This window comes from Grampus griseus, assembly GCF_964374135.1.
Source record: "Grampus griseus genome assembly, chromosome: 16".
Classification (NCBI taxonomy): Eukaryota; Metazoa; Chordata; class Mammalia; order Artiodactyla; family Delphinidae; genus Grampus; species Grampus griseus.
Window position 1 is genome coordinate 33,268,086 of NC_139010.1, and position 144,179 is coordinate 33,412,264.

General features: G+C 46.3%; 1 protein-coding gene across 3 annotated transcripts; it reads left to right on the forward strand.

The window, feature by feature from the left end:
• Positions 1-7,132: 7,132 nt before the first annotated feature.
• SH2D4B (SH2 domain containing 4B) lies at positions 7,133-87,482 on the forward strand (the record flags this gene model as incomplete). Of its 3 annotated transcripts, none has more annotated exons than XM_082673886.1 (8): positions 7,133-7,331; positions 33,052-33,211; positions 34,298-34,445; positions 47,607-47,754; positions 61,082-61,298; positions 65,288-65,412; positions 82,757-82,977; positions 86,577-87,482. In XM_082673886.1, 8 exons carry the CDS (start codon positions 7,148-7,150, stop codon positions 86,667-86,669), a joined length of 1,296 nt encoding a protein of 431 aa, XP_082530012.1. In that variant the 3' UTR covers positions 86,670-87,482. The 3 variants fall into 3 exon arrangements, with proteins under 3 accessions (XP_082530012.1, XP_082530010.1, XP_082530011.1); XM_082673884.1 differs by having other exon boundaries at positions 7,148-7,331; positions 65,285-65,412; XM_082673885.1 differs by lacking the exon at positions 82,757-82,977 and having other exon boundaries at positions 7,148-7,331.
• Positions 87,483-144,179: the final 56,697 nt, after the last annotated feature.

Here is a 144,179-nt window from a genome sequence, read left to right on the forward strand (position 1 = left end):
AGAGTGCCGGCTGATGGAGAGGGGGGCGGCTGGCTCAATACTCCCTCCACCTGAGGACCCGGAGCTGCCTACTGCACCAGCTGTGTGCAGGCCAAAGGACTCAGCATCCTGTGAGCAGAGGACTGGCCTTCTCTGGAAACCTCCTTTTCTTTGCTGTGTCACTGGCTTCCCAGGGGAGGCGATGGAAGGGGTTCTGGGCAGCAAGGAGATGGGGTGGCTGCAATCAGAGAGAGGTCGGGGCCCAGGAGGACCTCCTGTGGGAAATGGGCCAGCAGGAGGGGCCCTGAGAGAGGGTCTGGCCCAGGTCCTTAGTGTCACGTCCTGTCCACTTCCGCAGCATCCTTGGCAAGACAATTGGAGGGCGAGCCAAGCCACTGCGGTGGTCAGGACACACCGGTTGCAATGACCTTAACTCAGACAAGGTTAAGCAGAAGGGGACTCCTATGACAGGGAGGGAGGGTGGGACAGTCACAGAGAGGAGCGGGGCATTGGAGGCTGGAACAGACTTCACACTGCCCAGTGTTTTCTTCTCTCCATCAGTGTCTCCGCCTCTCTTCAGCTTGGCCCATCTCCCCTACTACACACAGACCCTCACCCCTGTGGGGAGACGCAAGAGCCAGCAGCCCCAAGTTAGAACCGTAGCAGAAAATCAGCCGATTTCTGCCAGTGTTTGTGTATCAATCCCTGGCCCAGGGATTGTGCGGGACTCAGGACTTTTTCCTTTAAACCAGAAGGAGTCTGGGGACACAGAATTAGTTACCGGCACCCACAACCCCTGCCTAATATATTGACTCACCAAGTTAGTGAGGAACCAGGTCCCATATGAAGGAGCAGGAAACAACTCCCACTGTTACCTACCGTGAGCCTGGCCAGATGATTCTGACAAAAGCCCTGTGCAGCACCCTGATTACTTGAGAAGCTCTGCCCAGGCGGTCAGACCTGGCTGGCTGCAACCCTGGGCTCTGAAGCTGAGCTCATAAACTCGTGTGTTCGTGCTCTTGTCTTTTTGTTTACAAATGTCAGCATTGGTGTCCTCACCCTGCACAGGTACTCCGATCCCAGCAATTCCATGGTGGGGAAAGCCCCAAGCCCTCTCCCATGAACTCTGCTAATTCCTGGAACTCGTGCCCCTGTGCCTCCCACTCCTATGTCCCTTAATGGTCCCCTTCATGTCCCTCATCTGTCCTGGCAGAATTGAATAAAGTTCACTTTTTTTCTTTTCTAAATAAGAAACCTCACAGCAAGCGTTTTGTGAGTTAAATCGTTTTGATAAAGACCTGGGGCAGGGTGGTCCACAGTCTCGGGTGTGTGGCTGTGCCCCTCGCTTCTTCCACTGCCATCTCTGGGCTCAGGAACCCTGATTTTCAGTCCTGTGTTACATGGAGTAACGCAGTTCACCTCAGCTTGGCCTCCCAAATATGCATACCCAAACCTAGCATGGTTTGCAGAAGTTCACAGGCCTTTTCTTTTAACAGGACCTGCTTACTCTCCTCAGAAGGCAGTGAGGGTTAAAATACTCTTTTTCCTGATACGTAAAACTGGGACTATCCTACACACGCTTTCCCCCAAGTAATACATCATGAGTACACTTTCATGCCAACGGATATTCTCAACATTAATTCCAATGGCTGTATAGTAGAATCACAAGTGATAGGCAAGGATCTATTAACCCAACTCTGTTTATTGAACAAATATCCATTCTCCCCCACCCCATTATTATTATTATGATTATTTTTGCGGTACGTGGGCCTCTCACTGTCGTGGCCTCTCCCGCTGTGGAGCACAGGCTCCGGACGCGCAGGGCCCAGCAGCCACGGCTCACGGACCCAGCCGCTCCATGGCATGTGGGATCTTCCCGGACCGGGGCACGAACCTGCGTCCCCTGCATCGGCAGGCGGACTCTCAACCACTGCGCCACCAGGGAAGCCCCCACCCCATTATTAACTTTCTTTTGATCACATACGAAATAATTACATATGTATTTGGATCACTGTCTGGACTTTCTCACTTCAATCTACCTGTTTTTGTCAGAACCGAAATGTTTGTTTTAGAAGTCTGAATACTGGCAGTATGGAGTTCAATATTTCACAATATTTTCTAGGCTGTTCTAGTTCGTTCATTCTTTCAGTTAACTTGTGGATCATTTTATTAAGTCTCTCCTCCACGTCCCAATTAAATTTCAGGTTTGGCTCGAAATTGTATTAAACGGATGACTTCTTTGAGGTTGTATTAGTTATGCATTGCTGCATGACAGCACATATACATCGCACACTCTTTCTGAGGGTCAAGAATCTAGGAACAGCTTGGCTGGGGGATTCTGGCTCAGGGTCTCTCATGAGGTTGCACTGAAACTGCCGGCTGGGGCCGCAGTCTCCCCTGACCAGGTCCTGTGCCAACCACACTCACGTAACTGTTGGCAGGAGGCTTCAGTTCCTTGACATAGGGGTCTCATGACATGGTCTCCCCAGAGTGAATGACGAGAGAAAGAGAGAGAGAGGGGGGAAGAGAGAGAGGGAGAGAGAGAAACCGAGAGGGAAGCAGAAAAGTCTTTGATAACCTAATCTCAGAAGTGACAGATCATCACTTCTGGCGTATCTTATTGATCACACAGACCAACCCGGATATGCGTGAGAGGGGCCACGCCAGGTCACAGCTGCCAGGTGGCGAGGATCATCGGGAACCATCTTGGAGGCTAAGTAACACAGAGGCGAATTGAACATGTTATGGTAATAGGCCTTCCTGACTGTGAATGTGGTGTGTCTCTATATCAACTTAAATTTTAGGTATGCTCTCAATGAGGATTTTTACTTTTCTTCATATAGGTCCCCCACAATATTTATCAAATTTATTCCCAGAGTTTTATATCTGGTTCCTATTGTGAACGGGATCTCTTTCACATCGTATTTTCTAAGTAGTTGTTGCACTCATACAGGGACACTATTGCTTTTTATGGCCATGATTCTTCCGTGGAGCTTAACGGGTGACAAAGCAGAAATTCCTCTAGACTTTCACTGAGCCCTTGGATCGCAAAACTGAGACCAGGTAAGATCCTAAATGTGCTCTTGGGACCAGCTTCCTCAAGTGACTGTGTGCCAGGGAGGCGGGGGGAACGTAAGGACGGCCTTCCTGCAGCCTATCTTTTCGCGGTGCCTGTGCTCTGGGCTGCCTGAGGCCGAGGTGACAGGGTCCTCTGGCCAACACGTGACCCTAACTTCGAGGGAGCCCTGTGGTCAGGGCATGGGGGGACAGCCAGGGGAGGCGGCCTGTGGCAGGGCCAGTCCACCTAATGCTCCACAGACTTAGCCCATATGCCCACGACTTCCAGGTACGAGTCTCCAGCAACCTCTCTCCAGAGCCCTATTCCGGATGCCTCCCCAGCATTTGCACAGGCTCTGGTCAACTCCGGTATGAACGTTCCTTCATCTGTTCTTGTTTCCAGTAGCTACAGTATTTATCCAGCACCTGCTGCACGCCAGACAGTGCTCTTGAGGACATCAGCAAAGCACCTGCCCTTGTGGTGCTTGTTACAAGTTGGGAGAGAGAGACAAAACCAAACAAACTGTAAAATGGTATTTTACAAAGTGAGTGATACGGGAAGAAATAGAGCCGAATAATGGGGGATCAGGACTACGGAGGAGTTAAAAGTTTGAGCAAAGACTTGAAGAGGGTGAATGAGCTAGCCGGGTTCTGGGCAGACGGACAGCCAGCACAAGGAAGCGGGAGTGGTGGCGCCAGGGGCTATCTGAGGGGGTGGAAGGCAGATCCTGTGAGCCTTGGGCTTCTCTGAGTAAAATGGGAGCCACTGTAGGGTTTTGAGCAGAGGAGTAACATGATCTAAGTTTTAAAATGATTTTTGATGGAAGCAGAGACACCTGATAGGAGGCTCTGGGAGGAGGAAATGTCCCCCAATTCTGCCCTCTTGGTACCCACTGGCAATGCCACTACAGTCCTCATCACCTCCCTCCTAGACTCTGGCCAGACTCTGCTGACTCTTCTCCCCGCCTCCTGCTCCCCTGTCTCAGAGAAATGTCTCCGAGTCCTTCTCCAGTTTAGGAACTCTGGCAACATGAACGGTTTATCCCTGCCAACGCTGTAGCCTCCCAGGCTACGGAGGTCTGGCTTTGTCTGCATGTCCCTCTCTGGGGGTGGGTGCCAGTGTGGACGAGGCTGTGCACATCCTGCCCCACGAGTACTGAACTCCAGAGGCCAATTTTCTTGGGTCACGTTTTAGAACTTCTGAAATACATTTATTTCAGCCACGTGAATTATGTATCTTAGTCACTGCATACAGCAATACAGAATTGTCTAAAGTGGGCTTCCTCCCCCTTCCAAGAAGAAAGAAACCATATGTGTGTTCTTCCATATTTTTTCCTTTGCCCATACAAAAATAATCAAATATAGAATTTAAAAAATGGATTACACCGTGCACAATATTCTGCGTGTCGCCTTTTCATTTTCCTGCCCTGGACATTTTCCCCGGCCGAAGCAGACAGATGGACTTCATTCTCTGTGACAAATGTTTGTGTTCCTCCCCAGGGGCCCTCCCCGCCCCACCCCACTGAGGGACATTCAGGTGGTTTCCAGTCACTTTCATAACAACATTGCGTGCGTGTACCCCGCCCCCAGAGGGAACTGCTTTAGCATACAAAGTTAAACACATCACATCGGCCAATAAAAAATGAAAACAAAATAAAACCAGTTGGAAGGCGGCAGAAAAGCGTGTGTGAATACCCCGGGGCCCCTCATCTCGTTCGTTTGCAGTCGCCGGAAGCTGCCTGGGCAGGAACCGCCGCGGGCTCCTTTGGTCTGCGCGCCTCCCGGGCCGGGGTCCGGGCCCTGGACGGCCATCGTGTACCCGCCGCACCGCCGGTCCTCCCGCACCCAGATCCCGGCGCATCCCGGCGGGCGTAGCCGACCTTGTGCTGCTCCCGGCGCCCGGCTCTCCCACGTGCTGCCGCTCCCGCTCGGATCGGCCGCCAGGGGGTGCCACAGGCCGGGCTGAGCGGCCTTCTCCGCCGGGGGAGGGCGACGGGCGGGAGGACGCCAGCCCAGAGGTGGCGCCGATCAGGGCCAGGCAGCTCCCACCGGCGCCAGCCCTAGAGCGTCTTTCCGGAAACCGGATCCAGCCCGCGCCCCGGCTGCGCTGCGCACTCGGGCTCCTGCCCCACTGACCTGGGATTACCAGGGAGCGCTCCGCCGGCTGCGGCACAAAACGGGCAGCTAGCGGGGCCCTTCCCAGCCGGCCGCCACCCACCCTCTCTCAACGGTGTCACCACCGCAAGGATGACACCTTCACCGCTCAGCCAGAGGACTGGACCTCACACCCACAGCAGTCGTCCCATCCCTACGGCCCCGTACTGTGCTGTCTCTCCCCTCTTCTTGTAGGCATCTGGTGGACCCAGAAAGTAAGAAGCTGCCCGCGGGAAGCTAGACTCCCTTCGTGCCGTTCGTGCCCTTCCTCCCCTTGTTTCCTCTCTGGACGCCGGGCTCCCACCCAGCCACAGTTAGGACAAGGGAGATTAGAGCTGTGCCGGAGGCTCGGATGGCCTCAGTCTAAGAAACTGAGCGAGCCGGGACGCCGAGCCCTGAAAGGTCTTCGGTGGGGAGGAGAGAGAAGAGGGCGGGTGGGGTCCAGGGCCACAGCGCTGCATGGCAAGAGCCTCTGTGTGGAGTCTCCAAGGTCTGGGTCACCCGGGGACAAGCCAGCCAGACCTGGGGGGGGGGCAGCCTGGCCCTCCGCACTTTTTGTGACCCCGTGGGATTAAAGCTCATCTGAACCCGCTTAATCCTTACTGTTGTGGGTCTACCTTGCAGGAGAAGACCGCCCACTCACACCCGGGTTCCATCAGTTTTGGGTGCCTGATCCACCTTTAGTCCTCATGGGGAGGGAAGGGGACATGAAGGTCACCAGCCCAACTAGGCCACAATGCTACAAACCATCAAAAGATTCACAGTACCCAGTGGTTGTCATATTTGAAAGTTGGATGGAGTCCCAGGGTGGGTAGCCATAGGCAAGTTGCTTACCTTCTCTGAACCCCAGTTTGAATACAGGGTCAGCTGGGAGTAGCTCTGAGCAGCTGGTAGGGTGAACTTTGGGTCTCAGCACGAGCAGTGCCTGCCCATCCTCACGGCCAAAGGCAGGTGGGCTCCCTCCAAGCAGAAAGCAACATCCTGCTCTGTCCAGGGTGCTTCGCATTCAGGGCATGGAGACGACAGAGAAGACACACTTGCGTTCTTTGTTTGTGATCATCTCCAGGTACTTGCAAACAACAAAAAGATAAGCAACAACGAAAACTGACCCCAAATTGAGGGTTAATCTGTCAGCACACGCATAGCCTTAGAACCTCATTATAGGGAGAAGGCAGAGGATGTGTGCCTCCTTCATGTCCTTGAATTCCATGATCAAGCCCCTCGGGTGGCCCTACTGGTTCTATTTTGCTTTCTTCCTTGGCTGCAACGCAGAAAGAAGGAAAGCTCTTTTCTCCTCCAAGGCCGAGTGTTAGAAGGATTACCTCAGTAGCCCAACGTCCTGGAAAAGAGGAAGCTTGGCAATGATGGAGCAGGTAGAGCGAGAGGCCGGGCAGCCTAGAAGCTCCTGGCTGGCTCCTCTGGCCTGTTTGACGTTGGCTCAAAAGACATGGAATTAATAGGCAAAGCTGCCTCCTCCTCCTCCTCTTACCTGTGGAGGAGAGATCGGTTCCCGGTTGGCTGGGGCAGTGTCATTGATATAGCTGGTGTCATCGTTACCTTCCATGAACAGATCACTCGACACCTGCCAGGGCCAGGAAGGGCCGGGCCTGGGTTTTGCCCGCAGAGCTGGAGGCTTTCACTCTCCCATTGTCCCAGAGCCCAGGGGAGGTCAAGACACAGGCTCTGCTGGGATGTGGCTCTTGGTGACCCAGTAGAAGGACTGGACAGCTCCTGGTGCTGGATCCCCCTTGCAGGTCCTGGCTGCCTCTTGGCTTCCTGCTGCCTGATCCCTGTGGCTGTCCTGGGCAGAGGAGATGAATTCGTGGCTGGCCGGGAGCTGAGGCCGAGCGATGGTGCTGCACACAGAAGAGGCTCTGGGAGTGACCCTGGCGTGAGGAGCCAGGGGCGAGGAGCGGCCTGGGGTGTCCCTCCTGGCGTGTGCATCCCAGGTGGCACCATGCTGCAGCAGATCCTGCACGACATGTACATCGACCCCGAGCTCCTGGCCGAGCTCAGTGATGTGCAGAAGCACATCCTCTTCTACAAGATGCGAGAGGAGCAGCTGAGACGCTGGAGGGAGCGTGAGGCTTGGGAGGCCCTGGCCCAGTTCGAGGGACTCAGGCCCCCCAAGGTCAAGCGAGGTATGTGGGTGGGAGTCACCAAGGGGCTGACCCCTGGCCTCCCGGGAGGTAGAAGAGTTATCGATGTCAGGCTACGTTCTTCTTCAAAATGGGCACTGGTGTGATGAGGGCTGGGGGCTTGAAACCCTTGTTCTATGAGCATCCCTTCCCATTAGCCTGGGCGTCTATCTTTTGACTAGGTCTGTAGGGCTCCAAGGCCGCACAGGGAACGGCCTGGGGACCCTGATGGCATTGGGGCACGGGGACTTGCTTTGTCTTGTTGTGGAGGGCCCAGGTTCTGGGAAGACACCACTGGGATCTCAGACTGTGCTCAGACCCTGTTGGTGACTGCCTGGTGGGTAGAAGCCATGTTCTTTTTTTTTTTTTTTTTTTTTTGCGGTACGCGGGCCTCTCACTGTTGTGGCCTCTCCCATTGCGGAGCACAGGCTCCGGACGCGCAGGCTCAGCGGCCATGACTCACGGGCCCAGCCGCTCCCGTGTCCCCTGCATCGGCAGGCGGACTCTCAACCACTGTGCCACCAGGGAAGCCCGAGGCCATGTTCTTGAACTTCACCGGTGGTTCCGGACAGAGGGCCAGGGTGCAGCAAAGACACATCGCCCGTCCCTCACGTGCGTGTGCGGCATAGTGGTTCCAGCACAGTGCCCGTGCCCCTCCTCCCTGTCCTTGTGTGCGAGGATGCTTTGGGTTGTGCTGGAGCCCCAGCGGGCCTCTGGAGAGAGGGTGTCAGGGAATGTCCCGCGCTAAGAGTGACCAACCCCAATGGCGATAGCAACTGCAGACAAGAAGCAAGGGTTCAACCCACGTTTCCGGTGGTTATTCTGCAGTGACGTGCCAGTCAAGGCCGTCGCCGGGGCGCCTGTGAGTGACGGCGCACCTGACGCAGGCAGGCTGCTGAGTTGCTGCGGGACTCAAGGTCCTGCCGGGAAGGGCACTTTACGTGGATGCTGCACTTCACAGTTTGCAAAGCCCATTCATCTCTCTCGTTCACTCCCCACAGCAACCCTCCTCTTGGTCTCCATACTGTTGACCAGAGTGAAGTGCAGACTTGATCTGTTTGTAAGTTTTCAGTCCAGGAAAAAGTCCTGTTTCTGGACTGGACATACAGGCCCCTTGGTGACCTGGCTCCCTCTCTCTACTCCAGGCTCACTGCTAGACAGCGCCTGCCATGTGCCGTAGGCCACTCTGGCACCCATCTGGACACCTTGCTCTAGCCTCTGTCTTTACACATGTGAGTCTTCCCATTGGGAATGTTCTCCCGCCTTCGTCCTCCTGACAAACTCCTTCAGTTCTAGCCCCTGCCTCCTGGAGTCTCTTGGGGATGCTCCTGGCATAGGGAAGTACTTGCTCCTCGGCACATAGGACCCGTCTTTGCCCTAGCACTTGCCACACTGTCAGTGTCATGCATCGTCTGCTCACCTGGCTCTCCCAGGGGACGCAAAGCCACAGGAGTGAGCACATTCTCCATTCTGTCTTCCATCCTTGGGTCCAGCACAGAGCTGGCACAGAGCGCGGAATCCCCTTTTGAACAGGACACAGTAGGACCCCAAGGAGGGAGAGCTCTGACGTGACTGCGTGTGGCTGGTGCCAAGGGTGGGGCTGCACTGGCAGCTGCATCACTGAAAATGACAGGCTGCCTTTCCTGCCCCACCCGGCCTGAGCCCTGGGGCCTCATGCTGTCTGTCAGGTGGCTTTTCTGCGAGGAGGACAGACGCCTAAAGCTTTAACTGCAAAAATGTTTTTACAGCGATTTGTCACACGTTGACATCTACATTTTCGTGTATAAATTATACATTAAACTCATTCGGGTTTCTGGTGCAGAAGACTCTTTTCCAGATAATTAATTTTCTGATTTATAAAGCATGGATAAGAGGAGGAGTGTGTGTATTCCAGATCAGGATCCCGCTCAGATCTCAGCTCTTTGCTTCCGTCCTGGTGTGGAGCTGGGCAGATGGGGAAGCCCTGAGGGGCAGGCGCGGCCCCAGAGGCTGAAGAGCTTCTTACTGTGGGCCTGGGGTGCACAGTGCCTGCTTCCTGTCCTAGGATCACAATGAAGGGTTGCAACAACCCTCCACCTGGTCTGTGACCTTTAATATTTACCCTGTGCCTGTCCTCACTGAATGCCCCCATAGCCCTGTGACCCCATCTCAGATGAGGAAGCCACTGCTCACAGAGGTGACACACTCCATCCAAAGTCACCTAGCTGCTAAGAATGGAGACGGGATGTCCCCCCGTGACTTTGACCTTGGTCCAGTGGCTGATGTTTTTCTACTCATTCACTCCTGAACTTGGGACTTCCATTCGATGGACGATCTGTTCATGTGTTCATTTGTTCATTCATTCATTTATTCATTCAGTCCCTTAGCCAACATTACTAAGCGCTGACCTTGGTGAACTGGACAGAGCTTTGGCCCTTGAGTCCGTGGGTAGACAGATCAGATCCCAGAGAACATGCCAACGGGAGTGACAGGAGGGTGGCCTGGGGCAATGCAGCCGCACAGCAGCTCAGGACAGGGTGTGTGGGGACAGACTCCATGGGCTGGATCTTTTCTCTTCCTTCCTTTCACAGGCACTTCCTCCCCAGCTTTTGCCTCCCTCCCTCCAGTCTGTCCTGAAGGAAGCATCTGCTGTGTCCTGATGTGTGTGCCAGCCCCTTGGGATCCCTGAGCACAGCTTACTCGGTTCCGGTCAGACTGGAATGACCTTGCACCTCCTCCTGTCCATCCATCTCCCCAGTCCTGCTTGTCCCCTGAGACCTCTCTGCCACCCTCTCTCTTCTGAGGACACTTCCCAGCTCCTAGCGGGCCTGACCTGAGGGCTTAGCAGGGCAAGGTGCACCCTGTCCCTGAAAACTTCTCTGCTTCTCCTGCAGAGGGTAGGTGTAAACACTGGTGATAGGGCTTATTCCACTTTACAGAACTTCAGGGGTTGTATTGGTCCTGAGACACACATTTGGGGTCCACAGAAGTAAGCTGGGGTGAAAGATGACGGTCGTGGCTGGGCACACGTCACTCCCCTGACCATGCAGGTGTGTCTTTTTGTTTTCACCTTATATTTTGCTGAGAAGCTTCTGGTCTTTGGCCGCATCATGGAAGATACAGACCCTCAGCTTACATTGTTTTCCCATCTGCCGTCATGGTTGCTGTTTGTCACATTTCTGACAACACTTGAGGTCCAGTGGGAATTTGTGTTGTTTGTTGAGACTCTGGGAAGGCGGTTATCACATTACATTCTCGCTAGATTTAAGCCACGCCCATCCAGCATTACCATGACCTTCAACATTGTTTCCCCTTTTCGTGCCCTTTTGCCACCGCAGGAACCCACACCCTGTGTGAGGAGCTGCAGCCTTTACAACCCTTGGCCCCTTCTGGGCTGGCCCAGTTATCCCAGCTTTTTGGGGCTGGAGCTGGGTGTTGCCTGGGACACAGGACTCAGGACACATGTGTTCCTACTGCTGTTGTGACCCAGGAAGCTTCCCTGCCTGGTCTTGCTGGCTCTGCTGTGATTGGCAGTCTCTGTCAGTGTTAAATTGGTTCCTCGGTGACCATCTTCTTATCCATCTGGACGTCATCTGCCTGGGAACAAGACCTCTTTCCCCACCCTCCTTCCTGCTTTCTTCTCTAACGTGGCTGACACTGGCCACGCCACAAACCAAACCTGCAGCCTCATGGAGGTGCCTTATTCTCACCCTCACAGCCAGCCCCGTGCCTGCCCCAGTCCAGCCAGTGGAGGGCTCTAAGTCCAGCTGTCCAGCCCTCACTGCTTCCATTCCCCACAGCTGGGGTCAAGAGGCACCTCCCACCTGCTAGGCCCGCCTCTCTCTGCCCGCCCAGCCTGTGGCGCTCCAAGCAGCCCTGACCTGGGGCGGGAGGGAGACACCCGATCCAGCATCCTGTCTCGGCTCTCAGCCACTCCCGCTGGGCGTCTGCCCTGGACTGGGTGCCCAGGTGGGGCTGGTCCATGCTCTAATGAAAGCTGTGTGACACAGTCCTTCTCACTGGGCATCTGCCTTCTCTCTGTTTCCTGGGAACCATCCAGTAACCACGGCAACCTTGCCCGCTGGGCCCAGGCCCTCCTAGCCTCGGTGTGTTTCCTTTCCGGGCGTGGGAAGCAGTACTTGCCTGCAGACATTCCCGGTGCACCCATGTTCTCAGTGGTCCCCTGCCTCAGGCTCACGTCCTATGATTTTTCTCCCCAGAGCAGCCAAAGTGTCCTTTTAACACACTGATTAGCTCAGGCATCTCCCTGCCTCCGTGGCGTCCACTGCACTCAAAGAAACACGAATGCTTTTCGGGTGCCTCTGCCTACTTTCCAACCCGATTTCCACCCTTTTGGGTCCCTCTGTGTGGAATGCTCTTTTCCCAAATCCTCATGAGGCTGGGTCCTCCCCCTCATTCGTTTCTCAGTTAAATGTTGAGCTCTTCACTAACTACCTGCTCTCAAGGACCCCACCCCAGTCTCTCTCTCTTACAACATCTGGCCTGATTCCCTTCAAAGCACTTACCACATCTGAAAGTATCGTGTTTTTTGTCGTTGTTTGTTTGCGGTAAGAAAACACAACATAAAATTTACCATTTGAACCATTTTAAAGCGTGCGATCCAGTGACATTTAGTACATTCAAAATGTTGTGCAACCACCACCTCTATCATTTCCATCACCCCAGAAGGAAAGCCCGTATCCTTTCAACGGTCCCTCTGCATCCTCTCCTCCCCCAGCGCCTGGCAACCACTGATGTGTTTTCTGTCTCTGTGAATTTGCCTTTGTGGTCGTCATCTTCCTCTTTTTTCATGTATCTGTTTGCCTGTTTATGGTCTGTCTCCTCCGTTAGTCTGCACGTGCCGTGACACCATGGCTGCGGCTGCTTTGCCTCCATCCCAGCGTCTGGAACAAGGCTGAGGGATATGGTTGGGGGGCAGTTGTGGGCAGGGAGCTGCTAAGACCGTTGCATGCGTGGTGTGTCAGTGGGGCTTGATAGAAGAGACGGGTATCAAAGGATTTCCCTTTTGAGTAGAAGACTGTGAGCTGCGCAGTGTGACCCCTTCCCTAGACCTTGAAAATCTTCAGTAAAAGTCTAAAAATCCCAGTATACTTGTGTTTTGGGATATATTGTAGAAGCTGAACTACAATCTATCATATGTGAGTAATGGCAATTCTGTCACCTTGTCATTCGTACTTACAACTCATTTCTTTTTCATTTCTTGTTTTAGGATTTTGACTTAGATTTTAGTTTGACCAATGCTACTTTTTTCCTTTGCATCCACTTAGTGTACATTTCCCTGTATCTTTTCTTCCCCCTCACTCCGCCTTTTGATACCATTTTGTTTTAAGGGAGTCTATTGAAACATGTATATTGAATAGCATATGTTAGTTTAGAACTTATTTTAAAGATAGAGTTGAACCCATTTTCTTTACCTTTATCAGGAATGAAACATTATCTACTGAAGATGAGAAACTTAAGGATATTTTAATATCCGTCTCCATGATTTTGTTAGCATAATCAAGAATTTTAGATTTTTTTGTTTACTTATCTTTCAAGACTTTTTTTATGCCAATGGTGGTTTCATAATCAAATCATAATAACAGTAATTACTTGGACACTAACTCCACTTTGTATTACTCGTACCCCACGTTTTTCCCTCCGAGGGGAAAGTGAGAAACATTTCATTCCCCCTTTGCCCCCTTGTACGAATGCTTTGGCCAACCCAGCAGCACACCCCTTGCTGTTCGGATTCTCAGCACGTCACACAGAAGTTATTAAACATCAAGGGAAATCCACATTTGAAGCCGTGTCCTGCACCGTCCCTGTTCTTGCTGTCATATGGTGGTAGGCATGCTGATTTTCTTCAACTCCCTTTGTGAATTTTTCTGTTAGTTCCAACTGTTTTCCAGTAGATCCACTTAGAGGGTGGTGACTGTGTAGGAACATTGGGGAATCGGGGCATGGATGCCCTGGATTTCTGGACTGTAGCTCTTTGGAGCTGTTGCTCATGGCCCCTTTCCTGGGCACAGTGGAACAGTGCTTCTAGGACAGTGCCATGGGGGGAGGGGGCCGGGGAATCTAGGCCCCCTGTTTTCTTACGGTTCCGGATTATCCACCAGTAGTGTCCCATCCCTTCTGTCAAGAAGATGTTTCCTGTCCATATGCAAATATTCAAAGAACAATTCTTTGGGGAGGGAGAATGATCTTTTTCACAGAGTATATGTGATGGGGAGAGAAAAAGAGGTGTCTGGCGGTGCAGGAGGGTGTCCAGAGTCCTGTGCAAGGTAGACAAGAGGTAAAAAGTCCCCTGTGGCATGATAGTTGGTAAATTGGGGCTGAGTGTGTGTCCGAGGGACCAGTGAAGGCAACAGATAAGCAATGGGGGTGCTGCCAGCTTCCCGGCGAGAGCCCTGGAGTCAGGCAAGAGGAACGTCATGAGAAGTGTATCTGTGGTGACACCAGGCCATCCAGCTGACCCCAGAGAGGTGTCCTAGTGTCCGTCACCTGTAGATAGGCACTGCAGCTCTCAGGGTGTTTGTGGTGGGCAGGCAGATCCTGCTTGCTCTTCCAGACTTCCACACCCGAAGGGATGCTCCATTAGCTCATTTCCTGAGGGGCTCAAGGGTGGGAAATGACAGTGTCACAGATCACTTCTCCACCTTTTGGTTGGGTTGATGCTATTTTCAACATGTCTCTAGCTTGGTGGAATAGAAGCAAGTCCCCTGGATTGTCATGTTTGGTCTACTGAGTTGACCTTGGAACATCACCTGTGCAATGGGAATAATAACCCTTCCCCAGCAGTTGTTGGCAGGGTTCAACAAGCTTCTTCAACAAGTGGGAAAGCTCCTGCCACCATGGGGGGCACATAAGAGCCAAGCCACGTCCACCTCCTTCCTTTCCTCACTGCCTCCGTCTGCCTCTGGCGGCAGATGCCCTTGGAATCTGTGCAGCCTCTTCCTGAATGTTCCCATGGGACCCAGACTATGGGCCCAGCTCCACCACTGCTTGGCCAACCTCAGTTTTTCTGGAGTCTCAGGGATGAGGGTGGGGATGGGACTTTTCCCGTGTCTGTCAAATCATTCCTCCTTGTGTGGTTACTTCTTAGGGTAAATTGCAAGAAATTCAGTTATTCCAGTGAAAGGAGACTCTTGGTTCTTGGGTGCTGATAACCTTTCCTACAGGTGAAGTAAAGATGTGGCATTATGGTGGGTGGGAGGACTAGTCCGTGGGGAATTGCACAGTGTATGGCCTGGGACCACCCTGGTTGTGACTGTGCAGCTGGGTGTGGGACCCCTTAGGGCGTGGAGAGAGGGGCTAGGGACCAGACCACTACCCCCACCTGGACTCTGAGACCCAGTGTGGGCCTTGCACGCAGTTGGTGCTCTGCCCAGGTGTGTGGAATTGACCTTGAGGGGGAGAGCCCACTTTCTGTCTCCTCAGCCCTGCTTGGCCTCCATATGGTGGACAGAAGGGTGGGGCGGCAGTGCTGGTGAGTGAGGTCCTCCGTGTTACAGTCTCAGCATCGCTGAGGGGCGTCACTCTGCTCCCCTGCAGCTCAGTTCCTTCTTCCGTGAAGAGGGAAGGGCTTTCTGGGTGGCTGTAAGACTGAAGGAGCCACTGTGCAAAATTCCCACGCTGGCCCTGGCTGGGGGCCTCTGCAGCCCACCAGCTCACTTCCTTTCCTCCCTGCCTTCCCCCGGCCGGCGCTGTGGTTCTGGCCGAGGCAGCTCTGCCAGCATCCACGGCTCCCCATCTCCAGTGCCGGCATTTGCAGAAGCTGTAAAGCCCCAGACTCACCAGGCAGGCAGTGGGAGGAGCCAGGCAGAAGCTGCCATGAGAGCATGTGGGGCTCTTGGTGCCCAGCAGGTGTGGGTGTCCCCAGGGGTGAGAGTGCAGTTTTCTTGGCTCTGGAGGGAGATCAGCCTTATGTGGAGCCCTTAACTGTCAGCTCTGAGCATCCTGTATCTAGAAGGAGAGAACTGAAGGTGTGGCCTTGTCCAGCTGAAGGCCTTTGGTAGGGGAGCCTGGAGAGGTTCCCAGAGAGAAGGCTCAGGTTCTGGAAGCTAAGGGGGAAGGGCCAGGGCTGCAGGAAGAATGAAGCCTCAGAGCAGCTGCATTCTTTGGAATGAAGGAGAACTCACCCAGATGGAACGCCTTGCCTCCTGTGTGTCTGACCTGTCCTGGGCCCTTTAAGTGCCTGTTTATCCCACCCCCTTAGGGACCTGAGGTTGGGTCCTTTGTATTTCATGAAATCTAAGATGCCATAGCTTGAAAGACACACTATTTTTATATATTACTAAGAAAGCTGTAAATTAAACCATGATACACCATTGTTTGTAAGATACATCCTGGTTTCAGAAATGTTAAGGTGTGTGTCTTCAAATTAATGAAATATGTTATTATCTCCGTTTGAGTCGAGGTGGAGTTAGAATCGGGTCCAGGCCTGCTGGGGCTCCAGTTCCCCCCACTGCAGTGCACACATCTTCCTCCTCCTCACAGCTGCTCCCATGGTGAAATGACATATTCCAGGTGATTAAAGACCAGTGCAGAAAAAGCAAAAACAAAATCATAGAAGTAATCAAAGAAAATATGAGAGAATAGTGGGGAGAGCGAAGGTGTTCTTAAAATAAGATACAGCAATAAAAATAGAAGGAAAAATAAAGATAAATATGACTAGATTTTAAAAATCTTCTTGATAAAAGACACCGAACGGAGTTTAAAAAGAGAACAAAGCAGGAGGTAAATGAGAGAAAAATATCTGCAACATTTATAACAGGCAAAGGACTTGTATCCAGAGAATAAAGAAACTTCCTAAGTCAGTTAGCAGAAGACAAACAGTAGAAAAGTGGGGAATAGACATGAACAAGCCATTCACAGGAGTGCAACTTCGAGTCACAATGACCATGTGGAAAGGTGTTCATCCTCACTAGCGAACTATCAGTACGTCACTGCAAATTAAAACAATAATACTAGCAAAAGTTAAAGAAGTTTGCTAGCAGTAATGTTGATGGGGATCCAGAGAAAGAGATACTCTCTCTCCTGCATGGCTGTGGAGGGACAGATTTTCTGCAGGTTCCCGAGGAGCTTGGGCCCACAGGGATGGGGTTCTCCTGTCCCTGCAACTTTCTCCTGGCTGCTGCCAAAAGCCCATGGGCTGTGTATTATTATTATTTTTTAAATTTTTATTGGAGTATGGATGGTTTACAATGTTGTGTTAGTTTCAGGTGTGCAGCAAAGTGAATCAGTTATACTTATATCCACTCCTTTTTAGATTCTTTTCCCATATAGGCCATTACAGAGTATTGAGTAGAGTTCCCTGTGCTATACAGTAGGTCCTTATTAGTTACCTATTTTATATATAGTAGTGTGTATATGTCAATCCCAATCTCCCAATTTATTCCTCTCCCCCTTTCCCCCCTGGTAACCATGTTTGTTTTCTACAGCCCATGGGCTCTTTAAACAGATGGAGTTTTGCTCAGCTCTGGCTGGAGGGAAGCCCTTCTCCTGCCTGTTGCAAGGCCCCAGCTGGGGATGCTGGGCTGAGCTGCCCAGGTGTAATTTCCTCCCCTTGCTTCAGGGGTGATCATGCCTGCCACCTCCCTCCTTCCCTAACTGTCCACCTCACTGCTTCCCTTTGCACCTGGAGGTCAGCAGGGGCAGTTTCTGAGAAAGGCCACCAGCTGGTTATCTCCTGACTCCCTGTAACCTGACGCCAGGTCTCAGCCCCACTAAGGGGAGCTGGGCTGAAGCAGCAGGTTGCAGGCGGCTGCCTGCCCCTCTGTTATCTCTCCCAGTGGCTAGTAGCATCGCTGCTTTCAAGGTTTTTCTCACGTAAAAACTAGCAAAGCTTCCTAGGATTCTTGCATTTGGAACCAGATTTTGCATTCAACTTTGGGGTTTAAATTCTTTGGGTACATTTCCACACCTGTTTCCCTCATGTCCTTTCAAAATGACAGGACCTCAGGGAGCATTTATTTTTATCCTATCATCTCACAGATGTGTTTATTGTCTGGCCACCACGGTCGGGTTCTCAATACATACCATAACTGATTTCAAACATTTGAAATTGAATGGCTGAGAATGTAGTCAACCTTGTTTCTGTGTGCACTTGATAAAGAAAGTATTCTGCTGTAGTGTGAAGTGTTCTATAGACGTCAGTTAGGTTAAGTTGGTCAATGTGTTATTTAGACCCCTATACCCTAACTGATTTTTTTCCCTATAAATTACCTTATCATATAAATTACCAGGAGAGTTTTTGTTGTCACAAACAGCTTTATTGAGATATAATTCATATACCATACAAGTCACCCATTTAAAGTGTACACAAGTCACCCATTTAATGTGTGCAACTAAATGGTTTTTAATATATTCACAGAGATGTGCAGCCATCACCGCAGTCAATTTTGGAATATTTTCATCACCTCAAGAAAACCCATACACCTTGACTAGTACTTGCCAGACCCCTTTCTCCCTGCTCCAGCCCTTAGCGACCACTAATCTACTTTTTTTTTTTTTTCCCTGCACTGGGTCTTCATTGCTTCGAGTGGGCTTTCTCTAGTTGCGTCAAGCGAGGGCTACTCTTTGTTGCGATGCGCGAGCTTCTCATTATGGTGGCTTCTCGTTGCGGAGCACGGGCTGTAGGCGTGCGGGCTTCAGTAGTTGTGGCACGCGGGCTTCAGTAGCTGTGGCACGCAGGCTTAGTTGCTCCGTGGCATATGGGATCTTCCTGGACCAGGGATCGAACCCGTGTCCCCTGCATTGGCAGATGGATTCTTAACCACTGCGCCACCAGGGAAGTCCACTGCTAATCTACTTTATGTCTCTATGGATTTCCCTATTCTGGACTTTCATATGAGTGGAATAATAAAGTATTGGACTTTTGTGGCTGGCTTCTTACACTTAGCATAATGTTTTCAAGGTCCATCCACAATGTAGCCTGTATCAGTATCATTCTTTTTTTATGGCCAAATAATATTCCATTATATGGATGTACCACATTTTGTTTGTCCATTTATCTCTTAATGGACATTTGGGTTGTTTTCACTTTTGGCTATTATGAATAATGCTTCTATAAACATTCACGTACAAGTTTTTGTGTGGATGTATGTTTTCATTTCTATTGGGTGTGTACCTACGAGTGGCATTGCTGGATCATTTGATAACTTTATGTTTAATAACTTGAAGAATTGGCAGATTGTTTTCCAAAGCAGTCGCACCATTTTACCTTCCCACCAGCAGCGTATGAGAGGTTCAATTTCTCCACATTCTCACCAGTACTTGTTATTATCTATGTTTTTGGTTAAATCCATCCTGGGAGATGTGAAGTGTTATGTCATTGTGGTTTTGATTTGCATTTCGCCGATGAGTAAAGATTTTGAGCATCTTTTCTTGTGCTTATTGGACATCTATATATCTTCTTTGGAGAAATGTATATATAGATCCTTTGCCCATTTTTAGACCGAGTTGTCTTTTTATTATTGAGCTGTAAGAATTTTTATACACTCCGGGCACAAGTTCCTTATCAGATATATGATCTGTAAATATTTACTCCCACTCTTTGGATTGCCCTTTTACTTTCTTGATGGCATCCTTTGAAACACAAAAATTTTAAATTTCAAATTTTGATGAAGTCCAAATTGTATTGATATATATTTTCTTTGTTGTTTGTGCTTTTGGTATCATATCTAAGAAACCATTGTCTAATTTAAGGTCATGAAGATTTATACCTATATCTATATTTTCAAATTTGTTAACACAGAATAGCACATGATATTCTCTTTTAATCAGTTCTTGTTTTACATTGTCTTCTTATTCCTAATGCCATATATATTATATATACTGTATACACATTCCATATATATATATAAACATATATATGGCATATATATGACATATAACATATATATATGTTTTAACTTAATTTAAGCATGCTAGGTGGTTTCTTTATTACATTTTTCAAAGAACAAATGTTTGGTTGTATTTATAATGTATATGCTTTGCATTCACTAATATTAGTTTTTTCATTAATTATTTTCTCCTGCTTTTATTTTATTGTTCTTCTTTTTATGTCTTACATTGAGAACTTAGTTTATTCATGTTACATCTTTTTAAAAAATTTTATTTCATATTTTAAAAAATAGTTATTTATTTTATTTGGCTGTGCCGGGTCTTAGTCACAGCATGCATGCAGGATCTAGTTCCCTGACCAGGGATCGAACCCGGGCCCCCTGCATTGGGAGTGCGGAGTCTTAACCACTGGACTACCAGGGAAGTCCCACATCTTTTTTTAAAAATAAAGCTTATAAAATATCTCATTATAAAATATGTAAACATATAGGTAAAATGGAAAATAATATAATAAGTACTTATGGACCCATAATGTCTTTATTAAGTGTTAACTTAGTGCCTTCTTTGTTTTTATTTAAGTACGTCATATACAGTTGAGACCCATTTTAATGCCTTTCTAAAATTTCACTCCCCATCTCCTTCCCCATAAGCAAGCCTATTATAAATTCAACATGTATCATCCTTATATCTTTTCCATACTTTAATATATATTTTGTAAGCAATAGGTTGCTTAATCATTATATGAATGACATTATACTGTATGCAATCTGAATTTAACTTAATTTATTGGTTCTGCATTTTTTAAGGAGATATGTTTGTGTTGTTCAAACCTATTTATTTTTCTTGCTATAGAGTACTGCATTATAAGAACATACGATAATTTATTTATCTGTTTTCCTTGATTAGTCATTTATGTTGTTCCTGATTTTTAATATTTTGGACAATGTTTCCATGAACCTTCTTGTTCAGGTTTCTCTGGGCAACGTGTGTACTTGGAAGTGCTATTCCTTGGTAATAATGAGTAGCATGTTCAACTTTACTAAATATTTGCCAAATATCTTCAAAGTGGTTGTATCAGTGCCTTCAGCCATCAACAATTTATAAGAATTATCATTGCTCCATATCCTTTTCAACAATCAGAATTTGTCATCACACTTTTTTATTCTTTCCAGTCTTGTAGGAGTGAAATGACTGTATTTTTTCATCATCATACACTCACAGTAAAATTAATGATGGTTTCACTGCTTGATGAAACAGTAAACCTTATTCATTTTATTGTATGACAAAATGGAAGGATGCATAAAGCATTTCTGAAGTATGATGGGTGTCTTGAGGAAAGGCACTGTGTGATTTTTTGAGTTATGTGCTGAACTAGCCTCTCTACTCATGGAATGCCATTTTTACTTGAAAGAAGACTGACAAACTATGTCTTTTTTCAGACTTGGGTATTTGCAGATGAATAAAGTGAATCTGTCACTTCAAGGAAAACAATGGATAAAATTTATTCCAGTGATAAAATTCCAGGTTTCAAGCAAAAATTAGAATTTTTGGAAAACTTGTATCAGCTACAATGAACTTATTAGATTCCCAATACATAAAGGCTTTTCTCTGAGGTTCATAGTAATATTAACAAATAGTTTTATGATATTATAAAATAAAATAGGTATTTTATTTTATAATATCATAAATTTGGAAGATCTGCTTGATTCAGTGAACCAATATTTTCCAAGGACCAATGAGGAATGTTGCAAAACCACACATGAGTAAAAGATCCATTCAAAGTGCAAAATAAACCAATGGGTTTTATTTTTTTTATTTTATTTTTTTTTTGTGGTACGCGGGCCTCTCACTGTTGTGGCCTCTCCCGTTGCGGAGCACAGGCTCCGGACGCGCAGGCTCAGCGGCCATGGCTCACAGGCCTAGCCGCTCTGCGGCATGTGGGATCTTCCCGGACCCGGGCACGAACCTGTGTCCCCTGCATCAGCAGGCGGACTCTCAACCACTGCGCCACCAGGGAAGCCCCTGGGTTTTAATTTTATTTTGCTTAAAAATCTTTAAACTTTTTATTTTGAAGTAACTTTTTTTTTAGGCCACGCCCTGTGGCATGTGAGATCTTAGTTCCTCGACCAGGGTTTGAACCCACGTTTCCTTCAGTGGAAATACGGAGTCGTAACCATTGGACCGCCAGGGAAGTCCCAAGTTGCTATTATTTTAAGTAAATATATATTAAAAATTTTCTCAGTTTTAATTTTGAATATGCTAAATATTGATAGATATAACCCACATAAACAAAAATTCTTTGAGATACTCAATATTTTTAAAGAATATAAAGGGGTCTTGAGAGCAAATTATTTGATAACAGATGCTTTAAAGGATACACTGTATGCAATGAGTTAGCTTTTCTACAATGCATCTAGACTAGTACTATCTATATTCCATTCTTGGGAGAACTGAGAAAAAAAAAATGACCATTCAAATTATGTTTTATAGGGCTTATTTCTCTCACAGGACCCTAGTAGAGAAAGATTGTTCTAGACATTAATAAGTTAATACATGTAAAATATGTTGAACCATGATTAGCAGATAAGCCTTCTGTACATGTTAGCTGTTACTATTGCTTTTATTAATTGGTGCAATCGTTTGACAGTTATGTGTATTCAAGTATCTTCTCTCAGTTGGTGACTTGATTTTTAATTGTCTTTATGGCATTTTTTGTGTGTAGAAATTTTAAGCTTTAATCTGTATTCAAATATATCAACATTGTCTCTCATAGTTTATTTTTTTATGTCTCATAGAAGAAATTCTTCCCTTCCCCAAAGTAATAATGATATGCATTTATATTTTCCTCTAAGAGTTTCCAAGCGTCCAAATGTTCCTTTTCACAGACTCATAAAACCACCTTTGTCAAGGTCATTGGTGACTTCCATGTTGTTGAATCCAATGGTCAATTCTCAAGTCTTCATCCCAATGACCCATCACTAGCCTTTGACACAGCTGACCTCCCTTTAATTCCTGAAATTCTTTCTCCACTTGGCTTCTGGGATACTGCTGTCTTTCGGTTGTTCTCCTGCCTCGCAGGCTTCTTTGTCCTCATCTCCTTGGGGGTCCTCCTCCTATCTAGGTGTTGGAGTGTGCTGGGCTTCAGTCCTTCGACCTCTCCTGTTGTCTGTCTACACTCACTCTCTACCTGCTCTCGTCCAGTTTTGTGGCTTTAAATATCTATACACTGATGCCTTCAAAAAATTATATTTTAGTTCCAGCCTCTCCTCTGAAGTCTGTTTTATTCAACTGCCTATTGGATGTCTAATAGACGTCTCAAACTTAATTTAGCCCAAACAGAAATGTTGATTTATCCAAGCAGTTTCTTTCATGTTACTCTTTTCAGTAATATGACCATCCATTCCATTGCTTAAGCTGAAAAGTTAGAGTTTTCTTGCTCTTTTTCTTTCAGAACTCATATCCAAAATTTAAGCAAATATTGCTTTTTCCTTCAAAACTATGTTGAGTAAGAGTGGTGAGAGTGGGCAACCTTGTCTTGTTCCTGATCTTAGTGGAAATGCTTTCAGTTTTTCACCATTGAGGATGATGTTGGCCGTGGGTTTGTCATATATGGCCTTTATTATGTTGAGGAAAGTTCCCTCTGTGCCTACTTTCTGCAGGGTTTTTATCATAAATGGGTGTTGAATTTTGTCGAAAGCTTTCTCTGCATCTATTGAGATGATCATATGGTTTTTCTCCTTCAATTTATTAATATGGTTTATCACATTGATTGTTTTGCGTATATTGAAGAATCTTTGCATTCCTGGAATAAACCCCACTTGATCATGGGGTATGATCCTTTTAATGTGCTGTTGGATTCTGTTTGCTAGTATTTTGTTGAGGATTTTTGCATCTATGTTCATCAGTGATATTGGCCTGGAGTTTTTTTCTTTGCAACATCCTTGTCTGGTTTTGGTATCAAGGTGATGGTGGCCTCGTAGAATGTGTTTGGGAGTGTTCCTCCCTCTGCTATATTTTGGAAGAGTTTGAGAAGGATAGGTGTTAGCTCTTCTCTAAATGTTTGATAGAATTCACCTGTGAAGCCATCTGGTCCTGGGCTTTTGTTTGTTGGAAGATTTTTAATCACAGTTTCAATTTCAGTGCTTGTGATTGGTCTGTTCATATTTTCTATTTCTTCCTGATTCAGTCTTGGCATGTTGTGCATTTCTAAGAATTTGTCCATTTCTTCCAGGTTGTCCATTTTATTGTCATAGAGTTGCTTGTAGTAATCTCTGATGATCTTTTGTATTTCTGCAGTGTCAGTTGTTACTTCTCCTTTTTCCTTTCTAATTCTATTGATTTGAGTCTTGTCCCTTTTTTTCTTGATGAGTCTGGCTAATGGTTTATCAATTTTGTTTATCTTCTCAAAGAACCAGCTTTTAGTTTTATTGATCTTTGCTATCATTTCCTTCATTTCTTTTTCATTTATTTCTGATCGGATTTTTATGATTTCTTTCCTTCTGCTAACTTTGGGGTTTTTTTGTTCTTCTTTCTCTAATTGCTTTAGGTGCAAGGTTAGGTTGTTTATTCGAGAGGTTTCCTGTTTCTTAAGGTAGGACTGTATTGCTATAAACTTCCCTCTTAGAACTGCTTTTGCTGCCTCCCATAGATTTTGGGTCGTTGTGGCTCCATTGTCATTTGTTTCTAGGTATTTTTTTGATTTCCTCTTTGATTTCTTCAGTGATCACTTCGTTATTAAGTAGTGTATTGTTTAGCCTCCATGTGTTTGTATTTTTTACAGATCTTTTCCTGTAATTGATATCTAGTCTCATAGCGTTGTGGTCGGAAAAGATATTTGAAACAATTTCAATTTTCTTAAATTTACCAAGGCTTGACTTGTGACCCAAGATATGATCTATCCTGGAGAATGTTCCATGAGCACTTGAGAAAAATGTGTATTCTGTTGTTTTTGGATGGAATGTCCTATAAATATCAATTAAGTCCACCTTGTTTAATGTATCATTTCAAGCTTGTGTTTCCTTATTTACTTTCATTTTGGATGATCTGTCCATTGGTGAAAGTGGGGTGTTAAAGTCCCCTACTATGAATGTATTACTCTCAATTTCCCCTTTTATGGCTATTAGTATTTGCCTTATGTATTGAGGTGCTCCTATGTTGGGTGCATAAATATTTACAATTGTTATATCTTCCTCTTGGATCGATACCTTGATCATTATGTAGTGTACTTCTCTGTCTCTTCTAATAGTCTTTATTTTAAAGTCTATTTTGTCTGATATGAGAATTGCTACTCCAGCTTTCTTTTGGTTTCCATTTGCATGAAATATCTCTTTCCATCCCCTTACTTTCAGTCTGTATGTGTCTCTAGGTCTGAAGTGGGTCTCTTGTAGACAGCAAATATATGGGTCTTCTTTTTGTATCCATTCAGCCAATCTGTGTCTTTTAGTGGGAGCATTTAGTCCATTTACATTTAAGGTAATTATCGATATGTATGTTCCTATTACCATTTTCTTAATTGTTTTGGGTTCGTTATTGTAGGTCTTTTCCTTCTCTTGTGTTTCTTGCCTAGAGAAGTTCCTTTAGCAGTTGTTGTAGAGCTGGTTTGGTGGTGCTGAACTCTCTCAGCTTTTGCTTGTCTGTAAAGGTTTTAATTTCTCCATCAAATCTGAATGAGATCCTTGCTGGGTAGAGTAATCTTGGTTGCAGGTTTTTCTCCTTCATTTAAATATGTCCTGCCACTCCCTTCTGGCTTGCAGAGTTTCTGCTGAAAGATCAGCTGTTAACCTTATGGGGATTCCCTTGTATGTTATTTGTTGTTTTTCCCTTGCTGCTTTTAATATGTTTTCTTTGTATTTAATTTTTGACAGTTTGATTAATATGTGTCTTGGTGTATTTCTCCTTGGATTTATACTGTGTGGGACTCTCTGTGCTTCCTGGACTTGATTAAGTATTTCCTTTCCCATATTAGGGAAGTTTTCAACTATAATCTCTTCAAATATTTTCTCAGTCCCTTTCTTTTTCTCTTCTTCTTCTGGAACCCCTATAATTCGAATGTTGGTGCGTTTAATGTTATCCCAGAGGTCTCTGAGACTGTCCTCAGTTCTTTTCATTCTTTTTTCTTTATTTTGCTCTGCAGTAGTTATTTCCACTATTTTATCTTCCAGGTCACTTATCCGTTCTTCTGCCTCAGTTATTCTGCTATTGATCCCTTCTAGAGTATTTTTAATCTCATTTATTGTGTTGTTCATCGTTGCTTGTTTCATCTTTAGTTCTTCTAGGTCCTTGTTAAATGTTTCTTGCATTTTGTCCATTCTATTTCCAAGATTTTGGATCATTTTTACTATCATTATTCTGAATTCTTTTTCAGATGACTGCCTATTTCCTCTTCATTTGTTAGGTCTGGTGGGTTTTTATCTTGCTCCTTCATCTGCTGTGTGTTTTTCTGTTTTCTCATTTTGCTTATCTTACTGTGTTTGGAGTCTCCTTTTTGCAGGCTGCAGGTTTGTAGTTCCCATTGTTTTTGGTGTCTGTTCCCAGTGGTTAATGTTGGTTCAGTGGGTTGTGTAGGCTTCCTGGTGGAGAGGACTAGTGCCTGTGTTGTGGTGGATGAGGCTGGATCTTGTCTTTCTGGTGGGCAGGTCCACATCTGGTGGTGTGTTTTGGGGTGTCTGTGGACTTATGATTTTAGGCAGCCTCTCTGCTAATGGGTGGTGTTGTGTTCCTGTCTTGCTAGTTGCTTGGCATAGGATGTCCAGTACTGTAGCTTTCTGGTCGTTGCGTGAAGCTGGCTGCTGGTGTTGAGATGGAGATCTCTGGGAGATTTTCACCATTTGATATTATGTGGAGCTGGGAGGTCTCTTGTGGACCAGTGTCCTGAAGTTGGCTCTCCTACCTCAGAGACACAGCACTGACTCCTGGCTACAGCACCAAGAGCCTTTCATCCACACGGCTGAGAATAAAAGGGAGAAAAAGTAGAAAGAAAGAATGAGTAGAAGTAGAAAGAAAGAAAGAAGGGAGGGAGGGAGGGAAGGAGGGAGGGAGGGAGGGAGGAAGGAAGGAAGGAAGGAGGGAAGGAAGGAAAAAAAGAAAGAAAGAAGATAAAGTAAAATAAAGTAAGATAAAATATAATAAAGTTATTAAAATAAAAAAATAATTATTAAGGAAAAGAAAAACGGACGGATAGAACCCTAGGACAAATGGTGGAAGCAAAGCTATACAGACAAAATCTCACACAGAAGCATACACATACACACTCACAAAAAGAGGAAAAGGGGAAAAAATCATAAATCTTGCTCTCAAAGTCCACCTCCTCAATTTGGGATGATTCGTTGTCTATTCATGTATTCCACAGATGCAGGTACATCAGGTTGATTGTGGAGCTTTAATCCGCTGCTCCTGAGGCAGCTGGGAGAGATTTCCCTTTCTCTTCTTTGTTCTCACAGCTCCCGGGGCTCAGCTTTGGATTTGGCCCCGCCTCTGCGTGTAGGTCGCCGGAGGGCCTCTGTTCTTCGCTCAGACAGGACGGGGTTAAAGGAGCCGCTGATTCAGGGGCTCTGGCTCACTCAGGCCGGGGGGGAGGGAGGGGCACGGAGGGCGGGGAAAGCCTGCGGCAGCAGAGGCCGTCGTGACGTCCAGCCTGAGGCGCGCCGTGCGTTCTCCCATTCTCCCAAGTTGTCCCTGGATCCCGGGACCCTGGCAGTGGCGGGCTGCACAGGCTCCCTGGAAAGGGGGTGTTGATAGTGACCTGTGCTCACACTCAGGCTTCTTGGTGGCGGCAGCAGCAGCCTTAGCGTCTCATGCCCGTCTCTGGGGTCCGCGCTTTTAGCCGCGGCTCGCGCCCGTCTCTGGAGCTCCGTGAAGCAGCGCTCTTAATCCCCTCTCCTCGCGCACCAGGAAACAAAGAGGGAAGAAAAAGCCTCTTGCCTCTTCGGCAGGTCCAGACTTTTCCCCGGACTCCCTCCCGGCTAGCCGTGGTGCACTAACCCCCTGCAGGCTGTGTTCACGCCGCCAACCCCAGTCCTCTCCCGGCGCTCCGACCGAAGCCCGAGCCTCAGCTCCCAGCCCCGCCCGCCCCGGCGGGGGAGCAGACAAGCCTCTCGGGCTGGTGAGTGCCGGTCGGCCCTGATCCTCTGTGCGGGAATCTCTCCGCTTTGCCCTCCGCACCCGTTGCTGTGCTCTCCTCCGCGGCTTCGAAGCTCCCCCCTCCGCCTCCCGCAGTCTCCGCCCGCGAAGGGGCTTCCTAGTGTGTGGACACTTTTCCTCCTTCACAGCTCCCTCCCGCTGGTGCAGGACCCGTCCCTATCCTTTTGTCTCTGTTTATTCTTTTTTCTTTTGCTCTACCCAGGTACGTGGGGAGTGTCTTGCCTTTTGGGAGGTCTGAGGTCTTCTGCCAGCCTTCAGTAGGTGTTCTGTAGGTGTTGTTCCACGTGTAGATGTATTTCTGGTGTATCTGTGGGGAGGAAGGTGATCTCCGCGTCTTACTCTTCCGCCATCTTCCCGGAAGCCCTCTAGGAGATATTTTCTTGATGGCTATTTTACTCCATTGATTTCTAAGTTTTGTATTATTATTTGAGGATGCGGTCTATAAAATTTTCTCATAATTGCAAGATCAGAAGAAGAAAAGTATATTGTCAATGTTTAAGGAGTAAAGTTCTGTAGTTCTTAAGTAAAATTTGTTGACTATATTATTCAAATCCTCTATATTATTAATTTTAAAAATCTATTTGGTCTGCCAGCCTCGTAAATAAATATAGCGAAACTCTCCACCATGAGTATATATACATTTTGAAATTCTCATTGTGTTGTTAGGAGTTTTTGTTTTATGCAGTTGTCTGCTATGTTGTTTGTTGTATAAAGTTTTATAACTGTTATGTCTTCTTTGTGGGTTGCCTCTTTTATAATTACGTAATATACTTTTTTGTCTTGTCTAACACATTTGTCCTTGAATTTACTTTGTCTGACATTGCCACTTCTGCTTTCTTTTTGCTTGCCTTTGTATGGTCTCTTGTTAACTAGATCTTTATTTTTAAACTTTTTCTTTTTTACATGTGTGTTTTATTTAAATAGTACAGAATTGGATTTTACTTTTTTTTCTCCATCAAGAGAAGGAAGGATTTATTATTATTATTATTGTTTTTCCATGATGGAGAAAACTTGGGAATACTTTATCTAACCTAAATTCAAAAATATAACTGGCGGGGCTTCCCTGGTGGCGCAGTGGTTGAGAGTCCGCCTGCCGATGCAGGGGACACGGGTTCGTGCCCCAGTCCGGGAAGATCAGAGCGGCTAGGCCCATGAGCCATGGCCGCTGAGCCTGCGTGTCCGGAGCCTGTGCTCCGCAACGGGAGAGGCCACAACAGTGAGAGGCCCGCGTACAGCAAAAAAAAAAAAAAAAAAAAAAAAAAAAATATATATATATATATATATATATATATATATATATATATATATATATATATAACTGGCAGCATTTTCTACGGACAGCTCTCATGTGAAACATCCTTATGCCCAGAATTACAGGGTTAGAATGTTCACCAGTAGAGATTTAATTTAGTGACCATTCTAGTGGAATTTTAATTTAGTAAAAGAAGAGAAAATTGACACTGAAGCTATAATGAAATATGCCTTGTTAGAAGTAGGGTCAAAAAGTGATGACTTAATTAATGACATTAAATAGTGTGTTTTTACTTTTTTCCTTTCTTTTTTTTTTTTGAATTTTATTTTTTTTATACAGCAGGTTCTTATCAGTTATTTATTTTTTACTTATTAGTGTATATATGTCAATCCCAATCTCCCAATTCATCCCACTACCCCCAAGGAAGGATTTATTATTATTTGCAGCCAGTAAGGAGAACATCTAGGGTTTTCCCAAAGCAGTGTTTGTCTTTTACTTTTTATTTACATCTGACAGTCTCAGATCTTTAATAGGGAAATTAATTCTCTTCCCATTTTTGTGTTAATTAATATACTTAGGGTTTAGGGATTCTGTGTTATTTTTCATTTGTTATCTGTATCAGTTAGGGATGTGCTTGGCCATAAGTAACAGAATGCACGATTAATAGTTGCCTAATTAAATAAATCTTTCATATTTATTTATATTACCACATTTCATTGAATAACTACAGAACTTTATTCCTTGGAGTTCCTTATTTTTCTCAAATGATAAGAATTCTGGAGGTGTATTGCAATGGATAGATTAGTTTAGCTGCTCAGCAAGATCATCGAGGCCCCGTCTCCTTCAGTCCTTCTGCTTACTCATCCTTAGTATGTGGCTTTTCTCCTTATGGCTGCAAAAGTCCTCCAGCAGCTCCTGGCATCACTTCTTCATTCCACGCAGGAAGAAGGAGGTGAGGTAGAGTAAAGAGTGAAGGGGCTTCTCCTAAGAAGTGTTCACCTTTTTTTTTTTTTTAATGTTTTTTTTTTATTGTGGTAAAAGTCACATAATATAAAACATACTATTTTAACCATATTTAACTGTACAGTTCGGTGGCACTAAGTACATTCACATTGTTATGCAACTCTCACCATCATCCCTCTCCTGAATTTTTCACCTTCCTAAACTGAAACTCTGTCCCCTTTAAACACTAACTCCCCACTCCTCCTACCTCCCCTCCCCCGGCCCCTGGCATCTACCAATGTACCTTCTGACTCTACGAATTTGACTATTCTAGGTCCCTTGTATGAGTGGAATCAAACAGTATTTGTCAGCAACCTTAAGAATTCTTCACCTTTTGTTTCGAGAATGAGTCCCCGTCATTGGGACTTCTGCCTGCATCTCCTTTGTCAAGAACGGGGATGTCTGGTCACTCCTAGATCGATTACTTGCCAAGGAGAATAAATTTACATGATGGGTTTAGACTAATTTTATTTGTCCTTGGAGGCTGGGGTAGACACCTGCCTCTCCTGAAACCAAGGGATCTCTGTTACTCCCCAAAACAAACTGGGGTTTTTAGTAAGGCAGGAAGGTGGCTGGAGTGGGTGATGAGGAAGTAACTGCCGGTGCCTGCTACAATAACTACACATTTTCTGTTGTTTTCTCTTTTCCCTTTAAGTATTTCTGCAGGATTGGTAAGCCTCTTATTTACTTTTGCCCACTATTAATTTGGAAGTTCTACAATTCTAGTAGTGGTTGCTTCCCTGGTTCTATCAGTCATAATTAAACTTATATTCCTCTATTACTATATTGCTTTAACATACTAAAAATATACCAATGCCGGGGGAATTAATGCTGCCTTCTGCAATAGGTAAACGCTGGAATTCCAGTGGGTTAACGTAATGAAGGTTTATTTCTGATTAGGTCACAGTTTGATGTGGATTAGGTAGCAGCAGTCTGCCTGGCTTGCTTTCAAACACTGACTCATGGATCAGGCTGTTTTTTGCTCCACCATCTTGGAGTCGTTTATTTCCCACTGAAGGGATGGGAGAGAGAATGTGGAAAAGGCACTCAGATTGCAACCAGCCTCAGCCTGAAAGTGGCACAAATCACTTCCCCTGACGCTCCACAGACTAGAATTCAGTCACGTGGCCCCATGGAATTGAAGGGAACCTGAGAAAAGTGGTCATCTGGTGGGCTCAGGGAGTGGAGCTGGGGTGCTGGACATAGCGTGGTCACTGTCACAAACTGTCATTCTGGTTACTCACTTGTTTTGTTCTTCTCTGCATAAATACACTCACCACCTCCTTAAGGGGATGCCCGCAAGTCTCACCCGGTCACTGCATCAACCCGAAGTTCACAGTCTACACGTGTTCTGCGTTAGGCACTCTAAGGTCCTGATATGGCTAAAAAGACATGTCATCCTAACACGGCCCACCTTTAAGACACGATGTACAGTGGGGGAGCAGGGTTAGAATATCCGCTATGGAAAAGCGGGGAGTGTGAGCCCCACTCAGTCACTAGTCTATAGCATCCTGAAATCCTCCAGGTCAGGCTCTGCGAGGTCCCCCTGCCCTGGCAGTGAAGGGATGGCCTTGAATGGATGCTGTCTGTGCCCTGGAGGCTCCTCTTGTTCATTATTCCCCTTGGCCACATCCAGAGTGAGTGTTGAGGGTCGCATCCTCCTTGGACCAGTATAGCCTTTGAGACCTGCCCCCTGGTCATCGAGGCTAGGTGCCCAATGGTTGTTTAAGTCTTGAACAATCAGAGGCTTTTTTAGTCCAGACTCAGAGACTTGGGAAGCTTCTGATCTGTTTGCTTCCATGTGCCGGGAGCAACATCGAAGATTCTTCTCTAGACGTATTTCGCAAATTGCCTGTTTTTCTTTGCCTCTTCACCCTGATGCCTCTACCTTTCGACTGAAGGTCATCTACGTTAGGCTCTTTGAAAAATAAGTGTGAGAGATTGCAGTCTGAGTGTGCTTGTGAGGGGCAGAGACAGGGTTGGGAGAAAATCACACAAGGCTGTTGTTCAGGAAATGCCTGTGAGAGAAAAAGGAGCAGGCTGGGAGAGCCGTGGCATGGCAGTGCAGGCGTGACCTTGAGTGAAGGAGAGGGGGACGGCAGGTTGGCTGGAGGTGTTCCAGGCAGCCACGCAGTCCAGGGAAGGTTTGTCAAGGCCTCCGGGGAGTTGCCCGTCAGTGGAGTCCCATGTCTCCCAGGAACCAGCCTGCCATGCTCAGTCAAAGGCTGGGAGCCTCCTCTGGAAGCATGGCCTCGGGCAAACATAAGGGCATGGGAGCTGGAGTTCACAGTCACTTATGCTCCCTGTTGTGGCATGTCCATGGAGCACATTCTCATGACCATCACAGAGATCTGTGTCCTAGGGCCCTTTATTCACCTTAAAAGTTTTACTGGGCCACTCATGCAAAACCTTTAAAAATCCCATCTCTTGCAGTTTGGGCCCTAGAAAGAGATGGCTTTTCCAAACCTACAAAGTCCCGGATTTCTATATTCTCTTTATTCCCTTTCATTTCTACTTGCAAAATGCTCAATTCTTCCTTGAACTTAACATCTTGCCAAACACAGCTCCTGGCAACCAACCCACTACCAAAGTTCTATTTTCCAGTATCTTCCCTTAGGGGGGACAGGTTCAGAAGGCAGGAGGGTCTGCCTTTTAAGTGATAGTGTCTGATAACTTTACCAGGTGCTTTGCTCCTGCATCACGTGGATCTCCAGCCATTCAGCCTCTAAACGTCACTGGTAAGGCAGTGACACTTAGTTGATATTCCTGATTCAGCCAGTACCCCACTTTAGATTGCCATTTTAGTCGTGGTTATCAATGGAATCTGCTAGAACAGGCAAACTGAAAAATCTCAGTGACTTAATCCAACACAGGTTTATTTCTTGCTCAGGTTACAGGCTGATGTGGGTCAGGGAGACTCAGGGGCCAGCTGCTTCATCTTGCAATGACACCATCTCCAATTCCTTATTTCCAGCCAATGGACAGGAGAGATAGAGATAGAGATAGAGATAGAGACAGAGATAGAGATAGAGATAGAGATAGATAGATAGAGAGATAGAGGGAGGGAGGGAGGGAGGGAGAGAGAAAGAGAGAGAGAGAGAGAGAGCGAGAGAGAGAGAGAGAGAGAGAGAGAAGACTCCCGGGCTCCTAACTGCCTTGGCTTGGGAGTGACACAAGTCTTCCTTCAGCGAGTGCTGTCACCTGATGTCTTCTGTGCTGAAGATTTCAGGGTCTCTGGGCTTCGGACACCAGTTCCAGCTTTGAACACCTGCTCCAGCAGACTGACTTGGCTGACATATTGCTCCCTAGAGAGTGGGAGAGGGAGATGGCTGTGGACCTGCACTCAGGTCAATGTCTCTCTGGCATCCTCTTTGCAGATGACCACGTTTTGTAGGGTGGCGTGGTGGTTGTGCACCCCTGGCCAGCCCAGGTCATTCCTGACTCAGTACAACTCAGACCTGTTTCTCCTTCCTTCCTTGTTCTTCCTGTGTTGTGAGGCAGCGAGTGACAAGCACATCCAGTGGCTCCTGGGGGCAGATGGCGAAGTCTGGGTCTGGGTCATGGGAGAAGGCCCTGGAGACAAGCCCTACGAAGAGATCTCTGAGGAGCTGATTGCAGAGAGGGCGCGGCTGCAGGCACAGAGGGAGGCGGAGGAGCTCTGGTGAGAGGTGCCAATGGGTACTGGGGCGGGTCCTGAACACGGAGGCTTGGGGTGGGTTCACATTAAGGACAATAGGTTACGGGTGGGAGGGAGGGGGCGCCAGGCAGCTGGCTGGCTGTTTGGAGCTCTGCTAAGATTAGGGGACCCAAGCACTAGTCTTACATCAGGTAGACCTTTTGGGTTCAAATCCTGGCTCCACTAATTCGTGGTGAGCTGATCCAGGGCCTCAGTTTTCACATCTGTGGTTTGGGCATCACAACACCTTTTCTATATGGATGTAGTTGGATTTACTGAGATAATGCGTATGATATCCTTTTGCTTCTTTCCTCACTGAGTTGTCCCAAGGACAGCAGAGCAATTTGAATTCACTTTTAAAATCTGCTTGTTCCTCGTCATGTTACCTCCATTTCTCACACAAGATGGACAGTTGAGCCCCTACTGATACTGGGGGGTCAGACTTCTTTCATAAACCACATTTGACATATTTTTTGCCAGACTTGGAAATTTGTATGAAGTTGACTCCAACATTTTTCCCCCAGTTTTTAATGACAGTGTTTTAATCATAAAATTGTAACGTGTAAACAACATTGAAAACTGTAAAGAATCAATTAAATAACAACTCAGTACCCACCACCTAAGATAACCATGGTGAGCATTTGGGCAATCCATGCTTTGTAAGCTGCTTTATTCACACCTTCATAAATTGATTAACATAGATCCACAGTGTTATTTAAGATTACTGTATAGTATCCCATTACGTGAGAAACCCAATTTATTGGTCTTGTTGAGGGACATTTGGGTTGTTTGCCACTTTTTATGTTATAAAAACCCTCTGATGAGCTTTTCCCTACACCTTTGTAAACTTGAGTGAGAAATGGGGTTTCTGAGGTTTTATCTTCTGGCTTCCAGAGCAATTCTGGTGATTTATACTCCCCACCTTTGCTAACACTGAGTTTTGTGAACCTCAGATATTTGCCGTTCTGATAGACCAAGAATGATTGCGCATGGTTTTTATTTGAAGCTCTGTTGGCATGTGGTCCTTCAGTTTCCCATACCTCCTGATACCTGCTGGTGTTCTCTTGGAAGGAGACAGAAGGAGGCAGAGATCACCAAGAAGTTCCGGGATGCTCTGGCCAATGAGAAAGCCCGGATCCTGGTGGAGAAGTGGAAAGTGGAGACGGAGGACCGCAAGGCTGCCAAAATCCTGGAGGAGCGCATCCATGAGGAATTCAAGGTGGGCCAGTGCCTGGGCATCTGTGTGAGGCCACCTGTTCTAGCCCCCAGGCCCCTGGGGTTGATCTCTGGTTTCGAACGGTCCTTGGCTAATGAGTGCTTTATGAGAACAAAAATCTGGCATGTCTGAGCAGGAAGGAACTTGACACACCATTTGGGCCAATCCACTTCCCCTTGAACAGATGAGGAAATCAGGGTCAGACGGGGAAGAGACTTGCGAAGGCTGTGTGTACTGGTGGTTGGGGACAGAGCCAGGATCAGAACTCATCCCTCTGCATCCCAACCCAAGGGTCCTGAAACAAGGCCTGAAAAGAGCTGAGTTTGTGGTCAGACCAGCCTGGGATCCAGTTCCAACTCTATTGCTTACTGCTGTGTGACCTTAGGAAGCTTAGGAAGCTTAGGAAGCAAAAGGGTGTGGCTGCTGAACTTCTCTGAGTCTTCACTTTCTTGTCTGTAATATTAGGGTAGTAACAACACCCTACCTGAGGTTTTTGGAGGATTCGAGGAGATGAAAAATGTATATTTTTTGCCCACGATAGGAGGTTGTTTGTAACCTTGCATATCTACTCATTCTGAGAGAGTTTGGAGCTGTTAAAAGAGCTTTACTGTCCTCTGGCAAGAAGCTTAGGTTTCCCGAAAAAGAAAAAAATTTTTTCCTGGTTCCTATTTTGAGATTTTTTTTTTTTCTACAGGAATAATGCATTTTGGGGGGATAGAAAGCTCAGAAAATACTATAAACAAAAAGAAAAAAATGATAATCATGCTGAATCTCAACAATTGTATTATTTTGTGAATTGTATGTTAATGGCATTTGCTCATTTTTGAATTTTTAAAAACTTTTCCCCCCATAATGATTAGATAATGGGGACATTGACCCCTTAATGTCATTTCTATTGCAAATATTTTTTCTCAGTGTTGTTGTTGCTATTTTCTTAATTTTGGTTATAGTGGTTTGGGATGTACAGAAAGTTAAAATTTTTCTTAGCCAACTATATCGATCATTTTCTTTATTATTTGTTTTATGCATAGAAAGATCTGTGCCATCACAAGCTTATAAAAATACTAATCTACATTGTTTAATATATCTTTCCTTATTTCATTTCTTTGCACTTAATTTTTCTTCACTCTGGAGTGTGGTATGATGTATGGCTCTCACTTTATTTTCTTCCAAATGGCTAGCCCGTTATCCTAACATCATTTACTGTGTAAACCATCCTCTCTCCTCTCACTGGATTTGCTGCCTCGATTCTTACTTACTTTGGGATCTTTTCGTGGATTTTTCTTCCTTGACTGATTATTCCTGAGCCAGATTTAATTGTTTAATTATATGCAGCTTTAACATAAATTTTACCATCTATTAAAGTCAGAGTCTATCATTACTCTTCATTTCTAAAATGTCCTTGGCTAATCTCATCCATTTTTTCCTGTTAGAGATACTTTTGAAATATTTTCTCACTATCCCCCTCCCCTCAACATCAAAAAAGCAACGTGGTGGTTTTTATTGGAATTGCATCAATGCTATTGCTGTATTTGTGGAGGATGAACATTTTTATAATATGAACAAGTAAATCTTCTTGTTCAGGAATGTGGTATGTTCTTCCTTTTATTCAAAGCTTCTTTTTTGTCTTTGATATAGGTTTTTTTTTAAACACCTGTTAATGCACTGGCCACCAATCCCAAACATTCTCAATGACATACGTACCTGTGGGCTTCTAATTTTTGGACTTTGGTAAAATTTATTGTTTTATTTAGGTGCCCTACATTTCTTTCCTAATTAAACTTTAGGCTTAATATTTTTTATTGCTATTGTGCTCATTATTTTTAAACTTATTGCAATTGCTATTATATATTTATATATTGTTACTGGTCTCCTTAGTTAACTTTCCTATGAGTTGCATTTTTTTCTAGGAGATTCTTTTGAGTGTTTGTTTTTTTTTGGCTGCACCATATGGCTTGTGGGATTTTAGTTCCCCGACCAGGGATTGAACCCGGGCCCTCAGCAGTGAGAGCACGGAGTCCTAACCACTGGACCATCAGGGAATTCCCATCTTTTGAGTTTTTAAGTGAAGCAATATTTACTCTAAAACACTTTATTTAAAAAAAAAATTCAAACTTGAAGAAAAGTGGAAAGAAAAATAAAATGAATACTCATATATTATCCACTTAAATTTACCAATTATTAATATTTTGCCACATTTTCACTCTCTTTCCTTCTCTCTCCATGCATGCAGGCACACACACACACATACAGATACATGTATGCACTTTTTGGTTGCTGTCATTTTGCTGAACAATTTGAGAGAAAGTGGCAGACATAGTAACTCTAACCCAACGGTTAGCAAACTATTTTCTGTAAAGGACCAGATAATCAATATTTTGGGCTTTTTGGGTCTGCCTCTGTCACAAGTACTCCCCCAGACCATCGTAGCACAAAAGCAGCCACAGACAATATGTAAACAAAAGGGTGTGGCTGTGGTCCAGTGAGACTTTCAATAATGCATGTCAGCCAGGTTTGGCCTGGGAGCCTCAGTTTGCTGCCTCCTGATCAAACCCTTCAGCAAGGATCTTCCATGAAAAAGGACATGTCCTGTCATAGCCACAATAATCATTATCACACTGATTGAAATTAACAATATGATTCCATAATAGTAACTCAGATCTAAGCCACAGTGGAGAGGTATTTAGGTTGTATTGTTGGATTTTGCATATGATTATTTAAATCTGCTGGGGAAGAAAAACAATACTTTTTATATGTCTCCAACAGCGAAAGTCACCTGTTCCAATCTCTGGACTCCCTCCTCCCTAGAGGTGAGCTGAGTCCCAGATGCTGGGAGGGTAGCTCAGTGGAGCTGGGGTCTTGGGGCTCAGTTCCCAGCAGAGATTTTCTGGTTGATGTTCTTCTTGAGGACCTCAGTGATCGACGGATATAAATTGTGGGCTGGCTGTGTGTCGGGGTTCATGGAAGGATCATAAAGCTCTGTGGCCAGGCATCAGGTTCACTGAGGGACCCAAATGCAGGCTTTGGTGTTATTTCCAAAGAAGGTTGTTGTTATTATGTGTTTGTTTGGGTTTTAAAAATTAATTTTCTAAGTGTGGATGTGTTTAATATACATAATAACCCTGACGGATATGTCTGCATTTTGAGGAGCCTCAGAAGTGCAGGTAGCATCTCTGAGGCCCTGGAGGGGCTCATTAAGGAACATCAGATCAGACTCTGGCATTGGACAGTCCATGTTTATGAGCTGGGATATTTTCTGTCAGAGCTGTCTGTAAATGAACTACCCGTGTATTGTGACAAGCTCTTCATCACAGGAAATGGTTACGTGTAGGCTGAAAGTATCTGAAAAGGTTTCTGTGGTGGATTAAATATGCCTCTCGGTAAGTTTTTGGCCTCACCTCCCTTTGAGAAGTGGGGTCTGCTTCCCATGCTCTGAGTCTCCGCCGGCCTTGTGGCGAGCTTTGGTCTGTAGGATGCAGTGGAAGTGACTCTGGGTAACTTCTGAGGACGGGCTGTAAGAGATTTGTAGCTTCTACCTTTGCCCCTCTGGCAATGCTCACTTTTGGAAGCTGCCTCGTGAGAAGCCCTCCTTGCCCTAGACTGCCAAGTTGCAAGGACACCCAGGCTAGAGCCAAACAGAGGCTACGTGGAGGAACACCGAGGCACCAGGCACGTGAGTGAAGCCTTCATGGTTGTTCCAGTCAATGACCTCAACCAAGTGATTGACCTTGGCTGACACAATGTAGGGCTGAAGGGCCACCCAGCCAAGCCCCACCCGAATTAATAGTCCACAGAATCACAAGCACATATAACGGTTGTGTTTTAAGCCACTGAATTTGCTGATAGCTTGTTGTTACTTAGCAATAGATAACTGCAACAGCTTTGCCAAAGGGATTTATGCATTGGGCTAGAAATTGGTTTAGATAGTTTTTATGTGTCTTTCAACACCAAGATTCTAACATAATGTGAGTCTTGCATGCAGCAATGCAGCGATAACATTCATCTAATTTAATACTTTTTTCCCCCCTGAGAACCTAAGTGCAGGTTGTTTGGGGGAAGGTGGTGGTGGTAGTAATAAACTCCCTGCTCTCAAAAAGCTTACAGGGCGCCAGGGGAGAGGCAACTCTATGAGCAGCCCTCAGCCCTAACCACGCCCAGGGGACCATAGAGGGCAAAGGTCTCTCCAGGAGTCTTGCACGAGCAAAGACGGGAAATGGAAAGGAGATCTGTGGAACGATGAATGGTCCGCTGGGGGCAGAGAAAAAAGCACACAATGGGTGGAGCCAGATGTAAACGTGGAAAGGGAGGCTGTGGAGTCCTTGGATGCTACGCTAAGGAGGTGGACTGTTTTCTGTGGGCAAAGCAGACCTGCGAGGATACAGAGGGCCATGGTTGGGTCAAGTTTTATGAGGATAACTGGTGGGGATGGTGTGATTCAAGTGATGAAAGTTTGCAGGGAGAGAGAGGCCAATTAGGAGATCTTTGCAGTGGTCAAAGTGGGAAATAAGGGTCTGGACAGAGTCTGTGACTATGGAGAGATAGAAGGGGATGGGCAGAGAGAAACGGAGGTCGTGAAATCAACAAGGCTTGGCATCAATTAGATGTCGGGATGAGGGAAAGCAGAGAGCAAAGTGTCTGAGCCCCAGGCTGAGGGATGGGTACAGGGCACCACCCTCTAACCGTGGGGACCTGGGAAGGAGGTGCAGACTTGGAGGAGAGAGAATGTGCTTGGAATGGCTGTGCTGAGGGGGTTTTTTGTTGTTGTTTGTTTGTTTTATTTTATTTTTTTACCACCCAGAAGGGGGAGAGGGGTGGGGGCTAGAGGAGAGGAGAGAACCTGGATGAGAAGCCTGGTGGTGGAGGGAGGTTGGCTGGGCTCACTTTGGGCAGCCTGTGCTGAGGATGTAGACGTGTTCTGCGAATTCTCCTGGTCATAGGAAATTCCTTTTAGAAAATGGGGGGAAAACAATCTCAGAACCTTGTGTAGGGTTAAAGAGGGAACTTCAAGATAGCAGATACAGACAGCTAAAAACATGTTTAAAAACCATTCTGTTGTGGCTGGTACCATTTGAATGAGATTTACATAGAAGTTTTTTTTTTTTAGAAAAAAGGAGATCATGAGGCCAGATAAAATTTGCATTTTTTCCCCTGCTTTCTTAACCCATAAGACTGATTTTGAATGCTTCTCCCTCTGCTTCCGACCACAGAACATGGGTTAAGGATCCCGCTCTCTCCCTGTCCCTCAGGGCCTGTGACCTCCTTTCTCCACCTCCAAGTCTCCTGCCCCCTCCCGCCTCCTCCCAGTTTCCCTGATGAGGAAGACAGCATACAGCTAAGTTGTCCTTTCATTTTTCTCTGTTTTCTATTCAAGGCCACTCTCTTTTTGTTTTTTCTCCTTTAAGGCTGGAGTTCATTTTGGCCACCTCGTGACATCCTCCACAACTAGAGAAACTATCGCTGCCTTATTCCCAATCAGGTTATAACCGGTGGGAAAACCTTCCAATTTGCATTTTCTCTCGAAAATTGTAGGCTTTATCTGAGTTTCTCTTGGACAAGGCTGGCATCAACCAGACAGCGTGGTGTGGTTTACCCTTTCCCCATCACGGATCGTCACAAACCCTCTCTTCATCAATTCGTTAATTCACTCACTCTTTCGGTCAGTGTTGTGGAGCACCCAGTATCTGCTAGGCCCTGTGCTGGGAACTGGCGATGGAGGAGTAAACGACACAGGCCTGGCCCTGTCCTTTGGGAGTACATCATCCCACAAGGCACAATGGTATCATTGGGGCCAGGCTAAAAACGAAAACGACTCTACCTTCCAGAAAAAGCATCTGTCTCCGTGACATTTTCCATTGGGGTGAGACGGGCCAGGCCTCTGTGGGCTCCTGCGGTGTGCTGTTACTGATGGGTTATCAGGAGAAGGGGGATTGAATAAGCTGGACAGCTCAGAGGGCTTTGGGCTTGCCAGAAAAAAGTAATCGACTCCTAAGGTGGAAGGCGGGTGTTTTTGCCTATCTGCCTTTTGGCTGCATTGGCCTTTGGCTGCCAAGCCTAAGAAAGATGGCCTTTTCTTCAGTCATCACAGGTGCGCCAAATGACTCTGAAAGCAGCAACAGTGAAAGTTTTCAGGCAGTTTTAGCTGTGAAGGTTGAGCATTTTAGCAAAACCAGGGCGAGAATATGTAGGACTCTTTATTTGTAATTGAAAGCGTTTGCTTTTGTCGACGCATCTCTGTGAAGAGCTTGCCTTTGTCACGGTAACTTACCAGCTGCTTTCCTTTGAGATGGAGGTTGGTGCAGGTTTCTGGCTCTTAGGTGTTGTCTCAATCTCAGGAGGAAAGGATTGAGTGAACAGTGGCACTGCCATCCGTCTATCTATCTGTCTATTTATTTATTTATTGGGAGTAATTTTTTCCCATCTTTATTGAGGTGTAATTGACAAATCAAAATCGTATGTGTTTAAAGTGTACAATGTGATGTTTTGATATACAGGTACCTTGTGAAATGATTACCCAATCAAGCTAATTAACATATCCATCACTTCACCTAGTTACTTTTTGTGTGTGTGATGAGAACACTTAAGATTTACCCTGAGACAATTTCAAATATACAATACAGTGTTAATTTATAGTCCTCGTGCTGTACATTAGATGTCCAGAATTTATTCATGCTGCATAACTGAAACTTTGTGCCTTTTCATCAAACACAGCTTAAGTATCTATAGACAGAAGAATAGATAAAAGAAGTAGTATATGTGTATATACGGTGGAATATTATTCAGTCTTAAAAGAGAAGGAAATCCTGCCAGTTGTGACAACACGGATGAACTTGGAGAACATCATGCTAAGTGAAGTAAGCTAGACACAGAAAGCCAGATGTTGCATGAGCTCGCTTAAATGTGGAGTCTAACAAAGTCGAACTCGTAGAAGCAGAGAGTAGAATGGAGGTGGCCGGGTTGGGGTCGGGGGAGTGGGCACTGCCATTGACCTTGCTGCTTCATGTCACCACAGCTGGTTGGAGTAGGAACACTGCATTTAATTTGAGGTAGTTGGTCAAATGCTATTTATCTACGGTACGCCAGTCATGACCCTTCAGTGTCCTAAATTGTGTCCGCTTAAATACATATGTTGAAGTCCCAACCTCCAGTATTTTAGAATGTAACTGTATTTGGAGCTAAGGTCTTTAAAGAGGAAATTAAGTTCAAATGAGGTCTTTAGGGTGGGCCCTAATTCCCTATGATTGGTATCCTTAAAAGAAGAGGAAATTTGGACACAGACATGTATGAACACAGAGGAAAGACCATGTGAAGACACAGGGAGGAGATGGCCATCTATAAGTACTTTGTTATACACCCCTTATCCTTACAAGGGAGTAGGACTAGGGGGTTGAAGCCCCTCTGGCTCTGACGTACCTTGACTGCCTGGATTTTCCCTGAAATCCACGCCTGTCTGGAAGACTCCTGGGGGCAGATGATGGATCTATAGTCCCCGGGGTGGAAGCTGTCTTGGTTGGTGCCCTGTGTATTGCGTGATGTGGTGACCACAGTCAGGTTGGGGATTCCCGGGGGAGGAATAGAAACCTACTGTATAAACTGTGAAGTGCCGTGCCAGTGTGGTGCTTCACTTTTGTGCTTCGGAGATGCTAGTGACTGATGAAGGTGAAATACAGCTTTGGGATAAGATTCAACTTCTGCTTTGGAGTCAGACAGACCTTGGTTCCACTTTTGCATCAGTCATTGACTCTCTGTTCTAGTATTTCCCATCTTAAAACCAGCCAACCAACACACCGTCCCTCCCCATTTCTATCTTAACCCCACGTTCCCCTCCGGCTGCCACTTCCTGTCTCTGCTCCTTTTTTACAGGAAATGTCTTGAAAGGGTTGTCTGCGGTCACTCCCCTGCCTCCGGCACGCTGCCTGGATGGCTGCCCATCGCACCACTAGGGCTGCTGTTGACAAGATCTCCCATCACGTCCTGAGACCACGTCCTGCTGTCCCTTGTTGCTTCTCTATCCTTATCTTTTGTGATGTCTCAGCAGCCTGAGCTCAGCTTACAACTCCCTTTTTACTTGAAATGCTTTCCTCTCTTGGCTTCCCCCACGGACGTCGCCCCTCCTGGGTTTTTATCTTACCCCTTGGTCTGCCTTCTCAGTCTCCTTTTCTGGCTCCAGCTCTTTCTCCCAACTTTAAAATGGCTCAGCGCCCCAAGACACCCTGGCTTTTTTCTCTTGATCTGCCTTCTTTCTCGCATTGATAACATCAAGTCCATGGCTGAGAAACATCACCCCCGAGCAGAGGACCTCTCAGTCAACATCTGCAGCCTGCGCTCACCCTCAAGTCCTGGGATCACGCGTCCCACTGCCCACGGCAGGCCTCTTGGATGTCAGATGGCGTCTCAAACTCATTAAAGATAGAATTTTGTTTGGTTTCCTTCCAGCCACAGTGGATAATTCTCTACTCAAACATGCCAAACCTGTTTCCAGTGCTGGGGCCACTGCACCTGTGGTTCCCTTGCTCTGGAAATTTCTTCTCCCTGAGACTCACTCATCAGCCTTCTTATTATTTAGGTCTCAGATCAGTCCCTTTTGAGAGGACTTCTGGTCACGCAGCCTACAGTAGCCTCCCAGACTCTATCACTTACCCTGTTTTAATTCTCTGCACGCTTTATTATTTCTGATATATTTTTTATTTTACTTGATGAGTGTTTTTCTGTCATTGGAAGGCAAGCTCCGAGAGAGTGGTGCTGTGTCTGCCTTGTTCATGGCTACACCCCCAGTGCCTGGAGCAGGCCGAGCCTCCTGGGTGCTCAGTAAGGATTTGGTGAATGACTGGATGAAGCCGCTCAACTTCTTTAGCCCTTAATTCCTGACTCCTAGAGAGTGGGTCAATAGGAAGTTGGAATTTTGTCTATGTTTTAGAATTTAAAAAAATCATTGAATTGGAGAAAAGTCCTCAATCTGTGCCATTTCAGAAGCAACAAAATCCTTGCCTTTTTTTTTTAAATGAGGGACTCAAAACTCACAGTTACTGTCTTCTTTGTTTTTTGATCCATTAAAATATCAGTGGACTGAAAAAGTTATGAGCCACAAAAACAGAGAAAATGAGAGAAGGGAAGAACAGATGAGAAAATGTCCACAGAAGTTTGGTTTCTGGAAGACAGAGGGAAAGCGGTGCGGGGGTCAGCGGGGCTCCTGCAGGAAGAGGGCTGGTGGCACTGAACTGACTCAGTCCAGAGTCCCCACAGGCTCGGGACTTGGGGGCAGCAGATACATGAAGGATGGCGCTGAGAATGTGGGATTGGTGGCAAGTTTCTATGTGGAGTGGCTGGACCCTCAGTTCCCTGCTTTCACCTGTTTCTTCCAGGCTGAAGTTACTTCATCCCTTTCTCTAACCAGGAGGAGATGGGGAGTTGCAAGGGCAAGGTTGGGGCTCAGCATATCAGGCTGAGTGGAGAGAGCAGATGGGGGCCAAGTGGGAAACAGGGGGAGCAAGCAAAGGTCTGAACTCTGAACAGTGGGACCTGCAGCCAGGGTTGCCTATAGGGTGTACAGGGCTGGCAACTTTTTTTTTTTTTTGGTGGTGGTTTTGTCTATAGCAAATTAAGAACTTGAACTACATAAAATCAGCCTATTAGCTCTATTCTGGTGGCCCAATCTCATGTGATCCTATGATAAAAATATTGTGTTGGCCAATAGGATTCATCTGCTTGCTGGGCCACCCTTCTGGAACCAGGGCCTGGCCACTGGCCCCCAGGATGACTCCATATATATGAATCCTGGAGCTCCTTGGGGCACTTGGTTAACCCCTTGCATGGAGGAGAGGGTCAGAGAGCACCTTGAAGGGGAGAAGCAGGCACTAGGACTCATGTGGGACCTGGTCTTGGCTTGGGGCATCTTACCTGGACCACACTGCTGCCCCTGCCAGTCCTGGGGGTACTATCTCTGGCCAGTCTTGGGGGAACTTGCAAGGGAAATTTGCAAAAAGACACCTCAAAGCATCGGTTTCCCATGAAGTGTGGGGCTTAGGTTAGGGGTCCTGCTTGCTTGAGTCTAAGGGCTGTTCTACCTGCAGCTTGCATCCCACCACAGACTCCTGGGATGCTGGTGGTCTCATACCACCCGGGTAGGACAGAGAAGACAATGAATAGTCTCAGAGGAAGGACCTCCAGATACTTACATTTGAGGGTCCTCAATGAAATGGCTGATCCTTCATCCAGTCTTCCTAGAGTTAAGCCCATCTCTCAAGGAAACCCTGACTACACACTCTGAGTCTCTGTTTCAGATACATACTTACTTTTTCTCTTTAATGTGAGCAGTCAGGGAACATCAGACATCAGAGGAAAGCCTCCAACACGAATGACAGGCGCCAAATAAAACAAACTCAAAAGAAAACAAAAAAGCAAAGAAGAGAGGAAACAGATCTAAATCAGAATATGGGGGAGAAAAATCTCTAAAATCCTCAGAGACGAGCTATTGCATTCATGACACAATTTCAGCGTGCAACGAAGCAAAAAGAAACAACCAAAGAATAAGAAAGAGGGCTTGGGAATTACAAATGTGCTAGCTGAAATAAAAAATTCAGTGGAAGGTTTGGGGGATAAAGTCAGTGAAATCAGCCAGGAAGTAGAACAAAAAGACAAGAGACGGAAAATAAAAGAGAAATGATAAGGCACTTATAGGGTCAAATCAGGCAGTCCAGCAGTTGACACATAGGGGTTCTAAAAAGAAAAATGCAAAATGAGAGGAGAAGAAATTATCACAAAAATTCTAGGCAGCGATGTATTAGACTAGAAGAACCTGACACTCCAATCAAAAGCATCCTGATTGCCTAACACAATCAATGAAAGAAAATCCACATCAAGGCACATCTATTAAAAAGGTTCAGGGACTTCCCTGGTGGTGCAGTTGTTAAGAATCCGCCTGCCAATGCAGGGCACATGGGTTCGATCCCTGGTCCAGGAAGATCCCACATGCTGCGGAGCAACTAGGCCCATGCACCACAACTACTGAGCCTGCGCTCTAGAGCCCATGAGCCACAACTACTGAAGCCTGCATGCCCTAGAGCCCGTGCGCCAAAACTACTGAGCCCACGCGCTGCAACTACTGAAGCCGCACGCCTAGACCCTGTGCTCTGCCACAAGAGAAGCCACTGTAACGAGAAGCCCGCACACCGCAATGAAGAGTAGCCCTCACTTGCCACAACTAGAGAAAGCCCATGCGCAGCAACGAAGACCCAACGCAGCCAAAAAAAAAAAAAGGTTCAGAATTCAGTGATAAAGAGAAAAATTAGTGCCTTATGCAGAAGAATGAGACTCCGAGTGCAGTACTGGATGCTGGAAGACAAGATAGTAAAGCCTTGCAACTTCTGCAGGAAAAATTTTTTTTTTTTTTGGCCTTACGCGGGCCTCTCACTGTTGTGGCCTCTCCCGTTGTGGAGCACAGGCTCCAGACGCGCAGGCTCAGCGGCCATGGCTCACGGGCCTAGCCGCTCTGCGGCATGTGGGATCTTCCCGGACCGGGGCACGAACCCGCGTCCCCTGCATTGGCAGGCGGACTCTCAACCACTGCGCCACCAGGGAAGCCCAGGAAAATTATTTTTAATCAGATTCTATGCTTAGCTAGAAGTTACATGTGAAGGTAGCATATAGATATTTTCAGACAAGACTCTATATAGATGTATAGATTATATATAGATCTATCTATAGATATATATAGATAAATACATACATATATATATATAAATATATTTTCAGACAAGTGTCTCTCTGTGCATCCTTTTCTGAGAGGTATTGTGAGCTATGTTGCTGCAAAATGAGGACGTGGACAAGAAAGAAAACATGGAACAAAGAAACAGGGGCTTCAACTCACGGGAGGCTGAGAGGCGAGTCCTGAGAGGACAGACGGACAGGAGACCTAGATGGCAGCCAGCTGAGATGGGGAGGGAGAGGTGCATCTGGGGGGCGGGCGTCCCTTGGAAAAGATCACTGCTGTATTGCCTGTTATAAAAAAAGCACTTGGTTAAACACAGAGAAAGATTTACTGCAGATCTTAGAGAAGTTTGGCAAAAATTCAACACTCTGCTTCAAGATAAAGCAACTAGTAACTCAGGAAAGAAAATTATTCGAAAGAAAAAATCATCACACTGCCATGTTTTACTGAATTTCACATGCCATTAATTGTAAAATCTATGATTATTTTAAGAAGAAAGAAAAAAACTGTTGGCTATGAAAAAGGCAAGTAGTAAGTTGTAAGACTTACATATTTTAGAGATATTAGAAAGTTAAAAAATGTAATTCTTAGAATTGGTGGAAATAGCACCCTATTTGGCGTTACAGTGAACTATATTTAGTTCTGCACCCATCTTTGATTTAACCACAAATTGTGATGTAAATCTATTGTGAGGGTAAAGGAGAGGAAAAGTATGGGTATGAACCTGTGTGGGAAATATAAGTGCTAAATACTCATGTACCAAAAAAAAAAGGTAGTAGTTAATGTCTAGAATTGATAAATCAAGAATTAGCAGCATTATTCAGACACGGATGTAACCACACGAAGGAAAGCTAAAATAATCAAGGATGGTGACCTCTGGGCAGTAGATGAGGGCGGGGTAGGTTGGGGTGAAGTGGATTGGAGAATTGATGTTTTTTTTACAACACGCCTTTTGGCATATAATGCATGATTGACATGTGTGTGCATGTTGCTTTGATTAAACAAAGGTAGAGGAAAATACACACACGGCCTTTTTGGAGCTTGAAAGCAGGACAATAATTGGAGATTTGGGGCCCCCAAACCTGCTCTCTCTCTGAAATATCTTCGCTGAAAATAAGGTTAAGATATAATCATATCCTGCTTAACTGGCCTCCAGGAAGACCAGGGGCCCCTCCCCATGCCTCCCCTCCCCTCTTCCCCCAGAATGGAAGTGTGACCAAGGGTGGCCCAAAGTCCTCTTACTATTGCAGAAAGCTTTAGAGTCTACAAATCGTTCACATATTTCAGGCCACTTGATCCTTACCGTGGCCTGATTGGGTGTAAGTATCACCGTTTCATGTGCGTAGAGACAGAGCCTGGAGGGGCACCACTGGCCCACCTCTTCCCGTGACAGCTCAGCCCTTCCCTGCCCGTGCCCTGTCACCGTCACCTAACGTCATCCTGTCCCCGTGGTATCTTAGAGGAAAGAGGAAGAGGAGAGAAAGCGAGGAGAAGAGCAGATTCGCCTCCAGGAAGAGCAGAGGGCGAAGGAACTCTACTGGACCCTGAAGCAGGCCCAGCTGCAGAGCCACCCCAGTGAGAAAGAGGAACGCGAGTGGGAAGAACAGCGTGAGTAGAGCTTGTCTCTTGGGGTCTGGGGGGCCGGCCTGCCTTCTTCACCCACTCTCCTCCCACCTGTCTATTTGCTCAGTCATCATTCCAGTTCACTCAATCAGCCCAGAAGCCTTTGCCTGGGGTCAACCATGTGTGTGGTCCTGCTAAGGACCCAGGGGGTAAGGGCTCCATCCTCAAGGAACTTACTTGCCTGTTGGGGAGGTTTCTTATACTAAAGAATAAAGCCCTACATTTACTGAGTTACCAATATTTTTCTGACTCTGTGCTAAGCCCTGGGGATCCAGAGATGAGGGATCACGGTCCTTATCTTGGGGGAACTCACTGGCCAGACAGGAGATAGACGCACAGGCGAAGGGCTTTGAGGGAAAATGCACACGTTCTGTTGGAGCACATGGTGGCTATCCTGGTGCTGTTCCAGTCGAGTTATGAAGTGAGGCTTGATGGCGGTGTAGGGGTAACAGACAAAGAAGCTGGAGAGGGCCCTTGGGAAGGAGTACCCAGAATGTGACAAAGAAATGTGGTGTGCTTAGGAATTTAGAGGTGTATGGGGTGACTCTTAAACTTGGAGAGTGTCAGGGGTGGTAAGAAGTTAGGTGGGAAAGAGAGGGTGGCGCCAGGTTTGAAGGGTGGTGTTTTAATATGTTCTTGAGATTCGCTTTAATCAGGTATGGTTAGACATTCAGACATGGAAATAACTGTCTTGCAGGAAGAAGTTTTTCCTCACAGATTCCTAGACATGGAGAGCGTGGCATGCCGGGCAGGGCCACATGGGGAAGCACGAGGGTGAGTCAGGAGACAGAGGGAGCAAGGGGAAAAAGTGGGCAAGAGCCTTCACTGTGGTTTCTTTGGAAAAGGTAAGGTAGGGCAGGGTAAACAGGCTTAGGATTGGCTAGTATGAATAATTTCAGCAGGCTCTGGGGTCCAGGGGCTGCCTCTAGTTCTCTGATACCTGGCCCTGGGGTGATTACGGCAGATGGATAGATTGTGGAGTGTAAGAACTAGATAAAAGAGATGGTTGGAAGGTGGGCTTTGCATTGGTTAGTTTGCATTTGAAAGGCACACTTGCCGGTGAGTCCTTTACTAGAATTGGCTAGCTCTTGGAGGGGCAGTCTCTGAAGGATCGGCAAGGCCCCAGATGTCAAAACTTCGAAAAATACAGAAAATAAAAAGGCATGATTAATATGGGTGGACACTGGAAGCTTCTAAAGGTGAGTGACATGCTTCAGGCTGGGTTTGGGAGTGAGAGGAACTCGGGCCACAGCAGGGAGAGCAGAGATGTGAGGTGCCTTCTGCTGGCCAGCATTCTGGTCCTCAGCACTTCTTAGTCATCTGCCAGATTCATTAAACAGACTTAAAAAAATTGAGATGTAATTCACGTACCATAAAATACATCCTTTAAAAGTGCTCAATCCAGTGGTTTCTAGTAGACTCACAAAGTTGTGCAACCATCACCACTATCTAATTCTAGAATATTTTCATCACCAGAGAAGGAAACTCTGCGCACTGGCTGTTACTTCCCCCCGCCCCACACCCCTGGAAACCATTAATCTAATTTCTGTCCCTATGGACTTGCCCGTGATGGACGTTTCATATAAATAGAATCATACATTATGTGACCTTTTGTGTCTGACTTCTTTCATTTAGCACGTTTTCAAGGTCCATCCACATTGTAGCATGGATCAGTCATTCATTCTTTTTTATGACTGAATAAAATTCTCATGTGTGCATACACCACATCTCTGTTTAGCCATTTATCAGTTGGTGGACATTTGGGTTGTTTCCACTCTTTGGCTATTATAGGTGATGTTGCTCTGAGTATTTGTGTATGTTTTTGTGTGAACATATATTTTCATTTCTCTTGGATATATATCCAGGAGTGGAATTTCTGGGTCATAGGATAACTCTCTGTTTAACATTTTGAGAAACTGTCATACTGTTTTCCAAAGTGACTGTACCATTTTACATTTCTGCAAGCAATGTGTGAGTGTTCCAAGTTCTTCATATCCTTGTCAGCACTTGTTTTTCGTGGTGTTTTGCTTTATAGCCATCCTAATGGGTAGGAAGTGCTACCTCATCGTGATTTTGATTTGCAGCTACCTAACGACTGCCACAAAAATACTGAGGATCATAAGAAACTGTTATGAACAATTATATTCCAACAAATTAGATAACCTAGAAGAAATGAATAACTTTCTAGAAACATACAACCTACCAAGACCGAATCATGAAGAAATAGAAAATCTGAACCGTCCAGTTACTAATAAGAATATTGAATCATAAAGTTATATACGGATATTCAGCCTCACAGGGGTCGGTGCCACTGACCCCGCATTATTCATGGGTCAACTGTATTTCTTTTGACATTATAGAGGTAAGCTTTTTTTGTAAAGTCTCTTTGCTTCTACTGAGAGTTTTGAGGAAAACTGGAAGGAAAAATTAATATCAGTCCCCAAATAGAAGATACCATGCCTGTTCAAAAGCAGGTTTTTCTATACAGCAGGAACCAGGAGATAACTGTGGGTGGCAGCCTTGGTGTAGAGGTGTCCTGTCTTCATGAATGAAATTACTTGCCAGGTTTAGGTGCTGCAAGGCATCGATTGGCTCCCTGTTTTGGTATGAACTCATGGCAAACTGTAGCGTTTGGGAGTTCAGGGGCCTGCCGATCTCTCAAAGGATGACCGTGACGTCTACTATTGGAAAGGTCAAGCAACATTTTGATTTTGATCTTGAATGTCCAGTCTCATGGGTTGGAATTTGGCCGATTGGAATTAGGCATATACGGTCTTGGTTTTTGCATGGGAATTCTTGTAATGCTTATAAATGAAAATGAAATCATTCAACCATCTTAAGTCAAACAAAAATAATAATAATAAAACAAACATACTGGCCTTGGAAAAAAACAAAAAAAGAATGTTGAATCAGTCATAAAAAATCTGCCAACAGAGAAAAGTCCAGGAGCAGATGGCTTCAGTGATGAATTCTACTGAACATTTAAAAAAGAATTAATACAAGTCTTTCTCAAAATATTCCAAAAAATTGAAGAGGAGGGAACACTTCCAAACTTATTTTAGGAGGCCAGCATCATCTCATACCAAAGCCAGATAGAGACAATACAAGCAAAGAAAATTACAAGCCAGTACCCTTGATAAACATAGATGCAAGAATCCTGTAATATTTTGCTACAGAATATTTGTACATTTGGAAAGGCCTCCTGGAGGAAATGGCATTTGGTTTGGGAAATGTGGGGAGGTAAATAAGGCGGGCAAGGGCATCGCAGCCGAGGGAACAGTTCTGAGCAAAAGCAAGGTCATAACGTGCATAGAACACGACACATGCTTTGATGTGGTTGCAGCCTGGGGTTCATGGTGGGTAATGATGGAAATGAGGCCAGAAAGATAAGATGGGCAAGAGCGAACGAAGAATTCATTTGTTTAAATTTGGAATGGATGAAGAGATGGGTGAAAAAAGAAGGCAGGACAAAATTTATACTGAAAAAAATAGTGAACGATCACAGAGTGAAGTCACACGAGGCTACTGTGGTCTGGGGAAGGAGCAATGGGCTGGGAGCCCGGTCCTAGCTCTGCCACTTCCTGGTGTGTGACCTCGAGCAAGTTCTCGCTCTGCTCCATTTCTCAGTTTCTTCATTTGTGAGCTGAGGGTAATCACGGAGAGCTGAGGGTGAAATGAGCGGGAGGAAGCACAGGTGCTCTCTAAGTTGTGAAGGGCTGTCACTCACGAAGTGTCCCTCTTTTTTGTAGCTACACAATGAGATGGAAAGTTATGGGCTGGGCTGGTGTTTCATTGGTGACGGAGGATGGAAATCATTTGGCCCCAGTGCTGCCTGATTGCTAATTAATGTACTGTGTGGCAACCGAAAATGGAAAAACCTACCCTGAACAGAGAAAAGATGTGATCATTCAGGCCCATGATTTTGGTTCCTCATTTTATGCTTTCTTAAAGAATGACGAGCTAAACCCTGGAGGCTGTCATTCAAATCCAGCAAAGCCATTCTGCACTCAATTAACTTAATATGAAAGATATAGTGGGCCATTAATCTACTGGGAGCAGCAGTTTTCGATAAAACACCTAAATTAAATTCTCCAAGTTAGAAAAAAAGGGAATTGTTCCCTCTAATATCACTTGAATACAGAGTTAGTTATTCAGTTCAAACAGCGGAGCAGGCTCTGGCTTCTGAGAAGCTCTGAATATATCAGGCAGAAATTCACTTAATAATTTCTCAACTGTGAATTTGGAAGAGTGCGAGTTAGATAACCTTTAGTCATCCAGAGATTTAGAGATGAGCCGGCCTGACTTGGTTAACGGTATCATTTACAAAAATTGGAGCTGTGTGACTGTTCACTCCTCCCCTCCCTCTTTGAGCTGTGTGATCCCGGTTGTGGGCCCCCCCTACCCATAACTAGCACTCTAGTGTCGCACGCCTTGTGGGGTTTCGGTCAGAGCTGAGAAAATATGTGCTCGGGCCCAGTAGGGAGTCCAGTTATGCTGGTTCTGTTCTCTTCGCTCATAAAAGGGCATGTGCTCTGGAGTCTGGGTTTAAAGTCAGTGATTCTAAAATGCTGTGCGCTTGACACAGGCAGAGCTTGAAGGGGCCTGTGGAGATGGGGTATGGGTCTGCCGACGGGGTGGGCAGAGAAGAGTTTTGGGCTTGAAGGAAAGCTGAAGGATAGCACGGAAGGATTTTTTTTCTCTCTGCTGACGGGATGGGAAATTGTGTAGTTGCTCCTTGGACGTAAGTTTGAACTGATCCCCAAACTCCAGGTGCCATATATTTTTGGCTTTACAGCTCAGAATGATGCCAGCGTGAGTCCCCACATGCCTGATTCATGTCCTGCTCTCCTCTTGAATTACTCAGGAATCCCTGGGCGCTTTATATTGTCCCCAAAGTGAAGTCTTTCGGAGCGTCACGCTGGCATGGGGAGCGCTCTGGTCTTAAGGCACCCCTGAAGTTCCTCCTGGTGGCCACAGGGGGTCACTGTTGGCAGCAATCAGGATTGCAAGCAGAACAAGGATGGTTGACAGGTGATCTCAGAAGCCTCGGGGTGCAGGTAGAGACAGCCCCTTCCTTTGGCCTTGTTTAGCTGTTGGTGAGCCTCACGGGGTTTCCCCGAGGCTCATCAGAGCTCACTGTCTTGGCACCAAACACGTCCTCTCCCCAGGTGACGGTGCTCCAGCAGGTTGAGTCACCAGAGGCCTGTATGTATATCCTTCAGCATCCGGACCACCCGTTTCCCTTCTCCCAGGGGTCAGGAAACGTACCCTTCTCACGAACTTTCATTTTTCCCATTTCCCTGACAAGAGCTCCTGACTCTACCCAGCCCCCATTCTTACACCACTTCCCCACCTTTTGTGCCTTAATGGGGCTGGACCCATCCTAAAGGTGGTATTCCAGTCCCCTTATCTCACAGTCAACATGATCATAACAACAACAATAGATAATATTTAATGAACCTCCTCCATGTGCCCGAAACTGTCCAAGCCCCATCTATGTACAATCTCATTGATGTCTCAAAGTAACCCTACGAGGCCCTCATTTTACAGATGAGGAAATAAAGTGTAGGTATAGTAATTCAAGTTGTCCAAGGTTCCCATGAAGCAGAAAATGGAGCAGAATTTAAACACATCTACACACATACACAATTTAAATCTTTATTGGTGCCTTTTCCTGTATATAGGATTATTCGCTAATTTTCAGAGACATTGTGCTATTCACCCAAGGGGTTACTGCAAATTGATGTTGCTTTGAAGCGTTTGGTTTCTCGGCAGGCTGTAACTGGCTCATCTGAATTCTATTCAGCACTGAGTCTTTTCGATCTGGGCAGAGGTAGGGAGAACCATGGGCAAGTGCTCTAGAGACGGGTCTCATGAAGAGCAACAGTTAATGATCTTCCAGAACCTTGTGGCCCCTGGACCTTCCCCCCTGAATCCCATAGGCACCTCTCACTCCACACATCCAAAACTCCATCCTCCTCTTCCCCCACCTGCCTCATCACCTGACTGTCAGAGGCAGAAACTTGGCTGTCATTCTGGTCTCTCTTTTTTGGCTCACTACCAATCCCCAAACCACCAAGTTGTAAAGATTTGACCTCCTCAATATGCTCTGAATTTACTCCCCTCCTTCCCATTGTCCTGACATTAACCCCATTGCTCTTTGCCTAGGTTTCTTGTTTCCAAGCGTCTATTCTTGTTCCTGTCAGATTCATTTCCAACACCATAGCCAAGTCAGTCTTTGAAAAGTGCAAACGGGCATCCTGCTCTCCTGCTTAAAGCCTTTCAGTGGCGTCCATCACCCTTTGGTAAAGCACTAAAATTAATTAGCCGGTATTTATTGGTCTCCTAAATGGCCTTTTCTGTTTCTGCATCTTCACCTCTTGTCCCCTCCCCACAGGAGCTCCCCCCAGCCATTCTAAGAGGGATGCTCCAACTCCCTCTTGCCTCTGGGCCTCTGCCCCTGAGCTTCCTCTGCCTAGGATAGCCTCTCCTTGGCGTCTCTTTGCTGAATCCTGTGTGTCCACCAGGCATCAGCTTAGATGTCCTTCTCCAGAGGATTTCTCTGCCTGGATGAGGTGCCCCCTCTCCGGGGCCCCGCGGCACGCTGTGCACACCCCACACAGCTCCATTCATCATTTGCTGGCATGTTTCCTCTCCCAGGCAGTAAGCTCTCCAAGGGCGTGGACTGTGTCTTGCTGGTTGCTCTATCCACATCCCCTAGCCAGGCAGCCAGCTGATATGGTGACCTTGTGAAAATTAGAAAAAGGCACTGATTCTGTAAGACGCTACACTGCCATCTACCAGGAAATTGTCACATCTGTACATATCAATGATGGTCGTGGGCGACAGCGCCCCCTGGAGCTGTGCAATGCACAGGTCGGGCCTGCACGGCATGGAGCTGGCACAGGGAGGCACTATACACACGTGCTGAATAAGTGTGTTTTTAGTGCCCGAATGTGTTATTTAAAGTGTTAAAAACCCTGCCTCTTGCAATGACTAGCCTGGCCATATCTCTGGAGCTATGCAACTGCTCCCAGAGATGCTGCCAAGAGGAAACCCAACTCCTGCGGTTTCTCTTCAGCATTGGAGAACTGAGCAGGAGCCTGGGGCACAGGCAAGGACGTGATTCCAGAGCAGCCTGGCCGTTCTGGCAGCCCTTGGACGAAGCGGGGGGTGGTCTCTATTTTCCATGGAGGGAAAACTAAGACCCAGAGAGATGAAAACTTGTCCTGGGCTAGATAGAGAGTTAGGAGCAAAGTCAAGCAGAATGCTCAGCTGTCTCCCCACCCCCGAGCCTGGGACAGCTGAAACTCCCAGCTCTGGCATGGGTGTGGCTGGACTCCGCAGACTGTGGGACTTGGTTTCTTTTGCGCAGCAGGGCTGCAGGCCAGGCAGTCCTGGAGGGTGGTGTCTTAGCTCTGGGAGGTGGTCCCACGCTGGGCAGATGTGGGTGCATCCTCATGCTAGGAGAGCAGAGATGGAAGGGATCTTTCCCCCTGATCTGCAGGTGAGAGAACGGAAAGATGGCAGCAGGGACACAGCTGGGGACATTTCTAGCTAATGGTGACACCCTGCTGTGCTCTGGCCTCTTCATTCTCAGCCTGGTGCTCCCCAAGCCAGAAGGTCCTTTTGTTTTTTTCATTTTAATTGTGGTAGGGGACTTCCCTGGTGGTCCAGTGGTTAAGATTCCGTGCTCCCAATGCAGGGGTGCAGGTTTGATCCCTGGTCAGGGAACTAAGATCCCGCATCCTGTACGGCACGGCCCTCCCCCCACCCCAAAAAGGTAAAAAAAACCAAATAAATTGTGGTAAAATATACAACTTAAAATTACCCATTTTTAGGTGTGTAGTTCAGTGGCATTCATAGTGTTGTGCTACCATGACCACCACCCACCTCCAACGTCGGTTATCTTCCCACACTGAAACTCTGTCCCCATTAAACTAAAACTCATTTCACCCTTCCTGTAGCCCCTGGCAGCCGCCACTTTCTACTCTGTGAATTTAACTACTCTAAGTGCAATAAGTGGAGTGTAAGTGAAATCGTACAACGTTTGTCCTTTTGTGGCTGGCTTATTCACTTAGCATAATGTCTTTAAGATTCATCCATGTTGTAGCCTGTGTCAGAATTTCCTCCCTTTTTGAAGGCTGGATACTGTTACTTGTATGTGTATCCTATATTTTCTTTATTTATCCATCGATGGACATTTGGGTTATTTCCACCTTTTGGCTATTGTTAATCATGCTGTTATGAACATGGCTGTACAAATATTTGTTTGAATTCCTGCTCTCAATTCTTTTGGGTACATATCCAGAACTGGCATTGCTGGATCATATGGTAATTGTATGTTTAATCTTTTATGGAATTGCTGTACTACTTTCCGCAGCAGCTGCACCATTTCACATTCCCACCAACAATGCATAAGGGCTCCAATTTCTCCATGTCCTTGCCAATACTTGCTATTTTCATCTTTTTTTTTATATTTAAAAATTTAAAAAATAATAGCTATCCAAATAGGTGTGAAGAGGAATCTTATTGTGGTTGGTCCATTTTTTCAGTCTCTAAATTCAGCTTTTCTTCTGGTCCTCAGTGTTTTCATGCTGCTCAGCTGTCTTTATGTATTTCTGAGAGATGAGATGGAGAAAGGAGACCCTGGAACCTACCTTAGAAGTGGAGATGGCCATGGCCCCCCTTTGTTCTGCATGCAGTGCAGGCCCTGGGAACATGGGCCGTGGGAGGAAGCCGGTGACTCGGTTGGGGCCCTCGTCTCTGCAGTGCGTCCTCCGGGGACAAGGACTGTCCGATACTTGCTGCTTCAGGGCACAGATGCTTATGGTTGTTTTCAATGGGATAGAAGAAAAAACTTCAGATTCTGGCTGAGGGTTTCCATGGCAGTCATATGATACAGTTCGAATCTATCCCGGATTCAGAGAAGGAACAGAAGCAACCTTTTAAGATTTCAAAGCTTAATTTAGGGTAAGCTGGGAGTACCTGGCAGTCCAGTGGTTAGGACTCGGCACTTTCACTGCTGTGGCCCCGGGTTCAATCCCTGGTCGGGGAACTAAGATCTCGCACTGCTTGTAAACAGACCCAGATTTCATGTGACCGAGCATCAAGGGTGCCCCCTCCTGGACTGGCCAAGAATTGTTTATGGCTACATTTTGAACATGGCAATGCCAGGGCTAATGAAAATAAAAGTTTTAGCTAACGCTTATCATGGTGCTTAAAATGTACCTGACACAGGTCTAAGTGGTTTATATTATTAGCTCTCTTAACAACTCATAACAACTTTATGAGGTAGGGACTCTTATTATGTCCATTTTACTTTTGAGGAAACGGAGGCCCAGGGTGATTAAGTAACTTGTCCAGTGTCACACAGATGGTAAATGAAGTTGAGATCTGAACCCAGGCAGCTAGGTTCCAGAATCAGGCTTTGGGAAATTTGAAGAAAGGATCAAGTTCAGAGGCCTGATTTAGTAAGACATTGCTTTAAAAAAAAGTACTTCATAGCTTATAGAATTTTATGTTTCATTGAATCTTCGTAGTAACTCAGTGTGGCTGTCATTCTCATTTTGCCAGAGGTGTAAAGTGAGGCCTAGAGGCACAGAGCTTTCTTAAGAAAGCTGGCATGGGGTGTTGGTGAGGATGGGAGAAGAGGGAACCCTGTGCACTGTTGGTGGGAATATCAAATGGTGCAGCCGCTATGGCGAACAGTATGGAGGTTCCTCAAAAAATTAAAAATAAAGCTACCATATGACCCAGCAATCCCCCTTCTGGGTATATTTCCAAAGGAAATGAAATCAGGCTATTAAAGAGATATCTGTACTCCCCTGTTTATTGCAACATTATTCACAATAGCCAAGCTATAGAAACAACATGAACATCTGTCAACGGATGATTGGATAAAGACCACGGGAATGAAGGATATCCTGCCGTTTGCAACAACAGACATGGACCTTCAGGGCATTATGCTAACTGAAAAAAGTCAGACAGAGAAAAATACTACACGATATCACCTATATGTGAAATCTAAACAAGCCGAACTTGTAGAAACAAAGAGTAGAATGGTGGTTACCAGGGGCCGTGGGTGGGGGGGTATGAAGGGGGAGGTGGGGGGGAGTTAGGGAGATGTTGGTCAAAGGGTACAAACTTGCAGTTAGAAGATGAATAAATTCTGGGGATCTAATGCACAGCCTAGGGATTACAGTCAACAATATGTTATATGCTTCAAAGTTGCCGAGACTAGATCTTTTTTTTTTTTTGCGATACGCGGGCCTCTCACTGTTGTGGCCTCTCCCGTTGCGGAGCACAGGCTCCGGATGCACAGGCTCAGTGGCCATGGCTCACGGGCCCAGCCGCTCTGCGGCATGTGGGATCTTCCCGGACCGGGGCACGAACCCGTGTCCCCTGCATCGGCAGGCGGACTCTCAACCACTGCGCCACCAGAGAAGCCCCGAGACTAGATCTTAAATGTTCTCACCACACAAAATTAACTACGGAACCTGACGGAGGTGTTAGCTAATGCTATGGTGGTAATCATTTTGTAATATTTTAACTGTATCACATCAGCACATAGTACACCTTAAGCTTACATATGTCAATTATGTCTCAAAAAAAGAACACGAGAAAAGAAAAGGACCCAAGAGAGCCCTCTCGGAGCGGCCGTTAACCTGTCTGACTCCACATCGGCCCCTGGGCGGCAGGGCTGGCTTCCTGTTGCAGCCTCAGCTGCATCCTCACCTCCAAGTGCCCTCCACGCCTCTGCCTGGGCATCACGGTTGGTCTGAGTCGGTGGACACAGCTGCACAGGGGAGAGTTCGCAGAATGGTGGGGAGCTTGGTGGCGCCTGAACACAGAGTGTGGGCAGGAGCTCAGAGGCCCACTGGGCTGGGAAAGAAAGTGGGGCGGGCAGGATGCTCCCTAGGGGCCAAGGGGTTTGCCCTTTGTCCTGTGTGCGTTGGGAGCCACTGAAGGCTTCTGAGGCAGACAGTGGCAAAACTAGAGCTGGCTTTTAGGAGGCTGGGTTTAGTCCCTCTGTGACCCACAGCTTGTGCACTCTCCTAGCCAAGTTCCAAAAATCTGTCTTCGTAGTTTGCATGTGACTTCCTTCTGTCACTGAGTGTGACTGTCTCTCAGGGGCTGTCAACACTCAAAGGTCACTGGCCCTTAGAGGGCACAAGCTTCTATGTTTAGTTTGTAGTCTCGTGACCGCAAAGCCTGTGCTGGGAAACCTGGCCTTGTTTGAGCCTGTGGTAGCAGGCACTATGGTGTTCTTAGTACCTGGAGTGGAAATACAGGGCTTTTTCCCCCCTGGGATGGATTCCTCCTTCTTTTTCTGGAAGAACTCCTATTGACCTTTCCAGACCCAGTGGAATGCTCCATCTCCTTTGGTGGCTCCTGGCTTCCTCATAGAATGTGAGTGCTACCGCCCCTAAACTCTGACAGTACTTGATCAGTCCCTGTTCTCCTTGTGCTAGAGATATTTATTTGTCTGATTTTCCCAGCTAGGCTCTGAGTGCCTTGAGGGAAGCGTCTGGTCTTTGCTGTCTCTATATCCAGTTCAGGGCCTGGCAGAGTTAAGTACTTAATTGGGCACAGTCATCCAAGCATATTATCACCTGCTGACTGATACATATGTATTCTAGGCACTAGAATGCATCAGTGAATAGACCAAAGAAAATTTCCCTCCTGCCCTGGAGCTCTCAGCTTATTAGCTCCTCTGCATGTGACTTCCACATCCATAAATACCTTCTGAGGGACAGACTTCCTGCTGCCTTCCTCAGATCTGGGGGATGTTATGTTTCGAGGGTGGACTTTGACAACCTGAGAAGGAGAAGCGCTTTCTTTCAGCATGAGGGCCATGTGCCTTGTATCCTCCAAATGCTAACAGAACACAGTTCTCTGACTGGTAGGTTGTAGGTGCTCGCTGCACAGGTATTGGATGGAGATTGGAGTAGAATTAGACTGTGGGTAAGATTTTACTCCCGGGGGGAGGGGGACCTGCTTGGGCCAGGGCAATCCCAGGTCTTGCACAACGAGAAGGACACGGCCAGCTCCACGAGTTCTCTACAAAAGGATTGGATTTTAGAGGCAGACAGGGGCCTGACACGATGCAATCAGACTACAAAATAATTGGTTTTAATTCTAGACCGTACCTGCAGCAGGTTTTGTCCCCTCTCTCGGCACTTTCCCAGCCCCAGGGCTCCCTTTTGAGTTTTAGAAACAGCAACTTGCAGATGTCCACCCTGCCTTGAGGAACATGAAAAGACAGAGGCCAGAGAGGGGCCTTGTGGCATTCTGGAACCTGTGACGTGACACAGCTGTCAAAGGATCCCCTCCCTTCCCTCCAACACACTCACCCACCAGCTGTCAAGGCCACAGGAAACCAAAGAGAAAGGGCACCGTAACTGGGACTCCAGAGTTTCCAACAACTCATCCTGTGGTAGCAGCCAGGGTGGTTCCCGGCCAGGCTTGGCCACTGACCCAGCTGGGCAAGTCAGCGTCCTTCCTTGGAAAGCAGTTTCCACGTGAATAACATGAGGAGGTTGGATGGGATGGTCTTAAATGCTCTTGTGGCTTTTTGTAGGAAAGAGCAGGGGCTCTGGTGTCAGATACACCTGATTTTAAAATGAAAGGAAGCTTGAGAGGTGGGATAGAGTGGCGTAGAGAGCTGCATGGGTTTCAGAGCCAGACACACCTGGGTTCCGACCCTGGCTCTGCCCCTTATTAGCTATTTAACTTCGGATAAGTTGCTTAACCTCCCGGAGGCTGGGTTTCTGTGCAAACATAGTGATGTGCCTTCCTCCCTTGGTGGCTGGAGGAAGCGTCTATAATGCGATATTGCAGGGAGGGCCCGGAGCTCAGGGCTTGGCACAGAGAAAGCTGTAATCAGCATGGGTGGTGGCAGTGGTATTTGAGATGCTAACCACTTCAAGGTGGACAGGTGTCCTTGAGGCAGGGCACAGGGTTTGAGAAGCTGCTCTGAGCAGGGCACTCCAGGAAGAACTACACATGGAGGTGTAAATTTCCATCCAAAAGTTGCTTGCTCATTCTGGAACAGGGCCACAGGAACAGCTGGACCACCCCAAACTGTCATGAGTGTCTTTATCCCCACAGGGACAGGCTAACCCAGGGCTGCTGGCTCAGGTTGGGCCTGCCATTGCCGGGTGCCAAGCCTCCACGCAGCACACGTGGGTGCATCCGGATGAATCCTGGGATTCTGGGTGAGTCCCAGGGCTCCTGGCCATGTACTGGCTTGCTCAGTGCGTGGCCTGGGCTGCAGGTCTGGGTGAACACGCTCTCTATTCCTTTCCAGTGCGTCGGTCCAAGGCGGCTGATGAGGAGAGAAGGCGCCGAGCCCAGCGCGCCCGGGACGAGTACCGGCGCCACTCCCTCCGCGCCATCCAGAAGGGCACGGTCGCTGGCCTCAGCTCCAGGTTCCGAGAGCTCGGCCAGAGCCACGAGCAGGAGGCGAGACTCTACCACCACCTCCTGGGCCCGGGGCCGCCTTCACCCCTGGCCGTGCCTGGCAGGTGAGTCGCGGACCTCGCATCCCGCATCCGCATGCGCGGTGTGTCTTGGGGAGGGCCTCCGGCTGGGGCGTAGGGCACCAGAGATCCGGTCCGGCTCTGCCTCCGACTTGCTGTTTAATTTGGGGCTAGTCATCTCCCCTCTGTTGGCCTCAGTGCCCTAGTCTGTGTAATGGGGCAGGAGTTGGGGAGAGGAGTCAAGGTTGGAGATTTCTACCAACTCTGGAGTTCTGGGAGGCTTCACCTCTTTGGGGTCTAGGATTCCTTTGAGAATCTAAAGCAAGCTGTGTACCCTCTTCTCTGCGAAATGCACATATGTAAATACCCCAAAACGTTTGCATATAATTTCAAGCTCTAAAAGATCCGTAGACCCCAGGTTAAGAACTTGTAATGTAAGACCTCAAATGGGTTAAATGTGGCCCAGCAGCCTGGAACCAGAACTCGCTGCTGCTTTTTGTAACCACAGGTGATGCTGGTGCATCCCGGGTTCTGATAGCCGGTTGCAGATGAATGCAGTTGAGTGCAGGAGGGTCCTTACACGCTGGGCTGATGAGTGGTTTGGCAAGGGCGCTCAGGTGACTGACTGCCCATGATCGCTGGGACGGAGGATCAAGAGGTTGCCTGGAGCCTCTCGACCTGCCGCCTGTGCCCACCTCAGGCCAGCCCTAAGGTTGGTTCCCCTCCTCATTATTGCTGATTGTCTGCTGCCCGAGGGAGGGCTCAGAGGCTGGATGGTGAGTGCCTGCTGCTCCCTGAACCACAATAAACCTGCAGAAGAGTCCATTCAGCCCCAGATGACAGAGGGTTGTCTGGGTTTTGCTTTGATTGGGATTTAGGATTATTCATAAAACCCCCTCCCTCTCCCTGCAGCCTAGGGAGAGCTGACATCTGCATTCCTTCCTTCCTTCCCTCCCTTCCTTTCCTCCTTCCTTGTCATTTATATGATTCACAAACCAGAAAGTTTAAAAAGATACATGGAGGAAAGGCTGACTCCCATCCTTGCCGTCCATCTACTCAGTTCCCTCTTCCCCGCACAGGGAACCACTGTTCTTAGTTTATGTGTCCTCCCAGTTCCTTTTTGCAACTGCCAAGGTGAAAAGTTGTATCTCCTCCTTTTTTTTTTTTTTGCATAAAAGTTTGCCTATCATACACATGGTTCTGCATCTTGATTTTTTTTCCATTTAACTATAATTTTTGGAGGTCTTTACATATCGATTCTTACCTGATTATTTTTATTTAGTTTTCTTTTTACAGCTGCATAGTATTCCACTGCCTGGCTGTGCTCTAATTTATTTTTCAAAACCTCTATTAATGGGCATTGGTGTTGTTTGAAATCTTTGGTTATTACCAACAGTACCCTTAATGAGTAACCTTGTAGACACGCAACTATTATCTACAAGAGAGATTCCCAAAAGTGGGACCACTGGGTTAGGGGCTACATGCACTTATAGTATTGATAGTTCTCATCAACTTGCCCTCCACAGGGGTGGTACCAATGAACACTCTCATCCTTTAGCCTTGCCAACAGTGCGTTGTCAGACTTTTGTTTTGTGTGAGACATAATATCTCAGTGAAAATTTAAATTTGCATTTCTGTTTATGTGTGAGATGAAGTATTTTGTATATGTTTAAGGGCCTTTGGTATTTCTCTATCTGTCTGTTCATTTCCCTTCCTGCCTCTTCATTGTGTTATTGGTCTTTTCGCCATCTGTTTCTAGGAACTCCTTAAATATTAGGGAAAATATTAGGGATGCTTTTCTTTGTGATAAACATTTTTTCCCCTCAATTTGTCATTTGTCTGTTATGATGATGTTTTCTGTCATGTGGGAGTTCTTTATTTTTATGAGGTCAGATTTTCTTTTATGTTTCCTGGATTTGGAGACATAGTTAGAAAAGCCTTCTTCCTCTTGTGCTTTTTTTTTTAAAGGAGACGTATAATTTGTCCTTCAGGCCCAGAAGACAGAGCTGCATGAACTGTGTTGCAGTCTGGCTCCAGGCTCACTGTGTGTGGCTGTCAGTAGAGAAGAAGAAGTGACAGCCACAGTGTGCCGCCTTGGGTGGAGCAGGGGGACCAGGGACCATGCAGATGGAGCGGCAGACCCAGGCACCAGAAGCCATGCCTCAGCCTCCTTCCTGTGGCTGCCCCATGGAACAGGTCCCCGTGGCCTCACTGCCCTCAGCACTGTGGTGCTGGCACCGGCGGCCAGCCCACGCTTGCCCGGTTATGCTGGGGGCAGACACGTTGTTGATGGGAGAGAGTTCCAGGTGCAGAAGTGAGGCTTCTGGCCAGGTGGCCTCTTGGAGCACTTGGTCCTAGCATTTATATTCTGGGGAATCAGATTCTCTGCTTAGAAACAGAGGGACAAGAGTGAACGAATTTTCCTTGCTGTTATTTATAACCTCCTCTTGCCTTCTAAGGAGAATGAGTCCTAGAAACCAGAGGATATTTCTTCCCCCTGAGCACAGTTATTTATTGGGGAATGCAAGTGTGAAGGAAGAGGCTGGGGCAGGGCTGCAGTGTGCCGCTTCATAAAGAGGAAGAGCACCTGAGGTTCCTGAGAAGAGGGAAATCCTCAAGGGCGGATACAGAGGAGCAAAGCTGGTTGGAGGGGGTGTTAATAAAAAGCCTGCAGAGGTGGCAGCGGGAAGCAAGGGGTTTGGAGAACAGACTCCACTGATGATGGCTTCAGGCTGTTCAATGGAACCTCACCCCCTGTCTTATTGCATCTTTTCTAAAATCTACAGTGTTCACTACTGTGTGTGTGTGTGTGGATTCATCTTAGGGCAGGTAAAAATAGGGGCTCCTTCTGGGGTTTGCCAGGAAGTGCTGGGCTCAGCATCGAAGTGTTGGTTGGTGCAGGGGAAATGCAAAGACTTGGGGACATCGTGCTGGTTTATTTCATAAGAGACGACGACAGCGGTGGTGAATTCTAAATGCCAGTGCTGTGAGGTGGACAGACAGCAGTGACAGTGTGAGCCTGTGCCAGGTTGCTGTCACTCGGGGGAAGGTGAGAAAGCTGTGGTTGTTCATGCTGGGCCCAAAGTCTGCTGAAGCTCTGTTTTCATCCCACACAGCAGTGCAGTGTGATCTTGCTGCATATCACCTCAGCACACAGGGGTGTGTGTTGTTACGGGGAATGTGCTGTCAAACCCTTACTGGGCTTCATGTCAGTGGGTCTCACGTGGCCCCGTCTCTGTATACGTTCAGGAGCCACAGTATAACAAGTAAAATCTGGGCTTACTTATGAGAAAATATCAAAAAGAATCTGATTTATTACTCAGACCTTCTTCAGGTGCCCCTCTTCATCTCCCTCCCAGGATCTTCAATTCCACACCTGCTTCTCCATCAAAAGTCAGCCCGTGCAGCGACTCTTTCCTCCCCTCTCCCTTTCCTCTGTCCTTTTCCCTCTTACTTCTTGGGGGTGAAGCTCAGCCGTTTCCAGAGCAGATTGAGGCTGTTCACTGTCCTGGTTCTGCCTCATAAAACATGGAAGGCTAGCTGGCCAAGCCAGGTGTCCCCTTAGACGGCAGCGGTGGGTGAGACGGGGAGGGGCAAAACGAGAGTTCTCTTCAGTGCGGGTTTGGGGAGGGCGGAGGACACGCACGTGTGAATAATTTTGCTCCTATTACATTACGATCCTTCTTCATAGACGCTGCTGTTTACGCCCTGGCCATTCTAGAGGGCAAATATGCCTTTTCTCTCCCTCTGACATCCCCTCCTATCCTACTTTGCACTCGCACTTGCGTGGCTTTTTTTCAAACTAAGTGACAACAGTTTTCTTTTGGGGAAAACAGTAACAGCTGGTACATTATGACCTGCAAAGCACCTTCAAGTACCTGGACTCATTTAATCCTGTCCACAGGCGTGAGTGTGGGCGTCGGGACTGTTCAGTCTCACAGTGGTCTCCCCCACTCCCTCCCCCTCCTTCCTTCCCCTCTCGCCGCCCCCTGCTCTCTCCCTGACTCTGCCGCACTCGGTCTCTGTCTCAGCAGGACTTGGGAGCGGCCCCTGTGTCCCGTCTCCAGAGAAGTCATAGTGCGCTGGTTTAAGGAGGAGCAGCTGCCTCGCCGCGCGGGCTTTGAGAGGAGCACCAAAGCCATCGCCCCCTGGTTCCACGGTAGGGTGGCTTTCCGGATCCCTGGGGCAGGGGCAGATCACTTCCACATCTCAGCCTCCCTCTGGGGTTGGTGCGGGGTCCTGCAGGGCCACCACAATCAGAGGAGTCGAGGACTTTAGACTCCGCTAATTCCGCTCCGGCCCCACGAACACTGGCCGGTCTCCCAGGGCTATGGCTCCTGGCTCACCTGCCTGGGGTGGAGTAGAGAGAGGGCCCATGTCTGTCCTTTCTTTGCTCACTGAGTGTGTTGAGCTCAAGGCACAAGCTTTGATCTCCCCAGGGCGTGCGCTGAAACACTGAGTGACCTTGATGGAGATGGTCAGAGACCAAGCACAACATCTGTGAGCGCGAGTCCAGGGGACTGCGGGCCCCAGGGCTCTGGACGTGCACTGCCCTCTCTGCTGGGAAGGGATGAACGTGGCTCTTGCCTACTGCCCTCACCTCACAGCCTCCTTGGCCGTCCAGGGCTCCTCAGAGGCATCTTCTGTCTCTGCATTGGGCCTGGTAGGTGTGTGAGTCCCCTCAGGGCCTGATGAGTGAGGTTCATCTGGGAGCAATGAGAAAACCCAGCCACACGAGAGGTGAGGCTAGCCTTTCTGGTTAGCCATGGGCTCCAAGGGGCCGGGGCCCTGTGTCTTAGGCATCTCTGTACTCAGCCCTCACCTCTGCTTCTTACCTGCTCAGGGATCAGGTAGAGAAACGCATCCAAGACAAATGAACCCTCTTTCTCTGTTGCCACTGATGTTGAGTTCTTCACCTCAGTAGCATCCCCATCGTGTCAGTCAGATTATGCTTAGTGATGCTACAGTGAGAAATGATCCCAAAGTCTCAGTGGCGTCTGCCAGCCAAGACTCATTTCTTACCCATGTGACACGCCCAGTGGGAGTTGGTCGTGAACTTTAATCTGGGCCTCAGACAGAAGGAGTTGCCTCTACTGGAAACGCCAGTGATCTCATGACAGAGGGAAAAAGAGGGGCATGGCCAGCGACACACTGGCTCCCGGAGCTTCTGGCCGGAACTGACGTGTGCCATGGTTGCTCACATTCCTCTGGCCAGAGCCAGCCTGGCATCTGTGGTACGGATAGTTTGGAATGGTAATAGAATCTGTTGGGACCACCATCCACTTTCAGACCCCTTCCTTCTCCTGGGCCTCCACAAATCTAACAGAAGGATGGGGTAGCTCTTTATGGCTCAGAAAGTCGACGTTCACGTGTGGCCTAGCTCTGTGTCCCGGGAGCTGGTCCCGGGGATTCCCTGCCTCTAACTTCTGTTCCTGTTATGTGTCCCTGTAGCCTCTGTGAGAGGTTCCATTTGCATCACTGCTTTCCTGTTCATTTGTATATTATCATAATCATGGAAACACAAAACTAGCATCTTGGGCACCTGCGTAGTGCAACTTAAAAGTTCTGTCGCGGTTGGGCTTTGTCAGAACCACTGGCTGCTCTGCTGCACTTGTGGCAGCCAACGGAGAAGGCACGGCAGAGGTGCTTACATTTATCTTTAGCTTTATTTTCTATCCTGATGAAAAAGACATGTACTTTTTATATTGTCACAGAAGAAACAGAACCATGATTTTTATTTATTTTTGCAGTACGCAGGCCTCTCACTGTTGTGGCCTCTCCCGCTGCGGAGCACAGGCTCCGGACGTGCAGGCTCAGCGGCCATGGCTCACGGGCCCAGCTGCTCCGTGGCATGTGGGATCCTCCCGGACTGGGGCACGAACCCGTGTCCCCTGCATCGGCAGGCGGACTCTCAACCACTGCACCACCAGGGAAGCCCCAGAACCATGATTTAAGTCTCGAAATTTACGTAACTGATTTCGTGTTCTTCTCACAGTTCCACCATAAAGCGTGCAGGAACGTTGCTAGTCCATGGACGAGAGCTATGTGTCGAAGTTTTCGTTGATCTGTGACAAGATGAAAGGAAAAGGCTCACATATGGAGGGTGGCCAACTATCTTTGCTTGAAAAGGACTGTGTTGTACTCGAAGATGATATCCTCTCCTCAGTTTTAGTGTTAAAATGTCCTATGTCTTATGAATTGATGGTGATAGTAAGCAGTATTTTTTTTTTATATATTGCCTTTGCTCAGAAGAGCAAAAAGGGAGCAGCCCCATGTTGGTTTCCACCCTTTTTACTTATACCTAAAACCCCAAAGTCTGGAACTTCTGGTATGGTCCAACTTCTCTTCCAACGTAGCAATTCCCTACAGCATCCTTGGTGGGACTCCCCCATGTTAATCTGTCCAGGAGAGGAAACCTTCTGCCCCACAGTCTAACTGGTAGGGAGTCCGCTGCCAGTTGGCTGGGGCTCTGCTCTCAGCTGGTCTAGGCTGGGCGTCTTCGCTGGGGCGGCTCTGCCCCGTGTAGCTCTCAGGCTCCTCCTGGGACTGGCAGGCTAGCCCAGGCATGCTCTTCTCAGGAACCAGAGAGCACGTGGCAGCATGCTAGGCTCCAGAAGTCTAGCCTCCAAACCAGCACCCTGTCACTTTCACCTCGTGCCATTGGCCACAATACGTCACAGAGTTGAGGCGCTGGGAAAAATCTTCTGCTCCTTTCGTGTGAGGAACTGCAAAGCCATGCGTCAAAGGGTATGGAGACAGGGAGGGGAGGAGAATTTGAGCCGATAATGCCATTGATCGCAATCCCAATATAAATCTTTTCTTTCCTGGGGAAAGCTTTCCTAGTTAATTTAGATGGATTTTAGATGCACGTTAAAAAGGACTGCTGTGACTTCTATTTTCTTCCCTTCTATCAAACGTTATTTGGATGTGTCGAGGTGTAATCCAAAGCGCGATGTGGGCAAGGAGTCTGAAGATCTGGGGCCCCTCTAGAACCTCGCAGCTCTGTGGCCTGGGGTATGTCCTTTAAATTCCCCATCTGTGATGATAACATTGACTCCACAGGATACGTATGAAGATCAAGCCAACAATGCGCTCTGTCCGCCATAACGAGCCGTTGGCGTGAGTGCTGACGCGCTGAGGTGGGCCACTAGAGACTCCACCTCCCCGGGGAAACAGTTTGGGGACGTGGGCTCAGAGCACAGAGCGGGAGGGAAGGAGGAACTGGCTCCCCGCTGGGACCACAGGGTTCTTGATAAAGTCCCCTCTGTTAAAGAGAGAGAGAAAATGTTAAAGTCCTTCCTCGTTTCTCCTCGGTTCATTGTTATGTTCCAGTGGTTCTAAGAGAGACTTCTGGTATACAAAAATACTCCTGGGAAAAGCTAGTGCATATAAGCTTGACGTTGGGGGAAAAAAGTATCTATTTTTGGACTTCACCATGTATCTAAAACTATTAAGAATATCCTCTGTCTGAACACTGGCTCAGTCAGAACCCATTTCTTTTCCTGAGAAAAGAAAACAGTCTAGAAAACAGTCACACTTGGTCCGTGGTTCATTGTCCTGGCAGCAACCCACTGGCTGTCTGAGACTGGCCCTTAGTTAGGGCTTGGCGGGGAGTGGATGGGGCAGATTCCCGGCTGCGCAGTGGGTGGTGGAGCTGGGGCTCCGGAGTGGATCTCCTGATGGCCTGTCCTGCATTCGGGTGGGGTGTTCCCATCACGCCTTTTCTGACAAGCACCATGTGGATGGTGCAGCCTGCGGGGGTCCAGCAGCCGGGGGTGGCTTTCCGTGCAAAGCAGAGCTCCTAAGTGGAATGGGCACTGCTTCCTACCTGCCCATGCTGCGACTTCAGGGCACACGTGGAGGAGAGGAGTGTTGAAGGTCCCAGGGCTGCAGGGTTCTAGGCTGGGTCCCTCCCTTCAGGTTCCTTGTCCACCTTGCTCTTGACCACAGCGCATCCGAATGTCTTTGAAGGGGGGAGGGGGGAGAACGTAGAAGTCATAGCATTGTTAGTGATTATTTGGGGAAATGTTTGTGTTGCAGAAGGGGGGAACAGAGCCACTACTCCCCAATCTCTGGAGTCCTGTGTGGAGAAAGGGAGATTATTAAAGGGGCTCGGGGGCTGGGGGTTCTAAAGAGACACATTTCACTTCAATAGAAGAAAGGTGGTTGCAGCTACTATTGGGCAGCAGGATGGCTACTGGACTCCTCAGATGGGTGGCCCGAGGGCCCTTGAGAGCTTTCTCTCCTTAGCATCTGGGATGCAGTGTGATTCTGCTGGCATTGCCCCAGGACCTCCAAAGTTTTCTCAGGCGGTCAGGAGAATGGGGAAGGCTGGCCAGGGAGTGAGGCTGGCCGCAGAGCAGGCGCCCGGGCGGGAGTCTGCGGGCTGTGGAGCGAGGTGTTCTTCTCCCAGCGACTGTTGTGCTTCTTCTCCTTATTTGTGTCCCTATTACTGATGTTGTTTGCGGTCCAGGAACTGAGGCACAGCAGTGGGCACCCCGTCTGGATGACCCTTCCAGGAGTCCTGCAGGGCGGCAGCCCCTAGGAGGCGGGAAGGATTGTGCCTGGGGAGGCCGGGGCTGAGTGGGAATGGGGTCTCGCTCGCTGCCCCCGGCCGCGGTCCCCCACAACTGCATGCACCGGGACAGCACATCCTCTCTGAGCTGCACAGAGCAGGAAAGGCTTGAACTGGCTGATCAGTGTTCATCACTGGCTGCTGCCGTGAAGTCGTGTGTGTTTGCCTGGCTGTGTAGACGTGCAGAGTGGTTTGACGTGCACCATCTCACAGGTGCTCTCAACTCCTCCTCGAGCTGGTCATGGTTAGCCCTTTACAGATGAAGACGCTGATGACCAGAGAGCTTGAGAAGTCACCCTTATTCACCCAGCAGTAAGCATGGGAGCTGGGACAAGATGTAGGGCCTCTGGACCCCAGGTTTTCTTCCTCCACTCTGGTGGCCCCTTGAATATGCTGCTAGCCAGGCAGGGAGCTTGGGGCGAAAAAGCGCCTCCTCTGGATCCACAATCCCTTACTGTATATTCACTTGAACTTCTGTTACGCACGGCCCGAGTTCTTTCTCTTAAATCTCACCCCTCCTCAATCCGTGGGCCTTCCAGAGCAGAGCTGCCACTGGTCTCCTGGCCCAGCTTGAGGGGAAATCTGGGAGCGCCCTGTTTGGTCTTTGGGGTCATTCTCAGGGGCTAGCGTGTCTGGGGCTGAGATGGAGAGAGTGAGCCAGCTAGGCTCTTGTCCTCGGCTTTCAAGATCAGTGGAAGGATAGGAAACTATGTGAGGCTTTGGAACCTGTTGAGAGGTGGCAGCCAGAATGGGGGACCCGGGTGGTGTGGACCCGGGCACCACATCCATGTGAAGCAAGGACTAGCTGAAGAAACCAGGGGTAGAGAAAGCAGTGGTGGTGTTATAAGGATTACATGTATGGTATTTATAAAGTGTTCAGAACTTGCACTAAATGCTTCCACTTGTTACATGGAATAAATCAACACGGTAGCCTTTGGAGACGCATATCGGGGTTTGAAGCATGTAAATGTGGCTGCATGCCCTGAGAGTATGCCGCTGCTCTCACTTGGAAGTGAAGAGAGTGATGACATCAAACGACTGTGCACAAAAGGAAGATGGTACATATTTAGCCTTCCCCACAAAAAGTAAAAGTCTGAATTTTTTTTCATTCTAAATATGATACCCATCTTGAAATTTTTTTAAAAGCTGTGAGGGGTAACACGTGGGTCATTTGGAAGGATGACTAGCATGTCATGATCCATCTCGTCAAGTCAGATTGCTCATTTGCCTTTCCTGAGCAGAATCTGGAATGGAAACTTTCCACCAACTCTGATCCCAAATGCACGCATTTCTAAAGAAGAAAGGAAGCAGCCAGTCGACCTACTTTTCTCTTAAGTTCTTGCTTAAGAAATAAAGGAATCTTTTTCCTTCTTTTTAAAAGAATTGTGCACTGGCTATAGGGTATCAAAAAAAGATTACAAAGAGAGCGAAATTATTTTTCGCTTTAGGAAAGCATCGACTGTAATGGTGTTCCCAAGATTGTAACTCTTTCCTTTCTGCTCTCTATAATTCCGTGTTTCTGATTTCAGACCCTTGGTGTCTTGTCTACCTAACGCTTTTAGTCTGGATGTTTTGCTGAGATTGTTCTCTGATGCACAGCTGTGGTAACTAAAATGTGTGGGAAGGGACAGGGGTTGGGGGACCTAGATGGCTTGGATTTGATAGAAGTGATTTTTTATTTTCTATCGGGATTAAATAGAAGCACAGAGTGACAATAAACTTGATTTCTGTTGATGGAATTGATTTAATATACTTCTGACAGTCTCATCGTATTTCTGGTGGTTACAAGAGATTCCTCCTACCTTGCTAACTCCGGGAAGTTTCTATCATAGGTTAGACCCAGGAAACTGCCGTTAGGTTTTTTTGGCTCTGGGACCTGTAGTCTAGTTTCCCACCAGTCCCCAGCCCCAAGCTCATCCCAGCCCTGGCACCCAGGGCTCCAGCTCATGCCAGAGCCCTTGGCCTCACATTTCTGTGACAACAGGCATGGGGTTGAGGTGGAAGACTTGGGGTGGGTGGCACAGCTGCTGTGTCTTCAAACCACTAATGTCCTCAAGGTCAGCGGCCTCAAGCAATGGAACACTGGGTGAAAATCACAAGGTGCTGGCTTTGGTTCGGTCTGATCATCTTTTTAGCAGTTAGCTGTCCTGAGATGGGATAAACTACCTCCAGGAGCTGGGAGCACCCACTGCTGGGATGTGTAAACAGAGGCCAGATGGCTCTTCAGTCAAGACAGTGAAAGCGTGCGTTGTCCAGTATGATGGGGATTAGATCAGATGACACGACTTTTCTCTCCCACCCCTTCCTACTGTGAGCTCTGCTTTCTCTGTTTATCTGAGAAACAAATATGGCGGCTTTGACACTTGCTAGAGAGTAAAGTATGGTCACTACAGTAGTTGAGAAGCTTTCTGGAAATGACTTATGTAACACTTATGCTTAATTATTAAAAGTTTATTAGACCCGGGGCTTCCCTGGTGGCGCAGTGGTTGAGAGTCCGCCTGCCGATGCAGCGGACACGGGTTCGTGCCCCAGTCCGGGAAGATCCCACATGCCGCGGAGCGGCTGGGCCCGTGAGCCATGGCTGCTGAGCCTGCGCGTCCGGAGCCTGTGCTCCGCAACGGGAGAGGCCACAACAGTGAGAGGCCCGCGTACCGTAAAAAAAAAAAAAAAAAAAAAAGTTTATTAGACCCAAATTACCTTCTGTTTAGTACTTAAGTTCTTTATACATTCACGTGTCAGCGTCATTTGCTTACAGCTTTCGTTTAAAATAGTGATGCTGCTTTTGGGTGTTGTGATTCACACTCCCCCTCATCAGCCCCCCGGGAGTGCACGGGGCAGGAGGGTGTCCCCTGCTTTAGGATTCAACCTCCTGGAAACACTTCCTGCAGGGGATCAACATGGCTTGCAATTAACGTGTGTTTTCTCCTGTAATCGTCACAAATATGCTGTCCGCCCCCTGCAGACAGTAAGGCATTACCAACATTTGTGTAGCCACATTTCAAGTTTAGTTAAGTGCACAAAGAAAATGCACTTTTACTTTTCTATAATTTCTCTGATCTCATGAAGTTATCATCAACTCCTTCTTCCCTGCTTCCAGGCCCTGTCCCCTGCATGGGGCTGTGGAGGTGCCCAGAGGCACCACTTGGACTGGTGGCATCCCTGGGCAGGGGGTACCTGACCTGGTACCACTCCTCCGTCAGGTGTGCACTGGTCTATATCCACAAAGTGTGGTTGGTTGGCCTCGTGTGGGCTCACACTGGCTTTTATGTTTTACCTGGTAATTCAGTGACCATTTCCTTTGTGCTAGCTTTGTGTCCAGTAAATATCGAACATCCAGTATGTCATTTACCCTTTGCACAACTTTCTGGAAGAGGTAATAATACTAGCAGTTAGGTCCATGGTGCTTACAGTATGTGGGGCCCTCTTCTAAGCACATCACATACTTTAACTTCTTTGATGCTCATACTAACACTGTGTGCTTGCTACTAGCATTAGCCCCGTTTCACAGATGAGGAAACTGAGGCATAGAGAAGTGATGCCACTTGCCTGCGGTTCACTGTTAGTAAGTGGGGGTGGTGGGATTCAAACCCTGGTGGTCTGGCTCCACAGTCCATGCTCCTATCTGTGACGCACTGTGGCATTGCTGCCATCTCAAGGTAAGGAACTAGAGGCTCCAAAGGTTAAGAAACTGCCCTGGGGCACGCAGTGCCCAGGAGAGTCAGTTCCTTTCCAGTCCAGGATGTCTCCTTGAGGATGAAGAGATGGCTGTTCCTTTAGGAGACATCCAGCCATCTCTGGGCCGTAGGGACAGCTGTTTCAGCTGCCATGCCTTATTCTTGGCTGGGGCAAGTGTCTGCTCCTCGTGCAGCTGGGGCCGCCTCCCATAGACTTCCTGAGGGATGCTATCCCAGTCTCCACAATAAATGCAATAAATGGAGTCCTCATGGAGTAAATGCAGTAAAACAGGGAGTTGTCAGAGTTTGGGGTTGTTGAATTCCCTGGGCAGGGGCACCAGGGAGCAGGCTCCCTGTGTAAGGCAGTTAAATCATTTGTTGATTATTAATATTAAGCTTCTGTTGTCTGTGAGACACTGTACTAAGTACAGGGCATGTGGTGGTGAACAAAACTGACAACTTCCCTCCCCGAATGGCTTACATTCACTTGCAATTAACAGAAAAATAATCGTACTGGTATCCTCAAAAGAGAATTTATTGGCTTATGTGACTGGAAAAACCCAAACATCAGGCCAGCTTCAGGCTTTGCTTGATCCAGGGAGCTTAAGTTTTTAGCAACTGGCCTCTCTCCATCGCTCAGCTCTGTTGCTCTCCATGTTGTTTTTATTCTCAAGCAATGCATCAGCCTGTGGTTGCATGTGTGCGTTCATTCTCCTAGGTTCGAATCCAACAGAAGATAGGGCATACTTTTCTCTCAAATAATTTCTGGTATTAGTCCCATTATTCTGCCTTGTTGGCTCTGGTTTGGTCACATGCCCACTCCTGAACCAATCACCATGGCCAGAGGGATGAGCTCTCTGATTGGCTAGGCTTGAGTCACATGACCATCCCCAGAGCAGGGAAGAGTCTATCCCGTTGCAACTGTATAGACCGAGTGGGATGGTGTGGCCTCACAAAGGAAGCTCACCATTCCCTTGCCAGAAGAAGGGCAAATGGTCCTGAGTGGGCAAGACCAATTATGTCCACCATATTGAGGAAAATAACTGGCCTAGTGGAACTCACAGTAAGTGAGACTGGCGTGAATCAAATAATGAATTTATGCTTCCAGTTGAGGTTAGTGCTACACAGGATCCTTGTGTAGCCAGTTTCACAAGTCGTTTTGCTGGGTGGTTGCAACAATGTCATGAACAGCGGCATCAGTGATTTGAACCTGGCATGTCAGCTTGGAGCAGGCAGTCATGGGCGTGGGATGGTGCCTCTTGTGCATAATATATCTGGAACCAAGATGCTTGTCCAGAGAAACACTCGTCTCAGCAGTTAACTGTGGCTAAATTTCATTTGGAGTTATAAAAAATGAAGGCATTTGAACTCATTCATCACAATCTGTGTGGCTTTAGGATGCTCTGAGAAACTGTTGAGAATGAAGCGATTAATAATTCCAGCTCCCTTAATGATACCATCTGGAAAGTACGGCAATAAGAAAGGGGAAGGAAAGTCACAGAAATGAATGAGAAAGGTAATGGAGGAGTTGTTGGCCGGTGAGGTGTAGCTTTGGTGAAAGCTTTAAGAAATACGCATGTCAGATAAATTGAGACCATAAAAAGTAAAACGTCCTGTCTGGCCTGCCTGCCTTTCTTTTCAGGGAGAAGCTCTAACAGAAATAAAAGGAGCTCATTTGGTTACTGAGGTTCAATTCCAAGCTAACGATTTCAGGGACGGAGGTACGGAGGTGGCAGAGGGGTTGGGAACTGAATCCCGGGTCTGCTTTAGGATTTGCTAACATGTGGATTTATGGGTCCATTAGAGCAGAGGGTCTTTTGCAAGTATGCTTAAAGTGCCTTTCCTTTCCTGGGGCTGCCACCGGTTAGCACTGATGGAGCAAATATTGAGTATTTTGATAGTGAACGTGGAGTAGTTGGTGTTTGAGAGCATGTGTGTGGAATCCAGGGAGATGATTAGGCGAGGTGGCAGGAAGAATGCTCGGGAATTGTGCTCGAGGTGCAGTAACAGACAGAAGTCAGGAGCACTGGCTCCACTTCACAGGTGTGCTGGCTGCAAACTCCTGCCTGTGATGTTAATGTGGGGGTGATGGGAGCCTGGGCTGCTTTGCTGTGCCAGCGTACATGCTGCCATCTGCCTGCCCCACCTTTTCACCCTCGCCTGATGCAATCGTGGGGAAGGGGGCTGCTGCCCTGAAGGGCCTCTGTCCCCTGACCTTGGCCCTGTCTTTTTGGGCAGTGTCCCCATAGAGGGCGCTGCAGTTAGTCGGATTGCCTCTGACCTCCCGAGAAGCCTTGGACACATCAGGGACCTGTGGGCCCGCTCAGGTCCAGTGCCCTGTTCCCCTTAGTCCCCATCAAGGGCCTCCATCTGTATGCTGGGATTCTGCCTCAGTTTCCAGGTTACACCTCTGTTTGCTTCTGCCGCTGACCCTGGTGAAAAGCAGGGCAGAATGAAAACTTAAGGAGTGGAAACATCACCAATCCTTGGAAGCCCGTGTGCTTCTCACCAGGCAGCCCTCTTCCTTCCACCAGATACGATCCCTGTCCTCAGTATTTTGTCCATCATTTCTTTGCTTCATGTATTGTTTATATATTGATCTCCAAACACTAGACTGTTTAGCTTTGTGAGTTTTTCAATTTAATATAAACGGAACTATAGTGTATTTATTTTTCAGTTATTGGCTCGTTTCACACTTCATTGAAAAAAAAATTTTTTTTCTCATTGCATTTTCCCACTTCTGTTGTTGGAGAACAACAGAACAACAATGCCTATCTTTTAGTGGTTAATTCAGGTGATTTAACATGCATACTTAATATATTATAAAGTTAATATATATCTTTACCCTCTTCCTAAACAAACAGATTTTTTAAACTCCAAGCACCCTTCTCTCAACTGATAAGATGTTGTCCAGTATTATAGTTCTATCTTATTCAAACCCTCAAATTACCCATTATTATTATTATTTTGTAAGTCAATATATATTTTTATTTATTTTTTCACAAGGACACGATTTTAATAGTTACTTATATTAAGATGCAATGTCTGCTAAATTATAAAAATTGCTTTAAAAATATATTGACTTAATTGCACTCATTTCCTTTTCTTTATGTATTGACATTTTTCAAATACTGCATATTGAAATCAATTCAAAACATGATCATTACAACATGTGGTAAATAACTTCATATCTACCTAACATTGTTCTCATTCAAATTTTAAACTAATGCTTAGCGTATTAAACTTTATTGATGAAAATACTACATTCACATATTTCATAAAACCAGAGCTAGAAGGGCCTTAGAAAATAATCACACTTGCATGAAATGCTGACAAATAATTTACATATAGTTTCTATACAGTATTCTGTTCACACCATGTATAATCTTGACTTTACCAATTATAATTATAGATACACTAATGTTGAACTTACAATTTTAATGTAAGTCAATATATATTTTTAAATTGACCTACAGTAGCCATGCTCATCATTCCTTCTAGCATCTCAGATTCTCTGTGTAGGATTATATTTCTTCTAATTGAAGTATATCCTCTAGAATTTTCTTAGTAGTCAAATCTCAAAATTTTTTTTTCTGAAGGCGTCTTTATTTTCCCCTTCACCTTGAAAGAGTTTCATTAAACACCATTATTTTTTTCTCTGCACTCTGAAAATATTATCTCATTGTCCTCTGGCTTCTATTGTTGCAGTGGAGAAGTCAACCATCAGTTTAATTTTTTATTCTTTGCAGGTAATCTGCCTTTTCTCTCCGGTTGACAAAATGAGACATTGAGTAGCTTTGTGCCATTTCACTGTTATGTGTCTTTGACTAATATTCCCTCCTCTTCATTCTCCTCTCTCTTTTTTGGGATTCAGCTTATACATGTGTTAGACCTTTCATTCCATTCTCCATGTCTCTTAAGCTCCTGAGATGTAGATTAAACTTATGTCACATTTATATAAATATCCCATGGTTGTGTCATTCTTGGTCTTCACTGTGACGCTTCACTCACTTACCCCTTCTTCTCTCCTCTCACCTCATCGTCACTCCTTTCTGCTCACCTAGCATCTACCCAGCCTTCAAGGTGCACTTCCCATCCCCCTTCATTGCCTCTATAAATCCTGCCCTGACTTCTACAGGCCTCATTAATTTCCTCCTTCTTGTGTCTTTCACAGCACTTGCTGTCCTCTGCATGAGATAACTTGGTGTAGAGCAAAGAGCACTGGACTTGGAGTCCGAGGACTTGAGTTCAAATTCTGGCTCCACCACTTAATAGCTCTGTGACCTTGGGTAAGTCACTTCTCTTGCTGACCTTCAGTGTCCTCAGTTATGAACTGATGATGGTAGGGTTGTTAGGAAGGCTAAATGAGATGAGGGCCACTGAGTCCCCAGATACTGCCCAGTGCTGGCTTTGATAGAAGGCCTCTCATGTGACCCTTGGTGTATCCTTTTGCCTTTCTGCTTCAAAACAGAAACCGTTTCTGGTAGCCTAGTGGCTTGGGAGCTGGATACCAATGTCACAACTGTGGAAATGGAGCTGTGAAGCAACACTTAGGTGAAAAAGCCCTCAGTGAGTTGAAATCCCTGGCTTGTATGACTCCAATCCATACCTTTCAATCCATTTTCCACCCTTGAACATTCTCACATTCTTCTGTTTAGGGAAGATCAGTAGCTCCCCGTTGCCCTCAGAATTAAGTCCATAATCCTTTTTAATGGTATGGAGAGCACTTTGGGGCCTGACCCTTGCCAGCCTCTACACATCTTGCCACTGCCCAGCTCCTACTTTTTAAAACAGTTCATTAATTTTTGGCTGCGCTGCGCAGCTTGCGGGATCTTAGTTCCCCAACCAGGGATTGAACCGGAGCCCTCAGCAGTGAAAGTGCAGAGACCTGACCACTGGACCGCCAGGGAATTCCCCCCAGCTCCTACTTCAGCCTTCCCTCCAGCCACGAAGAATCGCCTGCTCGTTCCTTTTGCAAACTGCCCTCCTTTCCTTGCCTCTCTGTTTTAACCTTTTTGTTTTCAGTCTAACTGGAGCTTCCATCCCTGGGCTCCAGGGCTGGGTGGGTCGCCTCCCTGAGCCCACGCCCTATAGCCTTTATCGCCACTAGTTACAGCGAGCACCACCCCTCCCCCGCCCGCTCTTAAAAAAAATTTGCTAATCTTGATTTCAGTCCAGAGTCAGAGATTCTGGAAGGCAGGAATTGTTTCTCATTTAATACTGACTCCCAGGTGCCCAGCATGGGACCTGGTTCCTAGAGAGTTCTTGATGAATGTTTACTGAAGGGAGGAAGGAAAAAGGAAAAAAGGAAGGAAGGAAGGAAGGAAGGATGGAGAGAAAGTGTTTCTGGAAAAACTACATTTCCTATTGTCTGGGGGTGAGAATTGGCTCAGAAAGAACGTGTAGCTGCATACTCCAATAATCATTCCAGAGCAACTTACCCTGGAACATCGTCTGGTAAGGCCATCCCCCTCAGCAGAAGATCCTAGTCATTAGCAGAGTTAGAAAGCTTCCATGATCCCAACGGTAAGCTCACTCCCCAGCCAGAAGTGGTGGGGTGAGGCCCTCCCCTCTTTCCCTGGCCAGGAGGTTGTAGAGTATTTCAGAGAGGAGGTGGGATGGGATGGGATATGATTAATGCGAATTCCTAGTACACTTGGCTTCGAGGTGATCCAGAAGAGAGAGAGCGATGGAGAGCAGAGTGAACGGGGCAGGAAAACCTAACAGCCTCTCCTCACCATCATCCTACACGGCCCTCAGCCACCAATTAACTCTCTTAGGAGTCAGGTTTTCTGTGAAATTCTTTGCCATCCTGAACTATGAGGCTGTATCACCTTTGGTCTTGGGCCAAATTACAATTCTGATCCCCAGGTAGGTATCAAAGAGGGGGCAGAGTTCACAGATGCTTACTATTTGAGATACCTGGAGAGTCTCCCAGGAATATCCCAGGCTGGGGCCCAGGGACCCAAGTGGTCCCCTTCAGAGGAAGTCACCTTCAGCAGCCTCTGTTTGAGAGGACTGTGCGTGCGGGTAGTGAGCAGCACAGCTTGGCAGTACTATGACCATCGCTGCTACCAGCTCAAGGTAACATCCAACACTAGCATGTGTGTAGTGTACTCAGTGTATCCAGTGCAAATGAGTTACATTGTATCGGGTAGTCATTATGTTCTCAGGCACATTCACATGTGTGATAAGCACATTTATGCCTTAACGTAATGAATTCTCAAACAACCGTATGATGTAGGTGTTATAATCAGTACCACTTAATAGATGAGGTCACTGAACTGGGTTTCAGAGGGGCTTAAGTGACCTCCCCAAAGCCACCTATTGATCAAGTCCTTGAGCTGTGATTTTAGTCCATGTGCACGATCACTGCTCCAAACAAGCCCCCAACATTCCAGGCACTTGGAATACAAAGATAAGATTTCTGTGTCTGTTCGGGTCTTCCAGAAGCAGAAGTCCAAGAGCTTTATTGGAGAAAATGTCTGTGAAGGATAAAGGGGAGACAGAGCAGGACAGATGGGGAGAGTCTTCTGAATATGGTACAGGTCTGACACCTGTGAAGGAGCAGAGGGAAGGAAGGACAGATTATTGGGAGGAAGAACCTGATATGGGAGTGCAGCTCAGAGAACATCTTGGTCAGGTTGATGGGAAGCTCTTGAGGAAAGACTGCTTGCTAGAGGAGTCCCACATTGGGTAGGCATGGCAGCTCTGGTACCCCTTGGGCTCCGTCATAGTACCCCTTGTCCGAGTCAGGCACATAGTACCCCCTGTGCACAGTGGATCCTGAAGGACTAGCAGCTGGAGGCTGTCAGCTCACCAGCATTGCTGCTCCTTGAAGCAGGGTCTCTCTGTAAGGGAGGCTGAACAGAACACTCCCACGGCCATCACAGGCTCTGTCCTTGAGCTATTCCCAGCCACTTTACTAATATACCGTAGAGTTTGGACAGAAGGTTATAAAAGTCCAGAGGTGGGACGTTCTAGGAGCCTCCTGGGATAAAAATGATTTCCTGACGGGGTTAAGCAAGTTGTACACTGAATAAAGGGAAGCCAAGGGGGCTAGTTTGGGGGAGAATGGATTGAAATACAGAAAAGTGAGCTTAGCCATTTTGGCCCAGGGAGGCACCTTTTTCTAGTTCAATCACCCAGAGGGACATCTTTTTCTAACCCACACAAAGGTAGAGTGTAGGTGACCAGCAGCCTGTGATTCCTGGGAGAAAAGAGGAATCCTTCAATGAGGATTCAGGGTCAGCTGGGACAAATCGGGCATTCAGAGCCTGGTGTCCGTTGTTCCTGAGCCAGCCTCTGCCAGACGGAGGTCAGTGGGAAGCCCTTCAAGGGTTTTAGATGGCAGAGATGCATGGCATTGTCATTTTGGGGTTACTGGTCACTTTTGCGTATTAAAAAGTCAGGTCATATTTAAGTTTGTTCAGTCCTCCGCCCATTGTAACACTCCCCTCCTCTCCAACTCCCAAGTCTAGGCTGGGCTTCAGCTTGAGGTACTTGGAGTTGGGACAGAGGTGACATCTTCTGGTCCTTCTTCCTCACAGCCCTTGGCTCCATCTCTGTTTCCCCTTACTTACCTCCTTGCCCTAGACACCTTTAGGGTCTAGGTCCTCTGGTATTGGGCCAGGGAGGAGGGTGGGGGACAGTGCTGAGTCTTCTGACAAACCCTGGGCGTGCCCTTTTGGCTGGTCCTCTTTTGGCTGTCCCTGCCTCTCTGGCTGAAACCACCGAGGCCATCCAAGGAGCATCCTCCCTCCTGCATGGCACGTAATGTGTGATTCTTCGGGCACCCCGCGGTGGGAGTGCTTCCCACCCTCTTCTCTCCTTCTCTCTCCCTGGTTTTCTGCTTATACAGCCTGGTTGGGGAGCGGGTGGCTGGCTTGATTGCCTCTTGGTAAGTCCTGGGCAAGGAGGAAAGAGGTGGCCCCCATTTGTGTTGGCTGTCTTAAAAGGGGGACATGTGACAGTGTGGTTGCTTCTGTGTCCTCTGCTTTGGGCACAAGGAAGTCCTGCCACACCTCCTGTTAAGTAGGAAGGATATGGGAAGGGAGTGTCCCTACAGTGAAGCATGGCAATGGCACCAGGGGTGCAGTGCGGGGGAGTCACAGCGTGCAGTGCCTTCAGGGTCATGATGATGAGCAGCCCATCTACCTTCTACCCTCTGCTATGTGACTGGCAATAAATAATCCCGCTGAATGAATGCAGATGGCAAACAAGTAGGTGTGTAAGAGGACATTGTGTTGCAATTTACCTTTCCCCCAAATAACAGCTGAGAGCAGGAGCCCACATTTCTATAGCTCTTCTGTTTATGAAATTAGTTTCAATTCTTGGTCTCACTTGAAAGTCGTGATGCGCCCTTGAAGTAGGTAGATTAAGATTGCCACGTAAACGTCAAAGAACACTGGGGAAGTTGAGGGCTTGGCTGAAGGTCCCATGCGCAGGTGAGGGCAGAGGTGGGCAGGTCATCTAGGTCTCCTGACACCCCTCCTCTTCCCACCGCCGCCCCCTCTAGAGCCTGACCTACCAGACACATGGCCTCTCGTTCACTCCCTAGAGGAGAGCAGCTCCTGAAGAGCCTTTTGGGGGATTGACCCTGATGTACAAACACCTCCAAGGTCAGACCTGACTCTCCTAACTGTGGTGAAATCACATTGTGTAGGACTGCAGAACCTGAGGACGTTTTGTTCTTTGAGCCGAAGTGGAGCTTAATTATGTGCCCCTATTAAGAAACTGTTTGCCTGGTGTCCACAGGTAGACAGAGGAAGTCTTTTTACTTCTTAAGAGGAAATACTGTTTTCAGGTGCTCACTCATGGGTACCAGAGAGATAACCGAGGCAGTAATCGTAAGTCATTCCGGTCTGGTCATTAAAGCAGTACTCTTAAGACTCTCCACAGGGCAATTCTTGTTGACTTGTATTTGTAATCGATAGGTGCTATAATTCCAGCTCATTACTAATTCTTTGCTTACCCAGTTTTACCCAATTAATCCAAATTAGTGTGGCTTAATTTGGGGGAAAGCTTGCTAGATTGGGGTCCGAGTAGCAACTCTGTCCCCAGGCTCACTGCTAGTTGCTCCGGGCCAAGGTGTCTCCTCAGTAGAATAAGTGAAGTGCTGGACAGCTCCTGAGGCCCCTCCCTTCTCTAGACCTTTGACCAAGGCTGAGGGGCAGGAATGATCTGGGGAGGGTAGCTGGCTGGGGAAGGGGTTGCAGAATCTGCTGACTTGTTTCTTTTTTTAAAAAAACCAGGAATTATCAGCCGAGAAGATGCTGAAGATCTCCTTGAGAACATGACTGAGGGCGCATTTCTGGTCCGGGTCAGTGAGAAAATCTGGGGTTACACCCTCTCCTACCGCCTGCAGAAAGGGTTCAAGCATTTTCTCGTGGATGCCTCTGGGGATTTTTACAGCTTCTTGGGAGTGGACCCCAATCGCCATGCAACGCTCACGGATCTCATTGATTTCCACAAGGTATCTCTCTTAGGGGTGCTGATGGGGGTGGGCAGGGAGAGGCAGGCTGTGGGCATTCTAAGAGATGGGGATGGAGAGTGAGCAAGCAGCCCCAGAAGGTCCTTAGGGTCACAGGGATCTAGACCATGCTGGTAGAAGAGACAAGAGGTGGTCTAGACCAGGCTCTGGGGCCACTGCTCTTCTCTGGCTGACCCTCTACTCATGCGGGCACCTCAAACGCCCGTCTCCAAGCCGCTTCTCACCTTGAGTACCTGAGTGCTGCCTGCTGTCAACACTTAGGGGCTGGTTGACCTGCCTTCTGTCCCAGCCCATGTCTCAGCCCCAGCTTTTTCCAGGGTGTCCCTCTTGAGGACATTCTAGGCAGGCCTTCAACAGCTTCGTCAAGTTAGCTGGGCAGGCAACCCTGTGGTTAGAGAAGCTTTTCAGTTACAATGCCTCTTGTTCCAACGATAGCTTTGCCACTTAGTGTGTGTGTGACCTCAGGCAGCTTCCTTAGTCTCACTGAGCTTTAGTTTGCTAACCGGGCAAATGGATGTAAATAATACTTAACTCAGATCCTGTGAGTGTTAAATGGGGGGATGTACATAACGGCGCCAACTGTGAAGTGGTATGTATGCATGTTCTTGTTTCCCACAACTCTTTTTCTTATTTGGTCCCCTGTCGTGGACCTCTCATTGTGAAAGATGTTTTCTTCCAAACGATGTGTATAAAAAGAAACAACTTTTGTGTTAATGTGGCTGTTGGCATTAGTAGTAACTGGGAGAAAGCCAGAGGTGAAGCTCAGTGACCCGGAAGCGGGGGGCGGCTCAGGATTCCGGGAGACAGAGCTGTGGCAGCTCAGGGGTCCCCCATCTCCCTGAGCTTTGCAGGCGTAGAAATGTTCACAGCATTACTTGACCGCCTCACTGGGCTTTTGCTATAACAGAGACTCTTGGATTTGTATTACGTTTTCTTCATGGATGTCCCCAGGGCTCTAGGGCAGCTCTTAACTTGAACTTATAAGTAAAGCACATAGAAAACCCCCAATTACAAATACCTAGATGCTGGGAGGAGAGGACTGCTCAGAAAACTAGGCTAACCAGGATCAAAGCAGATTTCTACTTGCATCAGGAAGAGCCTTCTAACAACTATAGGAAAGAGGAAGGAGGGGTGCGTGGATATTGGTACCCTCTCTGTGTCGATCGCTCTGCCTGTTGCTCTCATCCGTGTTCTCATTTAATCTTCACCATGGCTCTGGGAGGGAGGCATATTAGTCCCATTTCATAGATCAGGAAACCAAGGTCAGGGAGTTTGAGTAACTTGTCTAAGTTTTCATGGCTGGTACCAGCTAGATCCAGGAGATAAGCCCCAGGCTGTCTGCGTCTAAAGCTTATGCTTGTTCCTCTAAGCTGCGTTGTGTGCTCTCTCTGTCCAATACAAGCTGCTTAGCAGTGATGATCTCCTTGTCCCTGGAAGGGTGAATGTCCGTCTCTCAGAGATGCTATGGACAGGTTCCTGCATAGGAAGGCTAGACCAGATGTCTTTGGAGGTCTTTACCCTCTCCCAAATGTAGGGTCTGAGGCTGGCAACTGAGTTTCTAACACTGAAGAGAGATCTTGTCTATGCCCCTGTGTAGATCTGGTGGTCAGCTTTTATAAATTAACATTTTAATTACACAATTAATTTATGATTTCATTCTAAGAAAAATCAAATACAGTACAAAGCGAAAGTCTCGTTCATTTCAAGCCCCCATTTTTATCCTCCATCTTGAATTACCAGTCTGCTGTTTCCCTATCCAGGTATTTCCTGGGCATTAATGTAGAAATTTATGTACATGAATTTTTTTGTTATGCATATAACAAAATGTATGTCCATAGTTTTGTTATTTTTCACACAAATTGGATAATCCTTTACCAAGAGCTTAGCAATTGGATTTTTTAAAACTTGCTTAATATTTCATAGAATGTATTTTTTGAAACCATGGTCCCCGAGATCGGGCTGCCAAGTTTTAAATCCCAACTTCATTACTGTGTGTGACTTTGGGCAACTATTCAAATTTGGGACCTTAGTCTCCTCCTCAGTAAGGTAGGTTTAAGAATAGGACTCACCTCTCAGGGTCACTGGGAGGTTTCAATAAGATATCACTGTGTAAAGCACTAAAACAACACACCTGACATTTGTAAGCTGTCAGGACATGCTGGCTGTTATGACATACACCTGTGGGATCTTTTCATGTCCGTGCATGCACCGCATCCTTGGTGTGGATGTATCTTACAGTTTCGTGCTCCATCCTCCTCTTGCTTGTCACTTATGTAGCTTCCAGGTTTTCGTGATCGCAAACAGTGCTGCAGAGACTTGCTTGCATGTGTCACTTTGGGCACATGTGCAAGTCTTTCTCTGGGATGGATCCCTCAAACTGGAATTGCTGGATAGAAGACTAAGCACATTTTATTTTGAAAAGATCTGCCAGATTGCCCTCCAGAAATGTAGCGCCAATTCATGCTTCTTCCCAAACTCTATGAGGCTGTTTCCCCACACTGCTGCCAATACTGGGGATTATCAGTCATTTTAATGTTTTCCTATAAGATGGGCAGTGTATCTCACTGTTGTTTAGCTTGTATTCCTCTGATTACCACTGATGCTGAGGATTTTTTCATGTGTTCAATGGCCACTTGGATTTCTTCTGTGAGTTGTGTTAATGTCTTTTGTCCATCTTTCTCCTTAGATGTCTCTTTCTTATTGATGTGTCAATTCTTCTGGCGACTAAATTGCTCTTTAGTTACGTCCATTCTACTCTCCAGGTCTTCCACTGAAAAAAATTTTTTTAACTTAAATGGGCATTCCTTTCATTTCCAGGTTTTTTAACTGGTTCTTCTATTTTATAATAGTCCATTCTTGTTTCATGGACGATTTATCTTCTTATTCCAGTGAGGAGATTAATACGCATCTCTTAAAGACTCTTTCTGTTTGCTTTATAAACCTGATATTTTCTTGGGAGTCATTTCGATTGTTGAGTTTGGCATCTTTCTTTTATGGTTATGATCTTCCTTAAATGTTTATAAATTTGGGGCTTTGAGGGGATCTTTGAACTTTGAAATTCCTGTTTATTCATCCGTGGATATAGTCCCTGTTTCCCAAATCCAGTCTGTTCATGAAGTGAGGGACGGAATTGACGGTGAGTAGTTCATCCTTGGGCGTGGAGATGTCTGAACTAGTTGGATCTCTTTGGTTTCCCAAGGAACTGCGTGCCTCTCCTCACTTCCTGACCTGCCTGAGGCAGAGCCCTCTGCCACCTGGAGTTCCCCAGCCTGTCCCACTGACACTTGTTCTTGCCCCTGCCCCACATTCACTCCTCTGACAATCTCATCCTGTATTGCCTTTGGTTTTCAAGTGTTCGCCAACATTTTTGTTCTGTTGGTGGTCCTCCTTCTTATTTTCCCATGCTTTTATGGATTTATTTCTTTTTAAAAGCAAATTTTCCCTGCCATTTCTATAAATTTGAATGCAGAGGAGGCAGATACATATTCTTAGTCTTTCTATCTCGAACTGGTCTCTCTCTGGTGGACCTTTATTTCCTTTTTTTGATTATAAGTGAGTTTTCCGTTTTTTTTTCCTTTTAGGAGGAAATTATCACTGTTTCAGGGGGCGAGTTGCTGCAGGAACCCTGTGGACAGAGGGACAGCCCACCAGACTACCATCTGTTGTTTGAATGATATTTTTCCCCTTCTCAATCGGACTCCGTGGGGCATCCTATTTTTGAACTCAAGAACTTCCCAGCTCAAATTCTTATGGCCTTCTGGAAGATCCACCACCATCCACAGGGACAAGTAGATTAGCATATTTCAAGGAATATGAAATATATGGTGTACGTGCTGCTGGTTCCTGACCCAGTGCCCAGGACAGAAATTGCTAACAGCTGGTGCAACTCTTTCCTGAAAAATTTAGATACAACCTCAGAAGATGAAGCCTTTTTGTCATGGCTGCCCTAAACTGAATTCCTAGAATACAAGGATCATGTTTTAATTATACAAATAATTCCAGTGCCGAACTCTGAGTTTAACATATGGTAGACATTCAATAAATGTTTGTTGAATGACTGCACTTCTTCTGAAAGTTTTCCAACACTCATCAGCAACGATTTCTAGTAAGTTGTTTTCTATTTGTCACTGTTTATGAAGTCATGGGGATTAGAGAAGAAATATTGTAAAGGATTTATATGGAAGGCATAGATACTGTGTTTTAAATGATACTCATTGTCACTCTCATTGATATTATCAGTGGAATTGCCTAAGGCGTCTGAGCCCCAGCTTCCAGAAGAGATGACTGATACTGCCCTGCCTTCGTATTTCCCTCTTCTGCCATCCCTCCTCTGTCTTGGAATCATATCTTGGCCCTGGTTTTGCAATATTGAGGCAGTGGTTTCATGTATTCCTACAGATATGCCTAAGCCCCAGGGGGAATTATAAATTCAAGAATGGCTTGTAGACATCTGATAAGGCCTTTGCTTTCTAGGATGTGGTCCTGTTTATGCAGGTTACTCAAATGATTACCTCTGCCGTCCTACTTCTTTTGATCTTGATTCTACTGTCCATTTATACTGAGTGTGTTCTTCATATTAACAAGAAGACTCTCCCAGTAACTCAGTAACTTTCAGCGATGGTGTCTATTTGTGCATACTCGTATTTTATATTTATGGATTTTATATATATATATATATATAAAATATATATTTGTATATGGCATGTTATCATGGGATTATTTTAGGCTCTAGAATCAAGAAGACTTGGGTTCAAATCTCACCCTGAAACTGACTAGTATAATAATGCTGGCAGCATTGTATTTGGTGGGAATAAAAGGATGAATGGACTCTGTGGCCATCAATGAACTGGTTACCTTACTTGATAGTTGTATCAGGCATCTCTTATGTTCTACTCCACTCCTTGCCTCACCTGTTCCTCAGATCACCTTGGCCACTTGTTTCACTCCAGTTGCCACCGCTGAAACCAGATCTGCATGGCTCTCCCACCGTGTTGATCAGCCAATGGTGCCTTGCCTCGTGTGGTGCTATGGGCCTCTCTTCTGTTACTGCAGAGGCATTAAGACGCCATGCAGCCAAGGAGAGCCTGGAGGTTAACTCCCCATGAGGGGAACCTTTGATCAATGGGAGACAGAGGATGGTGATCAATTCTTCTCCCTTCCTCTTCCCTTCTGGAGGGACTGTTCTGAGAGGCAGTTCTTCACATGCAAGACGTATCAAGACAGTCCTGCAAGACTGAGCAACTAGTCACGATGAAACCAAGCAGCGGCCAGATCAGTACCACCCCCTCCTGTGTGTTCTTCCTCCCGCTCTGCTTCACTCCCCTTTCGCTCTCTCCTGCTCCCCTGGGACTATGCTCCTGCGTGAAGCAGCAGCACATAAGCACCTGCTGCAGGCTCAGCCTTTTGGGGAAGCCAGGGTAAGGACCCATCATACAAACGTGCTCAATACTATCAAATTTGCATGCTGACTCCATGTCCTCTCTCCTATCTACCTGCCTCACAGGGCCCCTGGATGAATGCAATAAAGTGATGGAGGGAACCTGCTTTCTGAACTGTAAAGTGCTTTAAAACCTGATTATTATTATTAAAATTACCTTCTTTCCATTAGACTCAGAGAAATCAAATTAGAGCTTTGGCTGCTACTTACCAACCATGTGACTTTGTTCCTGTTACTTAACCTCACTAAAGTTCAGTATAACTGAGGAGAGAATTTTCTATATGGCCGACACTAGGCCTTTTGGCAGGTCAGTTAAATGATAAATACGAAAGCTCTGTCAAATGGAGGGTATCGCTGATGACGACCGCTTTAACGGCAGCAACAGTTTCATGCTTAGCAGGGACGTGTCAGGGGGATGTGATGTGATGATTTTCAAGGTGTTAGAAGAAACTAACAAGAAGAAAGTTCTCACTCCAAAGCAGCTTTGAAAGTAGACCGAGACGGGTTGAGAACCTGATTCCCCAAGCTGGTGTTCCTGTCACCCCTAATTAACATGTGAGAGACAACAGCTGAGCTTTTCCACGCCTAATACATTTATTTCCTTTTATCTGGGGCCTGCACTTTCTGCACGTCTCACAGATTTTAGGTTTTACCTGGCTTTAAAATAAATTCCTTGTAAGTTGTCCTGCAAATGAAATTACTGTCTGGAAAACTGCAATCTCATCTTGAGAGTTTTATTATGCTAATAAATGTCAGGATACTCAAATAAAGGAATTGTCTTTTTTTTTTTTTTTTTCCCTGAGCCCGACAAATATAATGAAGAACAGTCAGCCAGCTACAAGACGCAGCAGAGGGAAAATTTACAATCTATAACCAGAAAGAGGAGGTGTAGAAAACACTGTGCAGCTTAATGGAAGATAAATTTTCAAGGGCTGAAAGGGTATCTTGGGGTATAGATTTGGGGAGGTCCCTGTGTGGTAGAGTTGGACCTGCACACTTGGGGAGTGGGGGGGATATCTAAGAAGCATGGGCTGAAAAGGGCTACTGAGAGGGGATCCTTAGAAGGGACACAGGGGCAGGAAGACCTGAGTGCCTGGGGAGTATGCCCCCTCCTGTACCCTCAGCATAAATTTGGAGGCAGAAAGACTCTTGTTTTGTGACGCTAAGCGTGTGTCTCCAATTCTCTGGGCCACAGTTTCTCCACAATGCCTGTCTCAGAGTGTGGCTGGGAAAATAACGTAACATGAGATTGAGATTAAACTACAAATGTTGTTTCAGTTCTGTGTGTGCGCGCGGGCTCGTGTGTGTGATTCTCACAACTATCATGAGGGAGACAATGCTATCATCCCCATCTTGCCTTTGGGGCAAGTGAGGCAGGGAGAAGTCCAGAACACTCCCAGGGCCACTTAATTCTCTGGGAAGTTGTATTACAGCACTGGGATTCATCAGGCTGGCTTTGGAGTCTGCAGAGAACTTACACCAGTGCTTTTCAAACCGAGGTGCGCAAACGAACACAGCTGATGTTCTTAAAATGTCCTTCAGCGGCTCTGGGGTGGGGCTTGAAGTTGTGCATGTCTAACAAGCTCCTGGGTGCTTGTGATGCTGCGTGACTGTCAGCCACAAGCCGAGGAACAAGCCTTGCAAATTAGAGCTGCAGGCCGAATCCGGCCTCTCTGCCTGTGTTTCTCCAGCCTGAGAGCCAGGAGTGGTTTTTACATTTTCAGATGGTTGGAAAAAATTAAAAAGAATAATATTTTATGACCTGTGAAAATTACATTAAATTCAAATTTCAGCGTTCACCAATAAAGTTTTATTGGAATACAGCTTTGCTATTTGTTTACGTAGTCTTTGGCTGCATATGGCCGGCAAAGCCTAAAATATTTACTATCTGGCCCTTTACAGAAAAAGTTTGCCGACCCTGGCTTTAAATTATGGTGCATAGGTGAGGAATTCTTTTGCTTTCTTTCTCTGCTTTATCTAAATTCTACCCTTAGGAAAGATTTTGACACCATCATTTATATGTCAGAGAAACCTAAGTAAATGTGTTACATTTTAAATTTGAAACTCATCTCATCTCTAGTAGTTAAAAAGGAGGCTGGTTTCTTTGTCAAAGAATTTTAACCAAATGTAAGCAAGTACTATCACGGTTATACAGATACTTTACAAGGGCGCAGGATCTTTTGCTTTCTAGAATGTACCATACTTCCCTACACTTAACTGTGTATGTATTTGTTTTGCCCTTCAGCCTGTGAGGTCCTGGAGGCCAGGTCATGCCATTTACCTATGTGTTTTATGGTGCCTGGAATAGTCAATGTTGTCGAATTGCATTTGCTATGGGTTGGGGACAAATGGGCTGTGTGAATTTCAAAGGGCTGCTTTCACCTTTAGGGGAGCCCTATGGTTGAAAAACCCAGGCTGGGCATCGTGACTACTTTGGGTTGGAATCCTGAATCCACTACTTTTAGTTGTTAACAAGGAATAAACAAACAAACAAATGAGACTGATAAAGTCAAAAAAGCTCTGCTAACAGCTAGTCTGAAGTGGGGGAACTGAGAATTTAAACAAAAATCCCATCTTGGCAAAACTGTTCTGTAACTTGCAAAACAGATAAGCTGAACCAATTAAACAATAACTCCCCATTCTCCCCTCCCTCCAGCCCCTGGCAACCGCCATTTTACTTTCTGTCTGAATTAATGTGATGACTCTAGGTACCTCATGTAAGTGGAATCATATCGTATTTGCCTTTTTGTCCCTGGCTTATTCCACTTAGCATAATTTCGTCAAGGTTCGTGCATGTTGTGGCATGTGTCAGAATTTTTCCTGTTTAAGGCTGAATAATATTCCATTGTATGAATATACATTTTGTTTATCCATTCTTCTGTTGATGGACACCTGTTCTGGCTGTTGTAACGCTGCTATGAACATGGGTGCATATCTGCATGACGCGTGTTCTGAAGAACTCCTTGGTGCTCCGGCAACTCTCTAGTTTACAGATTCTGACCAATCCCTGCCAAGGTCATTCTGTGATCAACTTCAGCTCCCCCATCTCAACAAGTGACCTTTCCTAGCTCCCACGATTACCTGGTATGTGCTCCCCCTTGCTGCAACCAGCTAATAAATCTAACTTTGATTATATGTGTGTTCCAAGAGGGCTTTAAAAAGATGACACCTGTAAAGCGTGGGGTCCACAATAAACACTTAATAAGAGGTGAATGTCTCCTTTCCATTGACCATGCTAAGAGCAGCTGTGTGAGTCCCTGTTGTGGGCAATATTCCGTGTGCACTTATAACGTCATCCCACAGGATAAGCTCGTGGACTTGCTGGGCTATGAGCTCTTACTCCAGGAGACTGTGTAAAGTGGAGGATGGTGAGGTTGCAGAGCCAGAGCCAGACTCAAAAATGGTTGTGCCAGCTACTCTTCTGAAGGGAAATTTGTTATCCTGGGGGCACCAGTGTCAGAGGCCCAGCAATCAAAGGGACCCCCTAGAGGGGAGCTGAAGGAGAAAAGGCCTCAAGGGCACCCATGGTCTGTAAAAGGAGGAGGTGGCCAAGCTGGTCTATGGTCAACCCTTAACCCATTCACCAAGGGGCTTCTCCCCTCTGTGAACACCCCCTCTTTCATCCCCCACCCAGGCAGGACGTGGCAGCAGAGTGTAGAGGGAAGGGGAACTCATTGGGGATCACCAATAATGGCAGAAGAACAGAAGAGGCTTCCAGGGAGAGGAAAAACTCGCACAAGCCAAGGTGCATAAGTGTGTGTGTGTGTGTGTGTGTGTGTGTGTGTGTGTGTGTGTGTGTGTGTGTGTGTGTGTGTGTGTGTGTGTGTGTGTGTGTGTGTGTGTGTGTGTGTTCTAGGGAAAAAGCCTTAAAAGCCTCTATGATCCATGGGGTCCTTCAGAACCAAACTCGGGGCTGTGTGTGTATGGCGGCGGGGGGGGGGCTCTCTAGCATACGGTAATCTACCCCTCCCTTATCACACAAACTGAACATTTGCACAACCAAATTCATCATAAGGGACACATTCTGCCCAGATTCTCAGTCATCCACCAAGCGTCTTGGACACTCCTGTGAGCCTATGGGGCAAGAGCAATCTGTACCGATAACTTGGGTGTTGCCCAAAAATTCTGCCTGGACTTTCCATAACTTGTTTTGTTCCTCATCTATCTTTTCCTGACTCTTTTAATCGATATTACACCTTGCTGTTTGTGCTGGCATGACTCTGGTTAATTTCTTTTTTATTCTCACGTCTTCATGGATTTTTGGTGGGTTTCTCCATTTGGCTTGTTCTGATTGGCTGTAATTATTGCCTTTCATTTTGCCGTTCTTTAGTGATTCTTTTCCCTCTGAGCAGCTGCTGGGCAATTTAATAAGGTGGGGGGCCCACCCCTTTATATGTGGCATGTGTATTGTTTCCAGCCTCGTATTTCTACTGGTAGTTGGTTGTTGAACAGAACTACGGAAAGTTCTTTGAGCTAATGGAACCTCTCTGCTCATTTCCAGTTTCTACGGACTCTTGAAAAGTAAAGACCATTTATGGCTTACAAGCAAACAAAAACAAACAGAACAACCAAAATAGTACGCTGAATACAAAAATTAGTATTCGAACAAATAACTAAAATCCATGAAAACGTCTGTGATTTAGTAGCCCGGAGCCTGACTCTAACACTTCCCCAAGTCTGCCTAACAAAATATCATTTTCCATTAATCGCTTAGCAATTTGTTCAAGAGGCATGGGCTCCCTGAACATGTGCACCGTTGGAAAACTAGTTAACGATGCTCTGCATTAGAAACATTCTTAACCTTAGAAAGCAGACGCTAACTCATAGCTGAAACAGAAACGCAAAAATCATTTTAGGAACAACTTAACTGTTATTACTTAGTAATACCAAGGGAGGAATACTTTGTGTTAAAAGCACTTACCTGACACGTCTATAAAACAATGGAGCCCAGGCTGGTAGGTGTAGCACACAGCGCCCTTAAGAGAAACGATCAGTATTCACAATGAGATTTATGTTCTCAATTAAGCAATTCAATTATTGGTTTAAGGGAGGTAGCATTTCTCCCAGCAATTTAAAAAGCCTCTTAACACTAATTTTTAACCAATTGTACTCAAAAGTACAATGGTAACTTAAAAGGGAGAAAAAGTTAGAGACACATTTCATAGGTTCTCACAAGCTTTTTGTCTTGTCTTTTTCTTCTTCAGATGGAATCATTTTTTTTTTGGTTCCATTGCATATGTAATTTGTCTTTTGCCACAGACACTTGAGAATGGCCAAGAAAAGATTGAGGGGCTGTTGGTGTCTATATTAGCTGGGGCCCCAACAGGAAAGAAGAGGGGGCCTCAACAAAGGGCCATTTGATGAGGTTTCATTCACAAAAGTGGGGGGCGTAGGGGACCCACAGTGGAAAGTGCAGTGACTTGTGTGTGCCTTGGTGGCGTCCCAGCTGTTACCCCACAGCCCCTCAGGATGGTGGGGTGTGTGGGAGAGCAGTTACGGCATGAGGAGGGAGATACGCATACAGATGGCCATTTTGAGCAGGTCAGGACTGTGTCCAGGGACAGAGCCAGCCTCAGGTGACCTTGCAGGGAGGCAGCTGGGGCAAGAAATAAATACCTTCACCCTCCTCCCTCCTTCTAATCTCTGCTGGGCACCCCAGTGGCTGAACGACCCTACATCCAGAGGGTCTGAAACGCTTGGTGAAATCTACACAAGTCAGTCCCCCAAGGTGGAAGGGCCAAGAGTGTACTGGGTTGGGGGCAAAGTTAGTCCGAGGGTGTCCCAGCTCTTCTTGCCAGCCATGGGTCCTCTCACATATTCAGAGATAGTGTCTCTGCCTGCTCTCCTGTTCCATCCACCACTGGCACCTTTCTAGGTCCATTTGCAAAGTCTGTTAATGGACCTCTTTATCTTGCTTTGAAGACAGAAGCCATATCTCATTACCCAACCTCCAGCTTTTAAACTTGGCTGTAGTGTTTCAGTGCCTCCACCACGAGGTGACCCTCACATTTCCCTCCGTGCCCGAGGAGGTAGACAGCCTGGTGGTGGTCACTGGACCCCAGGATGGAGGACCTCGGCATCCTCTACGTCCTGACATTCCTTGGTTATGCTGCTTTTGATGGACTTTGCAGCATCTCAGTTTCATTTTTAGCAATGAGCCCATTCTTGGTACATTTCTGTCTGTGATCATTTGAAGTCTCTAGTTAAAGGTTTATTTAACTTCTTCTAACTTTCTTCACTTTTCCCACAGTGTAGAGTTTCTCATTTTTTGGGTCTCCAAAGACAAAGTAACAGTAGGTGACATGGGAGATTCATCAGAAAAGCACACACTTGGAGTCAGTACACTCTGAGCATCCCTAGGAGTTCTTCACCTGGACCTGTGGCTCAGCATTCCTGCACGGGTCCTTCTGGGGCTGGAAGCCAGGGGTCTGCTGCTGGGACACTGTGGAGACTTTGGGTCCCACCCACCAGGCAGCTCTGTCCAGTTTCTCTGTGTAGTTATTTTATGGTTTTGGCAGAACGAGGGGATGGCCGTTCAAAATGACTGCTGTCATTTCCTCACTGGTTAATCTGAGCATGGGATGAAATTTCTAGTGTAATTTCTGGCAGATTAGAAGGAAGAAGTGAAGCCCAACTACAGTTTGGACTTGAGGCAGAGTCTATTTTGACTGTATTTGAAACTTTGCAACAACAAAAAGGAAACAAACTAGCAAAGAGAGGAAAGGACCTCAATTGTCTTCTTATGTCTGCCCAGCCAGTAAATTGTCTATGCACAGAATTACATGGTGGGAATGAATAGGAAGATCTAAAGCAGTTTCCAGGGATCTTAAAAACAAACAAACAAATAGACAATAATATTTCTATTCTAGAGATGCTGACACCTGGGTCTGGGCTGGGGCCTCTGCATTAGTCTATTTTAAGGAAATGGAGTCTACGTTGCTGAGGTTAAGTGTCCCCACCCCCCCCACCCCCTGTGGGGCACAGGACAGTGTGGACGTGCTGTCTTTGTGATGATGGATGACACTTACAACCTTCATAATTCAGGTAGCTGTGCAAGAAATGCCACTTTAATTTTCTGTAATTGAACCTAATTTATATCAAGTTCCCATTTTCTGAATAAAATGTGGTTATTTCAGGTTAAAGTCAGTCAATTCACAGTCCCTTTTCTTCCCAGGATGGATTTACAGCACTGGGGGATTTGTGACTTACCCTGGTGTGTGATGGGGCTGCTGGGGGTCTACCATTCAGGAGATGTTCCGTCCTAGTCAATACCCACTGGTGTATCTAGACCTACCTTACCTCTGAGGTCTGTCCTGTCTTCCTGCTGGACCCTGGCAGAAATTTCCATTGAGTTCCCAGCCATAAGGTTCACACTGTACCTGCTGAGAGTCTTGCCCTGGCTTCAGAGCCCCTCTAGGTAAGCCACACAGGAAGACGTTTGCCTGCTTTCTGAACTCTCTCTATCCAGGTCTGTGGACACTCTGTGACACTGCCTGACCCCATCCTTCTGGGCACTTCCATGTAGCCTTTATACTTATATATGTGAATCTGGAAGGTGGGCCATCAGGCTGGAGACCCAGGGAAGAACTGATGTTGCAGTTCAAGTCCAAAGACCGTCTGCTGCAGAATTCCCTCTTGCTCAGGGGAAGTCAGGCTTTAATTCCATCCAGGCCTTCAATTCATTGGATGAGGCCCCTCCACATCATGGACAACCAGTTTTATTCAAGGTCCACCAATTTAAATGTTAATCTCATCCAAACACACCCTGACAAAAAGGTCCAGAATAATCTTTGGCCACATATCTGGGCACTGTGGCCCAGCCAAGTTGACATAAAATTAACCATCCCGGTGGCCCTTAGCTCCAGAGGCCAATGGTGGTGTTAAGCACTGGCCTGCTGATGACACGACCTGGGCCATGGTGACCCTAAGCAGGGCCTTACTTGGTGGTCCCTTCTCTTGGTGCCCTGCCACATTCCCGGGGCTACCATCTATGCCTCAGACTGGAAGGACCCAGATCTCTCTAGCATCACAAATCAAGCCTTTGCTAAATCACTCCACCCTCTTCTTATCCTAAAATGGGAGAGGGAGACTGCCCCTTCCCCCCGCCCCACTGGCTCTGCCCTCTTTCTCTGAGGTTGGCCAATTCAAAGGCATAGGATTAAAAATAGCCCTCTCTCCAGAGTCAGCCTGGATGAATTCTTCTGGGGACTCTACTGTGAAAGCGCATTCGTCAGGGGCTTACAGGCCTGTCCAGTCCTGCCTTCCCCCTGCTAGTAGGCGACAAGAAGTGAGCTGCTGTGGCAAATCGCCCATGTCCTCTGGGTATCATACATGACTTCAGAAGCCATCTGTGTCAGCTCCAGCTTCTAGCCTCTTCCCAAGGGAATGGGTAGCTGTGGGCCACAGTGTCTGAGAACTCCAAATGCTTGTTCCCCTTCTAGAGACAAGTGCTCACCCGACATTGAATCCTTTCTGACGACGAAGGCCCTCTGACCTTGCGAACTCCATGAATTCTTTCTCTCCTTTGTCTGAGACCGTGTGGCCAGGAGTTGCAAGATAACGAAGGGATTATAAATCCCAGATTGGAATTCCCGGACCCTTGCGTGCTTGCCTCCCGTCAGGGTCTGCACTCATCCCTTTGCTTCATTTTGCAGCCCGAAAGCAAGATGCCCCTTCTAGCCAGCATTTATTCACTTTTCGAACACTTCCTCGGTGCCTCCTAAGCTCCTGCCTGTGTTGGGTGCTGGGAACGTAGGGACAAATCAGCCACAGGCAGCGCCGTCGAGGGGGCTCCCAGTCTAGTGGGGTCACTGGAGCAGATGGCATCAGAGCTCCGTCCCATCCCCTCAGACCCCATTTTACTGTCGCTGCTGTCAACATCGTGCTTTCAATAGCTCGCACCTGCCGCTCTTCTTGGAGGACTGTGCTAGGGCAACTGAAGCCACCTTGCAAGGATGTGCCTTGGATTTATATTGATACCTTCCTTCTTCAACCCTGGCTGCCTTTAACTCATGCCTGTTGCGCATCAAGTGTGGGAACCCAGCCCCTTGCCTTGGTTTGAGGCAATTCTGAGGTGTAGTTTGTGCTCTTGAGGTCCCCTGTGGGGGTCAGCTTGAAGGCACCTCTGCTTCACTTTCACCCAAGATCTCCCCCTTGCTTGGCTTTCTCTTCCTCCCGTCCTGTTTCCCCACTCCCTCACATACCTTCCCTGGAGAGCTTCCTTCATAAATTACTTGTATGTGATTTCTCCTCCCAAGGTCTTCTTTTTTGGGGAGTCTGTCCTAAGGCAGGCGCAGAAACCTAGTCAGAAAAATATAAAACCACACAATCAAGTTTAAGGGGTGCTGGGAGCACAGCTCGGGAACACAGAGAAAAGCGTGTCGGGGAAGTTTCGGCACCACTGTGATGCCAGACTTGTAGCCTTGTGTCTGTCATCCATCTGGCTGCCTGGCTTCTGAGCCCTTTACCTGAGTGTGTCTGGCTGGAATACAGGATTCCACCACAGAAGTTGAAAAGCCCAATACCCCCATTTCCTGCCCTCCTGGTAAGAAGGGCAAAGTCCCCCAACTGGACAGATCTGTCTGGGACTTGCACTGCAGCTGCTGAGTTTCATTTCCTGGGTCGGTGATGGTGGCAGTGCGGGGGCAGGGCCAGCCTTCCAGGGTGGTGGCGTGGGTGATGCACACACCTACGGCTTCCAGTGCTTGCTGGTGGCAGCAGAGGGGTCGTCCCTTGGCTGTTTTGCTCTGAAGTCTTGGCTGTGGTTCTGACTGTGATTTCCTCAATTTCCCCCCACCTGCCCAGCTGTTCTCTCCCGCCTTCTAGCTCGTGCTGTCAGCTCCCTGATAGCCTCTGATATGTGATTTCACTGCTTACGTCACCTGGGAAAGATTCTGTTGAAACCAAGATCCTTGACTGGTTCTTGAGTCAGAAGTTTGGGGAGGATTGAGGAAAAGGACAAGGGAGGGGCACGTGAAAAGGTGCAGAGGTGTAACAGGGCACGAGGATCTGGGAGTCTGGAGTTACTGGGGATGGAGTCAGGGATGGGATGGAGAGCGCCAGGGCAGAAGGCTTTTACGGGCTCTGCTATGGAGATGGGGTTCCATTGGTTCAATCACTCTTTGCTTCAAAATGTAACCCAGATGGGGGGAATGGGCTTTTGACGCTTCGTGACCTAAACTCTTTGATGTAAAATAAACCATAGTATATTTTAATTACAAACAAATATTTCTGTAACATCTGCTGCTTCTAAATTCCTGGGTCCTTGGGTCCAGAACTAACTGTAGAGAAAGGGTCCCAATTTATCTTGAATTCTAACTCCCCTCACATAAGGGGAACCAAGGTAAGTGGGATGATCCTTTTCAAAGCAGTTCACATTCTGCGTTTAATCTGGATGCATTATTTTCATCACCTCATTTTACAGATGAGGAAACTAAGGCTCATGTAACTTAGAGGGTTTTTTGAGGTGGCTCCGTGACAGAACACTGATGCTAGTGTGTGAATCAAGACCCTCCCGCTCACAGCACTAAGTCTCTTCCTACGCACTTCTCTTAAGATTTTATCTGCAGGTCACGTTCCAGTGTCTGCCTAGAGCACATGTGAAATACGGCTCACCTCCAGTATCGCGAGGAGGCATCAATCTTACTTCTTCTGTATCTTTCCAGTTTGGATGTGAGAGATGTACATTCATCAGGGACGCCTGAGACGACTGTTAAGGATTCAGCTCTAACTGACCAAAAGCCTCAGGGTTTACAATTATAAGTAGATCTAACCTTGGCAGTGAGGGTCTAATAAATGAAACTGTGATGTCCATAAGTTTGAGATGCTATGGTTTACATGTTTGAGTAAATCAAAGCCTTTTAGCAGTATCCACGAGCAGTAAGCTGCTGAGGACGTGAACCTATTGGGAGAAAACCCACGTTATGGTAATAGACACTATTTACCGAACATCCATGACGTACTGCATACCATCCTAGGTAGGTGTATATGGCACTTATACAATCCACGCAAGACCCAGTGAGGTAGGCGTGGGCATGCCCATTTTACAGACATAGAATTCAAGGTTCAAGATGACTTAACCACATTTGTCTGAGATCATAAGCTGGTAAGTGGAAAACCTGGGGTTCAGACCATTCTGTCTGACTCCAAAGTCCAAGCACTTCCATCTACAATCTTGCTACTCAAAGTGTGGTCCTTGGACCAGCAGCACCGGCATGACCTGGGATCTTGTTAGTAATGCAGCATCCCAGGCTCCATCCTAGACCCGGCTAATCAGAATTTGCATTTGAACAAGATTCCCAGGTGATGTCTGTTCACATTAAATTTCAAGGCACTGCTCTGGGCTTCACTACCTGGGCTTCATATTTTCAGGATCTTGTGGGTGCAGTTCTGATTGCCATAGTCTCAACTGAGCATGAACAGGACAAAGTCTCATGGAGCATCTTCCTTCCCCTCTATGTAGAGAATTGCTCTACTTCAGCCCCATATCGATGAAAAGGTTTTAAACCGCTGGAGACAGCGCCAGAATCTGTAAAAGGGAGGGCGGACTGGCCTGTGATATTCGGCTTGGCCAGCAGGGGGCACCTGCAGTATCTGCCTAGGCAGCGTCCCCTGCAGCAGGAAAAACGGGTGGGAAGCTCAGACCATGGCAATAGGGAGGGTGTAATGTAGGCATACTACGGTGAAAAAGCCTTACTCTCCGCTTGCTTAGCCTGGGGGACCTAGCTCTGTGGTCCAGAGGTGGAGGCAGCTTTTGTCAACGTGTGCGTTTCGGGGTAAGTGACGGCACTAACCCCTTGGAAAAGCCCACGCACCTCTCCGCAGCCTGTAAACCTGCGCATGGACGCAGGAGCATGTGGACAGGGCTTGGGGGTCGGGGGTGGGGGTCTGGGTTCTAATTCTGCCTTTGCCACGAACTCCCAGTGTGATTTTCGGCCTGGATTCCTTTTCTCAGCCTCAGTTCCCTCAGCTATCTGAGGAATAAGGTGCATAAGATCACCTCGGGTCAATTCAAGCTGCAACATTCTGCTAAGTCATAATTAAAACGCCCCACGAGAACACTCTCTATTTAAAAGAATTATTTTGTCAAATCAAACTGTGCAAAGCTAATTATCACTCCTTAATTCATCTATTTTATAACTTTCACTTTTATGCTGCCTAAGATTTTTTTTTTCTGGTACAGAAGTGAATATTTAAAATATGAAAAGAAATCACAACAAAACACAAATCTGAGTAAGTTGCCAAATACCACAAACAGCCTCAAATTCAGAAAGACGGTATAATATTTTCACTAAATAACTCTCTAACACATCTCTATAGTGCTTTCAAATTCCTACATTTTTTGGCTTCATACTCTTTGATCATATCTCTGTAAAATTGTCATTTGATAATATTTTGCAAGCAAAGAATTAAAAAGATAAGCTATTGTTTCCTCTAACAGAGTTGGTCAAAATTTATGTTTTAGTCTTGATATTTGGGATGTGTAAACCATACGTCTTCAGACACAGACATACTGTAGTCTCGCTACAGGATTGTGCTATACAAACAGGAAAACAGAAGAAACTGTATTTCACCCAATTCCCATCAACCCAGAGAAAATATATGGTGCATTTATAACTTATACGCTGTATTCTTGAGTCTATTCTTGAGAGGAGTGAACTTGCATTTTGACTAAACGTCAGTGAGAATTCTGGCCGCCACCATCAATTGTATACCTTTGATGACTTGAAGACTTCTTCACAGGTTGACTTCTGGCTCAGTACATCTTAAACCTTGCATCTCCTCCGTTCTCCATTTACTTCTGGTGCCAGGTGCAGTAGGACATGTTCCTGCGGTGACAGGCCTGGGGGTCTTATACTTTCATGACAGGTTGCCTAATGAGTCAGCGTGCAGAGTATTCCTGGAAGCCGTTCCTACACTCCTGCTTTATCCAAAGCTCTGGAGGAAACTGGGGCTGAGATTCCATTGGGGGTGAGATCCCATCCCTGCTGTTGAAGGATTTTAACATGCCAGGGGGTGGGAGTGCTGCAGGCCACGGGCTATGGCTGGGCAAGGCTTTGCTCTCATCTGCCCCCAAAATGTGTCCGTGGAGGATGGGGCGACTAGAAAAACTTCTTTCACTGCTGTTAATTTTTCTTCACCTCTTCTGAGCTGGTTCAAACCTCAGTGCCATTTTCCTCCTATCTGATGCGTCCTTTCTTTCCATTCACTGTTTTTCTCACCACGTTCCGAAAGTCTGGAATTATGAGTAGGCTTCAATAGCTGAATCCTACTTTTCCTTCTCACTTCAAACCACAAATTGAGACATTAACCTAAATGGAAGCTAATGGCTTGGTTATTCCTGTTTTTTCTAGAGAGTATTCCTTAGGTAGGCTTCCCTGCCTCTTGCCTGTGCTGGTGATTCTCCGCCTAAGTTTTTGTTTGTCTGTGTTTTTAAATTAAACCTCAAATGAGGATGTAGAGAGCCAAATTCAGAATGAGGGAAACTCTATAGGACAAATAACCTGACTTCTTTGAAAAAGAAAAGGCATGAACAAAATAACAGGGGTGGGAAAGAAACTTCTGGATGAAAAGAAACTTAAGAGACATATCAACCACATGCCATGTGTGGACACTGTTTGGATCTCCATTTGAACCAATCACCTATAAAAAGAACATTTGTGAAACATGTGGGGACGTTTGAACGTGGTCTGGAAATCAGCTGATACTAAGGAATTTTTGTTAATTGGTTGGGTGCGAGCTAGCGATAGTTTGGATTATGGTTCAGCACATGGTCCTCTCCTACGACCCATGTCCCCCAACCATGAGGGATCTACGGGGAAGGAGGAGGCAGGTGCAAAAATCCGAAGACGAAATGGCAGTGGCCTCAGTCCATGGGGTGGTGGTAGGTTAGTGGGAAGGGATGAACCACAGAACCATTTTTCTCCGCCCAGTTTCTCCCATCATCTCCTCCCATTGTTATACCTTTTCTTGTCCTCGGGCTTTACTTCGTTGCCTCTTCTTAGGAAGCCCTCCTTTTGGCCTTACCCTTCTCTATACTCTACCCTACCTTTGACCTGCCTGCTCCCGGAAGCTGTCTCCACCACAGCACCCACTGTCGTCCCTTCTCTGAAAGTCCACTGTACACCTTGAATTTACAGGCATTAGTGTACAGGTCACCTTTGGTCACCTGCTTATCTCCCCCGTTGGCCAGACTTGGGCCTCATGTGTGCTGCACCCATCTTATTCTACATGCTAAGAAAAGGTTTGCTACTGAAAAGCACACCAGGCAAAGATATTTTATCCTGGAAAGTATATCTGCATAGAGATGGGGTGCCCCCATTAGTGCCTTAACAACTGGAGGTGAGTTTGGAGGCAGTGAGAGTACCAGATGGGAACCTGCAGGCCCCCTGGAGGATGAGGGATGTGGCTTTATTTCATCATGTCCCATCCCCGATCATAGCACTTCAAAGATGCTCTCTTGGATGATGAGGCGGGAGTCCTGGCAGGCAAGACATTGGTCTGCTCCACCGCAGGGGTTCTCAACCCGGGGCACACTAGAATCACCTGGGGTGCTGAAAAGTCGATCCTCATGTACAGCCCTGCTCGTCCCTTGAAGACTCATTAAAACAAAATCTGTGGGGATGGGGTGTGGACCCAGCCACCTTATTTTCAAAAATCCATCTAGGTGATTCCAGTTGCAGCCGAGGCTGAGAGGCACTGGGCTGTGGAAATCTTTGGCCCACTACAGAGCTGGGATTTAACGGAGTCATTTACAAAGCTGCCAGCTGTTCCTTGTTGGCTGTGCCAACAGAGAGAACAAGCTTACCGTTTTTTATTTCTATGAAATACAGTAAATAATCTCAACAGTATGCAAGGGAAGGTTCTTAAAGCCACATGCTTCAGGAGAAAGTCAAAGGGGTGGAAGAGAGGTCTTTTTGCACACGGGAAAGGGGCTGGGCAATCATTTCAGATGCTTTCACCTTCCTTGTTTGGGGTAGGAGCTGGAGCATGGGGTGGGGGGTGGGACAGCAGGCAGGTGAGCAGGAGAATGGGAGCCTAAGGAAGAGCATCAGGCTTGAGATTCACAGGTACAAGGCGAACACAGTCTGAGAAGGACTTGGCTGCCTGGAGCCTCAGGTCCCCAACCTACCACCTCCCTCTACCTTGGAGTTAAAGTGCCCAGAGGACATGACCCAGTGAGGCATGGCTGGGAGCCGGGTGGGGCAGGTGTGGGTGGCTGAGGGGTACTGGTAAAAGAAGAGAAGCACCAACCAGCTTGGTGACCCTCTGCCACCACAAGCAGGGGTCTGTCTCGCTCTTAGCGCTTGCTACCCTGTGTGACCACTGAGTGGGCTAAAGGGAGGAATTATTTCCATGATACTTGAGGTACAAAAAGTGACACATTTCCTAGTTTTTCTAAACAATATAAAATCCAGCTCTGAGCTTCTGCTCACCCAGCCATTCCTGCGTTCTCCTCAGACAAGCGCCCTGATGCTTCCATGAACCACGGCGGCTGCCCGTTTCCTTTTCTCTGCTCCTTCTGTTAATGGCTGTCACTGCTTCCCTGGGAAGGACCCTGTGATGATGGTCTGGTTCCCACTAGGAACAGAAACCCAGACCCTCCCCTTCTGCAGCCCATCCTGAGGGGCTGAAACGAGACTCCTTTCAATCCCCAACGTTCAAGGCAGAAAACGCCTCACCTAAGACTAGCTGTTCTCATTGGATGCCTCTGGGGAACTGTAAAAACTGATGCCTGGCTCTCACCTCCAGATTCTCTGACTTAATTGGTCTGGATAAAATCTGGGCATAGTGATTTTTAAAAGTTCCAGGTGACTCTGACTTGCAGCCAAGATCGAGAAGCACTGCCAGCCCAATTCTCTTTACTGCGTGTAGAGAAGAGGCACAGACCCAGCTGCCTGCAGAGGCTGAGTGGTTAACATCAACACAGGATTACCTGGGGTCTCCCACCTGCCCAGATCCAGTGTCTTTAAAAGCCCTGTGCAGGCTGCAAACAGTGGCTGCAGGGTGGCCCTCAGTGGCCAGTGAGGGACCATTCACCCAGAATTTTTAAAACAAAAGCTTATTCATGTACATAGCCAGCCACAGGTAAAGGAAGCCCAAAACTTCAGGAATGAAAGCCCTGGCTATCTCTTCAGGGGGATAAGACACAGTTATTTCTAAACGAGGTTATAGTGTACTTCTAACAAATCATCCCGCTACACTGGTTTACTTGTCCATCTACCTTCAACGCCAGTTCCACAGGACCAGGGGCCACGGCTGTGAGTTTCCTGCTATACTGATACTTCACAGGCCAGAGGCTGGCACTCAGCCAATCACCATTGCAAGAGCAGACGAATGCCTAGATGGATGGATGGATGGGTGCGTGGATACACGATGAGTACATGGACGGATGAACCGGAATCGCTGCCTCCTGAGAGGCTCTGGAATACCAGCCTCTCACTCAAGGTTTATGGTTCTTTGCACAAGCTAGAATTGGCAAGGGACATCTGGAAGCAGAGCAGCCTATAAATTCAACTTTTAAAAAGGCCAGAGCCTCAGAGCCCCGGAAGGCTTTATTTTAGCTATTCACAGGGCTGCAGCTTAAGATTTTAGAAGAGTAGCCACCTTGTCAGCCTCTCTACCTTGCGACCTGCAGACCCCACGACTGAGTGGGAAGAAAGTGCATTCTTTTTTTTAACATCTTTATTGCAGTATAATTGCTTTACAATGGTGTGTTAGTTTCTGCTGTATAACAAAGTGAATCAGCTATACGTACACATATATCCCCATATCCCCTCCCTCTCGCCTCTCCCTCCCACCCTCCCTATCCCACCCCTCTAGGTGGTCACAAAGCAGCGAGCTGATCTCCCTGTGCTACGCGGCTGCTAGGAAAGCGCATTGTGATGAAAGCCATCAACCTCGAAGAGTGATCCTTCCCATACAAGGATTTATAAGAAAAAAAATGCCACAGTGAAAAGAGTAAGATCTCTGTCTTTCATTCTTCTCCAGCTCCTTTTATTCCTGGAGGGAGTACCTTTGAACTGCCTTTTCTTTCACTATTGTGTTGGTCTTTTCTCTGCAACCTGTACAGAAGGGAATCCCCCAGGACAGAGACACCTCGAGCTGGGGGGAACATGGATGTGAGGTGGCTGTATGCCAACTCCTGGCCTGAGCTGGCTTCACCCCGGCTGCGCCTAACCAGCCCACACACCTGCAGGCTTCTCACCTCTCTTCTAGTCAGTGAGGAGAAAGCAGTTCATGTTCCTGCAGGGCAGGCCCCCTCCAGCCAGGGATGGTGGCTATGGGCCTGTCTGTAGGACCATGCCTTGGGTGGCTGGCGGGTTCTCTTGTTTGCTCTATGGGAGCCTTCGGAACCTGATTTTGGTCAGGCCTGTAGGACAGGGGTGAAGAGTTCAGTAGGAACGCGTGGGTCAGCAGTCTGTTCCGCGCCCTTACCCCTGGCCCTCGCCCAGGCAGGGACTGAGGCTACTGAACCCTGTTTTTAGACGTTGTCATGAACCGTAAGCCCGTCCCTGATGGGGTGTAAGTGCTCTGCCCCTGTTTGAGGTAGTGAGTGCACCAGATGATGGTTGAGGTGTGCCCAACGTGGAACCTTTCTAAGGAAGGGGGCAGTCAACCGTCCTTCCTCAACACACGCTGTGCTGGATGCTAGGACCATAAAGGACCCAGTGAACCCATAAGGGGCAACTTATTTTTTTATTTTTTTGCGGTACACGGGCCTCTCACTGTTGTGGCCTCTCCCGTTGCGGAGCACAGGCTACGGACGCGCAGGCTCAGCGGCCATGGCTCACGGGCCCAGCCGGTCCGCGGCATGTGGGATATTCCCGGACCGGGGCACGAACCCGCGTCCCCTGCATCGGCAGGCGGACTCCCAACCACTGCGCCACCAGGGAAGCCCGGGGCATCTTATTTTGAGGATGTGAACTTTCTCTGTCGGAGTCCTGCTCTGTGCTAGGCTCGGTGCTTTACACATTTTATTTTCTTTAATCCTCACAACAGCCCTGCAAATGAGCACGATCACCCCATCTTAGAGAAGAGGAAATAGAAGCCCAGGGTCATAGAGCTAGTAAGTGAAGGAGCCGTGCTTAAGATCTTGGCGTGTCTGATGCAAAGCCCAGTGGCTGACACCCAAAGGCTCTGAAGAAATTCCTGAGGCTCTTCAGGGCACATGTGTACATAAGAGATGGGAGGAGGGGTGCGCAGGCAGGACACCGACCTTGCCAGGCAGTGTCAGGAGGAACAAAGCTGCTGAGAGTCTGAGACTCACAATGAATAAGGACAGGTGGGCTCAAGGGCTTATTCATTTTTTCTGCAGTTAGCTGAACACGGACAGCATCTGCAATGTGAAGTTTGGGGCAAGGCTAATAGATGGAGATGGAAGAACACTGTTTACCTTCCCATCCTCTATGGGGGCATCCATTCATGTATTGACGCAATTTGGATGAAAGAACAATACAGTGGGGCATTAAATAGACTCCCAGAGACAAACTGTATCATTTGGATAAAATAAAATGAGTTTTAACAGGAATAACTCCTGAGTTCACCACTAGGACCGTAATATCAGGTAGACAAGTGCAAGTCAGAAGGGGCAGAGCTTTAGGACCTGCCTCAGAAAGGCTGGAGGGTTTTAGTCTTAGGGCTCATGACAGCATGGTTTCTACTCGGAGAAACAGCAGAACCAGAGAAAAGATGGGTGTTTTTGCTCTGTGGAGATCTCATCTGCATGGTTGAGATGATGTTTGGTCAATTGGAATATGCATACAGAAGCATTCATTCATTCATTCGTTCGTTCAGAAATATTAGTGTGCACCTGCCAGGGTCAGGCATTCATGGATTTCCTAATGTAGAGACGGATAGTAAACAAATGCAGAAATGACAAGACTGATTCAGATGCTGACCTAAGTGTGTGACCAAATTGAAACAGGGGCTATGCCAGAAAGTAACTGGTGGGTGGAGGCTACTTTTGATTGGGTGGCCAGGAAAGCCCTCTTTGAGAAGGTGACATTTGAGCTGACATCTGAATGGCAAGAAGGAGCCAGGCGTGGAGGTCCAGGCAAAGGGAGCAGCAGTGGAGAGCCTGAGGCAGGAATCAACCTAGTGTGTTTGAAGAACAGAAATAAGGAGCTGAGCTTTAGTCCTATTGGTGTGACATGTGGCAGGGATGGCTAACTACTCACCAAGCTTTTTGCTTCTTCTGGGTGCCCAAGTCTTGTATATTTCCTAGCCACCCTTGACATTAGGTGTGACTGTCTGATTACATTTCAGCCAACAGAATGTGAGTGCAAGCAACAGACGCCCTGCCCAGTCCTGGCCTCTGAAAATCCCCCATGCCCGCTCCATGTCCTTGTCCCTTCCGCTGGTTTGATGGAAATGAGCAAGGTGGGTGACATTAGGAGCCATGTTTTGAAGGTTTAAAAAAATATCCTTAGTTTATTTTTCAGAAGGGCAGATCGAGATTCCTTTTGGATACATTAGGTTTGAGAGGCCATTTAGACTTCCACAAGAATCTGCCCACTGTGAAGTTAGAAGGCACAGTCTATAAGACCACCTTCACTCTGACACCAGTTGCGAGCTCAGCGACTTTAAAAACTGCCTTGTTTGGGGGGGGCTTCCCTGGTGGCGCAGTGGTTGAGAGTCCGCCTGCCGATGCAGGGGACGAGCGTTCGTGCCCCGGTCCGAGAAGATCCCACGTGTCGCGGAGCGGCTGGGCCCGTGAGCCATGGCCGCTGAGCCTGCGTGTCCGGAGCCTGTGCTCCGCAACAGGAGAGGCCACAACAGTGAGAGGCCCACATACGGCAAAAAACCCACAAAAAACAAAAACTGCCTTGTTTGATAATTCACTAAAAGGACTCACAGAATTCACTGAAAGCTGTTATACTCATATTTATGGTTTGTTACAAGGAAAGGACACAGATTAAAATGAGTCAAGAGAAGCAGCTCCTAGCAGAGCCCAGAACTACCAGACATGGAACTTTCATTGTCCTCTCCTCACGCAGTCAGGAGAGCATTACTCTCCCGGTATTAATGTGTAACGATATGCACGGAGTTTTGCCAACCAGGGAAGCTCATCTGAGCCTCAGTGTTTGGAGTCTCTCCTGGCATCAGTTGTGTAGGCATGATCGATTGCTCACGTGGCCGATCTTACCTTCCGGTCTCTGGGGTTCACTGATACCATGGAACTCAAGTCCCCTGCCCTAAATCACATGGTTAGACTATTCTGCATGATCCAAGACTCTCAGGCAAATAAAGACACTCGTGTCAGGCATGACATTTCAAAGGCTTAGAGATAACCTCCCAGAAGCAAAGGGCAGAGACTGGACCTCTTTTTGGGCAAGGTTAAATTCTTTACTTCACAACATCCAAAGAGAGATGTGAAGTAAACTGTTGGATGTACAAATCTGTAGCTCAACAGAAATATCTGAGCTAGAGCTGAAATGGTTGGGAGGTGGTCTTCAGCACAGGGCTGCTCTTGAAAGCCAGGGGTAGATATGGGAAATTTGAGGGCCCTGAACAGAGCCTGGGCACCCACCATTTGGAAGTATCCAAAGAGCCTGAATTAACAAAGGACACCAATTGGTATCAGCCAGTGAGGTAGGAGAAAACTAGACACTTTCAGAGAGCCTCTGGTATAGCTATCTATCTATCTATCTACCTATCTACCTACTTACCTACCTATCAAAATGGTTAAAGGTGTCAGAATCATAGACACAAGAGAGTTTAAAGGAAGAATAATTTACTAGTATTTAATGGAATGCTTAATATGCATTAAGACTTATGCTTGCATAGTGCACAAAACTCTTTATCTTCTTTAAATTCTCCATTTTATGAAAATTGCTAACATTTAGTAAGCGCTTAATATGAGTTAAGACTGGTGTTCAGTTATGCACAAGACTCTATGAGGTATCTTCTCTATTAATTCTCCATTTTACAGAAGAGGCATTAAGTCTTACGAATGTAAAATGACTGGACCAGCGTCAAGCTCGATTCTCTCCACATCTGTCTGACTTCAGAGCCCTTGCAGTTAAGCACAAGGCAACACAGCTTCAGTCTGGGCACTGGGGACTGAGGAAGGAATGAGGGGTCCTTAGTGAGGACAAGAGGTGCTTTCTTGCAGGGCCACCGTTTGAAAGTAGATGTAAAACTGCTCTATGTAGCAGCAGAGGGAAGAGCTAGGGTCCACCTGGGTTTACTGAGAAGAAGATTTCATTTGACACAGAGAAGACTTCCCGGTGGCTAGGGATCTCCGAGTCAGGCTCAGGTGGTGTGGGACATGTGCTTGCTGGTGAGCCATGCTCACAGAGCGGGGACGTGTGTCCTTTCTTCAGTTCACCCTGCTGCTCCTCATATGTGGGGTCCAAACTTTGTTTCCTTCCATGCTTTCTGAATCATTAAGTGTAACCCAAATACCACCATCCCTCACTCCTGTAAAGTTTTTCTTCTGATGTCTTCACTGCAGTTGGGTGTGTGCCATGAGGTTGTTGCCACATAGAGCTATACTGAGCACTAATTATGTGCCAGGTGCTGTGTTAGAAGTATCTCAACAATCCAATGAGGTAGACATTATCATTCCCATTTAAAGGTGGGAGGAGAAAAAACAGCGACAGCAGCTACTGTGTTTCTCTTTGAGAAACAGCCTATAAAATTTGATTATCCCCAGCTCCAAACGAAGCATGGCCACTGGACTAGTACCTAATTCTTAGACTTGCCCATGCATGGAGTAAAATGGGATATTGAATGCTTATAAGAAGTTATTGTCGCGTTAATGCAGAAGCTCAGAGTGATCACACTGTGAAATTTACCTGGCAGCTCAACAGTGAAATTGCAGCTAATTAATTTTGCCTGACTTGATGGAATCCTCCTCATTCTTTTTTTTTTTTTTTTTTTTTTGCTTTGTGGTACACGGGCCTCTCACTGTTGTGGCCTCTCCTGTTGCGGAGCACAGCCTCCAGATGCGCAGGCTCAGCGGCCATGGCTTACAGGCCCAGCCGCTCCGCGGCATGTGGGATCCTCCCGGACAGGGGCACGAACCCGTGTCCCCTGCATCGGCAGGCGGACTCTCAACCACTGTGCCACCAGGGAAGCCCTCCTCCTCATTCTTAACCCTCTCTCTGCATTTTGCCAAAAGATGAGTGGGGGGATATGGATGGAAATGTAGTCTGTAACCTGCAAAGTAGCTTCTGTGTGTGACCACCTGGCTTTTCCTCTGTAGCCCACACTGGGTATTCAAGCACAGACATCCTCTTCTCATGGGGGTCTGAGTGATAAGAAAGCTGGAGGCTCTTAGGGGGTTTTATTTATTTGCAGCAGGGCTATGGAGGAATTGAAGATAAGGAGTCTGGAGAAGGAAGGACAAGAGGATTTAAGAGTCCAGCTGTGCAGATTTGGTGGAGAAATACAGAGAATATTTTTAGAGCTGGAAATGTTCTTAGAAGTCATCAATTCTACTCCAGCCTTCCCTTACAACATTGTGGCAATCTTTGAGTTAGTTTGGACTGAGCCCTGGGAACTTGACCTGGAAGGGGCAAGCTTGGGCAAGGACCCCTGGGGCTACTGTCCAGTGCTTGGTAAGACCCAAGGGTTGAGGGTGACATCTGAAAATGATCTGTGGCTGCAATGATGAGGAATCCAGGCAGGCCATTTAGATCTGACCGAACCATGACTGACCATATCTAGATGGTTTGGTTGGTGGGGGCACCCCTATTAGGCCAATGTTGGGGTTCCAGCCAGGGCTGCTGCACCTCCTTAGGTCTCAAGATTAGGGAGCAGGGCAGCAGGGGTCCCTCCAGCGGTGACGACAAGTCCCCAAGGCATGCCAAAGCTACTTTTGGGGAACCTTGTAGAACGTTTGCTGTTGTGCTGATCAAAACCAGGGCCCTCCCAAGCTCAAGCCGTTTCTCAGAATTCTCTTTTCTGCCTCTGCTGGGCCCTGTCTTGTTTAATGTTCCATCCTATTCCACAGCCTGATAAGAAGCAGGCTTCCCGTCTCTCTCCATTCTTGCTGGTTTGGTCACCGGTCTCTGCCCCCCTGGGAATGCCAGTTCACAAAGGGCTGCGTTTCCCAAGATAAGGAATTTGGGTTTAGAAGTGATGGAGAACCACTGAAGGTTTTTTCTCCTCTATTAGCTTCTTCATAATTCAATAATTTTTAATTTTATAATAGTTTTTAGATTTACAGAAAAATTGACAAGATAGAACAGAGGATTCATTGGGTGAACCCCACACCCAATTTCCCCTATCATTAACATCATACAATAGTATGGTACATTTGTCACAGTGAATGAACCAATACTGATATATCATTATTAACTAAAAGTCCATACTTTATTCAGACTGCTTGAGTTTTTATCTCATGTCCCCGATCTGTTTCAGGATCCCATCAGGGATATCATACTACATTTAGTTGCCATGTCTCCATTGGCTGCCCTTGGCTGTGACAGTTTCTCAGACCCACCAAAGGCTTTTAAATAGGGGTGTTATCTGGTCAGAATTTTTTTTTTTTGGATTGTGAAATTTATTTAGAGTGCTGAATAAAATACTAAGGACAGGGTGTTCACACGTTATTATCTGCCCTAAAAATTATTTTAAAATCTGGTCAGATTTGGCTTTTGGAAAACTCTGGCTCTAGAGTGATGGAAGGTGGGTGCCCTCTTAGAGATGGGTCTCAGGGTATCTGCTGGTATCTGGCCTCAGATCATTAGTCTGTGGGGCAGGGGTTTGGGGAGGGGGACTATGCTGCTCACTGGGTCAGGGCCATGCTCTGCCCCTGCCAGAAGCATCGGTAAGAAATCTACTCCTTTTATCCAGGTTTTTAGACTTTTTACTGTATAGTTGTTCAATTTATTATCATTTCATTTATATTGTGTCTGTTGGTAGTTCCTATTTCATTCTGTTGTTTGTTTATTTTAATTTTCCCCCTTTTATCTTGATCAGTCTTGCCAAAGGTCTATGTTGTTAATTTATTCAAAGAACTAGCTTTTGGCTTTGTTAAATGTCTGTTTTTTAAATTATTAATTTCATTTATTTTTGCCTTTATCATTTTCTGCTTTCTTATTTCTTTTATTTGCTCTGTTGTATTTTTTGCAACTTCTTGAATTGAATATTTGCTTTCACTTTTTAAATTTTTCTTGATGAATTTATGAATATCTGAAAAGTTCTGCTTCTGCTGTTCCCACAAACTTTGAAATGGAGTGTCTTAATTGTTACTGAGTTTTTAACTTCAGTTATGATTTTTCAGCCCCCAATTTATTAGTAATATGTAATCCTGTTTGCTGATACATAAGGTTTTGAACTTACATTTTTGTGGGTAATTTCTAATGTTGTTGTATTATGAGTAGAGAACATTCCTTGGTGATAGTGAGTCCTTAGAATTTACTGACACTTCCATGGCCTAATACATGCTCATTTCTTGGTGTATGTTAAATGTTCAACTAGAAAAGAGTGCATACTCTGTATTTATTGGGTATGAAGTCTTTTATATTCAATAATCGCGTTATTCAGATATTCTGCTGGGTTGGCCAAAAGGTTCCTTCGGGCATTTCCTGAATGAACACGCAACCCAATAACAACCCAACATGCTTTCGCTCCAGTTCTACTGCTTTATTTATCAATTTCTGGGAGGGGGTATTAAGTTCTCATCTGCAACTGTTGATTTATATATTTCTCCCCACAGTTCTGTCAGTTATTGCTTTGTATATTTTGAAGTTTTGTAAAGTGCATGGATATTCCTAATTGTATTCTCTTATTTTGCTATTGCCTTTGATCAATATATAACGTTGTTACTCTTCTTGTTTTGAATTCCATTCTGTCAGGTATGAAGATTGCTCTCCCAGCTTTCTTTGACTTCAATATTTGCTTGGTGTGTCTTTCCCCCATTAGAATGTTTTTAAGGTTTTCTCTACTTTTTGGTTTGAAAGGTGTCTAAGACAAGATATTGATGCATATTGTTTAATGAATCCAATGTGGGAGTCTCATTTTAAATTGGTACGTTTGACCCATTTGGATTTTTTATTATCATTAGATTATCTTCTTTATTTTGATTTAAAATTTTGTCTGGGAAGCTGGTCTTTGAATTAGTCAGATTTGAGTTTGAATTCTAGTTTTGTCATTTATTAGCATAAAACTAGGAATATCTTCTATTTTTAACCTAATTTCTCTTTTCTTTTTTTTTTACAAATGGCTAATGACACACATTTTGCATGGCTGTTGTGAGATTAAATGTTTATAAAGTGCTTAACAAAATGGTTGTCATATGGTAGCTACTTGATGCATTTTTCTGATCATTTTCCTCTTTGTTGAGGAATCATATCCTACTCTTCAGAATAACATTCAAAAATATTTCCCATAAAAGTTATTATATTTTGGCTTACCCCATGATTTCTGCCCCATACAATAGCTTTTCTTGATCTTTTCTTTTTCCTGCTAGTTTCAGGGTACCTTGTGCCATTTGCCAATACTTAGGTTGGGAGTCTTAGGTGCATGAGTTTAGAATTTATTCTGCAGTTTTCTCAAGTTTACTTGAGGTTAAGAATCATCTGGAGTGCTTGTTTCAGAAATGGATTCAACTCCTGATGTGGAGTTTCTGCGGGGGAGTCCTGATATTCCAGTGATTTTTATCATCAGGGAAGTTTGACAATCTTTGCAGAGGCAACTGGGAGTCATTGAAAGTTTGAAAGCAGAGTCATGACATAAATAGTCATGCTTCTGGGAGATTAATTAGGTGGCTCTGTAGAAGCCAGACTGTCAGTATCGAGCTGCAGAGAGCTCTGATAAGGGAGACCTGGGATGGTACCTCTAAGATCTGAGTGGAGGGACAAGAAGCACAGGCCCTGCGGCCAAGTCTTCCTCTCATGATCCCACCTGCCTGGCCACTGTTGAGAGGAACAGCGTGTGCACATGACATTGGTGGAGACAACTGGGATCCTCCCTCACAGGGATTCAGAATGACAACTGAATGACCCTCTACCTCATCTCCCTGGTCCAGTCCTCCTCAGGTCAAAGCCCACCCCTATACAGATGTCCTGAGCCAGGTGACACTTACCCTCCATTGAGTACTTATGTCACCTGTCCTTGGCCTCTCTTCTGACCCTAATTACAATACTTCCTTCCATCCTACATCAAGGATGTATGTGTCCACTTCACCACCAGACTATAAACTCTATTAGGAATGAGGACTCTACTTCATGCATCTTTGTTCCTATCCAACATTCCTTACACATATACATCAGCCCGGGCATCAAAAAGTATTTCGCTAACTACTTGTTCCATGGAAACGGTGATTCCTCTCAAGTTCCTTCTAGCCAGTTCTTGAAGCGGCCAGAAGGTTTCCCACATGAGTGTTGAGAATGAGACCTCTGAGCTACCATAACATATCTGCACTTTACCTCTTGTCCTCCAGCACCTTTTATGGGGATTTCTCCTTCCTTCACTCACTCAAAAAGTGAGGGCCACGACCCATTGCCCATCTAAGCCCAGTTGCTGCTCATTAGGCATCAAAGCTCAATACCAAGGGCACTAAAAGTCAATGTTGCTGCCATCCTAGATTCCAAATCTATCTGTGCCTTGTCTTTTCTGTGTCCCACAGAGACACACTTAACACATTTATTCATTCAAAATATACTACTGTGGGTCTGCTTGGTACCAGGGCCACTGCTAGGTTGTAGAAGATCATTAAGATACAGCCCATTCAGATTCACTTACTTTAAGGCTCAGACATCTGTCACAAGCATCTGGGATGAAGGATAGTCTTCCTGGGAATCTCACCTCACCTCTCCCATAGTGGCCCCTTGGCCTGCAGCCAGGCATGTGCACCACAATTCTGTCTCCCCCCCGGGGGACTTCATGTCAAGAGTGTTCCCAATGTCTTCCTCTGAATTAACGCAGGGTCAAATCCCACCTCCATACAGTCCTGTGGACCATGCTAGCTCCTAGAGTCGATACAGCTGAAACTCACACTAACAATTATCTGTTGAATATTGAATGACTGTCTTTCACATACAAATCCTAAATAGACAAACACATGCCCTCCGCTCTCCATTTGACCCTTCACACACATCCTTCTACATCACAATAACTAAGAGGGCTTCGTGGCTCTTAAAGGACTTTCAGCCATATAAGTGGAGGGCCTCATAGCATTTGTGAGAAGTCACTGGAGAGGACAATTATACTAATCCTCTCTTACAGATGAGGCAGGTGAGCCTCAGACACTAAGAGCTTCTCAGAGCTGGAAGGATGGGCCATGGCATTTGGATCCAGGTTCTCTGCTCCTAGTTGCTGTCCTTGCAATCCAGCTTCTCTAGGAGGGACAAAATGTCACCTGTATTAAGCATCTACTGTGTTGCAGGTATCTTACATGCTTTACTTCATCTAATCCTTTCAGTGGCCCCATGAGGCAGATGTCATTGCCCCCATTTCATAAATGAGGTGACTGAGATACAGGGAGGTCAGGGTCACCCAGCAAGTAAATGATGGGGGCAGGATTCCAACTCAGGTCACTTGGATCTAAAACCCATGCATTTGGCCCTCACCACACTGCCCCACCACATAGAAAATTCTGTATCCTGTCATCGTCTCATTAGAAAACCAGCCATCATGCTACTGCAGCTAAAGCAATCCTCATAAATAAATTACCTCCCTAATCAATCAAATAAAGAGCAGTAAAGGGTGTTTTAATTCCCAGAATTCCAACCAGCCGAGTAGAACGCTATGTGTAATTGGTCTGTGCTGCCCCTGTGTAATGTCACAACACATTCCCAGCTGAATAACCACAAAACTGAAAAAGTCAACAAGGGCATTAGCCCAAACAAGGACATCTTGTTGCAGGACCAGATGCCCTCCCATATCATAAAAGCACCTAAAAAATGCCAGAATTCTAGGATCTCGGTTGTAGCGTGAAATCCTATCTATAGAACCTTTATTAAAACACAGATTATAGGCACTACAAACTAGGGCTTTAGCTCATTTTTCAGATAGGCAATGATACAGACTTCCTTAGATCTTCCTTCCGCAGTGTTCCTTTCCCCACCAATGTAGTGGCTTTCCCATGGGAAGAGAACCGGGGCAGGGGAGGGTGGCAGGCGAGCCTGACTGGAGGTCAGTGTGGGGTGCAGAGAGGCTGGGCTGCGGGGCAGGAGAAGGCACGACCTCACCTGGGGACCACAGGGCTCCTCCTGGGTGGTTCCCACCAGGCACTGCCTTGCCTTTATCCTCATGTTTCCACCTCTCATTCTTCCTACCCTGGGACAAATACCCCCATCATTGTCCTGTGGGCCCAGTGGGACAGCAAGAAGGCATTGAGGACCCCACTCGACTGCTCTTATGGAGAAATCACTTGTTCTGCCCCCAGAGTCAGCCTCCTCTGGGGTTGAACGCTGGCCGGAGGGCTCCCACCGTTTCACAGCCGTCTCCTGCATGACCTCTGGCTGTGGTTTCCTCCTTCCCTCTGTCCCCGCAGGCTCTCCGTACTGCAGAGATTCAGCAGGCTTTGTCCACGGAGAATTCACTTACTTTCCCTGTAAGGAGTTCCCTGAGGACCTGAGCAACCAAAACTCCTGGTGCACTGAGTCTGCCTTCTTCAACTCCTGTGCCATTTCCCCAACACTGCTCTCACTCCAGGCTTTCTTCTAGTGCATGAAATACTTTCCCTAAATCGCCACATGTTTGAAACCGAGCTGCCATGACATGCCAACAACAGAGGCAGGTAAGCGACAGCTGGTTTCAAGAGGCACCCTATAAAAATCAAGACAAGATTTAAGTGGTGAGGAGAAGGTTTCTGAAAAGGCAGCATCACCTCAACAGGTCCCCAATTGAGCTCATTGTCTCCCTACCCCCATCCTCTCTTTGTAGATGCTCTGTCCTAATGACTGGCCTTCTCATCCGTTCAGTCACTCACCCCAGAAAGTGGGAGTCAGCCCTGAAGTCCTATATCCAATCCGTAGCCAAGCACTGTCACTTTTGTCTCCTTGATCTGACTCAAACATGCCCCCTTCTCTCCATCCCTAGATGATGTTACCAGATTCCTGGAGAATGCAATAAAGTGGTCTGCAGAAAGAGAGGATGGATGATATTCTGGGAGAGGTGGAAAGAGAGAGAGTTTTCCAGTTTTCACAAGACACCCTGTGTTCTTACAATAAACACCTGTATTTTGCCTAAAAATGCATGAGCTTCTACATTGTGCAACCGAGGAATCCTAGCTAATATAGAAGGATATTAAGAGGTACACAGACTGGTGAAAACACCTGCAGCTGCTCTGACCCTACCTCCAAAAGGAGGCTCAGCTCCACTACCCTCTCCTCTTTCCTCCCTCTTCTCGCTCTGAGCCTCAGGGAAAGGAAGGTAGAGTTTATCAGATGGCAGGATACACTTGATCTAGTTCAAACTCATCTCTGTTGCTTGAATTCCTTCTAAAGCACACTCGGTAAGTGCTCTGGTGTCTCCCTGGAGACGTCTCTGCTTGGACACCTGAAATGATGGGGAACTCACTACTTTACATGATAATCTTCATATTTTAAAGAGTTCCAGTGGTTAAAATTCACTTTTACCTTTCTCCAAAGAGAAAGCTTGGCTTCCAGCTTGGCTCTCCAAAATGACCAGAACAATTCTGTTTTCTTTTTCACATTTTTCAGCTATTTGAGGTCAGGTACATGTTTATTGTATTAAATTATTATTAATTTAATAATTATTAAATTAATAATTTACATTATTATTATTATTTTGAGTTAGCTTGGCTTCTCGGTTGCTTTTCTTTGGGAATGCTCCAGTTTGTCAATTTTCCTCTTAAAGTGAACACAACCCTCCACGTGGGGTCAGGTTAGGAAACATGATCATGTCCCTTACCCTGGCAGCAAAATTTTGTTAAGCTAAATGTACACATGTGTGTGCGTGTGTGTGTGTGTGTGTATAGTATATATATAACATATATATGTCGCATTAGATAGTGTATTAATACTTTGATTCTACATTTGTTGGTTACTTTATAGCAGGTTTATCATAGTGTTGACTCATAGACCCTTCCAGGCAACCCAAAGCCCTGACCCTTTGCACAAATGCTGCTGACAAGCCAGGTCTCCCAGCTAACATTCTCCACTTTACCAGGCATCCTCAGGTCTTTAGAAGAACATCAGGGTGTTGAGTTTTCTCTCACAGGAGTAAAGTCTAGAATTAGCATAGCACTGGTTTTGAAGTCCAGCTCCCAGGTCTGGTCCCAGCTCTGCCATTGACTCACACTGTGACTTTGGACTCTACTTTCCCTCATTGGGCCTCAGTATTTTCTCTTCCATAAGAATAGAAGGCCAGGATCATAATACTGGCTTCCAACCAACAACTGGTTTTGGCAAGGTTCTATGGAAAGGGCAGAGGTGTGCTTAGAAAAATGTATCCATATCCCCAATTCCCATTCCTATTGGGGAAGGGAGGCTCAGGGAGAGGTCAGAAACATGGGATGCTACGAAGAGCCCATGTGCTGCGCATCACGTGGGACCCTACTTCAGGTGTCAATGGAGCACAGTTCTGTGGCACAGGTGAGGCTGGTTGGTTTAAGGCTGTAGTTTCTGGATGGATAAATAGAGCTACATGTGGAGTCTCTATAACTAAAGGCAGGGGCTTCTAGGTTCCACCAGCTTCATGGCATAGGGCCCTTGAGTGTATAGGCAACTAAGAGGTGCTGAAGATGTCAGCAGATCCATTAGATAATGTGAGGCGGGGGGCTGGGGAAGGAGCTTCAGGAATGTAGGGAAGAGGCCGGCCACTGTGCTTCCCATCCCGTCCTTCCCAGTTCCTGCTCCCCAGCCCCTGCCCAGGACCGATGGTCTGTGGAATTTGCTGTGTGTGCTGTTATCCTGGTGAAGGCACAGATGGAGGGGTAGTGAAGCAGCACCGTTTGTTTTGGGGAAGCAACAAAACAGAAAACTTTGTGTTATTTTAACAAAGAAGAAATGAAACAGCAGGCAATTAGGCAGGAGTGTAGCAATTAGTGAGCCAGAAAAATGCTTTACAATATTGTGATGATTCAACACTGTCAAACAAAAACAAAAATTTCAAAAACAAACACCAGAAAACCCATAGAAATTGTTAAATAATCAGTTCATTTAAATGCATTTAGAATACACGGAAACGGAAAAAACGGACAGATCCATTTGGTAGGGAATAGAGCTAATATGATGTGACTGAGTCTCTCATTTGTTAAAGGAATACACTTGCACCAATTCCCCTCTCCTGTGCCCCTTTCAACATGGTCCCCCTCTGGCCAACAAACTTCTGTGACCTTCCACCTACACCACAGCCTGGAAAATGTGGCTTAGTCTCTGCACGTGGCAGCTAGGCACAGAGAAGGCACCTCGCACACATTCCCTCTCGGGGCCTCACACCGCATGCCCCGCCTCAGCCAGGTCAAGAATCGCGTGGAGTAAGTCTGTGCAAGTCGGTACTTATAAGGGACAACAGTGCGTTTTGTCATGACCTGGCCTTTGGGTTGAATCCCAGCTATGACACTCACTAGCTATGTGAACTAAAGGAAGAGAAATTAGCTTTGAGAGGTCCAGTTTCTTCATTTGTAAATCAGGGTCATGGTTCCTGCTTCACAAGGTCACTGTCAGGATTAAATGAGAAAATACATAAAAATTGGTGACGTAGAGTAGGTCCTAAACACATGCTAATTCTCTTCTCCCCTCAGAGCTTCAGTCTTGAAGATAACCAGCATTTTCCATCCTGACTTGCCTTATGCGTAAAAGAAAGGGTCATTTGGCCATATGGCCACATGCATCTTTGCTGGGTACCAGGTCTTGGAAGATTTCCTGGAAGATTTGTAGAAAGTTACTTTCTACAGGGACTGCTTCCCTCATTTCCCCACAATAGTTTTGCCTCTAGAGGAAGCTTAGACAAGGAATCCGATGTCTTTTTCACTGTCATTTCCCTCTTCTCTCTGAGTGGAGTGTGCATGTCAGTTTCCATCTGCTTGGTATCTCTTCGTTGCCATAATTCCTTCAATTCTGGTGCATAGGAAAGACATTCAATGCACAGGGAGTTAGTATATGATTTCATTCATTCATTCACTCATTCGGTCCCTCTACATGTAGATGCATGTCCTGTTCACCAGACAGGGTGCTAATATGGTCTGTTTGTGGGGATGAAATATGGGATGGGGGTGGAGGAGGTCAAAGCGGGCGCTGGGAGTACGAAGAGGAGGTTGCAGAAATAGAGATGGGTCCTGCTGGGATGACTGTCAGTATCTGCACTAAAGAATGTGGTTCAGTGACTCCAGAGGTGCCTTCTTGTGGCCGGGCCCTGAGCCTGGGAGCAGGTGGGCAGAGTTTCCTCTGGCTGAGCTGAGGAAGTGCTGAGGCCGCCTGTTGTAGTTTGAGCACCATTCTGAGAGGCATGCTGGGGCTGGTCTGCTCCAGTTCTGTGTGACACTCAGGTCATTATGATCATGAAAAGTGCATTTATTCTCACGCCCAGTACCCACAGTGCATCCATCCCCATAAAGCCATATGCTTTGAACCCCACACCCCAGAGCCGGACAGCCACTAGAGATCACTTACACAGCACCACCATGACACAAATGGGGAAAGTGAGTCCCAGAGTGGAGAGTTCACGGGTCCAAGATGACTCACAGGCCTGGAGGCAGGACCCAGCAGGCCCCTGCTTCCCCTTCTCCTGTTCCACTCAGTGCGGCTCCCTAAACACAACCTGCCTCAATTCTTTAGCTATTTTTCCTAGTATTTATTTTTCTGAATTACAAGATTAGACTGCTGTCTCTCGACCTCTCAGTGTTAGGCAATTATCTATGTAGATAATTGATGCAGAGTCAGCTGTCCTGTCTCCTGCCCCCAGTCCTCTTCTCAACCACCCAAGTCCTCTCAGTTTAATGAAAAATACTGCTCACTAAAGGTCAAGTTGGTCCTATGATTACATCCTCCTTCTTGTACAGCTTTTCATTTTCCCGGAATTAAAAACCGTACGCTACTTTTCTATGTGCATAATTTGTGGTGAACCTGTCATCATTTTTTCTCCATCAGATACGTCATAAACTTGACAAACGGATTTTGCCAGATGCTAGTTGCATTTTCAGCCGTGTCTTGGATCAGCCCAGTTCCTCACTAGTCTGGCTGGGAGCACAAATGGGGTTACACTAACCTGAGCCATCTGATTCCAGGGTACCTGCCCTACCTGCTCACCCAGGGCCTGGGCCCTCCCTCCTTGATCTAGGCGCTCCTGGAGCTCCAGGGTGCTCCCCAATGGTTGGCTCTGCTCCTGGCCATTTTCTGCTGTGCAGCTGCTTCTGCCAGACCTTTCTGCTTCTCTGCTCCCTCCGGCTCTCACCAGGAGCCGGCATCTCCCACTGGGGGCTGTCCACTTCTGCCAGACACCATGCATAGGGCTCTGAAGGCCTCATGACGCCGGCCAGCGCTGCAGTACCTTGTGGCAAGATGGGATGGGTGCTTCCCTGTCCTTTTGGCTACCAGGCATTAGACAATATTGTCACACCAGGACTGTGCCCCCCCGTTGCCCTGGACCATAGGAATATTCCATGATGGTCATGCCGAGGTTTGTTCTTCGCGCTCCCAACAGCTTTGCCCAAGGCCCACAGCAGCTGTTCACAGGGGTTTACAGGAGTCCAGGGCTGCTGTCCAAGGCTAGTGAGGGAGTCGCCTTGGAGGACAGCTTGTGCCGGGGCCCTTTCAGTTGTGGCTCCTGGGGATTTTGCTTTTGCTGGTCTTTCTTTTCCTTCCCATGTTGCTTCCTCCCCACATTTCTCCTCTGTCCTTGTCTCCATCAGCCTCTCCCTTCCTTCTCCAGCCTTAGTCTTAAGTGAAATTCAGGGAGCAAAATCAAAGCTCCTGGTTTGGGAAAAACACATTGGAGACTTGCTGTCTTTTACCAGGATCGGTGTCTGTCTCTTGGAGTCTTTGTTTTATCTTGCGGTGCTCCCAGGGTAACTGAGGGAAAGGAAGGAAGTACACAGAAAACTTCCTCCATGAATGCTTGGAGTCTAACCTGCCTCGGGACCAATGCAGGTGCTGCCCACGCCTGGGTCTTCAGCATTTTTAAGGGAAAGGCTGCTTTTTGATTTGATTTTTGTTCCCTTTAGGAGCCAGCAAGTTTCTGGGACTGGCCTGTGGGCGGATTCTGCAACATCTGTGTGGTCACTCCTCCCACATCCCTGGACCATTCTCTCTGATCCTGGGTCAAGCCTGTCCTGGTCCATTTCCCCGTCGCTGAGCGGGAAGCCCCCAGTCCTTGTTCACCAGCTTCTTTTGAACCAGATCCGGATCCAGCTTAGGCTCAAGCTGAGACCTGACACTCTTGATTGAATTGATAAAAGTTTTTAAATGGTATCTCTATGCTTTCTCGACATACTATGTTCAATATAAAATGTTTTGAATGTGTAATTAACTGTTATTGATTTTATAAATCTTTGTAAAACTTATCATACAAATGAATTCACAAATCAGAGACAATTTTTAACATTTTTATTTTTTTTTACTATATTCTGATCAAATATACAGTTGCTTTGCCTGTAGAGGGACGTTCACAGTACCACCCCAGTCTTGGCCTGACTTGTCATTACCTTCCCAGCCCAACCCCATTCCAGCTGCCCAAGCCTCTGCTCTCTTTGCCTCCGGGGAAGTCACCATCAAGCAGATGGATGGGTACTTTTCACTTTTAGAGGAAATTTAGTTCAGCAACCTGAGAGCAGTTGGAGACACAAATGTTTCTGTTGTAAACACCTCACACAGCCATAAAATTCAGCCTCTCTTTAAAGCCCCGCAGAGGGGTGACCCTGCCCTGCTGTGACCCCCAAAGTGGGGCACTGTGGTTTATGAGTCGTTTCCTCTGCACGGGGAATCGGAGACTCTCTAGTAAGGACAGAGAGAAGCAGAAATCCAGGCAGGCATCCTCCAGGGCCCTTGGGCCGGTCCTGCCAGGCTGCCTAGTGTCCTCAGGCCCTGCCTGGCTGTAAGTGTGAGTCCATCCCAGCCCGAGTCCTGCCTCCTGGCTGATCTCCACATGGATGGAAGTCCTATCTCCTGGAACAGCTGCTGTCTTTATTGTACTAAGGTGGTGTCTTAGTCTGTTAGGGCTGCCATAGCAAAACACCACAGCCTGGGTGGCTTAATCAACAGAAATCTATTGTCTCGCAGTTCTGGAGGTGAAGAAATCCAAATCAAGGTGTCAGCAGGTTTGATTTCTCCTGAGGTCTCTCTCCTTGGCTTGCAGATGGCTGCCTTCTTGCTGTGTCCTTACACTGTCTTTTCTCCGTGCATGCACTCCTGGTGTCTCTCTTTTTTTGTCCTCTTTTTGTTTATTATGGAAATAGTTATAGTTGTATATAATAATATTCACCCATTTCAAAAATACACTTTAATGAATTTTGTTAAGTATACACAATCCTGTTACTTCTGTCCTAATCAATATTAACAATAGTCCCTTTACATCCAAAATAAGGGGCCTGAGGCTGGACTGAGGCACGGGGAGAAGGCCACTGTGGCTGGAGCTGAGTGAAAGAGGGTATGAAAAGCGTGCTGAGAGCTCAGAGAGGAGAGGCAAGGCTCTCCCTGTACCTAACACTGCCTGCTCATGATAGAATATTCAGCTTCCGCTCTCCTCGATTCTGTTTTCTTAGTAATGTTACATTGAAGGCTACTATATACTGGAGGATGTTTCTATTCTAAAAGTGTTCTAAATAAGTAGATTTTAAGGAATCAGAACAAGGTGCCATGTGGCGTTCTTTGTACACCCGTGACTCCAGTTACAATTAAATTTTACATATTCTCCCCCATTTTTTATAAAAAAGGTAATTTTATTATTTTATTTTAAAGCTTATTTTTAAGCTTATTTTGTCTTTAGGAAATACATTCAAAAGTTTCTAATATGAAAGATTTTTAAAGGGTATATATAAAAATATATCATCTCCTCCAGCCCTCCTTCCCATAGGTAGTCCCTGTTTATTAATTTCTTTGTACCCTTTGGAGGCATGTTATACATATAATGGAACAGATTTTTTATTCACTTTTCCCTTGTTTAAAATCTCAAGATTAAAAATATTAATTTAAAAATCCTTCAGGCGGGTGTTTAGGACAGAGGTTGTTTAAGGGTACGAACTTGCAATAAGTAGTAAATAAGACCTAGAGATCAAATGCACAGTGTAGTGAATACAGACAACAATATTGTATTATAATCATCAAACTTACTAAGAGATGAGAATTTAATGATTCCAACCAATAAAAAGAAAGGATAATTATGTAATGTGTTGGAGGTGCTAATTATCACTACAGTGGCAATCGTATCACAATGTATAGATGTATCAAATTAACATGTGGTACACCTTAAATTTATACAAGGTTATACATTAAATATATTTCAATTTAAAATACATGTAATAAAGATGTTTATAAAAGAGGTAAAATAATAAATAAATAAAAATTCAAAAAAACCCCCCGTCCCTTTACCCTAAAAATGTTCCTTGTGCCCATTTTTTCTTGATCCCCTTCCTCTACCCCAGCCCCAGGCAGCCACTGACCTGCTTTCTGTCACTATAGTGTTGCCTCTTCTAGAATTTCACGCATGGAATCATTCAGTACGTAGTCTTTTCTGCTTGACTTCTTTTATTTAGCATAATGTTTTTGAGTTTCGTTTATGTTGTTGCATGTCTAATATTTTGTTTCTTTTCAGTGCTCTGTAGTGTTCCATGGTAAGTCTATATTACTTAACGTTGTTTACAGTTTGGGGCCTTTATGAATAACGCTATAATTATTCACATACATGTTTTCATGGGGACATACATTTTTATTTTTGTAAGGTGAATACCTAGGGATAGAACTGCTGGACAGTGTGGTAAATGAATTTTTAACATTATAAAATACTGTCGTATCGTTTTGCAAAATGGCCGTAACTTTTTGCATTCCCACCAGCCATGCAGGAGAGAGTTCCCACATCCTCACCTTCCTCACCAACACTTGTTATTGATGTCTTCAGTCATTCTAGTGCGTGTGTAGTAGTATCACATTCTGGTTTTTTTTGTTTTTGTTTTTTTCCTTTATTGCGGTACGCGGGCCTCACTGTTTGTGGCCTCTCCCGTTGTGAAGCACAGGCTCCGGACACGCAGGCTCAGCGGCCATGGCTCACGGGCCCAACCGCTCCGTGGCATGTGGGATCTTCCCGGACCGGGGCACGAACCCGCGTCCCCTGCATCGGCAGGCGGACTCTCAACCACTGCGCCACCAGGGAAGCCCCACATTCTGGTTTTAATTAGCACTTCTCTGGGGACTAGTGATGTTGAGCATCTTTTCATGTGCTATTGGCCACCTGTATATCTTCTTCTGGGAAATGTCTGTCCCAAACTTTTGTCCATTTATTAGTTTTTTTTCCCTTTTTTTAAAAAAACTAAGCTGTAAGAGTTCTTTAACTAATTTAAATACAAGCTCTCTGTTTTGAAAAATTGTTTTCAGTCTGTGGCTTCCCTTTGTGTTTTCATATTCTCTCTTCTTATGAGGACGCCAGTCAGATTGAACTAGGACCCACCCTAATTTTAACTTAGGGCCTTTACAGAGGTAATTATCTCTAAATACAGTCACATTCTAAGATAGTGGGGGTTAGGGCTTCAACATATGATGTTTGAGGGGGGGAGTGGAATGGGGAGACACAGTTCAGCCCTTAACAGATGGAAAAGACTTAGCTTATAGGGAACAAGGAGCAAACTAGTAAAGGAAGAAAAATAACGTTTATTAAGTGAAATAGTAGAAGTTAGTGTTCCAGTTATAACCTCTATGGTCCCAGTGTTATTAGTAATTTATTACCTTGCTGGGGCTACAATTTGAGACTTGCACCCTGCAAGCCCATAGGTAGTTAATGAACAGTCCAGAACCCTTATCTCAAAAGGGCTCTGTTCTTCTGTAGATATTTTACAGAGGAAATGGTATCGTCCAGTAGTATTGAGAACCTGAGAATATCTACCCACATACGTTTCCCATATGTCACCGGCCAGCCATGACGTATGTTCAGCACATGGCTTCATTTAGGCCAATGTGTGACAATCACTGGTCCCCTGTCCAACCTTGCTGAGTGCCTGGAACAGATGCACTATCTTGTTCATAATAGTCCTGCATCGTAATAAATGAGGAAACTGAGGTTCAAAGAGTTTAAGGAGTTAGAGTTCCTCACCACGGAGTGACAGTGAGGATGGTCTGGGAGGATGGTCAGAGCCCTGAGAAGCAGAAAGAAGAAAGTGGGGCAGATAAAGAAATGCAGTGTGCTGATTGATTCGGTGGAAGATCCAGAGGTGGACACCTGTGTTCCTGGCACGAGCTTTCTGTTGAAGGCTTCTCTCTGGCCAGGGTCAGGGGTGGAGGAGGTAGGCAGGGACCAGGGCAAGGGGCCACGGGAAGCAGGGCTCACTGATGCTGTGGCCAGAGAGAAGACTTTCCATTTCTCCAGCAGGTGGCGCCATCTAGCCGGTTATCTGAAGAGAGCTGGCTCTGTCTGCGGGAGGTGTTCCCAAACTGCAGGTCCCCCAGGAACTGCCACTGTACCATGAGGATGCTGTCCTGGCTCCCTCTCCTGGGGCATGAGAAAGAGGGTATTTGTGATCACCTAGAAAATCTGGCCTCTACCTGTGGGCTCGCTGGAGAGAAGGAAAAATTCTGTGCGGCCCCTGGGTTTGCTGGCAGGGGTGGCCAGTGGGCACTGCTCCAGGGCTAATCGGAATGCTCTGCTTTCCTCCAGCAGCCTGGAGCTCTCTCTGAAACAGGGTGAAAGGCTCCCGAGTAACCAAGAAAGGAACATTCTCCCTGAAAACCTGGGCTCCTCATCCAGCAGCTGGCCAATTCCATTTGCTCTGAAGCTACCCTTGAGATGTGAGAAGTCTTGGGATAAACCAATCAATTTTAAGCATTTTCTTAAATATGCCCATTTGGATTTGAATTCATATGTCTAAAGGACTGGGGAGAACTTAGGTCTTTCCTGTCCTGGTACTTATCCCTTTTTGCTATTGGACGTCAGCCACAGCATGGCAATTGCAGCTACAGATGCTAGATTCAAATCCAGACACTTCCATGACTTGCTGTGTGATCTGGGAAAGTTTCTTAACTTCTCTGTGCCTCAGAGTCCTCTTTAGTAACAGTTCTTATCTCATGAGTTTAACATGAGGATTAAGGTTAATAAACTTAAAGCACTTAGGGATAGTGTTGGATGCACAGTTCTTATAGCTAAGCAGTTACTACCATCAGCTGAGCACAGGACAATTTTCTCAACTAGGTCATGTAACACTAACACCCGACACACAGTAGCTTCCCAATAATGCTGAACTGGATTTAACCAGGTGAAAAAAGAGCTGCTAGCAGGAAGTGGGGAGTGGGACAGTCCATACTAGTGGCTGGAGGGCCACAGGGGTGCTCACTCCCCTTCCCAAGAGGGACCTGCTATTCATGCCACCAAGACTTAGGGCAGAAGAGTTGATGGGAGAGGGAGGGGGAGGGGGAGGGGGAAGGTTTGAGAGCTGCAGCTTGTAGCTGGGGTGCCAGAAGCAGACTGAGGCACCCATCTGGATCCATGCCTGAGAAACAGGAATAGAGCTCAGCTTCAAGAGAAGGGCTGGCAGGAGCCACGCCCCTCGGAGCCTGGCCAACCAGACTGGGCTGGGAAAAACCAGGAACCAGAGACCGAAGCTGGTCAGGAGTCAGGCCGCACATGGCCAGGGCAGGCAAAGAGGCTCAGCTGGGCACTCAGGAGGCCACTGAGGGCTTTAGTTTCCTTTGTCACCCCTGACACCTGACTCAGGAAGAGTGGTGGGCCAAGGTGGGGCTGAGAGGATAATCTGGAACAACCTCTCTGGGCCCCGGCAGCCTGATGAGGGGGTGCCTTCTAGAGGTCCCATACCAGGCCAGGGGTTACCCCTTAATTGCTAGATCCGGAGTGGGGGGGAGAGGAGCAGTTCTCAGGGAGGGGGCTGGGCAGTGACTTTCTGTCAGCTTGGAAGTATTATAAAAATTCAACAAACCAGCCATGTCTGTGCCTGTGTAACTCAGCTGAGCACCAGCCCTGGCCTTCCTCTCCTCCATCCCTGCAGTCACCGGACTCTCACTGGCCCACTGAGGGTCCAGAGGGGCGGGCAGCTGGGAAGAGCAGGGAAGGAAGGCACTGCCTAACCTCTGCATTATTATCTTAGTCCCACGGCATCTGGAGTGTATCTCAGATAGGGTGGGACAGGATGGGGCCTGGTGGTAAAACCCTGTGGTGAAGAGCTAGAGGCTCTGCTCTCAGCCTGCCTGAATTTGAGTTATGATTCCACCAATTCCAAGCTGTGTGACTTTGGGAAAATTACTTGCCTTCTCTGTGTCTCGACTTCTTTCTAAAATAAGAACAATAATAGTGCTTCCCTTACAAGATGCTATGAGTATGAACTGAACAATGCATGCAATGTACCTGGAACACTTATAACTATTCATACTTACAGTACTTAGAACTATTCAATAAGCATTAATTTTAATCACTAAGTACATGTTAAATTTGCATCGCACCTCAAACTACATCGTCTCTGGCCTTAAGGACACATATGCATTCGGGAAGGAACATGGCAGTTCTCTGCTCCTGTGGGGTATGAACTGGTGAACCTGGAATCAGATCAGTGATGATGAGAATGATTAGTGGCAGAACCTATAGTAACCCAGTTTCTTTTTTCTCCTTCTTCCAGCTAAGTGGATGCTCGGACTCTGATCTACAAGGGTGAGGGAGAACTGAAAGCAGAAATAGCCAGCAGTCTTCATGGTTTTATTTCTCAAGGTCTAAGCCTCAAAGAGGCGGGGAGATTGGAAGCAGACAAGGAGAGCATCTTGGACAAAACACGCGACAGAGAAGGATTTACGTCACGACTAGAGGGATCTGAGGAGAGAAGTAAAAGGGGTGGAGAGAACTTGGTGGTGGGCCAGCACCAGGCTGCCACTGGGACCCCGTTGCTGTGCATTTTCATGAATTGCATTGCTGCAGGCCCAGCTGCATCTGTGGCTATTTTCTGCTGCAGAGATCAGGACACTGCAGGAGCCTTCAGTCAGAATACACTCAGCAATGAATGGCCACAGTGGTTGCCTATGACAAACACCTCCCACTCCCTGTGCTGCTGGCGTGTGAAGGCTTTAACAGACTACTCTGATTCGGGTGGAAATAGAACAGCTCTGAACTTGCTACCTATTGCCTGGAAGACATTTCCCATAAAGTTTTTCGCGCCATCCACCATGCGCTCCAGCAGCAGTTGAGGGTTTTGCTGTTCAACCATCTTGTGCTCACACAGGAGTGGGTATTAGCCAATACCCATTGTACCCACATGTGCTGGAATGGATGGGCACTGCTCTCATGATTGCAACTGTTATTAGACTGCAGGCTGTGTGAGGGGCTGAGGCTCCAGCCCCCTGCAGCCCCCAGAGCTGACCTGAGCTGAGCTTTGAGCGCCCCTTCCCCATCCCAGGCCCGTATGTTACTGTCACCTGTAACTCAGCACATGCATTTTATTTTTTTCTCCTGAATTTTATTTTATTTTTTTATACAGTAGGTTCTTATTAGTTATCTATTTGATACGTATTATTGTATACATGTCAATCTCAATCTCCCAATTCATCACACCACCACCACCCACCCACTGCCACTTTCCCCCCTTGGTGTCCTTACATTTGTTCTCTACATCTGTGTCTCAACTTCTGCCCTGCAAAGCGGTTCATCTGTACCATTTTTCTAGTTTCCACATATATGCGTTAATATACGATATTTGTTTTTCTCTGACTTACTTCACTCTGTATGACAGTCTCTAGATCCATCCACGTCTCTACAAGTGACCCAATTTCGTTCCTTTTTATGGCTGAGTAATATTCCATTGTATATATGTACCACAACTTCTTTATCCATTCATCTGTCGATGGGCATTTAGGTTGCTTCCATGACCTGGCTATTGTAAACAGTGCTGTAATGAACATTGGGGTGCATGTGTCTTTTTGAATTATGGTTTTCTCTGGGTATGTGCCCAGTAGTGGGATTGCTGAGACATATGGTAATTCTATTTTTAGTTTTTTAAGGAATCTCCATACTGTTCTCCATAGTGGCTGTATCCATTTACATTCCCACCAACAGTGCAAGAGGGTTCCCTTTTCTCCACACCCTCTCCAGCATTTGTTGTTTGTAGATTTTCTGATGATGCCCATTCTAACTGGTGTGAGGTGATACCTCATCGTAGTTTTGATTTGCATTCCTCTAATAATTAGTGATGTCAAGCAGCTTTTCAAGCACATGCATTTTAACTCCATTCCTTCTGGGATGCATCACAGGAAAAGAAAATGATAGCACTGGACTGAGCAGGAAGCCAGGTGCCTGGTGGGATGGAGCGGGGAGTGGGGACACACAGGGTCCGTGAAAAGCCTGGAGGGGAAGGGGGCGGAGCCGCCAAAATCAAATCTCCCTGACTGCATGACTTGGGCTGCTGAAAAGTCTTCCAGTTCCTCAGACGGAAGCAGGGGAAGTCCAGGCTGTAAAAGTTCTTGAGATGTTGCAGGTCTCTTTCCTTTCCTTCTCCCTGTATTTTCAACAGTGTTTAACAGCAATCGGTTTCTTGCTCAGCCTCCCTCTGTGTGTCATCTTAGGACCCAGCCTGGCTGTGGGGCTGGCCTGTCAGGGAATGGGCCACATGGACAGAGCTGATTGCCTGGCCCTGGATCCTGGGTGGTTCTTTCCTCCAAAGCCTTGGACAGAAGCTTTTTCATGACAGGACACTGTGCTGATGCTGTCTGGATGGCCTGGGCCACACAGTCAGGTGGAGGAGGGTGTGACGAGGAAGCAAAGAGTGGCTGCAAAGCCCCCTGCAGGTCGCTGTAGCAATACTCAGAAATGACTGGAGATCAACAGCAGTGGCCTGAATTTTATTTGCTTTCATTTTCTCTTTGGGCCTAAACATAAAAATGGCAGAAACCAACTGCTGGGCTCGTTACCGCAGCTGTGATGGCTTCTGGGTCTGGAAGGTCCACAGCACAGGAAGGAGAAACAGGGGTCTTGTAGGTTTTGGTGGTGGGAGGTGGGGATCAGAGAAGAACCGTGGGGGGGGCGGTGGTGGAGGGGACTGGGACCCCTGCCAGGCCATTTCGGCTGCTTTGTAGCCGCACAACTTGGCAGCCTCGTCCCTCCCGGGGGGATCAATAGTGCTATCTGCACACTTGTGCCTCTCTCAGCTTCTGAGGACTTTAACTTTCATAAAGAGGCATCAGGAGTATAAATAGAGCAGAGAGGTGGGGAGTTGGATTCCTGCCGTTGCGGAGTCCTTGTGGGAGCAGAAGGGACCATGGAGCTCGTCCATTCAGGATGCTTGAAAAAAAAAATGAAGGCCAAGGTCTAAGCATCTAGGCGAAGGAAGAATAAAGGCTCCAGTTTGGGTGAAGTTATTTCTGACACACTGTAAGACTGTGTACTGAGATTCCCTGGGTCATTCCAGCACTCCTGCCTTAAAAATCTGAATCAGCCTCACTTTACCAAGTGCACGGTATCCACTTTCTCCTATTACTGTTCTAAACACTCTGCGGGGTGTGGAGAGTATATTGTGGGCTACTTGACTGACTGATCAATTTGCCATTCAGTCGTTCGTGCACTCATTCACACAACATTTGCCTGTGATTGTCTTCTCACCAGTCTCCCCACTAGATCGTGAGTTTTCTAACTCACGGCCTCTGCCTCGTCATTTCTGCACACAGCGCTTGAATCCTGTGCTGCCCACCTGCGTAGTTCGCTCAGGAGCCCCCGGCACCTGGCAGGCACATTGAGGGGGAGACCAGACTCAGCAGAGGGTAGAAGAGCGTGGCCAGTCTCTGCACCGTGGAGTGACTCATCACCTCAGCAAGGGGGGCGTGAGAGCCAGAATTCCGATGCTCTTTGGAATTGTTGGTCAGCAATGAATGACCTGGATCATGGATTACAGGAAGCCCAAGTGGGTGGTCCAGGAAGAGCTGGGTAAGCGGTTTCTAACGGTCCACTTTGAATCCTTTCGGAAAGATTATGATGACCCGAGGGACATACCTCTCCTAGTCTGGCTTCTTGATGGCCCTCTGCCTGTAGTGTGCCCTTCATGGTGATGAGACAGACACAGGGCAAGCAAGCAGAGGCAACACCTTGTCCGCGATGTTCCTCTCAGAGCTTCCTAATTGCCAAGCCGCGCCAGCATCACAGGCTCCTTGGCGAGCTTCCTTCCAGAAGCTGCAGCTGGAAGGATCTTCCCTTTGAAGAGCTCTCAGGATGTGGTGAATGTTTGCCTGTGCCTTACTGGGAAACTCTGAGCACCAGTGCAGGATGTGCATCTCCTTAAGGAGAGTGTGAGACAGAATCTTTATATATGAGCCCCTCAGTCATTTTGTTGTTGTGCTGGAAGAGCAAAGTAGCCTCTTAGGTGAGAGAAAGGCTGCAGACAGCACTCGAGGCTGGAACTCAGGCCCGCTCGCTCTGAAGAGGTAAGAACCAGGGACATGGCTGTGTGGTCTGTTTTAGCTGCAAACTGGAAATAGATGACTTCACAGGATTTGCAAGTGACCACCTCAGAGGAACAGGAGCTCAAGACCAGGAACCACGCCTGTGAAATCCTTCTAGAATTTGGACCTTTGTAATTTATCTGTGTAGGTCCAAGTCCTTGATCTTTCTTATATACCGCAGGATTGTTAACAGGATTCTTCCTGCCTCAGTTTTGATTGAGGAACAGATTTTGGCAGGAATAACAAATGCTTTATTCCAATGCTTCCACTGTGGATAAATTCCAAAGTAAATGGCCAAGAACTGTTCAAGCCAGTCCATGAGCTGTTTGTTCGCAGTCTATAATGACATAAGGAACTTGAACCAGGAAGTAAATCGAGTACATGGTTATACTCGATTGTTAGTTCGGCTGACATTTCTTTGTAAACAGCATGACTTTCTTGCTGAAGGAAGCAGTGCATTGATTTACAATCCAGCACAAACTCTGTATCTAGTTTGCCAGGACCACACTCTGAGCAATACTGATTTATGTTCCTCACATGAAGAATGACAACAGGTACTTCTATGGAACTACTCTGTGACCTTAGTAAGAGTCCCACTGAAAAACCTAAAGGATGGGAGAGAAGCCTGCAGCAGGATGGACCAGCTGAAGGAGAGGTGATCAGGCTGACACTTGCCTGTGCTTCTGGAATTTATTAGGGCAAGGGCTACCTGAGTGTTTTCCACTGAGCAGATGAAGGCTCTGCGATGAGGTAGAGGGTCTGGGTCATGTTCATTCCTGTGTAATAGGGCTGCCTGCAGGGCTGATGGGACCTCAGCAGAAAAAATCCCTAGAGATGGACCACTGGATTCCTGGTTAAGCCACTCACCAAAACGGAGATGTGTCTGTTCACATCAAGGGGGCAGCAGGGGAGAGATACCTACAGGACTCTCTAGAGAACCCACCAAATCTCCCCCATTAAAGAAAATATCTGCTTCAAACACTTGCCAGGCCCAGAGAATACAAAAGAGCTTACCTCATACTCAGGTAAGACCTTTTCCTCCTCCCTTAAGCTTCTCCATTGGCCAACACTGGGGGTGGGGCTGTCACATCGGCCAGATAATGGTGGGTGGGGCTATAGTTGCAACAAGATTGGCCATGGGATGGCGAGGTGATAATTGTTGAAGGTGAGTAATGGATTGATCATTCTACTCTGACATTTGTGTGAGTTTGGAAGTTTCCATATTCAAAATGTTAAAAGTTAGAAGAAACAGCAGATAACAAGTGGTAGAAGAGTTGAGGAGGAAGAGAGAAGCTTTGTAACTGTGGGAAACCCTAGCCGCGGGTGAATCTTATTTTCAAATTAAGATTGAAGTATTGATTATTACACAGAATCAGACCTTCTAATTTCACAGTCAAGACTGAGCTTTGTGACTTCAAATGACTACAGGACTTTATAATAACCAGAAATAACTAGGGAAGTCCTGGAAATTAATCCTAGGGGCAGATGAAGAAAACTAATCCCACAGAGCAAATTTAAAGGGCATTAGACGATTTTAGCGAGGGGAAAGCAATCACCATTTTATACAGTGAGGTCTTGATTTGCTTTCAGACAGAGTGTGGATTCAAAACCCTGCTTGCTGTGCAACCTTGGGTCTCGGTTTTCTCATCTGTATAGCATCTATGATGATGCCTGTAGAAGGTCACTGTGTTAGCGGTGACATACACAAAGTGCTTTGTATATGTAGATGCTATTGTGAATCTAATTATTGTGTTATTATGTTAATGTAATAATTACAAATCAACAGAATCAGTGTCAATGAAAATATATTGAGTATAATCTATATTCCAAGCCCTAGGACAGCTCAGAGGATATGATAGTCTACAGGAGAGAGAGAGAGAGAGAGAGAGAGAGAGAGAAAGGTTCTTTGTGATTGCATCTCATGAGCTGTGCCTAATGCAACAAACAGGTTACTCTCAGGGGACCAGCAGTAAAACCTGAACATATTAAGGGCCTGGAGTCATGTCTTCGGGGCACTGTTCCATGCAGCAGTCCAGGGTGTGTTGTGGGCTGGTGACCTCAGCTCCTGGGAGGGTGAGGCAGGCTGAGTCCCCAGGGATGTGAGAAGGAACATCTTGCCTTGCCCTGGGAAGAGAGAAGACTCTCCATTCATGAGCCCCACTGGGCAACTACAGTGCCACTCTATCTAGCTGTGTGGCCTGGGGGTGTTATTTCTATGCTCATTCTCAATTTCCTCATCTGTAAAGTGGGAGAAGGGAAGGGGAGGAAAATGGAAGGAACTCAGAGGTGGTCTTACATTACAGCACAGAGCAACAAAACTTATCATGAACCTCCAAGGTCTGTCTCCTAGAAGGGGCTGCAAAACACGCTAGACAGAAAGCCCCACCTTTTCCACACACCAATTACCCCTGTTGAGGAAGTGCTGATTGTGGACCCCAGAGGAGAGCTCACACCAGGACTAGGTAGCATGTCACATGGGTCCACGATTTGGCAAAGGGTTTGCCTTGAAGGCAGGGAAGAGTAATGTGGCAGGTATAAGTTTCACTATAAACTCAGGTGTGAAAGAAAGTATTAGCGATACTTTATTTTCCAAATTAATTTTTATTTTGAGCCTTTGTTCTGCTGGGCAACTGGGAAACTTTGATATCACTCTTTCCTGGAGTTTCCTGACACTCAAGATAGTGTCAAAATCCCAGGGCTTCCATAGGACCAATGTCCGGTAATGGGTGCCCACCTGATCCTCACGTGCCCTGTCCTTAGAGGTCAGGTACTGCTGGATACTGACCTTTCCACTTGGCATGTCCTCTGAATCCTGCACTCTGCCTTACACCTATGTGCCCCTTGGGGCATAGGGTCCTCTTGGGTGCTGCCCTGGTGTGCCCCCAAGACAATTCTTTTTGGGATCTTTTCAGTTGCTGAACATGCTGCCTGGATGCTTCCTGTCTTGGGACCCACAGATCATGTTCTCCCCCGCCTCGCTCTCTCTCACTGCTCATCTTCTGCAGACTCTGTTTCCTGTTTGGGGGTGGTCACAAGAGGTTTGGGGAAAAGTCTACACCAGTATCTTCTCTTCCTTCTTTTGAAATTAGACTTTTGGAAATAAAAGGCTGTAAGTCTTACATCTTTGTTTTCCATCCTGCTACATCTCTCCCTGAGACAAAGGAGACTGTAGCCCTCCTTGTAGAAATTATGGTAGGTCCCAGTAGACAGCCTTCTCAGAAACTGGGTCATTTTTTCTGTCTACAATAGGCAAAATCAAATAGTTCCGTGTTGAGTTGCACCCTCTCCCCACTCAGACACACCTCCACCAGCAGAAAGGAGGATGAATATCAGAATATGCTGACCTAAGGAATGATTATATTTCTTATTCAGTTGAAGTCTTTTTCCTTTGACTTTCATTAATAATGTCATTTGCCATGAAATAGCTCCAGTAGATATTTTAACGTATTTTTTATCACAAAGGTAATAGAAACACATTGAGAGAATTTAAAAAATGAGGAAGGAGAGGAATGAGGGAAGAAGGTAAGTAGAGGGAGGAATGAAGACAACTAGATACAAACTATTCAAGAACCCTTATTATGTGCCCAACTTCTAGGTGTTTTATGTGCATTCTATTCAATCTTCACCACATCCCTCTGGGGGAGTACTGTCATTATCACTATTCTGCAGTGGTGAGAACCCTGAGGCACAGTGAGGTTAAGTAGTGTTTCCAGAATCATACACCTCCAGGCTGCCTGTCTCAGCATCAAACAATACTGTCTCCCACATCAGTTCGATTGAGTTCTGTTCTTCTTTGCATTCTTTTAAAAATAATGTGTAATTTGGATTTCCTTTGTAATTTAGCCTGACTTTCTTAATTTTTAAGAACTTTATTTTTTAATATTTTCATTGGTAATTTTTTTGACTTTTTTTTTTTGCGATACGCGGGCCTCTCACTGTTGTGGCCTCTCCCATTGCAGAGCACAGGCTCCGGATGCGCAGGCTCAGCGGCCATGGCTCACGGGCCTAGTCGCTCCGCGGCATGTGGGATCTTCCCAGACCGGGGCACAAACCCGTGTCCCCTGCATCGGCAGGCAGACTCTCAACCACTGCGCCACCAGGGAAGCCCTTGACTTTTTTTATTGAATGAATGATTTTTTAAATTCTACAGTGTGTTACAATTTTCAAGAGTTTCACACACCTGATTTCATATAATCCATAATAACCCAACAGGAACATGAAAAGATGCTCAATATTGCTAATCATCAGGGAAATGCAAATCAAAAATCACAATGAGATATCACCTTATACCTAGCAGAATGGCTGTCATCAAAAAGAACACAAATAACAAATGTTGGCGAGGATGTGGAGAAAAGGGAACCCTTGTACACTGTTGATGGGAATTTAAATTGGTGCAGCCACTGTGGAAAACAGCATGGAGGTTTCTTAAAAAACTAAAAACAGAACTATCATATGACCCAGCAATTCCACTCTTGGGCATATATCTGAAAAATACAAAAGCAATATTTCAAAAAGATATCTGCACCTCAATGTTCATAGCAGCATTATTTACAATTGCCAAGGTATGGAAGCAACCTATGTGACCATCAACAGCTGAATGGATAAAGACACACACACACACACACACACACACACACACACAATGGAATACTTCTCAGCCATAGAAAAGAATAAAGACCTGCCATTTGCAGCAACATGGATGGACTCGAAGGGCATGATGCTAAGTGAAATAAGTCAGAGAGAAAAAGACAAATACTGTATGATATCACTTATATGTGGAATCTGAAAAACACAACAAACTAGTGAATAAAACAAAAAAGAAGCAGACTCACAGATATAGAGAACAAACTAGTTGTTACCAGTGGGGAGAGGGAAGAGGGGAGGGGAAATAAAAGGGGGAAAAAGGGTCATTGTTGGTTTTTAATACAACTGAATCATGGTCAGACTGCGGCTTGTAGATATTTGAATTTGACAAAGCTTTTTCCTTGGCTAAAGATGTAATCAATATTATATTATAAAAGTTCCTTGCCTATAAGAATGGAGTTAATCAACCAAGTAATCAATAAATGCTGATATCCTTAATCAAATCTTCGTTCTTTATGTTTTGCCAACTTGATCTATAAAATTTTAAAAGTGCGTTCATATTTTAAAGTCAAATTGTATTTGCCTCGAGTTATACTGAATTACAGGAAAGTTTATTTGGCTGCTATGTTATTTGGTATACAGTGTATATGACTACTATAATGCCATCATTCATTATATCTTTTATCATCACACCATCTACCCTGTTACATGTTTCTGACCTTAAATTGAGATTTGCTTGATATTGAGACTATTGCTATTTTCCTTTTTTTTTTTTTGTCTGCTTGCTTGCTTATTTTCATTTGCTGGTATTCTATGTGTCTCCCTCATTTTCAGCACTTGTCACTCTACCCTAGATGTACCTTTTTGTAAAAACCGCAGAATACAGTGTTCTTTTTAACACAGTCTAGTAGTCTGTTCATTGATTTGGAAATTCTGGATAATATGTGTTAGCCTTGATTTTATCCTTGTTCATTTTATTTAAAGTTTACCATTATTTACTTTTACTCTTTCCTCTCTTTCCCAGTCTTTATTTCTGCTGACTTGATAGAATATATTTTTATTCTCCTATTGCCCTGTTTTAATTAGGAAGGTCTGATATGCCTTTATGCTTCTCTACTGCTTTCTCCCTTTTGTATTTTAAAAGAAATATTAATTTTCCCTTCCCTTTTATTTTTCTATTCCTCTCCTTCACCTCCTACTTTTATTCTCGAACTACTGGGTTTATTTTAGCTACTTCAATAATTTAAAATTCCAGCTTTACATAAAATTTCCCCATACCAAATATTCCTTTGTTTGAAGACTGTTCTTCAGAAAGGGCTGCCCTGACAGCTTGCTGCCTGTGGGAAGACCCTGTCCTGTCTGCCTGTCCTATAACTCTTAAGAGTAGAGAAAAGCAGAGGCCTCTTCTTAAGCTGCCATCTTTAGATTAAAAACATTAAAATTAATTTTCCTTCAATATTACAGAAGAAAGAACTGAAGGAAGAACTGAATTTCAGATAAATGTTTATCACATGCCATTGTTCCTTTCCCAAAAGATCCTTCTGAAATTTAGAAGAAACAGCTTATAAAATATTAACAGGTAGGAGTTAAGCTTTTAAAATTACATCTTTTAAACAGACACATTATTAACCAACTCCTTGCTATAGGGGATAAAAAAAAAAACTAGCACTTTTCATTTTTTCCCATCTCCATTTCCTTCACATCTTAATTTTTGTTTGTAATGTTATTACTTTTACTTGGTTAAGGTTTATAACATTTGCATTCTGGTCTTTAAATTCCATAACCGTTTAGTTTTAGTTCCATATTCAAATAGATTAAATAATCATCCCTGCAGTTTTCATATCTGATTTTTAATTTTGATCATTTCTTGGAAAGTAAATCCATTTTCAAGTAGTTTTTACAAGAAAGGCTCAGAATAATGTTCAACACTTCACATAATTCCAGGCAGTAATCGTTGTTAAATGTTATTTAATAAAAATACAGAGCAGTGGAATAGTGATAAAATACCTTTTATCTTATTGAGAATATTTTACGCGTTCATCTACTATTTAATTATTTTCCTTTTAAAAATTGATATTCCTTTGTTCTTCACAGAATAAAATCATTACCTCTTCGTTTTTTCTAAAAACATATTTACAGAAGCACTTCTTTTCTCATCTGCCTTTTTATTTTGGGTTCTGTTACTATGCAGAAGCTTTAATTGTATGTAATGAAGTCTGATGATCTACTCTTTGTGATTTCTTCTATTACTTCTAAATTTACATTCTTGATATTCAATTTTATAGTCTAATTTTTCTATAATTGGAATTTAATATCTTAATATGTAGCTCTGTAATTCATTTAGAAGTTTTAGTATATGGTTTAAGGAGAAACTCACAGTTAATTTTTTTCCCAAATTCATAACCAATACAAATTTTTGACGAGTTCCTCCCTTCTTGTATCTGTTGAATATTAAATTCTAACACATACATACATACACATACTCTCCCCCCCTCCCCCATACATACACACATTTTCTCTCTCCTGGCTGTCTTTTGTTTTCTTTTCGGCTGCCTCCTTTCATACATTGATCTCCTACTTTTGTGTTATAGGACCTACCCCTGCCCAGCAATTCACATTAGTTGTCTTATTTAGATAATTCTCTAAATCAGTTTCTCCAAAACTGTGTTTCATTGAAATCTCTGCAACATACAAAACCCTGTCACAGATCTTCTTTCTCCATCTTAAACTCAATAGTAGATCAGACTGCTGCTTTCCATGTTTAGCCAAGAACCATGATGTAATTCTGCCTGAAAGGTCTCTGTGTGTGCTACCCATCTTACTTTCACCTCAATTATGCAAGTAGATTTGCTTCCCTCCTCTGTGAACAAACTTCTCACACCTGAGGTCTTAAGCATCTACAGGCTGGACAGGCTCACAAAAGGGTTTCTTACACCATTACACCGGGACAACGAACGTACACTTTTCACACACTTGTCAAACCAAGAGAGCCATTCTGGGCAATATCTGCGGGTCAAACACAGCGTTTCTACCTATAATATAGTGTTTAATAGTTTAATAGATAAGTTAATTGTCAACCTATCTTTTTATAAGTCTATCTTGCTCAACACACTGTGAGTTCCTGGAGTGCAGGAAACATCGCCAGTGCAGAGCACAGAATCCACCACGTGGTTGAGGCTTAATTAGTATTTATATTGAGTGATTAGCTTTCCTAAGCCCCACTCTCTCTCCCCAAAACAACCTACTGACCAACCATGAAACTGACCAACTATCACACAATCAAACAGAAGCAGTGACACAACTGCTAAGGCAATTTCCCAAATTTCAGTTGTGTTTGTACAGAGTCAGGCTATTTCACTTATTGAATGTAGATTCTGTGGCAAATCCTGAGATAAATCAAACACCATTCCCTTGCTCAGGGAACTCTGAATTTCTGAGGATAGATGACACATTTGCTTAAATAGAATTCAAATGGCAAACTGATTGGTGTCACACAAGCTGTGTATCAGGAAAGAGAAGAAAGGAAGAGAAGAATAATTTTTTTTCCCCGTTAACCTTTGGGGATAAAAAACACCATAATTTTGGTCTTAAGGCTGCCCCATGATTAATATTTCCATCTAAGAAGCAATTAAGGAATTATTATCCAGGGGGACTGTGACAAAAGGAATTAAGCCATGCCAGTTCTGTTCAGCCAGACTAAGGCTCAACTTTGAATATTAAATCTATTTAGACTAAAGGCTTACATTTTGTCCTTAACTTTTGCTCAGGTGCTGTGTAAGAACCACTCAGTGGATAAGTAATAAATGATCTAGAACTACTTAGCAAATACAATCCACAGTGCTAAATGGAATACATTATAATCACGGCGTGATAATCAGAATAATAATAATTTAACATGTGTAGTAGAGTCCAAGGGGCAACAATCTGTTTTAGTCCATTAAAGCACTTGCATTTTGAGATATAAAACTGTACTTTTTAGTGTTATAGGAAATAATCATTTCCTATTATTGAAATAGTGGAGAGATCATCTTGTCTCAGTGCTGTGATCATATTGTGTTCACAAGTGCATCTAATTATAAACATGTTATCAGAATTTTTTGCAAACATAATTTTTTAAGGTGTTAAATGGAAGGACTTACTACAATGCCTATAAAACAACTTTGAAAAAATACACAAGACCTCAACTCAAAAATAGGTGCACATTCCATACCTATAAATTCATAGAGAGTAGAATAGTAAGAGACCTTCTCTTTTATATAGAAGAAAATAGTGGCCAGAGAGGTCAATTATCTTGCCAAGTAGGAATAGGGGTGGGAGGAAACCCCTATGTATTCCTACCTTCTGCCCAGTGCTTAGAACCCTACACGGCAGTGGTCCCCAACCTTTTTGGCACCAGGAACCAGTTTCGTGGAAGAGAAATTTTCCACAGACTGGCGGGGGGTGGGGGTAGGTTGGGGATGGAGGATGGTTCAGGCGGTGATGCGAGCGATGGGGAGCAATGGGGAGCGGCAGATGAAGCTTCGCTCTCTCGCCCGCCACTCACCTCCTGCTGCGCGGCCACCGGTACCGCTAAGCGGCCCGGGGGTTGGGGACCCCTGCTATACGGTGTTGTCTTTAGAGAATTTTTTAATGGAAGGAGTGGAATTTTTATGTTTTTGTTTGAGAGATGGAGACACTGAGGCACCACATCCTGAAACAACATAGCTGACCCATGGAGGTAGCAAGCGGTAGGTCTCTGATCAGAATTCTCTGTACACAGAGCCCTGTTGTTGATCTCGGGTATAATCTGGAGCAGCAATGATGCAGGGACTCTCCGAGGCTCTTGCATTAATGGAGGAAAGTGACAGTGTTTCGAGGGTTCCGTTTTGGCTAATTTATCACACAGTGTGACCCACTGACAGCTACAGCTCTGTGGCATCTACCACAAGCCTATGCAAAACAGAGGTTTTTAAATGGAACATTAATCATGTGGAAAATTTCTGAAAAGGGCTCTAAGAAATGACTAGTGTAGACGAGGTATTTTGAAACTGGTAGGCTACAGGAATGAGTAGAATGTCACTACACTGGGATCTGTGGAAATTCAGAAACTCAAGAGCCAAGAAACTTTTCATCTAAAATGTGGAATAAATAGGGGTGGGGCAGTGGGAGGTACAAACTACTGGGTGTGAGGTAGGTTACAAGGACGTACTATACAACACGGGGAATAGAGCCAATATTTCATAATAACTGTAAATGGAGCGTAACCTTCAAAAAATTGTATTAAATAAAAAAAATAAAATAAAATGCGGAATAAGACTCCGGTCATTCCTGAGGACCCCTCCCAAGGCCAAGGACTTACAATGACCCTCTCCTCTTCATCCCTTCCAGCCTGTCCCTATTCTAGACTGTAAGCTCTTTGAGAGTCGGCTCTAGTTCCACTCAGTTGTTTCCAGCTTCCAGAGCAGTGCCTAACATATAGTAATTGCTTAATAAACATCTGTTAAATTGAAGTTGACTCTGGTAATGAACCTGCTGTAACTGGATCCACAGGAACAACTGGACCTCTTCCTGATAGTCTTAGCCCTTCATAATTCCAGGAGGAGCAGCAGTCTCTTGGAAGGAACCCCCTACCTTCCAATCCTGATCCTACAGCATAAGAGTGTCACTAGAGGAGCCCGGCTTTGACCCGGTCACCATGGAGACGCAGACTCAGGCCCTTCTTACTTGCAGTTTCTTGCTTTTTTTTTTGGTCTTGGAGAAAAAGTTTCTCTGATTTAGTTATCAGTCTGATTTAGAAAAGTTTCATTTTTTTTTTCTCTAAGAGACTTGCGCGTGGGACGCCTCAGCACTGCATTCAAGAATTGTGAGCTGTGTTCTCTTGGAGCGTGTGTGGCAGTGTTCCATCCGGTCACACAGGGAGCGGGGCTCCCCTTCCCCTCTTTTCTCATGGGCTCAAACCTGTGGTGGCCGAAAGTTAATTATCACCTCCTAGGATGCTTGGAAACTCCTCTCGTCTTGAAAGGACTTTCCTCATGCTGGTCCTCAGGAGGGAAGAGACCCATACAATTATTTCTTAGTTCTGTGACACTCTGTGTGCATATATGCCTGACGTATGGGAACTTTGATCATGAGACTCATGCAGGATTCAACGTGGAGAGAAGTGTTGGCTGAAGAGGCACCAAAGCCCCCCTACTTGGTCATTATAATGAATGTGGGCGTCCACCTGCACTGAATTGCTGTGGAGCCAGGTGGGCTGCAGCAAAGGAGCCCCCTCCCCGCAGTTGTCAAGATCAGACTCTCCATAGAGAAGGAGGGTGTCACACATGAAAAACCTCCATTCTGCCCTGGGTCCATTCACCCCACCTGGCAATCAGCTGCAGTGAGGCTGAGAGGAAGTGGGCTTGCAAGGTCTAACGTGTGTAGTGTGAGCCCTGGGAGGATGTGAGGGAGGATGTCTGATGAGAGGGAAGATGCAGTGCCTCTTTTTCACCTCACGTGGAAACTCACACATAGAAGGTCGGGCCCTGTAATGTGCACTGTGCCGAGGGATCCACACTCTCTGTCTCATTGACTCCTGACAAAATCACGTGAAGAATTTTTTTTTAAAATCAATATTATATAGAGAGGGCTCTTTAAAAAGAATAACTATTTTTCCCAAAGTCACACAATCAGTACCTACAGGTGAGACATCGGTTTTTCTTTTG